The following is a 144,179-nucleotide window of genomic DNA, read 5'->3' on the forward strand; positions in this document are numbered from 1 at the left end:
CGAAAAAATAGTCCAGTAAAAACGCATTATTAGATATAACTAGAAAAGTACTTGTCAGAACTCAATTTAATTTAAACGGGATCACATGACACGCGCCGCCTTTCGATAAATTTTTTTATCGAAACCGGTCTACCCAAAAAGTTATAAGGTATAAATAAAAAAAAATCGAATTGAGAACCACCACATTTTTTGAAGTTAGTTAAAAATAGCTACCTAGGCATAATATCACTACAACACAATGTGCAACAGTCTTATGCGTGTCTTTTTAGATATTGTGGTATATATACCATAGTTAAGTTAAGAAGAGTTATGGTATATATACCATAGTTAAGTTATTAACTATAGTTAAACAACAATAAACAAGAACATTCGTAATAAAAAAATACATACCTACTTATCATTTAAAAAAAAAATAAAAAAAAATCCTTACTTGTATCACCTAATTAATAGCTATATCACAAAAAAATACTAACCACAAATGCACTAAAAACTCACAAGTACAATAGGTTTAAAAAATCACTTATAAAAATTAGTGCGCAGGAGCTAACGCGTCAAACACCGCAGCATCTAAAATTTTCACTGAGCATCATCAGGTCGTGTACAAGAAGAGTTTACACACCTTACATCATCACGACTAACGTGTAATTCAAACATTATTTTACGAAACGAAAAATAAAAATTAGTATAAGACAAATCTATATGACTAAATACTTATCAAACTGTTAACATTATCAAACTTTATAATTATCTTATAATTGTTACAAATCTGAACATTGCAAATTTTAGGTTTTTTTAGGGATGTCTACATTATCTTTCTGCCAGTTTCTGCAATAAATGGGATTGAATAAAACTAGACAGCTAGCTGGTTTTCGATTTTTTTGGAAAAGGATATAAACATCGAAATACGAAAACACCAACCAAGTCGATGCTACAGTCTATATCTACTAATATTACAAAGATAAATTATTTGGCCTACTGATAATTGATAAGTTTTTAATATACAATTTACATTTTTTAAATTAGACTATATAATATCATGCTACGAATCATAATAACGGAACAGTTATCATAAATTAGAATGATATGGAAACTGAGCAAATTGTTTTACTAAAATTTGATATAAATTAATATGAGATATATCCCTTTTGTAATCGTCAAGATCCTTATTAGATTAAAGGCCATCGGAATCAGTCGAACACCGTCGTTATAATCAAGGTATAATAAAATTATAACTACGAAGAACCACGGAAAAAACGTTCATCATCATCATCATCATTACAGCCTATCACAGTCCACTGCTGGACATAGGCCTCCATAAGTTTACGCCAAAAATAGCGTGAACTCATGTGTTTTGCCCATAGTCACCACGCTGGGCATGCGGGTTGGTGACCGCAGTGCTGGCTTTGTCGCACCGAAGACGCTGCTGCCCGTCTTCGGCCTGTGTATTTCAAAGCTAGCAGTTGGATGGTTATCCCGCCACCGGTCGGCTTTTCAAGTTCCAAGGTGGTAGCGGAACTGTGTTATCCCTTAGTCGCCTCTTACGAAACCCACGGGAAGAGAGGGGGTGGCTAAATTCTTTAGTACCGTAGCCACACAGTACAAAACGTTAAGTTAATTTATTCATTCATTTGGAAATGACTTCCTATACTGCCAAAATATCACAGATTTGTTAAAGTTAATCCGGGATTAAAATAATTCCATTCAGAAGTTACTTTTTTTAAGTAGATTAATTAGCTTGAATATGGTCGGAAATAGGCTCTCCGTTACGATGGTAGTATTATATCAAATAGTTTAATATGTTTTGGCTCGTGTGAAACGGGATGACTGCTGCTTAAGACTCATCTAGAAACTTAAAAGCAATGACAGCCTAGATACAGCAGAACAAAAACCTTATTATTTTAGTGTCACTTGTCTTCATCGAGAACACATTTTAAGGAAAATCCTCATAAATCATCTTTCTTTCGATTTCCTTTACGATATCGTAATTATTAGTCATTAAAATGTGCCCTTCTTCACGTGATTTTAAATTATTTACTACTGTTTACTTCGAATGCTGTGTATTTGTGGACGGTGGACGGGAAATAACATTCCATAAATAACTATTTACAATCATTACAGCCTATACAGTCCACTGCTGGACATAGGCCTCCACAAGTTTACGCCAAAAATAACGTGAACTCATGTTTTGCCCATAGTCACCACGCTGGGCAGGCGGGTTGGTGACCGCAGTACTGGCTTTGTCGCACCGAAGACGCTGCTGCCCGTCTTCGGCCTGTGTATTTCAAAGCAGTTGGATGGTGATCCCGCCACCGGTTGGCTTTTTAAGTTCCAAGGTGGTAGCGGAACTGTGTTATCCCTTAGTCGCCTCTTACGACACCCACGGGAAGAGAGGGGGTGGCTATATTCTTTAGTACCGTAGCCACACGGAAAAAAAGCACGCTCGTTTTTCCTTAATTTATGACATAAAAAGGCAAACCTATTGAATGAAAATTATTATCAAAACAGATTAAATTAGGTATAAGTGTACAATGAAGCCGAGGCCCAGATCTCTATTACATATTATCTTGTCGTTATCAGCGTATTAATTTTGGCAAACATATTAGAGGACATTTTCTGTCTATTTAACAATATTTAAACTTTATTAGCGTAGATTCATTACTTTTTAACCACTAGGGTGGTAAACATGCGTTCTTTCCATGTTTTGATAAATAGTTACCGTAGCCTGACACCTGTACCAGGAGCCATCATAAACGCGTTGCGCGATCTTACAACCGCTGTTGAGACATTTCTTGCTCTGCCCTTACTCGCGAAGGTATTTGCTTGCTTTCAAACATTAAGGATTTTTTTTTTTTGTTTTTGAAGTTATACTTTTTTTGGTGCGTTAGGGAAAAGGGATGAGAGTAACCGTGACAAAAAACCGACACCCTGAAGTTAGCTAGTCAACGAAGGAGTTAGCAACATGAAGTTAGCTAGCCATTTAAAATTCTTTCATGTTTTCATTGCTAACATTTAAAATCTAATATCATAATATGAGATATACCTATAGATTTCAGAAATCGACCGTTACTGTACCGACCTCATTATAATCAAGCAACATTTTAAACGAAAATAATTAAATTGTTCGCACTTGCAATAGAATGCAAGTATCTTTTTGTTACAATACTTTTATTGTTATATTGTTAATATGAATAAAGCTGTAAGTCTAGTAGACCAGTAAGGCGGCTAATTCAGTAATCGTGTCTGTCTGCAGCGGAAGCATTAATAGGCGCTAGAGATTCCGTTTCGAGATAGTATTACTTAAGTCTGATTACAGACAAACGTTTAACAAAAATAATAATTAATTCGATAATTGAAGACGATTGGGAAAAATTGGGATGGTGCTGTTGCACCAGCATCGCAGGTGTAGCAGCCCGACGGACGTTTATATTTTTATTGTATTTCAGGATTTCTGTAACAGGAATATATCCCAGTGGTCTGTGACGTTTTCTTTGAAATCTCTTAATGACAAGTAGGGGAACACCGGGCAAGATGGGGTAGTTAAGGTTTAAAGCTCCAGAAATCGTAGGTGTTAATGGTTTCATAATGATATTTATTCTTAATCAGGCTTGTAGTTATCAATCTTACATATTAAATTTAAATCAGGAACACAGCACCATAGAATTCTTAATAATATAACAAAATGTAAAATATGACATATCACCCCATCATGCCCGATAGCTCGGGTAAGATGGGGTGGGCCTAATGGGCAAGATGGGGTATAGCCATTCTCTCGACTATTCAGGAGTGCAGAACTCGCAAATGAATGTTGCTTCGGCATCATTATCATCCACCCCTGCGCAGCCATAATGTAACCATTTACCACAAGAAGAATAAGCAATCCAACCTTTCTTGGAGTCGAAATATAACCCTGTAGAATATAGGTATGGAGTGTTTTCGGTTTCAACATCACTCTTTTCAGAAGACGACTCTCTAATACGTTTCTTTGGATTATATTTCTTTGTGGATTTAGTCTTGAAATAGATTTTATTTCTCTTCCTTTTTCTGTTTTCGCTCCTTTTTTCTCTGTCTGATTTCCTTGTTTTGCTTTTTTAACTTTTCTGGCCCCTTTTTTTTTAAATAAATTCTTCTAACTTAACTCTAACTACTTCTGTTTATAGGGTGAAGAGGTTATTATAGTAGTTTTACCGCGTTTTTTCGTCACTTTTAATGTCTTCTTGGTCACTGGAAGAGGCAATAGTTGCTTTGGGCTGGCTAATGCACTAAATTAGGCCAATAAGAAAATCTAGGGGAAGGACTCAAATTTAAATATGTGTTAATTTCAGTTGTACTAGTTGTCACAACTGTTGAAGTAGCGGGATATGTAACAACAACTGCAGTGCTCGTTGCTGTTGTTGTAAGAGGTGCTGCCACAGTATCTACAGTTGAAAAACCCGCTTTCTATGTCTAGTAAATAATCCATCAAGCTCATCCTCTTCTTCTTCTTTTTGCGAGAATACTGGTACCCAAATGTACCTTTACATTCTTTTTTAGCCTTTTTTACCTTTCATTCCAATGTAAGTTGTGGGACTAAGAAAGATTTTGCAGCCAACATATATCCCATTTCTCGCTTCAAAACAACTTCTATCGCCTTATTCAGTGCTTCCCTTGACCGTTTTCCTCTTCCTGAATTTCTTTTATAAGCATATATGACTTTTTTGAAATATAAACCATCCTAAAACAATATATAAAAAAATATAAATAGTCAAAATTGTGTTAGGCAAGATAGGGTATCAGACACCCCCATCTTGCCCGTTGATTCGTTTCAAAATTAATATTGAAACAAAAAAAAATTGAATAATGTTTCATAACAAAACAAGTTATTATCTGTTACTGCAGTGTACTGTAGATAGGATTAACCGAGGTGCCGCTTAAAATTTACCAAATACAAGTTTCATGCACTACGAAACGTATATATAAGAAATTTTAATACAAACAAACGAAATCTACTTTTCGACGATAACTAAAACAAATGAATAGCCGCCGTGTTAGTACTCTTGTGACTAAAAGCTGTCGTGGCGGCCAGTAGCGAGATGGCAGAGTGAATGAGATTGATCAATTTAAATCACCTGAAAAGCCTGATGTCCCATCTTGCCCACCACCCCGTCTTGCCCGGTGTTCCCCTAATCTTAATAATAATACTTATATTCCTTTTTGTAAGTACCTACACAAAAAAAAATGAAATAAATTATAAAAACAAAAATAAAAACTTAATAAACCGCGATAAAATCTGAAAAAATTGTTCATTGTAATGAGTGAAATACGCGTAAACATTAGAAGAGCTATTATTTAAATTACAATGTTTTGCAATGTTTAAAAGTAATCGTGGCATCGTTTTTATAACGTTGTCACACCAACGTGCATTAGATAGTAATATTCAAAATTGCCGAAGCTGAAATCGACCAAGAAAGTATTATTTCAATTATAAAAATCAAGTGTACTTTAGACCACACGACTGAAGTAAGACTTCTTTAGCAATAGGTCTGCACTGTGTCTTAGATATACGAAACGTAACTGGCTATGAGAGAAAGGAAATGTGTGCTCGCACCTCTCTTGCTCCGTTCGCCTCGCCCGATCACATTTTTCGTAACGCTCTCGTTACGCATTCACTAGCTAAATCCCCAAGTCAAGCGTGAGTTAAGAAGTTTCACTTTAAAGAAAACTGTGTGTCATCTACTTCTAGTCGTTAGTCTATCAGAAAGAGATAAATATTTCCTTCAGCAGCTTACTTCCCGAGTCTTACTTCCAAAAAATAGTTAGTCTGCAGTGAGCCTGACAAGCAACACATTGTTACCTAACTTTGTGACACATTAGACGCGATGCATTCGAACGGAAGTTATAAGTCGACCTTATTACCTTTACGGATATTAAATGTTTAAGAGTTCTGCACTTTAATCCGCAACCATAGAGAAAACTAACCATAGAGAGGTCAAACTGTATATACATATAACCATAACATATGTATGGTATCACATGTAAATGCATGAAAAAGAAATTTTGGAATAAATGAACCTTATTTTTCGTTATTCTTTGCCATGTATCTCTCCCCAACCCACATATTACATATTCAATGCACAAATATTTCAAGATACATCACGCGTCGTTCCTAACTACATAACGTATGTACGTAACTAGCGTATCAGTTTGCTCACGTGATTAACAGAGCGCACTAATTCGTCTATCACGACTCGCGGAGGAATTCAGGCCGTGATGTGTTGCGAAAAGTGTTCGTTTTCGAACCATCTTGAATATTATTGAAATTGAAGAAAACAATAATAATAAAAAATTAAACAGTAAATTGAGTTTCGCCACGCAGTGGGACATATAAAAATATGTCCCACTGCGTGGCGAAACTCAATTGCCTCACACTCAACGGCCTCCAGTACGATTTTATCCCGTATTGAGGGTCCGGAAAAACACAATACACAAGCACAAACGCCCAGATCACGACCAACATCTAAATGGCCAATAATATGTCTGTCGTGGGCTAAAATCGAACCGGCGACCGTCAGCGTACAGTGCTGTGACCGCTGTCGTCTAAAGGACATAAAAATAAGTCGTATAAAGGATAATAAAACGCAACAGTCGTAATATAATTTATTTAAGTGAAATCTATACATAGTGATAGTTTACACGTAAAACCGTCCCACGTACAATAACATAAATCTAACTAGTGAAGTTGGAATGTTAGCGGTACCGTGCGAAACTACCCTCACATTGACAACAAAAAAATTTAACATAATTTTTTTTTTCACAAAAATTCACAAATATAGCCTTGTCTTTGCTAACATTAATTTATTGTAAAAACGCCAATTAAATATATTTTTATAGTGTATAAACACTCAAAACATACATAATTTTAAAAATTCCATAACGAGTTAGTCACAATAATTATTATAATAAGAGTGAAAACATGTTATCAAACTAAATTCTGCATTTTTTGTCTCATCTTATTAAATACCTATGTAACTTATAAATTTTACATACCAATGTGAAGGTAGTCTTACAAAATTATTCCATACATTAAAAAGGTTTTCATTAGTGTATATAACTATGTATTAATGATATTTAGAATTAATTCGGAACTTTAAATCGATATCAAAAAGCTGTTTTCTGACGAATACTTCTAAATTAGAGCCTTTCCTAAGTTAAATATGATGCGGATACAATAAAACCTCTTTCGTTACAAACACATTAAGGTTAGGGCAAAACTACGTAAAGTAATCTATATTTCATTTTTTAGCCTACTTATCACTATTAAATATTCATAATCTCTTAAAAGAATCGAAGAATTTATAATTAAATTTAAAAAAAAGAGGTTAAATCGTTCCGCGTCATTTCATTCGGATACACATCAAGTAAAAAAGTAAAATTTATAAAAAAAAAACACGATTAGGTGACCTTACACAACGTCTATATAATCTTAATAATAAAAGCTGTGATTATTTAACAAATCTACACATCCTTACAGAAGATATAACATTTATTGCACATATTATAATATTACATATATTGAAAATTAATTATATATAGCAACACAGAAATCAAAATATAAAAACGTAAAATTCCGAGTTAACACATTAATCTAAAACTAGTAAGTACACGTTTCATAAGAGTGTCACAACTAAAAATATTAACAGTATACATATAACTAAAATAAATATAATATTTATATACAAAATACTACAATAATACGGTCACATTACTACATAATTTTTGAACTGTGTTTCATAATTATATAAATACTGTAAGCATACGATATAATATATTCAATATAACATTTATATATTTCAAGCGTTAATTCTACACATATATGATTATTATAAACACAGCCCCGGATCAGAGTGGGAGTCTAACCGGGGCATTCGCCCCTGACTTAAGATTCTGGTCGGCTCTAAAACCATAAAAGCATCTAGTTTTCAACGCTTGTTCCATTAATTTGTATTGGAACTATCTTTTGGTTTTTGATACTAAAAAGCCCGTAATATATTTGTGATATTATTTTAATAATTTATCTCAAACGTTGTTTTTTTGTGTAATCTCATTACACTATTTCACAGATGATCGATGACAAAAATACATAAAACGTTTATGAAAAATTGTTAACAAAAGAAAAAACCGTGTCCTTCCGAGTTTCACTTCAGTTCGACTTATGGCAGTGTTATGTTTCTCTTGTTTTAGGGGCGAAAAGGCGAGTGGAAGCCAGTCTAATACAAAAACTGCAATATCTTGTGTATAGAATTAACTCTTTAACAATAATTGATAGGTTCGCTTTATGGCACCACACACACATTCATCCTTTTATTATAATACTGTTTACAAAAAAAAAATCAACCATAAACGGAAAACTAACGTGATTTATATCAAAAATTAACATTAACAGCGATATAAAACTGCTAAAATTCCATTTTCATATTTGATCACTTTTGACAAATGCAACTTAACAAACAATGACAATAAAACTTAAAATTACAGACATTTCATGTTCATCATAATCGTGGACAAAGTTTAACATATTTCATAGACGTAATTTGTTAAGTTTTTATAATTGTTGTCGTTTGACAAACTTTGACTACGAACTGTACCGATCATTATGGCATCTTCTAATTATGGCTTAACCTTCATTTATACGCCAATTTATTTATTTAATCATACATTTATAATATACGAGTATAATAAAATTATAAACTACTATTTAATATTTGAGATTTTATTTCTTATGACTACGAAGATAGTTCTGTCATAGCGACCGTACTCGCCGTTAATTGTGACAAAAGTTAAATAAAAATTAAATTTCATTTTAATAAATTAATAATAAAAAATAATAATTTACATTTATAATAATTGTCCTTAATGAGAGTGATATTAGAGAAATTAAATTTTAAGTTATAAATCGATGTGTCTACAATAATTGACGATTATTTAAGTCATGGGTAACAACAACAACTTTCTCGGATTTTATCGCGGTTTACTAAGTTTTTTAAAAACCCGACGTTTCGGATATTTTACAGAAACCAAGCTTAATAAACCGCGATAAAACTCCAAAAAGTTATTTTATTATAATTTGTGTAAATAAATTTAAGTGGAAAGTAACGGATGTCTACATTTTGTATTGGCAGGTCTACTAGAATATTCATACATTTTTTTTATTCGTAGCTAATATTATTTAATAAAAAAGATTGATGTGATTTATTCAGCCTCCATGTGGGAAAAGTGGATTTAATTAAAATGTTAAAAATAAATTTGAGTGTTTCGTCATTTTATTTATTTAAAACCAATATGGCAGACTTGCCATTGAAAAAACGTATTTTTTTTAAAAGATCAAGTTAGTCAAAATTTCTCTTACATTTTATGTGATATTGCTGTTTGTGTGATTCACCTCTAAAATTCTTTCACCGAGTAAGGGCGGTTATTTAAAACATATTTAATTACATTCAACATTCTTCTGAATTATAAACATTTAATTTATTTTATAATTTCAAATCAAAACGTGATGTTTATTCTCGAAAAATTTTTCAGTCAATGAAACTACAAGCTTTCATAATTAATTAATATAATCACATTTCGATTAAAAATTATTTGATAATAATTTTTTTTTATTTTAAGAATAGTTCATAAATGCTAGTATCATTTTAATTTAAATATTTTATAGTCGTTAGAATAACGCTACTTCATATTATTATATCAAGTTTGGAAATAAAGGTTTCATTCATTATTATAATTAATAATATAATGATATATTTATTTTAATAATTGAAAAATTATTTCAGAAGTTGTAGTTTTGACAAATTCCGTAAAAACGCCACGAAGTTAAATAAATAAATGCCTCTTACCCAACGGCCCCCGCTAGGATTCGGCCCTGTGTCCGGGGGTCACAACATAATAGGTATGCATGTGGCGAATATTATTTACATCGTAAATTTTTTTTAAATACGCATTAATTACCCCAAAATAAATGACCCCATTTTAATAATGTTACACTATTCATAAGCTTTTAATAATATATCGGGAACATAATTTCTTAGTGTCGAACTAATCTTTTTATATATTAAGGTGACGTAAAGCGGACACGAACAACGCGAACAACATACATAATATAGTACACATTACATATTCAAGACGAAAATATTTTCCATCTCTTTCGCACAAAGCTAGCCTTTCTACGAGTGAAAGAGACCGATGTTTTATTTTGAGTTTTATTATGAAATATAGCATGCCTTGTCCTGACAGTTGACGGTTAATTGTGATGTTTTTTTTTCTTGAGCTTTTAATCACTTATAATGCTTGATGCTATATTCATATTGATAAATAATGATTTAGAGCAGTTATCTTAACTTTGACCAACCAAAGATTGTCGGGAAGATATCACAAATTTAGCGCATCAGATTTTTTTATCGGTTTTTTCATTTTTTTATTTTTATTTGTATTGTAGTATATCTTAGCTTAAGTTTTATTAAAATGTTGTATATATCGAGCTCTGGTTAGCTTTTACAGAAAATGACACATAGATATTACTTATATTAATGATTTTTAAGTCACGCGACACTTATTTATTCCGCAAAATTTATTCAGTGATTTTAGATTATAATGTCAATAGATCATACGCAATGTTACATACGGAATTCGTCAAAATAATTCGTATAAAAAAATTATTGTACCCGATTAAATTATAAAAGACAAAATTACACAGTGCCGGGGACATTTACATTAACTTATATATGAAAAAATATTACAAATTCCACTAATAATATATTGATTATGTATAAAAAGTTCTAAGTACGTAATAAGCATTTAATGAAATCTTGGCGCTAAGTCCGCTATTGCGATTTGAGACAATGATAGATCAGCGGGAGATCATTGACGTCATTGTAGTGTATTAAGTATTGTAGTGTTTTTTTTTTTTTTTGTTAACAAACGGTTTGTAATAAATAGCCGTTTGTGTGGGATATGTGTATGTTATTCCTGTTTGTTAAATTATAACTTTTATTTGTGTTAATAGAACATAATTTTTTTTTGAACTGCAAAATTTCTTGCCGTTTCTTTTCTGCAGCATCTACATTCCGAATCGTTGGTAGGTTCAAATTAATACTAATATAATTTTAATTTCTAAAATGACGATTCAAAATACTTAAAGCTACTTCAATTATGATTTTTTTTTCATTTTGTCAACGTTCGTCGTCTGAACCAAAGATCGTACCGTAATATGGACGCTGTTGGTGGATATACTTTGTGGCAGTCGATATCAGTGAAAGATCAAAAAGTACAGACTAACATCGTTGGAATCAATATATCGTCAGTATGGTAATATTGAAGCGTCAAATAGACTGTCATAATATGATCTACCAATGATCTACCCATGATCTACCAATGATCTACCCATGATCTACCAATGATCTACCCATGATCTACCAATGATCTACCCATGATCTACCAATGATCTACCGTTGTCAAACAATCCCAACAACAGACCAGAAGACCTTTTACAGTTACTTATAATATAATGTATACAAAAAGTTCAAAATAAAAACACTTTTCAGCTTCGACGAAATCCAGTCAGTTAACATAAATCGTACCTATCACAGTACAGTTGTGACGCGAAACCCTGACCTATACGAGTACATTGTCTAAATAATTACAAAATTTTAAATAATCATTAAAAAAAAAAAAAAGACAAATCACATTAATACGATAAGTAAACTAGATAGGAATAACGACGCCATTTCGAAAATGTTGCGAGTTATACAGATACCGTTGGTTATCTTACGTTCTAGAATGTTCCGGAACTTTACTCGCCGGTGTCGACCCAGTTCGCCTCCTCCGCTATTCTATCCATGCAGTTGCAGAGAAATTGATACTGGAAAGGCAGATAATTTTCTTAATAAGATTCGCTTGTTTTTGAAAATGAATTTGATGTAAGTCGGTGTAGGCCAGGAAGAGTGTAGTGTCGAGGCACAAGTGCAGGGTGAAGAGTATAGTGTACGACATGCAGAGTGCAATGTGTAGTACGTAGTGTACATAGCGTAGCAAGTAGCTCGTTGTGAGTAACGTGTGATGTTTAGTGCGAAGAGTGTGAAGTGATAATAATGTTCAGTGTGTAGTGTGTTGTTCGGTGCGTTGTGTGGAGTGCGTTGTTCGGTGCGTTGTGTGTAGTGTGTGGTTCGGTGCGTTGTGTGGAGTGTGTGGTTCGGTGCGCTGTGTGGAGTGCGTTGTTCGGTGTGTTGTTCGGTGCGTTGTGTGGAGTGTGTGGTTCGGTGCGTTGTGTGGAGTGTGTGGTTCGGTGCGTTATGTGGAGTGCGTTGTTCGGTGCGTTGTATGTAGTGTGTTGTTCGGTGCGTTGTGTCTAGTGTGTTGTTCGGTGCGTTGTGTGGAGTGCGTTGTTCGGTGTGTTGTTCGGTGCGTTGTGTGTAGTGTGTGGTTCGGTGCGTTGTGTGGAGTGCGTTGTTCGGTGCGTTGTGTGTAGTGTGTTGTTCGGTGCGTTGTGTGGAGTGTGTGGTTCGGTGCGTTGTGTGGAGTGCGTTGTTCGGTGTGTTGTTCGGTGCGTTGTGTGGAGTGTGTGGTTCGGTGCGTCGTGTGGAGTGCGTTGTTCGGTGCGTTGTGTGTAGTGTGTTGTTCGGTGCGTTGTGTGGAGTGCGTTGTTCGGTGCGTTGTGTGTAGTGTGTGGTTCGGTGCGTTGTGTGTAGTTTGTTGTTCGGTGCGTTGTGTGTAGTGTGTGGTTCGGTGCGTTGTGTGGAGTGTGTGGTTCGGTGCGTTGTGTGTAGTGTGTGGTTCGGTGCGTTGTGTGGAGTGCGTTGTTCGGTGTGTTGTTCGGTGCGTTGTGTGTAGTGTGTTGTTCGGTGCGTTGTGTGGAGTGCGTTGTTCGGTGTGTTGTTCGGTGCGTTGTGCGGAGTGCGTTGTTCGTTGTGTTGTTCGGTGCGTTGTATGCAGTGTGTGGTTCGGTGCGTTGTGTGGATTGCGTTGTTCGGTGTGTTGTTCGGTGCGTTGTGTGTAGTGCGTTGTGTGTAGTGTGTTGTTCGGTGCGTTGTGTGGAGTGTGTTGTTCGGTGCATTGTGTGTAGTGTGTGGTTCGGTGCGTTGTGTGGAGTGCGTTGTTCGGTGTGTTGTTCGGTGCGTTGTGTGTAGTGTGTTGTTCGGTGCGTTGTGTGGAGTGTGTTGTTCGGTGCATTGTGTGTAGTGTGTGGTTCGGTGCGTTGTGTGGAGTGCGTTGTTCGGTGTGTTGTTCGGTGCGTTGTGTGGAGTGCGTTGTTCGGTGTGTTGTTAGGTGCGTTGTGTGTAGTGTGTGGTTCGGTGCGTTGTGTTATTTATTTATTATTATTTATTATTTTATTATGCACTAGCAGCTCTTGGAGCTGATGCGTGCATATCACTGCACTTATGTTCTCTCTACTTTAGTTTTTAAATGTTCATCCAGTCTGTTTTTAAAAGTGTTTACTAATGGTGCACCAATCACTGATTCTGGGAGCTTGTTCCATTGGGTAACTACGCGATTTGGCAAAAAGTGACATCTGGGTTTGCTATAGCAAGGAGATCTTGTAAGTTTTTGAGAATGTCCTCTTAATTTTGGATTTGGATTCATAATATACATGTCTTTAAAATTCTTGATATTATAATGTCCAGTTAGAATTTTGTATGTTTCAATGAGATCTCCCCTCTGTCTACGTTGTTCCAATGTACTTAATCTAAGTTCTGAAAGTCGTTCTTCATATGTCTTATGTCTTAGTGAGGTCACCATTTTTGTAGCTCTACGTTGTACTTTTTCCAGCATTTCTATGTCTTTCCTAAAGTATGGACTCCAGATTTGGAAAGCGTATTCTAGTAGTGGACGGATGTAAGTTTTATAAATTTTGATAAACAAGTCTTTTGTAATAATGTTAAAAGCTTGTGTGGAGTGCGTTGTTCGGTGTGTTGTTCGGTGCGTTGTGTGTAGTGTGTGGTTCGGTGCGTTGTGTGTAGTGTGTGGTTCGGTGCGCTGTGTGGAGTGCGTTGTTCGGTGCGTTGTGTGGAGTGTGTGGTTCGGTGCGTTGTGTGGAGTGTGTGGTTCAGTGCGTTATGTGGAGTGCGTTGTTCGGTGCGTTGTGTGTAGTGTGTTGTTCGGTGCGTTGTGTGGAGTGCGTTGTTCGGTGTGTTGTTCGGTGCGTTGTGTGGAGTGCGTTGTTCGATGTGTTGTTCGGTGCGTTGTATGTAGTGTGGTTCGGTGCGTTGTGTGGAGTGCGTTGTTCGGTGTGTTGTTCGGTGCGTTGTGTGTAGTTTGTTGTTCGGTGCGTTGTGTGTAGTGTGTGGTTCGGTGCGTTGTGTGGAGTGGGTGGTTCGGTGCGTTGTGTGTAGTGTGTGGTTCGGTGCGTTGTGTGGATTGCGTTGTTCGGTGCGTTGTGTGTAGTGTGTTGTTCGGTGCGTTGTGTGGAGTGTGTTGTTCGGTGCGTTGTGTGTAGTGTGTGGTTCGGTGCGTTGTGTGGAGTGCGTTGTTCGGTGTGTTGTTCGGTGCGTTGTGTGTAGTTTGTTGTTCGGTGCGTTGTGTGTAGTGTGTTGTTCGGTGCGTTGTGTGGAGTGCGTTGTTCGGTGTGTTGTTCGATGCGTTGTGTGTAGTGTGTGGTTCGATGCGTTGTGTGTAGTGTGTGGTTCGGTGCGTTGTGTGGAGTGCGTTGTTCGGTGCGTTGTGTGGAATGGGTTGTTCGGTGTGTTGTTCGGTGCGTTGTGTGTAGTGTGTGGTTCTGTGCGTTGTGTGGAGTGTGTTGTTCGGTGCGTTGTGTGTAGTGTGTTGTTCGGTGCGTTGTGTGGAGTGCGTTGTTCGGTGCGTTTTTCGGTGCGTTATGTGTAGTGTGTTGTTCGGTGCGTTGTGTGGAGTGCGTTGTTCGGTGCGTTGTGTGGAGTGCGTTGTTCGGTGCGTTGTTCGGTGCGTTGTATGCAGTGTGTGGTTCGGTGCGTTGTGTGGATTGCGTTGTTCGGTGCGTTGTGTGTAGTGTGTTGTTCGGTGCGTTGTGTGGAGTGCGTTGTGTGGAGTGCGTTGTGTGGAGTGTGTTGTTCGGTGCGTTGTGTGTAGTGTGTGGTTCGGTGCGTTGTGTGGAGTGCGTTGTTCGGTGTGTTGTTCGGTGCGTTGTGTGTAGTTTGTTGTTCGGTGCGTTGTGTGGAGTGCGTTGTTCGGTGCGTTGTGTGGAGTGCGTTGTTCGGTGTATTGTTCGGAGCGTTGTGTGTAGTGTGTGGTTCGGTGCGTTGTGTGGAGTGCGTTGTTCGGTGTGTTGTTCGATGCGTTGTGTGTAGTGTGTGGTTCGGTGCGTTGTGTGGATTGCGTTGTTCGGTGTGTTGTTCGGTGCGTTGTGTGTAGTGTGGTTCGGTGCGTTGTGTGGAGTGCGTTGTTCGGTGCGTTGTGTGGAGTGCGTTGTTCGGTGTGTTGTTCGGTGCGTTGTGTGTAGTGTGTGGTTCGGTGCGTTGTGTGGAGTGCGTTGTTCGGTGTTTTGTTCGATGCGTTGTGTGTAGTGTGTGGTTCGATGCGTTGTGTGTAGTGTGTGGTTCTGTGCGTTGTGTGTAGTGTGTTGTTCGGTGCGTTGTGTGTAGTGTGTTGTTCGGTGCGTTGTGTGGAGTGCGTTGTTCGGTGCGTTTTTCGGTGCGTTATGTGTAGTGTGTTGTTCGGTGCGTTGTGTGGAGTGCGTTGTTCGGTGTGTTGTTCGGTGCGTTGTGTGGAGTGCGTTGTTCGGTGTGTTGTTCGGTGCGTTGTGTGGAGTGCGTTGTTCGGTGCGTTGTATGTAGTGTGTGGTTCGGTGCGTTGTGTGGAGTGCGTTGTTCGGTGTGTTGTTCGGTGCGTTGTGTGGAGTGCGTTGTTCGGTGCGTTGTATGTAGTGTGTGGTTCGGTGCGTTGTGTGGAGTGCGTTGTTCGGTGCGTTGTGTGTAGTGTGTGGTTCGGTGCGTTGTGTGGAGTGCGTTGTTCGGTGCGTTGTGTGGAGTGCGTTGTTCGGTGCGTTGTGTGTAGTGTGTGGTTCGGTGCGTTGTGTGGAGTGCGTTGTTCGGTGTGTTGTTCGGTGCGTTGTGTGTAGTGTGTGGTTCGGTGCGTTGTGTGGAGTGCGTTGTTCGGTGTGTTGTTCGGTGTGTTGTGTGGAGTGCGTTGTTTGGTGTGTTGTTCGGTGCGTTGTGTGTAGTGTGTGGTTCGGTGCGTTGTGTGTAGTGTGTGGTTCGGTGCGTTGTTCGGTGTGTTGTTCGGTGTGTTGTGTGGAGTGCGTTGTTTGGTGTGTTGTTCGGTGCGTTGTGTGTAGTGTGTGGTTCGGTGCGTTGTGTGTAGTGTGTGGTTCGGTGCGTTGTTCGGTGCGTTGTTCGGTGTGTTGTTCGGTGTCACTCACGTAGGGCGTGTAGAGCGCCAGCGCGCGCGGCGGCCGGTCGCGGCGGCGGTACAGCAGGCGCGCCGCCGCCGCCTCGTCGTCCGCGCGCCACTCGCGCACGTCGCTCCACGGCACGCTCACGCACGCGCCGCCGCACGGGGCGTCGCCCTCGCACCACGCGGACAGCTTCAGGCCGGTCCAACCTGCGCGCAACGTATGCTTCAGTCTGGTATCAGTACTCCAACTAGTCAGATTGATAAACTACGTTAAATAACCCGTCAGATACAACGCTGTCAGTTCTGTCAAAACTAGTACCGTAGTGAAGAAAAGTTTGGGCAGGTTTCTCCTGGTAGTACCTAAAAGATACCGTGTTAATTTTAGATGCTCCCTCCTGTAGCCGAGCAGTGCGAGGTAGACAGTACCAGTACGTACCGACGGTGAGCGCGCGGGCGGGCGTGGCGCGGCAGTCGGTGCGCGCGGGCGGGAAGGCCACGCCCCCGTAGCCGGGCAGCGCAGGGAGCAGCAGCGGTACGTACCGACGGTGAGCGCGAGGGCGGGCGTGGCGCGGCAGTCGGTGCGCGCGGGCGGGAAGGCCACGCCCCCGTAGCCGGGCAGCGCGAGGGGGCAGCAGCGGTACGTACCGACGGTGAGCGCGAGGGCGGGCGTGGCGCGGCAGTCGGTGCGCGCGGGCGGGAAGGCCACGCCCCCGTAGCCGGGCAGCGCAGGGAGCAGCAGCGGTACGTACCGACGGTGAGCGCGAGGGCGGGCGTGGCGCGGCAGTCGGTGCGCGCGGGCGGGAAGGCCACGCCCCCGTAGCCGGGCAGCACGAGGGAGCAGCGGCGGTACGTACCGACGGTGAGCGCGAGGGCGGGCGTGGCGCGGCAGTCGGTGCGCGCGGGCGGGAAGGCCACGCCCCCGTAGCCGGGCAGCACGAGGGAGCAGCGGCGGTACGTACCGACGGTGAGCGCGAGGGCGGGCGTGGCGCGGCAGTCGGTGCGCGCGGGCGGGAAGGCCACGCCCCCGTAGCCGGGCAGCACGAGGGAGCAGCGGCGGTACGTACCGACGGTGAGCGCGAGGGCGGGCGTGGCGCGGCAGTCGGTGCGCGCGGGCGGGAAGGCCACGCCCCCGTAGCCGGGCAGCACGAGGGAGCAGCGGCGGTACGTACCGACGGTGAGCGCGAGGGCGGGCGTGGCGCGGCAGTCGGTGCGCGCGGGCGGGAAGGCCACGCCCCCGTAGCCGGGGAGGGCACGCGCCAGCGCCAGGTAGTCGGCCGCGCGCCGCACGTCCTGCAGCGCCTTCAGCTGGTACAGGCGCGCGCCCGCCGCGCACACGCCGCGGTTCACGTCCTCCACCGCCTGCCGATCACATATACTCATGTATAGTTCGCGTCATGTAAAAAGAACGCTGAAAGAAACTGGAGGGGGTGCGTTTGCGCATGGGTATACTCGCGCACAAGTACTAATGTTTTATTTTTTAATTAGGCTTTCACTCGCGGCTTCGTATAATGGTTATTGGTAGGTACATTAAAAAATACTAGAAATACAAGTGCGAATAATTCGGACTAAATAAGTATAATAATTATAACTTTACAAATTCACAATTTTTTTATAAACAAAAGCAATAACAAATTTTTTAGTTATTGAAATGTCGTATTCAAAAATAATAATTATCTGTACTCTCAATATTCGTATCTTAATAGTTTTTATGTGTTTAAAATGATAAATTGATAATTGTTTTTTAGTGAAATAAATAGTAAATGGAGAATTTTGTAATTTAAAACTTTTGTGCGCGATAATAATTTGAGTCGACGTCGAACTGTCAACCGCTGTCAACCAATAGCACACCGGCAAGCATGCGACAGTGATAAACACTCCCGTCCCCCTACCCCGTACCACCAAATAGACCGATAAATCGCTTCTGCGCAGCTTCAAGGCCAGCGTTCTTTTTACATGACGCGAACTATACCACACGTCTAGCTACACCATCAAACAATTCTTAGGTAAAAATGTGCCTCAATGATGCAATGCAGAGCTTAAAGTTATTCATTTGTAGAAAATTTTCCGTCTGCCACTTAACGAAGAAACTAAAAAGTATATCATGGGTTGATCTTAGACCCTGGGCACTTTTTCTACTTCCGATTTTGCTTTTCTAAAGTAGCATTGGTTTTCTGGTCTACAAGACTTTATTACTAGCAACGTTGTGGAAGTAAACAGTGTGTTGACTCGGATACCTTGTACTTCAACTCACTAACAGATACTCCCTAAAAGGAATATATATATTTTTTTTCTTTATTTAAGGAGTTTTAGTCCATAAGGACTACGCCACTCCATAGGAACATCACACATTTACATACATGAAATTAATGAGGTCGTCGTCGCATACCAATATTTACAATCTTGTAAAGTACAGATATATGCGCTGACCTCGTCAAACTCTAAAAATGGATTCGATGTTTTGTATGAGGATATTACGAAGGTAATAAAATCCAAGGAATGGAAATACTTCGATCTTTTACAAGTTATAATGGATGACGCTAACTGGGATTACAAGACCGAGACGGATCGAAAATCAGACCGCACAGATTGGGTCGCATAGGTCGTAGGGGCCAATTGATTCTTCAACTTTCTTTCTCGAAATCAAGGGGGTTTTTCCAAAACTTAACCAACTTCACCAGAACAAATTTTTCCAAAAAGGTAGGAAAACTTATACGCAGTGACCTTGCTGCTCATATATGAGTAATATTATGATTTTTATAGAGCAGATAAAGTGGTCCAGAAAAAGTATTCCAAAGACGACTGAGAAGAGCCTTCTTGCGAAATATGATTTAGCGGTAGGCAGAATCGTTTACCACTTGCTAAAAAAAAAAAACAGGTCGACAAATTTTATGGACAGTTGTCCTCGTCGAGTGCATACAAGTCTGAGATTTGGGATACCAGAGGCAAGTTTTCGGAAGACAACCCAATAATGAAGCGGGCAAGATTATTGCGGCGCTGGAGCAGCTAAAAACGGAAGAGTCTGGAGGATGACGTAGTTTCGATTGAGCTCTTTAAGGCCCAAGGAAAACCTTTCCAGGTCAAAGCTTTTGCCTTTGCGAAGCTCTTTAACGCTGTCATTCACTAGGGTACCACTCCGAAAGCGTGGTCTAGGAGTGATAAATTTCTGTTGAGAAATTACAAATCTCACCTACTTCTGAGCTACTTCTAAAAGCTGTTTTCGAGGGTCGTTATCAATCGTCTTGCCACAAGTCTCGATGCATTGCAAATAACGGAACAGATTTTGTTTCGAAATGGCTATAGAACCGTAATATAGACCGCCATTCATACTGTTCGGCAAATTAAAGAAATGACTGAAGAGGATAATCAGCTGCTTTGTATATTGTGGACTACACAGCCTTCGACTCGAGACAGGGGGATGTAATATCCCCAATAACCGAAACTGTTTACTAACGTACTGGTGGATGTGTTTTGCGGAGACGACGGAGGAGCTAGGTCGATTGCTGAACGACTTAAAAGGAACTCTCACGATGGGTTGGTCTCGGTATGATTTTAGATGAGACAAAATTTTGCTTGATAAACAGATCATAACGATACCAATATTGGTCAATACAATTCAACTGTGCCTAAACAACTTCAATAAGGAAGCTAATTTGGTTGGTTGAGCGGCATTGGGCAAGCTTCAGCGCGTCTTCACTTCTTATATTCCGCAATACTTAGTGTCATTCGAACGGAGATTCAAGAATAAAAGGACAATAACCTGCATCCGGGGTCAAACCCGCGAGTGACATAATGAAAATTACTGAACAATACACTGCTTGGCAGCCGAAAGGCTCTGTCCGTTAGGGACTAGACAGTACAGCGCCCGAAAGGGTCTACGCTGGATAAACTAATAGCGTATTGTGGTATTACCCACTACTGAAGAGGTCCATCAGATCGAAACGGTTACCACGTAAATTGTTTTACAGCGATACCGCACTCGGCGGATTATCGGCTGGAACGTAGGGGCGTAATGCCCGCTGCGCATAAGCGTATCGTTCCAACCAAACCAAAGAGTTTAGGGTGAGGTGACTTTCGTTCTTGTTGTCTAAGGACAACGGAACTCATCAGTTACGCGATAAGCGCAAGAGTCATCCGAAAGGAAATTCAATACTCTTTATTGTACATATGGGCGCAAATCGCCGACTATCGGCAATAATTGGAAACTATTGATATTTATGTTTTAGTTTATTGTTAAAGTGAATATATTATAGGAATATCTGAAATGTATAAGATTTAAATAGTTACTTTGTAAACATAAAACCGTTACTTATTGAGATCTGATATTTAATAGACACTGTTTTGACTGTTTGAATGTTTTGAAGACGTTTGATGTTTCATTTATTGTTAAAATACTCAATTTACTGTGTAAATATTCGAATTAATATCTATTATAATTAATATAATTATTTTGTACTGAATTTTATTATTTTATGCAATGTCTTTTTTTTAATTTCATTTCGAATCTTGCTTGCAGCGCCATCTTTACATTGACTAATGTTTGTTCACATTAATGTTTGTTCAGGTTAAATTAAGTAACCTTTATATCTATAATATAAAAATGAGTCGCTGAATGTGTTGCTAAGCGCAAAACTCGAGAACGGTTGGACCGATTTCGCTAATTCTTTTTTTAAAATATTCCTTGAAGTACGAGGATGGTTCTTACGGAGAGAAAAATTCTAAAAAAAAAAATTTAAATTTCCTGAAAAGTCTAAAAATAACACTTTTCTATACTCCCATACAAAAGATTTGTGATAATACTTAAAAGTCAATTTGAACTTTAATACCATACGATAAAGTTTGTGTTAGGCGATACGAAGTTCGCCGGGTCAGCTAGTTATATATGTAAATCATTTTAACTTATTTAAATTCGTTAAAACATTTATTATAAATATTAAGATGTATTTTAAGAATTATTTTACAGTATCTAATTTTATTTGTTAATTTTAAAAGGAGTTGTATTTGATTGTAAACTATAAAAGCAGTTGATTTATGAAAAGATCAGGCTGTTCTACATGAGCAATTATGCGTTAATAAACCGAGAAAATCTTAGTGTTTTTTCACTTTAATGGACTCCGAACGAGGAAACTCTGGCGTATCGCTGACATACACTATCAGAGAAAAAAAATTAAGGGTAAAGGGTTACAACAAGTCTTTTCCGAGCAACGCATCCTTTATCTGTGTTGACATACAGTGCCGAGTCGCGCACACTGAGAAAGGGAATAGTACACAAGTTTAAGGTTACCTAACGTGCTATGGAACGGGCTATGCTTGGGTGTCTCTCAAAGATAGAATCATAAATGAGACTATCCGCGAGAGAACAAGAGTAATGGCAAGAGTAATGAAGTGGCAGTGGGTTGCTCATGTATGTCGAGAGACTGATGTTCGCTGAAGCAGACGTGTCCTGGAGTGAAGATTGCGTGTTAGCAAAAGCAATGTGGGTCAATCTATGGCTCGCTAAGCGACTTATCTACACAAGACTGCCGACGGAGACTGGATAAGTAGACACTAATTGTCACTTCTCTGTAAACACTTCCCTACCGCTTTTTCACTACGCTGTGTCCTATATGCCCAAAGGTTGTCTGGAAGAGATCGCTACTCTAGCGATAAGACCGCCTTTGTACACTGTTTTATTTTTATTTTTTTATTTGTAATATGTTATTGTGTTGATTGTTGTTGTGTACAATAAAGAGTATCTATCTATCTATCTATCTAAGTATTCGAGAAAACCAGGGTGTACTGCGCGAATTGGGTAGGCTATGTCAAGCAGTGTCCTCTGATATCCTTAAGTGAGATGATCAAAGAGCTTTTCGTAGCCCTAGAGGAGTTCCAGGGCTAGGCACAAGCATTCATTTATTTATATTTAATTTAATTAAAACGGTAAAACCCAATCACAATAAGTCGATGTCATCTACACAGGCTTCTTCGGACCGCATATAGACGTCGAGTAGCTACACTCCGCTCCGCCATCGCCATACACAAGAAACCCTCGTTAACAAATATGTTTCGATTTGCTTGTTAATAGAAAATAAACTAAGTTCGTACCGACGTGTCTATTGTTTTACAAGAATCCTCGTTAACATTGTTATTATTATATTCTTATATTATTATATTTCTTATATTATTTATTCCAGACTCTAAATCGTCGTCGATAGCTTAAAAAAAAATAGTCAACACTTTCTACACTCATTCTGGTGTAGTCGTAGGATTTGTCGGAGACATTGTCTCTGTTCTTCATAATCTCAATAAAACTAACCTTTAGGAAAATATCCTGGCCTATAGTAGGGATTAACTTCTTCATACTATCAATAAATTTGAATCAAAAAGATACGGTCGTCGTTGTTCAGACATTTTGTTCGCAAATAAAAACAAATATCTCGTCGACACGACCACGAACACAACACTGCGCCGCCATAGTACCACACGACCTGCCCGCTGGTTTAGAGAACGGTTTTGCCCATTGTCCACGAAAGTCGACACACCGGCCTAAGAGTTCTCGTATTTAAGGTCATATTAAGAGTTTTGTGTCTTGTCGTTGCTAGAAGGTAGTCGTCAATACTTCCCACAGGCATCAGCCGTTATGGTAATTTTTGTGACTTGTTTAAATCTAGTTAGTATTGGTAATGTTTGATTCCAATTTTCCGAGACGATTATAGGTTTTTTGGGAGGTTTACTTGTGGATCAGAACTTACTCGGTCAATATAGTTCAATATGTTAAGTTTGATAATCTCTGTTCGGTTAGTTTTGGTTAAGGAGTTGATATTTGTGATTATAAATATTTATTTTCGGTCTGATTGTTGGTCCTTGTGTTCCCTACCGTGCCTTAGAGAGCGCGTTAAGCCGTCGGTCCCGGTTGTTATCATGTACACCTGATAGCGATCGTCACTCATAGTAGGGAATATATCCGCCTAGGAGCAGCGTGGTGGATTAAGCTCTGATCCTTCTCCTACATGGGAAAAGAGGCCTATGCCATATATGCAGAGTGATATTACAGGCTGAATCGTATGTATAGAATGTAAAAACAGGTGAAATAACGCCGCTTTAAGACTTTAATAATATAATTATAGTGGTTAATGCAGACACAATGAAGTGATTCTTTATATCTCACCTGCCAGAATATAAAGGTCGCTGCCTTTTCATCCTCCTTCACCACCGATATCTCTCTCTCGGGGTTGAAGAGCCATTTGCGTATGGACAGACAGCTGCTGGACGCCGTCGAGTAGTTCTGGATATATAGAGAGTGGGGACACTCGTTCGGCTGTAACTTGCGTTCTGTAATATTAAAAAAAAAAAAAAAACAATAAATATAAACAGTCAATTAAGGTAGGGCACAACAGGTAATTTCCTGCTTAAAATCCGGAGCAGCCTGACTAGGGTTCGACCTCGACCTGCAGGTCACAGAAGAATCACAGAAGAAGAAGATCACAGCTAAATAATACTGCTCCCAAGCAGTGTTGTGTTCCTGTTGGTGAGTAAGGTGACCAGAGCTCCTGGGGGGGGGGGGGGAGATTTGGGTCGGCAATGCACTTGCGATGCTTCTGGTGTTGCAGAAGTCTATAAGCTACGGTAATCGCTTACCATCAGGTGAGCCGTACGCTTGTTAGTGTTAGCAAGTAGCTGTCACCAATTGTCGTAGCAGTTTCAATTTTTGCTCTTGATACATATTGACATTTGTACAAATATTACTTTCTGATCTCGGATAATGTCCTTGAGGGTATTCCTTTCATATCCCGAAAACATATAGTCATCGATGTTCAGTAGATATAATAGCAATTGTTACTCATGATGGAGTAATTATCCACCAAAGAGCAGTGTAACACCATAGCGGATTCAATATTTTATTATATTGATTAGAAGGCTTAAACATACCAATGAGACGTTAAAGAGGCTTATTTAGTAAACAAGGCAGTAAGTTTTTCCATTTATTGTTATTATTTGAGAATCTACTAGTCCAGTATTGAAACTTATCTGCCTTATAAAAGCTATTACTTGGATCAAATATAGCCTATCAAACGTCATATTATTACGACCAATTAAAGTTATTAACACGACATACAAACAAGCTATACATACACACATTCACATATACACATTCAATTTTCCAGAAAAAAAAAACCAAAAAAACTTACCAAAATTATACTCCACAATTTCAAATAGATAGAAGTACTTTTGCACCGACTTAGACAATCCAATCTTTTCGCAAACAGCACGGTATACGTCGTCGGCGTTCGTCGACTTCAGTACGGACACCGTCACTACTTCTTTATCAGGCAGTAAGACTTTCAGGTCGACCGGAGATGGATTAGATGAATCGTCTGAATCTGTGAGGAATTCTTGTACAGCATCCGACTCTGCTATCACTCGAACCGCACAAACCTGTAATAAATTTTTAAGTTTATTCTCATCCAAAAAAAACTGACTTCAAATTACTTCCAAGCACGGTACTATACCATAGACAGTTTTAGGGGTAATCCAAAAACTCGTCAAATCTCGCTTAGAGACTACTTAGACACGACAAGTAGTAGCTTTCGAGGAAAAAAAAAGAACCACCAAATCGATACACCCAGCAACAAGTTATAAGGTATCAAATAAAACCTTACAAAATTTAATTGAGCCCCCCCCCCCCCCACCGCTTGTTTTTGAAGTCGGTTAATAAACATCGCAAAAATAAGACCAAATAGAATGGTTTAAATCACATGACCCAAAAAAGATCAATTCAAATGGCTTATATAAAATAACTCAAATACCCAATTTAGGACTTGTTCTCACACTAAGAATTTACTTTGATAATTGTTTTACTTAACTGGAATTTTTCCCACAAAGTTTATAAAATAACGGGCTTAAATATTCTTTTATTGAAATTAATTATTATAATCGTATCAGAAGAGAATATCGAGTAATATTCACAAATCAAAGGCACATTACAATCATTTTTCTTTTTTGAAGTAAAATCAAAACTTTCAACTCACAAATTTTCACTGTTATAATTGTTTTTTTTTTTATAAAAAAAAATTGTGTTTGCTCTCAAACGGAAAAAAAACCGACTTCAATTACATCGACAAGTAATAGACGAAACATAAATAGACAAAAAAAAAATAGTCAAGTAAATACGCATTATTAGATATAACTCGAAAAGTACTTGTCAGATTAAATTTAAATAGAACCATATGACACGCAACACCTTTAGATTAAAAAAATCTATAAAAATATATACATCTATACAAATAAATAAAATTGCAGTGTCTGTTTGTAATATTAAAATAACCGCTTTTTACTAAATGCATATCGATGTATACACGGTACATATACCAAATTAACATTTTTCACAACTTTTATCTGTCTGTCTGTCTATTTGTTCCGGTTAATCTCTAAAACGGCTTGATCGATTTTGACGGGACTTTCACTGACTGAATATAAGCTGAGATAGCTGATATAGTAAGGAGTAACTTAGGCTACTTTTATTTTAGAAATTTATTAATTTTATCTCTCTGCGAACTGAACAATAACTTTTTTGTTAAATTCCACACGGACGAAGTCGCGAGCACAGCTAATAATAAATAAATAAAAATTAAAATCGAATTGCGAACCTCCTCATTTTTGGAAGTTGGTTAAAAATGGTTCTTAATGATGTAATTTCTGTTGAAACCAATATTGTAAGAAAGAGGTAGATATGAACTAAAATATACATACCTTTTCTAAATATTGTTCGAGACCTCTTCTCCTTGAATCGAGCTGCTGCTCGCTTAAAGTAAAAGGCCATTTTCCAGGTAATTTTGGAAAATTGAAACCTGAAAACGAAATTTGAGATTCCATAACCAATCTTTCTTACATCAATTAATATCATAACAGATTAAGTTGTCTACAAGGCTTACTGTCACCGAGGTAGTGCATAGCAAGAAAAAATCTGCGCAAAACAGATTCAAGTTAGAAAAAAAACATAGTTAAATAACACTGCTTTCAAACAGTGCTATGTTCCTATGGTGAGTGAGGTGACCAGAGCTCCTGGGGGATTGGGATTAGGGTCGGCAACACGCTTGAGATGCTTCAGGTATTACAGGCGTTTATAGGCTACGGTAATCGCTTAACGCTAAAAAGGCATTGATACTATGGCGTGTGATATATATACGAAACTAGCTGACCTGGCAAACTTCGTATCGCCTTATTTTTTTTCTTAAATATAATAATTACATATATCAAAACAAAATATACCCTATCTTTCAAGTTGGATCAAACTGCACACGGTGTGCAAATTTGATTAAAATCGGTTAAGTAGTTTAAGAGTTCATCGCGGACAAACATTGTGACACAAGATTTATATATATTAAGATTTTGTAGTGTGCAGTTTCAAAGTTAGCTAGAACAGGTATAGAGAAAAATCTTCTCCGCACCTATGCAAATATATCTACATCATCTACCACTCACCAAGAAATTCTTTCCTCAAGAGCTGGTGTAGAGCAGCAAATTCCCTATAACGTCGGCTGCACAAATGTCTTCCGGCCATGTGAACGTTGAAGGCCACGTACGACCTGCCCGTATTCCGTTCCATCACTATCCGGTAGTCGGGAATAGAGACGGGTAGTGACCGCTTGTCCGTGTAATCGTATCGTTGGTAGACCGTCGCTCGTGAGTTCGCCGCCCCACCTATAACTCCCACCGGTGCTGAACCATCGTCGCATGGCTCTAAACGTTCTGCCTCCTAAAGATTAAATATCCGTTTAAAAGATCTGGCAGCCCAATATATAGCTATTTGGTGATTTAGTAGTGGCGCTGTATTTCTTGCAAGAAATTAGTAATTTTAGAATGAAACAGTTATTTTAAAGAGTAGCTATGGAATTTTTCACAGATTCATTTCTGAAGAATCTACTTTCCGACTCTGTGGTAGCTTCACTTTTTACTATAATCTATACAAATAAATAAAATTGGAGTGTCTGTTTGTAATATTAAAATAACTGCTTTTTACTTAATGCATATGGATGTATACACGGTACATATACCAAAATAACATTTTTTACAATTTTTGTCTGTCTGTCTGTTTGTTCCGGCTAATCTCTGAAACGGCTGGACCGATTTTGACGGGACTTTCACTGCAGATGAGCTAATGTAATAAGGAATAACTTAGGCTACTTTTATCGCCGTTTTACAAAAGTTAATGACCGCAATGTGACGAGATTAATAGCGACAAAGAACGATAACTTCGTGTGAACTAAATTAGCTCAATAGCAATGGAAAGTTGACAGATATTGTGACTTGGGCCATCTAAGCGTTGCTGATACGCAGGACAACGGATTATTACAGCCATAAAAACGTTATGTATTCCTTGCATTACAGTTCCGGCTTTAGTTAAATTGTATTAGATTAATCTGTAGTTAGTGAAATAGTCAATACGACGTCATAATCCCATTTTATAGTGAAGACACATCGATTCATTTACAGATAAAAATAATTGTGTTTGCTCGCAAACGAAAAAAAAACCGACTTCAATTACATCGAAGAGTAATACAACGTAGATCGACGAGAAAATAGTAATACTTTGTTCGTATTCCATATAACGCGACATTATAAAATTGTAGAATTATATAATGTTCTACTGTTATTTCTAACATTTTGTTAGCGATTGTAGGCAGAAATTTCATAAAAGGCCCGTCGTCGATTCGCGCGAAGCGCTGACATCGCTTATTACGGCGGGTTTTTTAGTTGAAGCGGATTTATATTGAATTACGGTTTATGTCTTTTTTATTAAAAATATGTAATGTTCATGTTTTCACACAGCTCCGATGCACGACTGGAGTTTACCCTTCAGATCAACTGTCTAAATAGGCACAAAAAGGCTTACTAGTCTAAGAAATATATTATTACTATATCAAATTGTAAATAAATGAATGCAATAACGCCATCTATCGGAACCTAATTGCGTTATTAGAAAACGTCTGAACGCCATCTCTAACAAGGTCATTCGTTCAGTAGATTTTACTGTTCAATTTTTTCATTCCGGGGCCTTAAATGAAAATCGATTCTTAAGGAGAAAACTCCAAAAACAGTCAAGTAAATACGCCATATCAGATATAGCTCAAAAAGTTCGAGTCAAATCTCAATTATATTTAAATGGGACCACATGACAAGCACCACCTATCGATTAAAAAAAGAATCATCGATATCGGTCCACCCAGTAAAATAGTAATGAGGTTAATATAACGTTGGTCGACGTAAAATAGCCAAGTAAATACCCAGTATTAGCGATAACTCAAAAATTAAAAGCTCAAATATATTTATAACGAATAAACTGCTACTCTCTACTCTAGTGGAATATTGTAATTTGATCGATAGTGAACGAAGTAATTTCATTACATTTTGATAGATGGCGTTGTGTCGTCGTCTTAACATCGTCATGTAAATACGTGTCATCAAAGATTACTCAAAAATTGCTCATTATATCTCAATCATATTTAAAACGGACGACATGACAAGTATTAGCTTTTGATTTATACAAAAAAGATCAAAATCAGTGCACCCAGTAAAAAGATATAACGTATAATACAACGTAGGGTGACGAAAAAACCGTCAAGTAAATACGCAATATTAGATATAACTCACAAATTACGAATCAAATCTCAATTAAATTTGAATGGGACCACGTGACGAATAGTAGCTTTTAATTTATATAAGAAACGTCAAAATCAGTGCACCCAGTAAAAAGTTATGAGGTATAATACAACGTAAGGTGACGAAAATAATGTCAAGTAAATACGCGTTATCAAAGATTAATCAAAAAGTAGTTATCAGATCGGATAAAATTTATATGTGACCACATGATAAACATCAGCTTTCGATTAAAGTAAAAATTATCAAAATCGATACACCCAGTAAAAAGTTATTGCGGATTTTCAAGAGTTTCTCTCGATTTCTCTGGGATCCCATCATCAGATCCTGGTTTCCTTATCATGATACCAAACTAGGGATATCCCCTTTCCAACAAAAAAAGAATTATCAAAATCGGTACACCCAGTAGAAAGTTATGTGGTATAATACAACGTAGGTCGACGAAAAAAGCGTCAAGTAAAAACGCATTATTAGATATAATTCGAAAAGTAGTTGTTAGATCTCAAATAAATTTAAATGGGACCAATCGGCACACACCACCTTTCGATTAAAACAAAATTTGTCGAAATCGGTCTACCTGGTCAAAAGTTCTGATGTAACATACATAAAAAAAAAAAAAAAAAAATACAGTCGAATTGAGAACCTCCTCCTTTTTTGGAAGTCGGTTAAAAATAGTGTAATAAACTTTAGTCTTCATATTAAAATTTTAGCAGACAAAAAATAATATCGATGTTAAAGTTTATTTTTACACGAAATTTAGATAAATAATGCAATGTATGTAAAAGTAAATATAGGTACTATAGGATAATGTAGATAGTCATTTATTTATTTATTGGACATTTTTGAATATCATATCGAAAATTGACCGCTCCAGCGGGGATCGAACCCGCGTCTCCGATGGACCGTGCCGGCGCTCTAGCCAATTAACGATTTCGCTTAAACCGAATATAAAAATCATCATATCAAAAATTTCGATCTAACGGGTACATCGTTCCATAGCTTAATGGCTAGAGCGCCGGCACGGTCGATCGGAGACGCGGGTTCTATCCACGCTGGAGCGGTCAATTTTCGATATGATATTCAAAAATTTTTAGAATTCCTAATGTGTGGGTATCACAAAAATAAAATCGTACATATTTATTTATTATTATACATAATGGAATTTGATTTATCGCCAGTTAAATACTGGGGCCACTGCAGTGACAGTTTTAATAAAACAACAATTTAACAGTGTTCAATCGTGCTCCAATGGCACAACTGAAAGGCATTAAGCCTATCAATCAATCAATTTAATAGATTCATTGTTACGCCTTAACATCTTAATAACGCTGTTTGTTACTGCTGAATTATATATTACATGAACTACTCGAATCGATGGTAAAAATGACATGTAATGTGATTTACATGACTTTCTAAGACAGATTATGAATCAAATAAGGCGTCTGAACATTCTTACCTTGGGCGTCACAGATATGACTGTTAAAGTTAGACAATCCCCTCCAGATTTGATCAGGTCCACCACTTGTTTGTGGGTCGCGCCTTCGACGTTCACCCCATTGCTGGAAAAGGAAACGTATCTGGTTAGTTTGGCAATATGACATTCAGAAATATGAGCGCAAAAGTTTCTAAAGATATATGGGCGGACTGACGTTCCTTCCACACGTAAAAAGCACTGAATTTGAAATGAGACTTAGTATATTTTTTCTACACTATGACCCATTATACATGATACCAAATTTTTATGTTCAAATTGTCGACCACATTAATGCCAGTGAAAAACAAATGTACTTAAATTCGGCAAAAAACAGCAGGAAATTATCATTCCAATGTCAATGAAAATAGATTAAATGAGGTAGAGTGACGCAAATATGGGTAATTTTAAAGCATTTAGTTGTCCCTGCGTACCTCCAAATGAAACGTCGTTTTTATTATTCGAAGAACGAATTTTCGGATGGTAATTTACCACGTTTAATGTAAAATCTGTTCAGACATTTGGATTATGGTCTGAATCATCTTGACTATAGATGAAGTAACATTGCAACGTGTAGCTACAGTACCTTTAATGTTCAGAAGCTGTTTGAATGTCGCGTACTCTTGTTGTTACTGGCATTACAAATATATAAAGAATTAAATATATTTATTTATTTATTTTATACTTTATTGTACACTAAAAATATATTACAAATAAAGCATAAAGATAGTTGCAGACAGTGAAGTACAATGGGCGGACTTATGGCTATGATCTACCTATATTAATGAAAACTAGATGCCCGAACTGACTTCGTTCGGTCAAAAGTTAACCGTGGGCCTTAAGTAACATACAAAAAAAATGGATTAGCCGAATCGGTCGAGCCATTTTCGAGTTATGCGCTTAGCAACATTCATTTTTATTCATATAGATTTATCACCGAAATTTACACACACACGATCGCGTTATTGTCAAGACAGTTTGTATAAAAAAATATGTCACGAAAAAAATAAATATAACGTTTCAAAGTTCGCCGGGTTAGATACTTATTCATGATTATACAAATCACTACGATTCACGACGATTGCTATTCCTTTTATATTCCACTAGCTTCTGCCAGCGATTTCTTCCGCGTGGAATAGGAACAATTCTGTCATACATGATTTTTGCAAAACTTTTATTACTGTTTACGCAGGGTACACAGCGGAAGCTCCCAAAAGGACAAAAAACCGATTTTGAAATATTCTTCATAGGTGCTCCGCTCCTATTGGTCTTAGCATGATCATATAGAGCCTATAAACTTCCTCGATAAATGGGCCATATAACACTGAAAGAGGTTTTCAAATCGGACCAGTAGTTCCAGATATTAGCGCGTTTAAACAAACAAACTCTTCAACTTTTTTATATTAGTATAGATGAAGTCTACAAATAAATTATGTACGCCGGCTTACGGCTTAAGATGAGCCCGACGTTCAAAGGTTTCTGTGCATTCTAGGTTCAAGTTATTAGGACTTATTAGTGAGGGGACGTCTGGAGTTTTAAAACGAAGAAACTAAATAAGCACTTTGAAATATTTACGTTACAATCTTTAAAAAATATTCTTTTAATATAACAGAATTAGTTAAATTGAACAATGTTAAATGTAATACAACCAAGTAAACATTTTGACTATCATCCCTTCGTTCAGAGGAACTATACGCTTCAGCCTGTAATATTCCACTGCTGGGTATGGGCCTCTTTTCCCATGTAGAAGAAGGATCAGAGCTTAGTGCACCACGCTGCTCCAATGCGAGTTGGCGGATATATTCCCTACTATGAGTACAATACAAGTGGCCATACAGATGTTTGTCATGTGCAGGGACGAACCCGCAACCGCTAGCGCAACAGCCACAAAACCAGTGCTGTTACCGTTGCGCCAACGCGTCGTAGAGTGTTATAAGTATAGAATGACAATTTTATGTACCCAACAATAGTCGTTATATTCGGTTCCGACGTTTCGATATCGTATATTTCAAATCCTGTGACATCGCAGTAGTAGTAGCAGTAGCGGAATTGACCGCTGCCCCCTCTACAGGCCATTTTTATTTACACTTTACACAAGACACTATAATCCATTGACACTATTTATAAGCACTTTCTTTATTATAACAGCAAATTTTTCTTTTATTTGGAACATTTATTTTTAATCTCACAAAAAGTTAATATACTAAATTTACACAACAAAATGCTTGAAACATCACAAATTCAGAACTGAACTTAATAATTAATAATAATAATAACGTATTATTTAATGTATACCAGAATAAAAATAATAAAAATAAATTAAAAAATAAGAAAAAGTGCAAAAGGCGGCTATATATAAATAAGCACTACATATAAAAAAAAAACACTATTTATAACCAGCCTTTGTTAAATGTTAAACATGCTACGTACGTCGCAGATGGTCTAAGATCAAGTAGCCAATGAAAATAATAATTAGCTAATTAGCGATAGATGTACAATTAAACAGCGATTACTTCGCGTTACTGCGTCGTTGGCCCAATTCGGTGTATTGTCATTAAGGTTTGTGTATTCAAACCGATGTATGAGAAAATTTGATATATCAATAACTAGCTGCACCCGCGGTTTTACTCGCATTAATTTGAGTAAAGAATAACCTATAGCCTTCTTCGGCAAATGGACTGTCCAACACAAATAGAATTTCTCAATTCGAACCAAATGTTCCTGAGATTAATGCGTTTAAACAAATAAACAAAAAAAAAAAAAAAAAAACTTTCCCGCTTTATATAATGTTAGTATAGATATATTTAATACTAGCGACTTCTGTCCGTCCATATTTTTTTTACACGATAAGTAATCACCAACATATCATATACTAAAACCTTCTCCGAAACACGTTGCATCTTATTGTATAAGTATTATTTCGATCGGATCAGTAGTTTTTGTAGTATAACCGAAAAAATAACTGGTTCTCCATTTATTACAATTATATAACATAATTAATATGTTCTACAATATATCTCTTATCCCCCGTAATTAATATGTTCTACAATATATCTCTTTTTCCCCGTGTAGGGACGGGCAGTAGAATACAATTTCCTACGGCCCGGCAAGGCCTGTCGTAAGAGCCGACAAAATTCTTGAGGTGGTAGGCTTCGGCCGTGGCTTAATTACCACCCTCTGGGTAAAGTCGCGCCGCCAAACGGCAACTGCCGTGTTCCGGGGCGGGTCCCAGAGCAGCCATTTGGGGGATGTGTCTGGGTAGTTGTAGCACTCTATGTGACCGATTCTGTCTGCTCATCACTGCCGCATCGGGTGCCTGGCTTCGGAGGGTAGCGGGATCCGAGGCACGGTGCCGCCGCTGGCCGACCGTAGGAAGTTGGGGGCCCAAGTAGCAGGAAAGCCACCTGTGAAAGGCTGCCCCGCCACCTGACGAAAAATCCCAGAATGTTCTACCTTGCCGGTTGGCGACCGGAAGGGAGGACCAGGTAGCCATTCTGGGGGGGCTCGGGCGTCCCCGCAGTCTCCGCGTCAGGCTCCCTACGTGCGGCGGTGTAGAGTCTGACACCTGGTAGGTAGGATGCCGCCTCGTCCAGTTCGCATTCCCCAGCACCTATTCACTCCCCATGAAAACACACAAGAATAAAAAAAGGTATACACAGCGGCTGCACGTCCTCCCACTGAAAGTGCACCTCTCTAACATCCGAGGTCTGCACTCCAATCTCGAATCTGTCCACCACCACCTAGAAACAGAAAAACCGCAGCTGCTGTTCCTCACTGAGACGCAGATCAGATGTCCGGCTGACACGGCGTACCTCAGCTACCCCGGGTATTCTCTGGAGCACAGGTTCATACCTCGTGCCGGAGTCTGTGTGTACGTCCGTGATGACATTTGCATCAAGCGTCTTAAGCACCTTGAGACATCCAGTTACTCCATCCTATGGGTTCTGGTGGACACAGGACAGGAGAAAATCCTGTATGCCTGTGTCTACCGTTCGCACAGTGGAGACGTGGAGACAACTCAGTTATGTGACCATCTTACCCTAACGGCGGATAAGGCTCGAGAGCGTTACCCTTCGGCACAGTTAGTCATCCTGGGGGACTTCAACGCCCACCACCAGGAGTGGCTGTACCCATACCAGGTGACCGACCATGCTGGGAGAGAAGTGCGTAAACTAGCCTTGACGCTGGACCTCACCCAGCTTGTAAATTGTGCTACCAGGGTACCAGACGTAGACTCTCATACCGCCAACTGCTTAGACCTATTTTTAACAACTGATCCAGACAGGTACTCAATAACAGTTTCTGCACCACTGGGTACTTCTGACCACTGTCTGGTAAAATCAATATCCGTCTGTTCCCCACCCGAAGAATCCCCATGTGGCCCAAGACGGGTGTGGCGATATAAGGCAGCGGATTGGGATGAGATGCGTCACTTTTTCTCGTCCTATCCTTGGCGAGAGGTATGCTTTTCTTCTGATGATCCGTCCAGCTGCGCTGAAGCCATTACCGCGGTTATACGCCAGGGTATGGAATATTTTATACCATACTCTGACGTAGCGACGAATGGAAAAGCTCGCCCATGGTTTGATGCGGAATGCTATCGTGCAGAAGCCAAAAAGCGGTCGGCATACACTGCATGGGCTGAAGCTCGCGCGCGCAACTCTCCAAATTCTCGGAATTTGAAGAAAGCTTTTAACCAAGCCGCCAAGGCATGTAAAAGGACGTTACGCAGGACTAGATTCAACCATATCAGCCGCATTGGGGCCAAACTAGCTTCTTACCCTTCTGGTAGCAAAGCGTTTTGGTCCCTAGCAAAAGCCGTTGAATCTAACTTTTGTCGGCCGTCACTTCCACCATTGCTGAGGACTGATGGATCACTGGCCCACTCTGCGAAAGAGAAAGCGGATTTGTTTGCATCTCTTTTTGCTGAGAACTCGCGTCTGGATGTTGCAGGAAAAGCTCCACCAATCTCAACTCGTGCTGACTGCATTATGGCAGAAGTACGCATACGCCAAAAAGAGATCCTTAAAATCCTGCAAACTCTAGACGTGAACAAGGCCAGCGGACCGGATGGTATACCAGCGATAGTCCTGCGTACCTGTGCCCCTGAGTTGTCTCCACCTCTTACACGCCTGTACCGCCTGTCACTTAAGACTGGCAAAGTGCCGAAGTCTTGGAAGCTTGCCAACGTGCAGCCTGTGCCCAAAAAAGGTAGTCGTGCAGACCCTGTCAATTACCGTCCCATCTCGGTCACATCCATACTCTGTAAGACTATGGAACGTGAACTTAACAACAAACTCTTGGCCCACTTGGAAGGTAACGATCTCCTCAGCGACCGGCAGTACGGTTTCCGCCAGCACCGTTCGACTGGGGACCTTCTAGTGTATGCCACACATATTTGGAGTGAGGCCATTGACAAACACGGCGAAGCACTTGCCGTGTCTCTCGATATCTCGAAGGCCTTTGACAGCGTTTGTCACGCGAGCCTTATAAGCAAGCTTCCTTCATATGGTATTCCACCTGGCCTTTGCACTTGGATTTCTGACTTCCTGAGCGAACGTTCAATACAAGTTGTCCTTGACGGGTACTCGTCGGACCAAAAGGCTATCGACGCTGGTGTTCCTCAGGGATCAGTCTTGTCCGCTACCCTCTTCCTGCTGCATATTAACGATCTGCTCGTCCCCGGTACCTTTGGGTACGCTGACGACTGCACAGTGACGGACAGATACTTTTCGAGTGCAAGGGCTAGTAAGGATGTTATTCAGTCTTGTCGAGAGGATATGGTCAGCCGCTTGAACGTCGCCCTCCAGGCAGTCTCCGAATGGGGCGATGCCAATCTGGTCACGTTCAACGCTACAAAAACACAGGCGTGTGTGTTCTCCTCTAAACGGAGCCCTTTACACCTGGCTCCGACTTTCCGGGATGTTTCTGTGGAAATTACCGACTCCCTACAGCTCCTCGGTGTAGAGCTATCGTCCAATCTGAACTTTGGGCAACACATCGAGTCCAAAGCAAAAACTGCAGCAAAAAAACTAGGTATTCTCTCTAAGGTCAGGCGATACTTCACTCCAGAACAGCTGCTTCAACTATACCAAGCACAAGTTCGGTCTTGTATGGAGTATTGCTGCCATCTTTGGGATGGATCCGCCAAATACCAACTGGCAACTTTGGACTCGGTGGAAAAACGAGCTAAGAGACTCATAGGTGACCCTACTCTGACAGACACCAAGTTGCAGAGTCTCGATCATCGGCGTAGGGTAGCTCGTCTGTCGGTGTTCTACAAAATATATTTCGGTGAGTGTGCGAAGGAATTACACGATCTAATTCCCCCAACAACCTTCCGCCATCGGGACACTAGGCGCGGTCGATCGTTCCATCCTTATGTCATCGATATGCCACCTACGCGCACAAAACGCTTTGGCTCTACTTTCCTGATGCGCACAGCTAAGGAATGGAACTCGTTGCCCGCGTCTGTGTTTCCCGAACGATACAATCTGGGTGCCTTCAACGCCAGAGTGAATAGGCTGATATTAGGCAGGCATGCTCCACCTTCGACCGCATCGTCACTTAACATCAGGTGAGATTGTGGTCAAATGCCTGCCTATTTGTCATAAAAAAAAAAAAAAAAATATAAAAAATACACAGCTTAAGGAACACAAAAATCGTAACAGTTGAAAAAAGATATACAACATAATTTTGGTCGGTGGACTCACGTCTGCATTAGGGATACTAAGATAGAATAATTAGGTCTCTTAGTGTAAGCTGCAGTAGTGTAACAAGTAAACGATCAGTAATAAAACTAAAAATCGGAATAACAAAAGCACGGGCATTATAAGCCTGTGGACATAACTTTATGTATATGTTTAAGAAAAGATATACAAATGCAGTCGTAGTGATCTGTTGGTCGTATCGAAGGCCATATCTCCCTGATGACGTTTGCGTGAAGACGCCACAATGAAAATGCGTTTAGGAAGTGTGCAATTAAACGTTATGCAAATTAGACATTACAGTCTTATTCAGTTCAATTGTCTTATCTTACATATCTCACCTGTCTCACGGTTTTACGAGAGTATCACAACATGTAACATGTAATTCTGTGAGAATTTCGTGATATACATACATACAGAATTTGCTCAAGACTAATAAACATAAATAGAAATTTTTATATATTTATACTCATACTAGCGACCCAAGCGGTGCAATGATACTAAATATACTACAGAATGTCTTGCTTTTTAGTGTAAAATCAGGCCAAAAGGTTCGTGAGTCGGTCGACTTTATTAAATCTTCTTCTTCTAATATATAAAATTCTCGTGTCGCGGTGTTTGTAGTTAAACTCCTCCGAAACGGCTTGACCGATTCTAATGAAATTTTGTGTGCATTATGGGGTAGGTCTGAGAATCGAACAAACTCTATTTTTCATTACCCTAAATGTTAAGGGTAGTCCACCCCTATTTTTTTTTTTTTTTTAGATAAATTATTTATTTTTTATTTTATTATGATTTAGCGTTGAAAAATACATACAACCCTAAATTGTCACCCTTCTACCAACAGCCCCTATTTTTAAATAGCGTTTAGCGGCAAGACAACGTTTGCCGAGTCAGCTAGTATTTGTAAAAAAATTAAAAAAAAAAGTTAAAATTGAAATAAAGACAAGAAATTCGATCATCTATTTGACATAATCCTGAATAAATTACTCTACTGTTACCGACTATAACTGACGTCCTTGACATATGAACAGCACGGATGCATTATCACAGCAAACACACGCGGATACAACAATGCCCCGCTTCATTATTTACACTGCAAGCTAATAACAAAGCAAAACATCCTATACTTCACACACTCATATTATCATAGAGTAAATTTTTTAAATATAGGGCACAGGATACGGTTCAAAATCCTGAGCAGCCCGTCTGGGGAAGTACCTTAGAGAAGATCATACTTAAATAAGCTTTCAAGTAGCATTATTCCTGTGGTGGGTAAGTTGAGCTCCCGGACAAGGTCGGGGTAGGGTCAGCAACGCGCTTGCTGTGCTTCCGGTGCTGCAGGCGTCTAATATAAGCAACGGTGATCGCTTACCATCATGTAGGCCGTATGCGTGTTTGCCAATTTCTTCAAATAAAAAAAATCTTGAATCGATCAATAACAAAATGCATCCTTTTTTGATATAACTTGAGAACGACTTTACCGATTAAATTCTAATATACGTAATATAAAAAGAAAATCTAATTATTTCAAACTTACGCAAGTCAGTTGAGCAGTTTTTTTTTTAATATTTTAATATAAATTTAGTAGTTGGTATTGAGAGTGTGATAGCAAGTTATTGCAAAGTATCTAATTCACGTTTCATAATGAGAATACAATATTCCTTGTGAGATAACAATAAACTAGGCCACTGGAATTTGTTTAAATGTTTATTCAATTTATTTAAATTATCGTGGTCAATGTGATGAGACACAAATATAAAAATAATTATTATTCTCCAATATAAAAAAAACTAACTAATTTACATCTATAAGTAATAAAATGATAACATCATTAACAAAGTCGGAATCAATTTAATACGCATTATTTGAGACTAGCTTCTGCCCGCAATTTCGTCCGATTGGAACAGTTTCTTTGGACTAACTGGGGAAGCTCTCAAAAGGGAAAAAATACATTCTTCATTGGTGCTCCGCTCCTATTGGTCGTATCGTGATGATATATATAGCCTTTTTCAATAAATGGGCTAGCTAACACTGAAGAATTTTTCAAATCGGACCAGTAGTTCCTGAGATTAGCGCGTTCAAACAAACAAACTCTTCAGCTTTATAATATGAGTATAGATAACTCAAAAAGTACTTATATAAACTCACTAAATATCAAAAGACACGACAAGCACCAGCTTCGATTTTAAAAGGAATCATAAAAATAACTTAATAAAGTTATGAGGTAACATAGGTACATAAATATCGTTGAATCTCGAAACTTGTAATTTTTTACCATAGATTAAAAAAAGTACAGAAACAAGATAAGTATTATTAGTTTTTATAGTTTTTTTTTTAATATAGTTATTTTTAGTCTAGTATAATTAATTACATGGAAACCATAGCAATGAAGCTGGATGTCCTATTATAAGGCCGTGTGCGGTGAAGTGTGATCATGTAAAATAAATTACTATATACTAGCTGCAGCGCGCTGTTTCACCCGCGTAATTTCCTATCCCGTGGGAATGGGACTAGCCCGTTGGCGCTGTTTGCAGTGTCTGTGGCCAGGCTCTGCTTTCTGTGCCGCGGGTTGTGGGTTCGATTCCCGCCTGAGTCTGGGTGTATATTTGTATTTATATATTTATATGTGTATTATTTCTATGTATATTTATAAAAAAAAATATAGTTATAACGGTCGGTTGTTACCTGTAACACAAGCATTAGGTTGCTTACCATAGGAACAGACGACGGTGTAGGTACGTTACGTCCGGACATCGGGATATACGTGACGTCTGGATAAAAAATAGCCTATCTGTTATTCTAGATCTCCAACTATCTAGGCACCAAGTTTCATTATAATCGATCGAGTAGTTTTTGCGCGAGAGATTAACAAACATGTGTATATCTATTCTCGCAAACTTTCACATTTATAAGATTACTAGCTGACCCGGCGAACTTCGTATCGCCTAACACAAACTTTATTGTATGCTATTAAAGTTCAAATTGACTTTTAAGTATTATCACAAATCTTTTGTATGGGAGTATAGAAAAGTGTTGTGTTTAGACTTTTTCAGGAAATTTAAATTTTTTTTTTAGAATTTTTCGCTCCGTAAGAACCATCCTCGTACTTCCAGGAATATTTTAAAAAAAGAATTAGCGAAATCGGTCCAACCGTTCTCGAGTTTTGCGCTTAGCAACACATTTTGCGATTCATTTTTATATATAAGATATATTGGGATAGTAGGGCTTACTTAAGTATAAGTAATTGAATATTTCATATACAAATTATTATGGTGTAATTCAATGACTAGACTTTAAGTATTTTTGCAGTAATCTTTATAAATTAAAATAAATTGCCAATTGTGTTGCTCAGAGTTGAGAGCTACTAGACCTATTCAGCTAATATTGTTTTTAATTTTTCTAGTACTTTGTACACACTTCTCACTTAAGTAAATTGTTCAGAAAATTGATAAATTGAAGAGAACACAACTATTTATTATTAAAATATTATTAAATGTTCATACGTTTGACAGTTTGCAAGTCAGAATTATGTCCGTGCACTGCCAGTTTCAATACTTTATCTTTGAATTTACTTACTAGAAACAGGATTTTGACCTAAGCTCCATACAAATTGTGTTATAAATCCATAACTTGTAAGTAAAACCACAAATAGGTAGATTATTGAACCCGGCAGTTAATCAGCTAGTAATAATAATAACAAAAACATCACATACAGTCTCCAGTACAGTAATGATGCCTATATGGACTGTTATATAAAAGAACTAGTTGACCCCGCAAACGTTGTTTTGCCATATATGTTATTAACCCCCCTTAAACCCGTTTATAACTTAGGGGAATAAAAAATAGATGTTGGCCGATTCTCAGACCTACCCGATGTGCACACAAAATTTAATCGGTCAAGCCATTTCGGAGGAGTTTAACTACAAACACCGCGACACGAGAATTTTTTATATTAGATATATCTTTTTGTCTGTTTGTACATTACAATCTGTCACAACTCTTAGTTATTTAATAAAATCTCCCTATGTCACATTGTACTTTACTAAATCCAAAAACTTGCATACCAAGCTTTTTTTGATAGATATTTGAAAAGATTTATAACAGATACTAACAATTATCTGTGCATTCATTTGCACAAACTTTGGCATAGTTTATACAATTAAATAGATGAATATTTAAAATGTAAGTGTGTAATGTGGGAGTAAGCTGGTGATTTCGTGACGAGAGCGTTACGAAAAGTGTGATTGGGTGAGGAACGGAGGTGCAGGCACACATTTTCTTTCTCTCATACCCACTTACGTTTCGTATATCTGAGACACAGTACAGGTCTATTGTACAGCCCTATTAAGAAGTTTTACTTAAGTTGTGTAGTCTAAAGCACACTCGATCTTTGTTAAAGGACATTTTTGTACTATTTCCCCAAACTGGGAAAGTAGTATTCTTTAATTTATAGTTGAAATAAATTGTGTTCTAAAATAAATAAGATTTAATGTTTATTAATTTTAATGATTGACAATTGTTTGATAACATTATATCAAGGATATAGTATCTGACCTGTTTTAGCAGATAGTTGTAACATCAAAAATAAATAAATAAATAAAATTAATTTGATTGCCATGTTTTGCATTTTATGTTTTGTATTTTATGTTACAAACGATATTACATACATGTAGTTGTTATCATGGACACCTGATAGCGATTGTTACTCATAGTAAAGAATTTATCCGCCAACCCGCATTGGAGCAGTGTGGTGGATTAAGCTCTGATCCTTTTTCTAAATGAGAAAAAAGGCCCATATATGCCCAGCAGTGGGATATTACATATACTTGGACAAAAGTTGAACTTAATCATGTAAAAAATAAAACTAAAAAATATGGAAAAAAAAGTTGATTTAAATTTAATCACTTTGTAAAAGCTAGCATAGCTTGTTGATGGCTCAGTTATGCAGACATCGGTAAAGCTTTAGATTAGGTAAAACCGAATTTCGGGACCGTAGGGGGAAGGGGGGGGGGGGGGGAGAGGGGGGGGGAACGCTACCCCTGGTACCACTGTCACACCTCGGAACCACATGGTTATGGAGATATCCATGGTTAAAGTTTTGAGGTTAGAAGAAGAATTTCGAAAGTTAGAGGAACGCTTGGCTCCGGCGCTACGGGAAGTGCAGCCCTTCCGCCCTTGCGTGCGAAAGCACGCTCACTCATGCTCCGTCAGCCGCTCCTCTACGCATTCGTTCGCGCGCTTTCGCACGGCGGGCGAGGGCTGCCCTCCCTTCGCGCCTCCGCGGCACAAAAAAAAACACTCTAGGGGTAGGACAGACCAAGACCACGTGGACAGTGGGGTGCTCCGATTCGGTTTTGGGTATTTTTCGAATTTCTAAACCTATATTCTAGCACGCAATGTTACTAATTTTATTAGAATATTATGTCTGACGCGTTATTTTGTTTAAAAGTGTCGATTTGTCACACAATGCAAACAGTACGAGCTCAAAGGTATTATAATAGCTTTAAATTCTTCTTCTAACCTCAAAACTTTAACCATGGATATCTCCATAACCATGGGGTTTTGAGGTGTGACAGTGTTACCTTGTATAGATTCCCCTACACCCTCCACCCTCCACACCTAAAAACCCCATAATTCGGTTTTTTTTTGTACGGAGCATGAGTGAGCGTGCTTTCGCACGCAAGGGCGGAAGGGCTGCACTTTCCGTAGCGCCGGAGCCAAGCGTTCCTCTAACTTTCGAAATTCTTCTTCTAACCTCAAAACTTTAACCATGGATATCTCCAAAACCATGGGGTTCCGAGGTGTGACAGTGGTACCAGGGGTAGCGTTCCCCACCCTCTCCCCCCCCCATCCCCCCACGGTCCCGAAATTCGGTTTTACCTAATCTAGATCTTAGCCCAGACATCTTAAAAACTAGGTCGTGTCCTGTATATAGAGGAAAATCTGACCACTCTAGTTGACAATAGTGAACCATTATGCCTAAACAAAACTTGTTCTACTTTTACAACACGAATGGCATTATTATTGCATCGAATTATAAAATTAATTTTTTCGCAACTATACATATATTTATGAATACATTTTGCAAAACAGGTTTCGTGACTCATAGAATTATGAAAATTGTTTCGTTAGCAACAACAAACTATCGTTGTTTTCTTTCTTTACTAATAAATGCTGAAGTAACTGTTCCACGGTTGCTAGGCTGTGAAACGCTAACTATGGGAAAACCTAGCAAACATGGACAACACAATACCAATATGGAAACTAGGGAATTGTAAGATACATGTGAAAAAATCGTTACTCACACTTCGAGGATCCTATCCCCTTTGCATATACCAGCTTGTTCAGCAGCACCCTGCTCCAGGACAGCACTAACGTGCTGCAGAGGAGCATACAATTCACCATTGATCGATCTTAACTGCCCACCCTCGGAAACTTGACCGCGAACATTAAAACCAAAACCTGTGTCAGTTTTATAAATGGTTACGCGACGTGGGCCATTATTTGTCACTATGCCCTTATTATTTTTCTCGGGACGAACAATACTGTTATTATCGGTTTCTGTCTCAGCCATTTTGGACAATTTTAAACACAGATGACATAGGAAATTGCTGTCGTTTAATGACACAAGGCAGGATAATGGAGTGATATACACACTTATAATTGATCAATTTACTACGTTAAGTTAATATATTTAGATTCCTACTCTAAAATAAAAATTAATTGTAAGTACATAAACATAAATAAAAAAATACTAGTATTGTCATTAATAAATATTTTGATCAATTTGGCTGTCCAGTGTAGTAGTTGCCTATTTTTTATATTAGTTACGCCCTCTACCAAAGTTAGTTAGAAACTAAATGATCTGTAGATAAAGCAGTACCTATAAAAGAAAATATTTAGATGGTAGATGGCACATGTTTCGAAACAACGTGGTGAACCAATAAAATCCCAACTTCACACATCAAAATCAGCTGTGAATATCAGTATGGCTGCAATAATATCCGCAAAATAAAATTGTTATTGCTATACTCATTTCACAAACATAATAAAGTGCAGTTTTAGTGGCACAGCGCGTTCAATATTTTAATAATTCTTTTACAACCCGATGTTGATGTTGACTAAAAGTGTTGCGTCATGACAGAATAGACCTCTCTCTCACTGACAAACAAATACAATTTTGCTAACTAGAGATTACGCCTATTAGTGCTAGCATTTCTATTTCGCTTGTACAACGCGTATGTCAAGTGTATCGCTGATGTGAATGACTTGAGTGATTTCGAATTGGAATATATTTGATAATGAGTAGTGTTCGGTTGAGCCTTGTGTCTGTGGGGAGGATCGCGGTGAGGAGAAATTCACAGTTGACATCAGGTGAGCGATAACTCTGTTTTTTCATGAGACCTGGCCGTGTTCCAGTGGTTTGCGTCGCAGTTTTGTACGTCGATAAGTTTATTACTCGTGTTTGATAACAAAACGTCACATCGTACTACGCTCTTATGTTAGCGATGTGAAAATTATATATTTTTAGAGCGATTGTGTCTAAATATCATGTCATGTAAAGATTCTTTGGAGGAGCAAGGTCATTAACATTAAAATTGTATAATCGCCTCTTGACATTGGAATGGAAGGTTTTTATGTAAATTACATATTTACCTATTCATATAGTTTTGATCTTCTAATCAATATGTTTTATATATCACAAAGACTCGTTAAACATACAGAAAGCCTAAATAGTTTTGTATTTCCACAATACACGCAAAGAAATACCTTAAAGATGGAGCACATTATTGTAAAAGTCTATCAATGCAATTTCTGATTTGTTCAGTATATAAAATTTTTTACTATTATATAAAATAAAAAATAAAAAACATTCACACATGCATGTAAATACATTCACAACTATCACACGAAAATTCTTACTGATAACAAATATACAGTAAAACAAAAGAACAATACATTGTTCCATATTTACTCTGAAAACTAGAAATGCTAACAAAATATGCATGTATACGTTTTAAACATAATATACAAGTTTGTTTATCTATATGCAATATTCTACGAGGAAAGACCTTCCTCGGTAAATGACCTATCCAGTAAAAAAAGAATTTTAATAATTTATTAAAATTACATAGTCACTATAAATTCTTATTATAGTCCTAACCTAACCGTGATTATTATTTTGATTAAAACCATAATATTCCACATAAATAACCATGTGTTTTTATGGTAAGTCTTTAGATTAAGACCCGATACATTATCTTAGCTCAAAATTTGACCGTTTAACAATATAATTTCATTACAAAAAATTATAACCCTAACCTATCTAATTTCAAAATGACGGCTCTTAATCTAAATATTAGCTATTTTTATTACTAAAATTATTCAAAACCTAGATATTTACCATTGAATGTCAAAATATCGAGCTCCACAAAATGAAAATAAAATACATGGTAAATATCCCATTTTTAAATTATTCTGATATTTTGGCCACATCAGATTAGAACATTCAAACAAACAAACAAACTCTTTAGCTTTATATAGATAAATACAACAAAATAAACGATTTAGTGACGAGGATGCCTCTTATGCATTCTTTGTAATTGATATTGCAATATCAATCTATTTTGGAGGGAAATATAACATATTAATAAATAAACACGGACTTATTAATGTGTTATAATAAGTAACTGACAAATTTCAGGTTATATTTCTATGAAACATCTTTCCCTATTAGAATTATTCATACTTGTACTTATAAAGATCAATGTTTTATATTGAAGTACATATATATAATACTAGCTGACCCTGCTAACGTTGTTTTGCCATATATGTAATTAGCCCTCTAAATCCCCGCTCCTTATAACTTAGGGGTATAAAAAGTATATGTTGTCCCATTCTGAGAGCTACCAGATATGCACACAAAATTTCATAAAAATCGGTCCAGCCATTTCGAATGAGTATGGTAACTACCATTGTGACATGAGAATTTTATATATAAGATTACCACAAAAATAATGTATATATATAATAAAACTAAAATTTTTTTATTGCTTATTTATTTAGACACAACTGACTTTTTTATTTAATTTTTGTAATGACTAATATCTTTTTTTTTTTATTGTGTGTTCCTTTACTTTGATTATGATTAATTTATTAAAAAAAAAAATAGTTTTAATTTGTAGAATAACAATTCAAAAACATATTAAAATAATAATATAATATAAAATTTTAGTAATAGAATAAATAAGTCGTTTCTGTCAAAATTAATAGCTAAAATGTTAGATGTTTAAAATGAAACACTTATCTCTTATCCCCTGATCTCATATCTCTGTAATTTACATAATTTTACATAAAATAGTAATTAAGAAGTCTGTGATTAGGTGTATTATTAATTTTAAAATTTTGGTTGAGAATGAAAAAGAATTTATACACGCTAAATTTATACCAAAGAAAAGTACAATACTTTTATAATTTTCTTTAATTTATATTCAACAACAAGTCTTGTCATTGATAGTGATGTCTCACAAACAATCATTGTCTATAAAAAATATTGTTAACCTGATACAACTAGGCATTCAGTGCAAAATATTTAGGATGTAAACCAGTTAAATATATTTAAAAAAAAAAAAAATTCATTGAATTTGTTTGGAACATAAAAATTACAAAAAGGTACAATTAGCTAAAACTGATGAAGTTATCTGACACTTGAGTTTGCTAAATAATGCATTGATACAGTACTAAAGTTGTCTGTGTACAATTAGGTATTATGATATTCATATAATATATATATGACTTCAGTATTTTAAAATAATATATATGTATAATTTATATACCTAAACAGTGTAAATGCTGTAAGTTTCTATCTAATCTACTATTTTCGCCGTAATGACTATAAAACAAATTAATAAAATTGTGATTGCTTGCAAACGAAAAAAAAAAAAGAATTCACTACAATTAGGTACAATAAAGTAACAACAAGTAATACAATGTGAGTAGACGAAAATATTCAAGTGAATACGTGTTATCAAAGCTTACTCAAAAAGTAGCAATCAGATCTCGATGAAATTTAAAATGGAACACAAGTATCAGCTTTTGAATAATTTAAATTGAACAATAATTTAGTCCTCCCGCAACCATGGTTGCTGTAAAGTATCCGAAACGTCGGGCATCTAAAAAACTTAAGATACCGCTATAAAATCCAAAAAAGCTGTTTAATTATGACACCTTTAAATTATTGCCTTAACTTTTTAAGTGCATTGTAGCTTAATAAAAATCAGAATGCACATTTCTCATTCTATTTATAAATAGGTAATAAGAAAAACAAGACCAGTTTTATGCCCTTACCGAGTACCTCGAAGACTGGTCAGTGCTCTTTGTGATTTCTATTTTAAATGGAGATGTTATTAAAAAGATAAATGTCATTTAAAACATACTTGTAATTATTATAAATAATCTACTGGTACAGTTGTTTAGATAAATTAATGTTTTTATTTTTATAATTATAAGTCAATCGTAATCATAAGTGTGATAGGTATTTTATGACCTTTAATCTTTTTCATTAAACTGTCTAAGACAGGATTTTTTTTTATTAGCCTAGTTCTAGTCCACCCTGAAAATATATTTTTAAAAATAAAGGAAGCAAGTGAATGCCTACTTACAATAAAAAAACAGTTATTTCTTGCTCATCATGTTTTGCCATATTAAACCAAATCAATTACTTGGCTCAGCGGTCAAAGCACTGTGGCTGTTGCGCTGGCGGTTGCGAATTAATCCCTGCACGTGACAAACATTTGTATTGACCATACAGTCCCGTTTCTTATCATGTACACCTGATAGCGATTGTTAAGCGTGGTGGATTAAGCTCTGATCCTTCTCCTACATGGGGAAAGAGAACTCACTGACTGTTTTACTTAAAAAAAAAAAAATATATATATTGTTTCCTTTTTAGGACTAAACCATCTTTAAATACAAAAGCTAACTTGAAAAATCAGAGTTAGACGAGACAGTTTTATGTAATCTTTTAAAAGAATGAATGTAATAATAATTGATGTACTTAATTACTGTTATTATTATGTAATAAAGTTTTACTAGCCCGTTGGCGCAGTTTGTAGTGACTCTGCTTTCTGCTCCGGGGGTTGTGAGTTTGATTTACGCCTCGAGTCTTGGTGTATTATGCATTTAATTATATATGTATTATTTGTGTTTATCGAAGAAAAAAAAAACGAGTGTGCTTTAGACCACACGACTGAAGTAAAACTTTCTATCTTCACTAACTTATATCTCTCTCTCAACTTCCGTTCGCCTCGCCCGATTACACTATTCGTAACGCTCTCGTCATGCATTCACCAGATTATTCCGCAAGTTTAGCGTGCCTAAAGAAGTTACATCGAAAAATTTATCTAGCAATATAAATCACCTGCTACCTGTAACACAAGCATAAAGTTGCTTACCGTAGGAGCAGGCGACCTTGTGTGTATGTTATACGATATTTATTTATTACTAGATGACCCGGTGAACTTCGTATCATCGATGAATATTTTTGAAAAATATGGACAAAAACTTACTTGAACGCACCTATAACTGACAACCGAGTGATAAGTTTTTGACAAAAGAGATCAAAAATGATTCACAACTTATATTTACGTAATTATCTAAGTATTTTTTTTTTCATTTTATTTATTTCTCATTTTTATTGTAACTGTGTTTTACTACCTTAACTCAACTTAGTCTACCTTAACTGTGTAACTTAAATAAAGTAAAATCCGAAATTGGCTTTTGTTTGGATACTCTGTATTGCTTTAAGAAACGAAATGTAGCTGTGGATTTTTGTTCAAATAAATAAATAAATTAAGTTGTCTAGTATAAAATAGTATCTCGATGTTCATTGTATAGAAAATGTAAGCTTATTATATTAAATATTATATAGACATTGCATAATATATACACATAAATTATAATGATTTAATGATTATTATCATAACATAGAATCGGTAAAAACGAACGGGATATCAAGTTAATCCTTCCCTCTCTTTCATTTCTATCTCTTTCTTTTATAGTCCAACCCGCAGTGGAGTAGCTCTGGCTCTTCTATAGGCAGAAAGTGGCCTATGCCCAGTAGTGGGATTGCGGGCTGAATTTGTCTAAATGAAAAAAAAAACCTCTTCTAACTTCTCAACTTGCTGTATTATAAATGCGAAAAATTTATAACACTTTCGCTCATAAACTGTATAACTGATTGTAATGAAACTTGGTACGTAGATAGCTGGAGATCCACAGTCACACCCAGGATACTTTTTTATCTTGTTATCCCACGGGATTGGAAATCACACGGGTCAAACCGCGAGCCGGAGTTGGCGAGGAAATTAAAAACAAACTATGAAATGAACGGTTAATTGCCGTGCCGTTTGAAACTAGATGTTGCTTTACTTGTTTCAACTTTCTGTTTCATTGAATATTTTATAATATATTTATGTAATGTTATGTTTTTCGTTGTTTTATATTAATATATTTATCAGGCGATCTCTGTGGCCGAGAAGCGTGAGGGCTTGATATGAGTGCCATTAGTCTTAAATATTCCAGTCACGCACCGTCAAGACTATATACGTAAGTTTATCTTACACTATAATTTAAAAATTATGATTTTTAAAGTGAACGTTGTGATTTGAAACCCCAATGAAACCAAAAATGCGTCGCGTTACAGAAACAAACGCAATGTATATGAGAGAATGAGATAGAAAACATTACACATTATTTTATATTCACGGTAAAAAAACTCGTACGTTACTTTTCAGTAGTTTCACGTCTGCCGTGTGTGAATTGCACACTCACACACACACACACACATTTTTCTTTTGTTTGTGGCGCAATATTAATTATTATGTTTTTAAATTTTAAGTCACTTTCAACTTCTTTACTAATACGACACGTACAGTAATTGTCATTTTCGAACTTGCGACATTTCGGTGACGTTGTAAACGCCATGGTTTCGGATTCCCTGTTGCAGCAGTTGTGGATAACTTTATTTGACGGATGACGATATCCAGCATATAAAAGTTTTTGATGGATTATTCTTTTTAACTATCAAATTTCACTGTATTTACAATAAAATAAAATAAAAATAAATTCTTTTATTGTCAAGCTACATAGGCTCATAGTTGGTTACTACAATAATAATTACTTAAGAACTATGTTAGTAAAACAAAAAACAAACAAAAAATAAAAATAAAAATGAATAAATAGAAATCTATATATGAGATATTGATATTCGTAAAAATAAATCTAAAATCTGTAGTTCATTAATTGAAGCTAAACAGGTCCTAATGGTCTATTCTACATTCTATATCTGTTAAATTTAATTTACAACTGGTGTAACAGGCCCTAAAAATATATGTGTTGTTGTAGTGATTTTTATGATGGTGTATGAGTTCGTTTTATATCAAGCTGAATGAGCTTTAATAAGGTCAAGTTTAGACTTCCTCCTCTCCTCGATGGAACCGTATTGAATTTCGTAGCTTCCTATCGGATGTATCTAGTATCTTGGTATGGCCTAAATTATGTCAAGTTTAATTCAAATCCATTCAGTTGCGTTTTTGTATCACGGTCAAAACACATAGGAGTAGGGTACATAATATAGAAAGAGAGAAAAAGGTTATAATTTTGGCTACAGTATTTATTATAGTTTGTCGTTTTACTATTATTCTGACGACTCCGACGACGCGTTGGCGCAGCGGTCACAGCACTGGCTGATGCACTGGCGGTCGCGAGTTCGATCCCCGCTCACGCTAGATATATGTATTGGCCATATAGATGTTTGTCGTTGTCTGGGCGTTTGTACTTTTGTATTGTGTGTGTTTCCGGACCCCCGATACAGGAGAAAATCCCACTGGGGGTACGTAGTGTGTAAAAATATATATTCTTGTTATAATTGAATATTAACATCTTTCTTCTAATATATAAAATTCTCGTGTCATGGTGTTAAACATTGAACTCCTCCGAAACGGCTCGACCGATTTTAATAAAATTTTGTGGGCATATCGGGTAGGTCTGAGAATCGGCTAACATCTATTTTTCATACCCCTGAGTTATAAGGGGCGGGAGGGGGGGATTAAGCGGGTTAATAACGTATATGGCAAAGAAACGTCTGCGGGGTCAGCTAGTTACAATTATAAATATATGATTATATAAGAACAACAGTTGTTGTTTTAGCTATTTTTGTATAATTGGGCATCATCTATACCTACATAGGTATTAAAGTTTCGAGAATCTTGCATTATGTGGATAAAAATGCGGAACGCGTAAGTCGATAAATTGTTTTGTAATTTCAAAGAAGCGTATTATTAATAATTCATATATTTAAGTAAATGGAGCCGTTTAGAAACTACCTCTAACGCATTGGATTAAATGAGTCGAGTAGGCTTCCATCTCGAACTACAACATGTCTAAGGCCAGTTTCACCAGCTACTGATATAAAACCTATATATACATATAATTTTTTTATTATATACAACTAGATCGTCAAACAAGCGTTTGTCTCATCTGATGGTACGCGATTACCGTAGCTTATAGACGCCTGCAACACTAGAAACATCGCAAGCGCGTTGCCGACCTACCCTCAATCCCACTATGAGCTCTGGTCACCTTACTCAACATAGGAACACAGCACTGCTCGAAAACAGTTTTATTTATTAGTGCACTTCTATAAGGTTAAGGTAATAAATACCTCAGCATAATATTCAGTTTAAATATTTGAACTGAGTTTTCAGTTTTAAAATTTAACACGTGTTTCGTGTATTGATAATATTAAAAAAACGAAGACGTCACGGTAATGCAAAAACCGAGAAAAAAATCTAAGGCCGTGAACTTAGTTTTTGTATATTGAAATATAATTTGCGCCTATGTATTATGTAAAAAACTACGTATCAATTTACATGTGATAATCGTACGCGATATGACCATTTTCGTTTGGAATAACAATGTGTACAAACCGGAGTTTTTAATGTAAAAAAAATGTGGCGTGTTTTCATTAGCTCAAAAATATAAGGTATATCTTTATATTTATTTAATATAATGTTTTTATGTATATTTTTAACTGACTTCAAAAAGGAGGAGGTTAATCAATTCGACTGTATATATATATATATATATTTTTGAGCTAATGAAAACACGCCACATTTTTTTTACATTAAAAACTCCGGTTTGTACACATTGTATCTCACTCATTGTATATATATATATATATATATATATATATATATATATATATATATATATATATATATATATACAATGAGTGATATATATATATATATATATATATACAATGAGTGATATATATATATATATATATATATATATATATATATATATATATGTATGTTCGGGGATAACTTCGTCGTTTATCAACCGATTTTGATAATTCTTTTTTTGTTGGAAAGGAGATATCCCCGGTGTGGTACCATGATAAGCAAAAAAAAACCAGGATCTGATGATGCGATCCCAAAGAAATCTAAGGAAACTCTCGAAAATCTGCATAACTTTTTACGGGGTGTAACGATGTTAATGATTTTTAATTTAATCGACAGCTGATGTTTATCGTGTGGTCACATTTAAATTACATCGAGATCTGATTACAACTTTTAGAGTAATCTTTGATAATGCGTATTTGCTTGACAATTTTTTCGTCTACCTACGTTGTTATTACTTGTTGATATAATTGAAGTCGGTTTTTTCCGTTTGCTTGCAAACACAATTATTTTTTAATTAATTAGGTCGGCAAACAAAAGTACGGTTCACCTGACAGTAAGAGATTACCGTATATTATAGACGTCTGTAACACCAGAAGCATCGCAAGCGCATTGCCGACCCTATGCCCAAGTCCCTCCAGGAGCTCTGGTCACCTTACTCACCAACAGGAACACAACACTACTTGAAAGCAGTATTATTTAGCTGTAATCTTCAGTAAGGTCGATGTACTATCCCAGTCGGGCTACTCCGTGTATTCAGCACGAAATTTCCTGCTGTGGTACCCTAAGTTAAAAATTACTACTCACATATTCTTTTCATTTTTGAAATTGATTGTTAAAGAGTAAACTTCGAAAACTGTTTTGTTTCGCTATAAATTGGTGAAAATAATTTTTGTTCTTATCGAGAAGGTGAAGCCAAACGACGATAAATTTTGTAATTTATTTATAGACTATACTTTTAATATTATCGAGTCATTCGTTTAAATAAGTCATCGCATCACTAGTGTAGGCAGCCTGGCGCTGATAAGTGGCCTTCACGTAACCGCTTTCTCTCGTTAAACGAGAGGTTCGAGCTTAGAGCATAAAGCTAGTTATAATACTAATGCACTTAATACATACAATGTACATATATGTATTATAAAAGGGAAGTTTCTTAATTGAATGTAGGCTGTAAGACGTCCTGCCATGAGTTAGGTTTTTCATATAAAACAAAGGCGCTTCTCGCTGTCTGTATGCTTAGATCTTTACAACTATGCGATGGATTTTGATGCGGTTTTCTTTGGTAAATAGAGTGATTCCAGAGGATGGTTTATATGTATAATACATGCATAATATAGTAGAGGCACACTGATAGTTTTTGCAACCGTGCGAAGCCGGGGCGGTCGCTAGTAATTATACACAGTTAGTTAATCAAACTACATTAACTAATTCTACCGCTTTAAAGTAGTGTCGTGTTCTTGTGGTGAGTAAGGTAACCAGTGCTCCGATGGAGAGTCAGAGATGACGCTCGACGAGAGAGACGCTCTTGCAAAGGTTCTGGCGTTGCAGGCGTCCATAGGCTACGATATTCGCTTACCATCACCCGGTCCGTACTTGGGGTCTTCTCATACTACCCGCTGAAAAGGCAGGTGTGGGGAATTGACTCTCATGATCCGAGATCATTTTCTCAAGGTGTCTTCCGCCACCTATTAATATAGATGGGTCATTGGGTTCGGCTTCTCATTTCGCCTTGTAGGAATTTGGATTGGGTGTTTGGCGTGATGTTAGTTGAGAGGCGGGTTGGGAAAGGAGACAATGTTTTGCGTGAGACCCTTCTCGAGTGCGGTCAGCCGGATCCAGCCGGGTGAAACCCACCGGTGGCCCCGTAAGAGGCGCAGCGAGATCGACCATCAAACAGGAGTTAGGTGCTCACAACATTTTGTGGAGTAATGAAGTTTCTTGGGAGGGCTCGATAGTCTGGTGGTCTTGCGTGCCAGACCCGGTCCGTACGCTTGCTTGCCACCCTTGTAATATAAAAAAGTGTCTATGTGTTCAACTTAGTACGCACATAAGAAGTTATACTTCATTCGCTAGCTAACTTTACGCGGCTAACTTCTTCTTCGTTGACTAGTTAACTTTAGGGTGTCGGTTTTTTTTCGTGACGCTAATAATAATAATAATAAACCACTTTATTGCAACTAAAGATAGTATACATAGCAAACCTTAATTCTAGACACATATAGTGCAATGGGCGATCTTATCACTAAATAGCGATCTCTTCCAGATTACCCAACAGAAAAAAGCTAGCAGTGTAACGGGCTTGCGCAATAGTAATAACGTTTAATCAGAATACATATATAAATTTCTGCAAACATACATACATATATACACATGCAACTAAAATACAATAAATAAATCATATAAATTTATATATATTTATACGTACGCGCTCATCGTAAAAATGTTAATTTTAACTGAGGTAGGGCACAGCAGGAATTTCCTGCTCAAAATATGGAGCAGCCCGACTGGGGTAGTACGTCGACCTTACAGAAGATCACAGCAATATTACTGTTTTCAAGCAGTATTGTGTTCCTGTTGGTGAGTAAGGTGACCAGAGCTGGGGGATTGGGGATTGGGTCGGCAACGCGCTTGCGATACTTCTGGTGTTGCAGGCGTCTACAAGCTACGGTAATCGCTTACCATCAGGTGAGCCGTACGCTTGTTTGCCGACCTAGTGACATAAAAAAAATGTACTCTCATAATTTTTCCCTAACGCGCCAAAAGAAGTATAACTTTAAAAATCAACAAAAACTTTGTAAATAGTTTACATAACATTAAAATCATCTTTCTTAATTTAAAGATTACCTCATCACATTATTTATTCATGCAGTAGATTAACATTTACGATGAATTCCAGTATTTTATTTATAAATAAAAAGTTGTCAACAATGATTTAATTATTAATAAACCGTTTTTGACTGTTTTTTTTTGTCTCATCATTTCAGCCTATTGAAGTCCACTGCTGGACATAGGCCACTACAAGTTCGCGCCAAAAATGCGTGAACTCATGTGTGTTGCCCATAGTCACCACGCTGGAAGGCGGGTTGGTGAGCACGGGGCTGGCTTTGTCGCACCTAAGACGCTGCTGCCCGTCTTCGGCCTGTGTGTTTCAAAGCCAGCGGTTAGATGGTTATCCCGCCATCGATTGGCTTCTTAAGTTTCAAGGTGGTAGTGGAACCTTGTTATCCCTTAGTCGCCTCTTATGACACCCACGGGAAAAGAGGGGGTGGCTATATTCTTTGGTATAGCCAAACAGCACAAATTTGTTTGTCTAATAGTCTACTAATTAGTAAATGGCGATTGTGGAAATATTAAATTGACGTGATTTAATTAAAAGGTTCTGTCCCTTTATTGTTCAACTAGCAATACCCGTGCGAATATAATTCGCATTAAATAAGTAAAAAAATTACCGAACGTCACCGTGTTGACGTTGTTTCAAAACTAAAGCCGTCATAATATATATTATTTTAATTATGAATTAATTGGCGAAAAGCTGATGGAGCCCTAGTCTTTAAAGAAGAAGAAGAATGAATTAATTTACTAAAACAAAAGCAACAATAATTTTTTTAGTTGTTGGTGCCGGTAGAGCAAGTGATTATCTATAAAATGATATATAATTTATTAGGAGTAACTGTGAGGTTTTTTCTAAAAAGGGAGGTTTGGGGAGCGTGAGGAACAGGGTGTTGAGTTCCTCGTCCCCCATCGAAAAGGGAGGATCCTCCGACCAGACAGGTGTTGTGTCTGGTGGGCTACTGCCCCGACGATTGTTGTCGGATTCTTGTGTATATACTCAATCGCTCTGATAACTGATATCGCGATGAAGGAAACGTCAGTTTTCTCAAGTTTGTATGTCGCGAGATAGATGTCGCTACAGAGGCAAACAACCTTATGATTGCTTAACTAGTAATAAATATTTACATATTATTAAAAGTTTTCGAGCAATGCGTCCTGCCTTTGTTAACATACGGAGCCGAGACGTAGACACTCACGAAGGGACCGGTTCACAAGTTTAAAGTCGCTCAACGTGCAATGGAAAGGGTTTTGCTTGGGGTTTCTCTCAAAGATAGGATTAGAAACGAGGCTATCCACGAGAGAGCGAAAGTAACCGACATAACCCACAGAATTAGCTAGTTAAAGTGGCAGTGGGCTGGTTACCTGTGTCGCAGGACCGATGCCCGTTGGAGCAGACGTGTCCTGGAGTGGAGACCGCGTCTTGGCAAACGCAGTGTGAGACGTCCTCCGATCTACGTAAGGTTGCCAGTGTTGATGAGGATTGCGGAAAACCATGGGATAACAACTTTTAAACTTTCGCGTTGCATTATTATATTTTAATGTTCACACGGGGATAGAAACGGGGACAGGAGTCTGCCTGGGACCACGGCTGGCGTAACCTGGCCGAAACGTCAGGCCTCAAGGTAATATATTTTACCTTAAAAAAAAATTTTGTTCGCGTTAATCCCCGTGTGAACATTAAAATATAAACCATGGGATGTCTGGCGCGAACTTGAGAAAGCCTATGTCCAACAGTGAATTGCAATAGGCTGGACTGACTGACTGATTTATATAGTTAATATTTTATTCTAATGTAATAAAAATATGTATCTAACATAATCTAAGACATAATTATATTTTGTTTTCAGTTTAAGTTATCGCAATCAAAATTAGCATAAATATTTATAGGGATAGTTATTTATAATTAAAAATTAATATATTTTGTAGAAAACTATATATTAAAAAATATATATATATTTATTCAAATAGGCTTCAAAAGCTCGAATCTTCATTTTACAAATTAAAACTAATTATTTTTAAAAATGTAGCTAGGTATTTATTTATAGGGATAGTTATTTATATATTAAAATTAATATATTTTGTAGAAAAATATAAAAGAAAATCTATGTTCAAATAGGCTTCAAAAGCTCAAATCGTCATTTTACAAATTAAAACTAATTATTTTTAAAAGTGTAGCTACCACCGATTCGGAATGCAGATTATATATGCCGAAATGCAAGAAACTCCGCAGTTACTCTTTAAAAAAAAAGTTAAAACTTTGTTTTTATTTGTATAATAGAAATTAAATTATATATTATTACGATATAAAGTTGATTTCTCTTCGGCGATTCTTATATTTGTTTTAAATATATAGGCTCGAGATGTGTGACGTCATTCTTATGTAATTTGTTTATAAACATTTCCAATACTTATACATACTGGTTCAGAGTGTGGCATCGATTAATTAAATACGATACTATTATGTCGTAACATTATAAAAGTTTGTTTATTACGTACTAGCGCCGCCACGCGATTTCACGCACGCGATTTCCGATATCCTGGAAAAGTCGTGATAAAAATTAGCGTATGTGTTATTTTTGATCTTCATCTGTCTACGTACCAAGTTTCACTAAAATCGGTCGAGTAGTTTTTGCGCGAAACTGTAATTTATAATGTTAATAGGATGTAAATTTATACTGTTAGATTTATGTTGAAAATCGTTTATTTATTTTATACTTTTTTATACAACAAATAGATATTATTAAACATAGTTTTAAGATTTTCTGAAGTAGGGCAAAAATCTGGATCAGCCTGACTGGGAAATACGTCGACTATACAGAAGATAACAGCTAAATAATACTGTTTTCAAGCAGTGTTGTGTTCCTGTGGAGAGTAAGGTGACCAGAGCTCCTGCGGAGAATTGGGGGTAGGGTCTGCAACGCGTTTGCGATGCTTCTGGTGTTGCAGACGTCTATAAACTACGGTAATCGCCTACCATCAGGTGAGCCGTACGCTTGTTTGCCGACCTGGTTGAGTAAAAAACAAAACTCAACTTGTTTCCTTACACATCCCGAGCTTGCCACGTTACAATCGATCGAAATGATATACATTCTTATAAAATATCGTTCACTTAAATTAATCCGTGTTAAATTATGTTTTTTTTTTTCTTCTTCGCAGTACATAATACTAAGCTCTTCGTCAGCTCACTTCCGCTTTGGATAAAGTAATTTGTGGTATAACGTCTATTTATCTATGACTTTCATTTTGAATCAAATTTTTATCTATAATACAATTTGGCTTGTAAGATAGCTCGAGATAAATCTGATGGATTTGACATGTCAGATGCTTAAAGACCCTTAAAAAAAATAAAAAAAAGTCTCTTCTGATTCAATCTAGAACAGGTGAAAGAATCTAGATAATATTTAACTGACACATGATGTAGGTTATATAAAATTTCATATTTAGTGCAGAGTAATTTGTAGTCTAGTTTACAAGCTTTTTATTCAGATAACCTATAGTTCCCGTAGAGTAGGCATATGGTTTTCACTTCAACAAAGTCGCGAACAAACATCTAGTAAAATATAGAAATTTGCAAGTTATCTCATTAATCACTTTTACTGTTTGTATGTATGTATGTATTTATATGTTTAAGTAAATATATTTACACGTTTGTCTCGCAATTTGTACACCTACACCGATACAATACCATCTTCTCTGCCCCTAGGTTGCCTGGAAGAGATCGCTTTTTAACCGACTTCCAAAAAAGGAGGAGGTTCTCAATTCGACTGTATTTTTTTTTTTTATGTATGTTACATCAGAACTTTTGACTGGGTAGACCGATTTCGACAAATTTTGTTTTAATCGAAAGGTGGTGTGTGCCAATTGGTCCCATTTAAATTTATTTGAGATCTAACAACTACTTTTCGAGTTATATCTAATAATGCGTTTTTACTTGACGCTTTTTTCGTCGACCTACGTTGTATTATACCGCATAACTTTCTACTGGATGTACCGATTTTGATAATTCTTTTTTTGTTGGAAAGGGGATATCCCTAGTTTAGTACCGTGATAAGGAAACCAGGATCTGATGATGGGATCCCAGAGAAATCGAGGGAAACTCTCGAAAATTCGTAATAACTTTTTACTGGTTGTAACGATTTTGATAATTTTTAATTTAATCGAAAGCTGATATTTATCATGTGGTCACATATAAATTTTATCGAGATCTGATAACTACTTTTTGAGTAATCTTTGATAACGCGTAGTTGCTTGACTATTTTTTCGTCGATCTACGTTGTATTACTTGTCGATGTAATTGGAGTCGGTTTTTTTTTCGTTTGCGAGCAAACACAATTATTAGCGATAAGGCCGCCCTTTGTACCTTATGATACCTACTTTGTTACAATCAAGCTGATATGTATTATTTCTGTTTTGGTGTACAATAAAGTGTATTGCTATGTTATATTATGTTGTAACCTTTACCCAGTTATTTAATGGTGATTAAAAAATAATAATTTAGTATCATTAGACAAAAAACATTAACCTCGCTGACTGAACTATTACGATAAAGGTTGTACTGTTCTAGAAATTTAAAAAGATAGTGTCAAATAAAAAAGAATGATAACATTAAATATATGAATTTAAATAGTGTGCTAAATTGAAAAATAAAATGTCTTAGGAATAAAGTAAATGATTGTGTTCGCTTGTAAACAAAAAACTGACTTCAATTATATCGACAAGTAATACAACGTAGGTAAACGACAAAATAGTTAAGTAAATACGCGTTATTAGAAATATGTCAAAAAGTGCTCGTCAGATCTCGATTTTATTTGAACGGAAGGTATCATATGACAAGCACCATTTTTGATTTAAAAAAAAGCATCATCGAAATCGGTCCACCCAGTAAAAAGTTGAGTTAACGGACAAAATAAATACAGTCAAATTGACAACGTCCCCGTTTTTGGAAGTCGGTTAAAATAGTAAAGCTTTCGTCACCACTACACCATGGCATTACTGTTTAGAAAACTTTCTTAAAATGTTATGTAATGAGTTATGGATTTGGTAGTTTCAGATTGTAAAGATACATTATACGAAAGTAACTAACTTAAACTGAGGTTGGGAACAGCAGGAAATTTCCTGCTCAAAATATGGAGCAGCCCGACTGGGGTCGTACCTGGACCTTACAGAAGATCACAGATAATTAACTGCTTTCAAGCAGTGTTGTGGTCCTGGGGTGAGTAAGGTGATCAGAGCTCTTGGGGGTAGGGTCGACAACGCGCTTGCGATGCTTCTAGCGTTGCAGGGGTAATAGTTACCATTAGGTGAGCCGTACGTTCGTTTGCCGACCAAATTATATAAAAAAGTAAGATAAGACGGTAGTAAGTGATGATTCTCAGTTGTTACAGTAACACAAACTATTTTGATAGTATCGTACTAAAATAAGTGTAACCCCCCATAAAAACATGGACAAAAGGACACCAAATTCGTATACCGAGTTATGAGAAGCTATGAGATCTATGAGAATTTGTCTGTGCCGATAAAACCGTGAAGATGTATTATTATTCATTAAAAAAAACTTCGTTTGTTATTAAACATTTTAAATTTTATTATCTACTAGCAGTTGCCCGCGGCTTCGCTGACTTAGAAATTGATAATATAGACACAGAATAGAATTACATAGAGGGGCTAATGTTCACCCATAAAGCTAAGGGGCTAAAATTCATGACCTCTTTGTACTAAAAGATACGTTCGAAATCTCTAAAATTATTAGTGTTTCTCTACCATATTGTGTGTGTGTGTGTGTGTTATACATATAAACTTTCCTCTTGAATCACTCTATCCATTTAAAAAACCGCATCAAGTTTACGAATGTGTGCCGTAAGATCAGAAACTGTAAATAAAAACTATATAATTATTAAAAAAAAAACAAAAAAAAAACCGAGAGCGACAAATAAGCAAACGCATGGTACCTACAAGTTTATTTAACTATGTTAATTTAAGTGTATGTATGTTGAAATATGACATGAGACGTTGAAAAAAAAAAAACACGGGGTCAACTTGACCCCGTGCCCTTGGGGCGCTGCGTTCAAGGTATAATGTCTTAATGTCTATGTGACCGGCGAATATAGGATGCAGTGTAACTAGATCTTGAAGTTACTAATGATATTTTAACCGACTTAAAAAAATAGAAAGTTCTCAATTCGACCTTAGTTTTTTTTTTATGTGTACCTCATAACTTTTTGCTTCTTGGCATGATGTGCCATTTAAATTCGATTGCGATCTGATAAGTAATCTTCGAGTTACGTAATAAATTGACTATTTTTTCGACTACTCAAGTAAATGCTATCCTATACTTCTCGATAAAAATTGAAGTCGGTTTTTTTTCCATTTACGAGCAAATGTAAATTCTAAGAACGTGGAAACTGTGTCGTATATACTACCCAGTCCTTCCCAGGAGCTTTCGCTACCTTAGGCCCGATCCACATTACAGTGTCGATCTAAGTTCGTTCTCGGTTCGATCTCGGTCCGGTAAAATATTGTTAAACAAGAAACAATGAGTGCATTCACACTATCCCTAACAGTCGAGTTCCGATCAAATGACACTCCAGCACCGATCCGCCTATTGTTTCTTTTACCTGATCGAGATCGGACCGCGAACGAACTGAAATCAGAGTACCTAGTGCGAGTTTTGTTTAATCCGTCTCGCAATAACGGGCGTAAATTTTAACTTCATTTTGTATGGAAAATTCGGGATTTCAACCTAGTTCTCGCGACACGCGTTGGCGCAACGGTTACAGCCATGGATTGTACCCGTTGGCGGTTGGCTTGCGGTTGCGGGTTCGATCCCCGCGCATGACAAACATTTGTATTGGCCATACAGGTGTTTGCCGTGGTCTGGGTGTTTGTGCAGTCCTTGTGGGTCTCCCCACTGTGCCTCGGAGAGCACGTTAAGCCGTCGGTCCCGGTTGTTATCATGTACACCTGATAGCGATCGTTACTCATAATAGGGAATATATCCGCCAACCCGCATTGGAGCAGCGTGGTGGATTAAGCTCTGATCCTTCTCCTACATGGGGAAAGAGGCCTATGCCCAGTAGTGAGATATTACAGGCTGAAGCGTCTCGCGTTTGCCGCTAGATGACTCTGTATCGATTGTATCGTATACTATTCTTTATTCGTCTAGGCTGCACTGCTTGAATTCCCATGAAAAATAATCTTCACATATAAACGCGTTTCTGTCATGTTTCATGTGGATCGGGCCTTACTCACCACGGGAACACAACAACACTCGAAAGCCCTAATATTACGGTGCGATCTTATCACCTTAGATATATTGAGTTATAAAATACGTAACATACGTCAGTGCAAAGCATAAAATGTAACAGACGTCTTAACGACGACTTTCTCTTACATAATACGGTTACTTGGTCTGTGTATTTATTTCGACTTGACGCTATTATTCTTTCAAATCATCTCTTATTGTACCGTGGCGAACAGCTACCTCATCAAATCAAATAATAATAATATCATCATTCGTCATTAATTACCTGAATAAAACTTTTATTTCAGCTAAATAATGACCCGTGATACATTTCTTTTCTTGTTTATATAAAAAAATGCAAAATAATAAATAATAACAATAATATTTATACAAATAAATAAAATTGCAGTGTCTGTTTGTAATATTAAAATAACCGCTTTTTACTGAATTTAGTAATATACATAATACACATCTATGTGTACACGGTGCATATACCAAAATAACATTTTTACAAGTTTTGTTTGTCTATCTGTTTGTTCCGGCTAATCTCTGGAACGGCTAGACTGATTTTGACGGAACTTCCACTGGCACATAGCTGATGTAATAAGGGGTAACTTAGGCTACTTTTATTTAAGATTTATTTTGTATTTGTATAAATGCTTAAACTATTTAAAAGTAAATAGATATATGTTAAAATGTATAGTCAATATTAATATGAAAGCTCTGGCTACTAAAGTCACGCATCTTTATAAGTTGTATGTTTTTGTATTAAAAATGTACATAATTTAAATATTTTTAATATAAACTTTAAATTTAATTGTATTGTAATTGTGAAATAATTGGATGCATTTTATCGTATACACACACACACGAAGATAGTGTTCAATTAGGTACATGTTTACTTTGCAAATTTGGAAATTTTGTGTAATAACTTTTAAGTTGTATGTTTTTGTATTAAAAATGTACATAATTTAAAGATTTTTAATATAAACTTTAAATCTAATTGTATTGTAATTGTGAAATAATTGGATGCATTTTATCGTATACACACACACACGAAGATAGTGTTCAATTAGGTACATGTTTACTTTGCAAATTTGGAAATTTTGTGTAATAACTTTTAAGTTGTATGTTTTTGTATTAAAAATGTACATAATTTAAAGATTTTTAATATAAACTTTAAATCTAATTGTATTGTAATTGTGAAATAATTGGATGCATTTTATCTTATACACACACACGCGAAGATAGTGTTCAACTAGGTACATATTTACTTTTCAAAGTCGGAAATTTTGTGTAATAACTTTTTGAAGTTATTTCGCCTCAATATAAATAAATAATTTGATACTATTTTTGTAAATGTATATTTAAATACATAAATTGTGTCCTCGTAATTAAACGTGTAGAGCTTTCAAGCTTCATTCCACTATTGCAATCAATTCATCAATTAGTGTGTTACCGCGAAATGGAAATGGCACCATATACCAGTAGCCTCGTTAAATTTTAGCGCCTCTATATAGGACTCAGTCCTAGAAGGTTAGATTTTATATTAATATTTTTAATTACTAGCTGTTTAGGGATTTACGTTTTGATAAGGTGAATTTAATTTTTAACCGACTTCAAAAAAAGGAGGAGGTTACTCAATTCGACCGATATATATATATATATATATATATATTATGTATGTTCGGGGATAACGTCGTTGTTTATGAACCGATTTTGATAATTATTTTTTTGTTGGAAAGGAGATATCTCAAGGATGATACCATGATAAGGAAATCAGGATCTGATAGTGGAATTACAGAGAAATCGAGGGAATGGTTATTATGATAGTTTATATACTAATGAAGAAATTCATGTGAATGACATGTGTCCAGCTATTGGATACTTGACCGATGGTAACACTGGAGTTCAACCTGCCTCTTGCGTAGGAGCTTTCGTAAGGAAATGTGATGAAAAGTAACTACTTATTTAGGTACCAAATTTCATTGTAAACGATGTACTAAATTTAAGAGTAAGTAAAAAAAAAATATTACACACACTACCATGTATTTGACACACATACGCATATATATATATATATATATATATATATATATATATATATATATATATATATATATATATACTCTTTTGTTTGTTATTAAAGTCTGGCGTCAAATTGAGAATAGATTATAGATTAATATTGTTTGCCTATACTGAATATCAAACATAACCATAATAAATTCGTTAAAACCTTAATTATGTAAAAAAACTTATAATTTAAATTAATTATGGCCGAATTTCGACCGCTAGGCGACAACTAGTTATAAATAAATACGCATTAAACATAATAACATTCTCGGTTATAAAGTTTCACTCGTTACACGAGTTTAATAAATGTTGTGTCGTTTGTCAAAAGGCAAGAGAGAGCTGCCAAGTTTGTGGTCGGGACGCGATGGGGATTACCCGGTGTCCTTTGATATGTAGGTCGAAGGAAATTGATCATATAGTTCGTATTTGTGTGTATGCGTGCATGAGTAGATTTTAGCATTGCATTACAATGTACAAAATGAACTTTCGATCTATATAATATTCATTTTACGTTTTCTTAAGCTATAAATTCATGAAAAATTTTATACTACCCTCCGTAATATTCATAAAGTACGAAGTTACGAAGTATTCTTTAAAAAAAAAACAACACTTACCTTCACAGCTTTAGAACTTATATTTGTTTAATAAACACGATAATTATGTTTGGGTGCAGTTTTAATGTATTCTATATTACAATAAAAAATCGTTTGTCACATACCTACATATAAATAATCTTAAATTTACGTTAACCTTTAATTCATACATAATCAATCTGAGACAAAACACCTAATGTACACCTACCTATGTGACACACCTAGTTTTATGAATATCTAGACAAATGAATAAAATTGGAGTGTCTGTTTGTAATATTAAAATAACTGCTTTTTACTAAATTCATATGTATACACGGTACATATACCATAAAACATTTTTTATAGTTTTTGTCTGTCTGTCTGTTTGTTCCGGCTAACCTCTGAAACGGCTGGACCGATTTTGATGGAACTTTCACGGGTAGATAGCTGACGTAATATGGAGTAACTTAGGCTACTTTTATTTTAGAAATGTATTTATGTTATAACTGCGAGCTGAATAATAACTATTATGTCAAATTACACGCGGACAAAGTCGCGGACTCAGCTAGATATACCTAAATATATTAGTTTTAAGGAAAATAGTTAGAAATGCATATGCATTGATCACTGTAGCTCGATATTGCGTAAATGTTTTCTGAACTTTTCGATCTTTGCAATTTTTAATTTCGTAAGAACAGCACGTGAGTATTAGAAAATTGTCTAACTGGTCGAGCCGAGTGTTTTAAATTTGGCGACATATTTTTGGATTCAATTTTATTTATTTGACATAAACTAGTCGTGCCCCGCGGTTTCACACGCCTTAATTTGAAAAAAATAGCCTATAGCCTACCTCGATAAATGGGCTATCTAACCCTGATTTTTTTTTCAAATTGGACCAACAGTTCCTGACATTAGTGTGTTCAAACAAACAAACAAACTCTTCAGATTTATAATATTTGTACAGAATAACAATAAAGTATATTATATATTTATGTAAAAATCATAATCATCACATCAGCCTATCGCAGTCCACTACTGGACATAGGGCAAGTTCGAGCCGAAATTGGCGTGAACTCATGTGTTTTGCCCATAGTCACCACGCTGGGCAGGCGGGTTATGTAAAAATAGGTAGGTATAGAATATATCCACCAACCCGTAATTAACCAATGTGGTGGATTGATAAACTCCATTCCTTCTCCTACATGGAGGAAGAGGCTTATGCCCAGCAGTGGGATGTTACAGACAGGATATAAAAACAGGTGAAATAGCGCCACTATAACACATTTATTATTGTTGTTAATACAGTAATAAAATAATTATAATTAAAAAGACACACGACTGAAGTAAAACTTATTTATCTCCATCTAACTTATATCTTTCAACTTCCGTTCGCCTCGCCCGATCACACTTTTCGTTACGCTCTTGTCGCGCATTCGCCAGCCCACTCCTCTAGTCAAACATGCGTACAGAAGTTTCACTTAATAATTGCACGTGAGTGTGTGCTGTGTATGTCAAGGGTCGGTTTCGTAATCCGAGGTACTCGTAATATCGGTCCTTATATGAGAATAATTCAAGATTTATCTCAAGGGCTCGCTGACGTAACGTTATCTTAAGGAAAGACGATCCTTTACGTCGAATATGAGGTTAATGTTTAAAATTCACTTGGCAAATAAGATTTTATACGTTGTACGTAAATTTTCGAGAAATAATTTCGTACAAGTATAAATAAATTATGTTAAATATAATAATAAATTGAATTATGTAAAAGGCTATTTCGTTTTAAATTAAATACTTGTGATGAATAACGTATTTATTTAGATAAGGATTAATATCATGTTTATAAAAACATCTTCGCAAATAATGCATTATTTTAGAACAAACTTGGTTAGCATAAAAAAGATTATAGTGAGCCAACCTTAAAAGATAGATATTTGCTGTCTCGGACTTTTTTTTAGAACTTTTAAAGAGGATCAATTCTGTCATACATGATTTTTGCGAAACTATTTCACAGCGCACGCAGCGAAAGCTCTCAAAAGGAAAAAAGAACCCCCGATTTTGAAACATTCTTCGTTGGTGCTCCGCTCCTTTTGGTCTTAGCGTGATGATATATAGCCTATAACCTTCCTCGATAAATGGACTATCTAACACTAAAAGAACTTTTCGATTCGGACCATTAGTTTCTGAGATTAGCGCGTTCAAACAAACAAACAAACAGACAATCAAACTCTTCAGCTTTATAATATTAGTATAGATTACACCCAGACTCGGGGTGGGTATCGAACGCCGGGTCACCCCCGGAGCAGAAAGCAGTATAGATTATCTTGTGTTTCATCTTTTTTATTAAACTCAAAGACCTAAGAAGAAGATTTATTTCTGAGTGATTTGTGCGAATATCGCAACTACAACAAAATATTTATACTATACTAGCTGTAAATTGCGCGCGTTACTACGCTTTTTTTTGGTCGTATCAACTCAGAAACCTTTGTGGGCTCATGCACAACACTTTGCTGAAGATCATGACATGATCAAATGCATTGTTTACGATTCTATAAAGGACATACAGTGAAACATTCATTTATATATTTCTAGATACGCTAGGTCGCCCAGAGGTCGAAACTACTCCATACTTAAAAATTTAAATTAAAGAAAATCAAAAAGTTATGAAAATAAAGAACTGTGTCGTGTGTCTTTGTCTGTGTGTGTGTCAAATACATGGTAGTATGTGTTATATTTTTTTTTATTGATTTAATTACGTATAGTTCAAGAAAAATATTAATAGCTTTCTGCATTCCTTCTGTATATAAACTATATGTAAGGGTGAAAAATTTCAAACTCCTCCGTTCGCGCAATTTTCGTAAAAAGGAGTACTAAGTTTTTGCTTCACGTATTAATATATAGATACTATTTTCATATTTTGAACATAGTTTAAAATTTATTTATTGGTGAAAACTTGAAATTATTTACGTAAGATGTTCACTGATGATTTCCTGGGAGGCATATATTGGCGTACCCATAGCCTTTATATAAACTGATTTTATAATTATGATAATAATAAAGTATTTTATGATAATACTTTGTTAAATCATCTGAATTTTTCAGGTTTTTATGGATTTTTTTAAAACATAACCGATTTCAAAAAAGGAGGAGGTTTCTCAATTTGGCCATATATTTTTTTGTATTTGTCCGCGGATAACTTAGTCGTTTTTAAAACAATTTTGATGATTCTTTTTTTATTGGAAAGGAGAGATCCCAACAGTGGTACCATGATAAGGGAACCAGAATCTGATGACGGCATCCCAGAGAAATCAAGGAGAATCTTCGAAAATCGTAAGGGCGACTAGTGCGTTTGTTTATTTTGTGCGTCTACTTACGTTGTATACTTTTCGATGAAATTCAGCTCAGCCTATTGCAGTCCACTACTGGACATAGGCCTCCCCAAGTTTGCGCCAAATATCCCGATTTTCCGCAATCCTCAGCCTACACCGGCAATCTTACGTAGATCGTCGGTCCAACCGGCCGGAGGACGTCCCACACTGCGTTTGTCAAGACGCGGTCTCCACTCCAGGACCCATCTGCTCCAACGACCATTGGTCCTGCGGCATAGATGGCCAGCCCACTGCCACTTCAACTTGCTAATTCTGTGGGCTATGTTGGTTACTTTCGTTCTCTCGCGAATAGTCTCATTTCTAATCATATCTTTGAGAGCGACCCCAAGCATAGCCCGTTCCATACCTTGAGCGACTTTAAACTTGTGGACCAGTCCCTTCGTCAAATTGAAGTCGTTTTTTTTTTCGTTTTTAATATTAGAAAGCTGAAAAGGCCCTAAATAATCGGTTCTAATTTAAGAAGTATTTATCTGTTGGATAGTCCATTGGTTTTAGTGAAACCGCGGGACAAAACTAGTTATTACATATATCCAACTTCCTACCCTACTTCTTTCTAATTCTATTGTAGTATTATGAAAAAAATAGACGAACAAATTATTTTACTCTTTCATTCAAAAACCATTAAATAACGAAGAATATATAACATAGGCATTTTTATTTATATAAAAATCAACAAGGGATCGGATGCGGAGATTAAAACCACAAATCCAAGCTAGTATATTACGTAATTCACATTTATGTATCAAGTTATTATGATTACTTAACAATAACTAGAATGTTCGCGAATATTTATATTATTTTCGCAGTGATGCACCAATTGTTTTGATGAATTTACTTTAAAAAAAAAATGGAAAGTAGGTCGCCAGACGCGAAATGCGGTGTTAACGAAAACAATGCTTTTCGCTGTCTTCTGTCTGTACGTTGACAGCGATTAATCTTAATGATTGCTCTGTAACTATATGTCATAACACCGGCGATTCCAGGTTCGTTTCCCGCTCGGAATGGATATTTGTATTTGGCAAATAGAGTGGAGACAGGAGTGTCTGGGTGTCTTTCCGTTTAGGTCTCCCCACCGTCCCTCGGAGAGCACGTTAAGCCGTCGGTCCCGGTTGTTATCATGTACACCTGATAGCGATCGTTACTCATAGTGGGGAATATAACCGCCAACCCGCAGTGGGTCAGCGTGGTATAAACACGAAGTTATTACTCACAACAATAATTAACGATAAATCTGACACTTGAAAATTAATAGCAAACTTTTAACTGTGGCAGGAATTTCCTGCTCAAAATATGGAGCAGCCCGACTGGGGTATTACCTCGACCTTACAGAAGATCACAGCTAAATAATATTGTTTTCAAGCAGTATTGTGTTCCTGTAGGTGAGTAAGGTGACAAGAGCTCCTGGGGGATCGGGGATTGGGTCGGCAACGCGCTTGCGATTCTTCTGGTGTTGCAGGCGTCTATAAGCTACGGTAATCGCTTACCATCAGGTGAACCGTACGCTTGTTTGCCGACCTAGTGATATAAAAAAAAAGCAAGCGAAGTCACACGACTCGTCATATATTTTGCGTATGTCATTTAATCTTCACATATTTCGTATCGAATTACAAGATTTCATTGGCAGTGATAATAAATTATTAAAGCGTGGGTCGAATCGTCTAATGGAACAATCCATGGAAGGTAAATGTGCGTTTGACATTTAAAGATTAAAAAGGAATCCGCTACAGCTGTTTAAGATTAGGTGTTGTTAAGTCGAGACGATTATTGTCTATATGTGAAGTGTATGCTGAGGCTCAAGGACTCAAGTATAATGCCAGAAAGAGCGAAATCATGGTTTTTAAAGAGGGTGCAAAAGGCTATAAAACCATGCCTGATGTATCGCTCTGCGGATCACCGCTACTTAGGGTTACCAGCTTCAAGTACTTGGGTCATTGGGTAAACGAGAACTTAGGAGATAATAAGGATATAGACAGGGAGCGGAGGTCGCTGTCGGTTCGCTGCAACATGCTGGCTCGCAGATTTGCACGTTGTACAGAAGATGTCAAAATAACTCTTTTTAAAGCCTTCTGCCAATCGTTTTATACGTGCAGTCTGTGGACCAGCTATAGCTTGCGTGCTTACAGTGACCTCCGCGTACAATACAATAATGCGTTCAGGATACTGTTGGGGCTGCCGTGGCGCTGTAGTGCCTCACTGATGTTCGCGGAAAGGCGCGTTGATGACTTCAAAGCTATCATGCGCAAGAGGTGTGCGTCATTACTTAAGCGTTTCCGCGGCAGCCACAATAGTATTCTGAAAGTATTTGTAGATAGATGGGAGAATCCAATGCTGCGACATTGGATAAAAGTCCATGTGATTTGAAAAAAAAAATGTATAAATATAAAAACTATTTTATATTTATTCTCTGTTATTGTACTAACACTAGGTTATAAGAAACATTGTTACTAACACTATATGGGCTAGTCCCGAAATAAATGTCATTATTATTATTATTATTATTATTAAGGTTAGGTGTTCGATTGTTATCATAGGATGAGGATCCTATATCAGTGAGTTCAGAAGCATAAACGTAATGCTCAAACCATAATAAATAATAATTATGGCAAAATGTCCTTGGTAGGAGGTAGGGACCTCAGCTAAAAACGTGGATACAGCATGAAATTTACCTAGAATACTTCGAAGTACCTCGAGCTTCAGCTTGTAACATCCCACTGCTGAGCATAGGCTTCTTCTCCTATATACTATGAGTAACGATCGTCAGCAAAAGATCACAGCTAAATATAGTAATACTGTATTCAAGCAGTGTTGTATTCTTGTTGGTGAGTAAGGTGACAAGAGCTCCTGGGGGGATTGGGGGTGGGGTCGGCAACGCGCTAGCGACGATTCTGGTGTTGCAGAAGGCTATAAGCCACGATAATCGCTTACTATCAGGTGAGCCGTACGCTTGTTTGCCGACCTAGTTATATAAATATATATATATCCAAATAGAATGTCAGAAATTACTTTATGGCAAAAAGATAACATATTAAGTAATGGCATATGTTTATATACGACATCAATTTATATCTATTGATTACAGAGAATTTAATGCGTTATCTAAGAACAAAATGCCTTTCAAAATGACGAAAGAATTGTAACACAGATTGGTTTTAACCGACTCAAAACAGGAGGAGGTTACTCAATTCGACCGTCTATTTATATTTTTTTATCTATGATCGGGGATAACTTCGTCGTTTATGAACCGATTTTGATTTTTTTTTTTTTTTTTTGAAAGGAGATATCCTAAATGTGGTACCATGATAAGGAAATCAGGATCTGATGATGGGATCCCAAAGAAATCGAGGGATAAACCACCGAAAATCCGCATAACTTACTGGGTGAACCGATTTTGATGATTTTTAATTTAATCGAAAGCCGATGTTTATCATGTGATCACATTTAAATTTCATCGATATCTGATTACAACTTTTGGAGTAATCTTTGATAATGCGTATTTACTTTACTATTTTTTCGTCTACCTACGTTGTATTACTTGTCGATGTAATTGAAGTCGGTTTTTTTTCGTTTGCCAGCAAACACAATTATGACAATAATAGCTTATATATAATTATTACTTCCAAAGAGGATGAGGTTCTCAATTCGACTAAGTGGACCGATTTTGACGATTTTTTTTTTAATCGAAAGGTGGTGCGTGTCATGTGGTTCCATTTAAATTTAACTGAGATCTAACAAGTACATTTTAAGTTTTCACCAAAAATGCGTATTGACATAACTATTTTTTTGTCTATCTACGTTGTATTGCTTGTCGACGTGATTGAAGTCGGTTTTTTTTTTCGTTTGCGAACAAACACAATTATCCTATTAGAAAATTTTGTTATCCAGAAAAAGTTTGGCTTATAGTCTACCTCGTTACCGATCTGATTGTAATGAAACTTGATACGTAGACAGCTGGAAGTCCATAATAATACAGGCTTCATTTTATCATGATATTCCTACAGACTTAAACATTACGCAGTTGAAATTAAAATTGTAGTTAGTATAGCTATCTAATCTGCGCTGTGTTGTTACAGGTGGAGCACAGACATGCCGTGCTCTGCGGCGCACGTGTTCTCGGCCGCTGAGCACGTGCGCGGTGCTCTGCAAGAGTCCCACTGAACAACCGCCCGGGCCGCCGAATACCGCCAAAGATGCAGCTGGAACTGGTAAATATACAGCAATGTATTATTTAGTTAGACATAACTATATTTTTGTTATATTGTGCTGTGTGGCTACGGCACTAAAGAATTTAGCCACCCCCTGTCTTCCCGTGGGTGTCGTAAGAGGCGACTAAGGGATAACAAGGTTCCACAACCACCTTGGAACTTAAGAAGCCGACCGATGGCGGGATAACCATCCAACTGCTGGCTTTGAAATACACAGGCCGAAGACGGGCAGCAGCGTCTTCGGTGCGACAAAGCCAGTACTGCGGTCACCAACCCGCCTGCCCAGCGTGGTGACTATGGGCAAAACACATGAGTTCACGTTATTTTTGGCGTAAACTTGTGGAGGCCTATGTCCAGCAGTGGACTGTATAGGCTGTAATGATGAACTATATTTTTAAGACATTTTTGTTTGTTAAACATTGTTATGTCTAGATTAAAAAAAAAATAAAAAAGTGTATGTGTATACTTATGTACGCATGTAAGAAGTCTTAGAAGAATACTTCATTGGCTAGCTAACTTCACGTTGCTAACTTCTTCGTCGACTAGCTAACTTCAGGGTGTCGGTTTTTTGTGTTGATAAGCGCGCATCGTAAAAATTTATTCTCATCATTTATCCCTAACGGGCCAAAGGTAGTATTTAGTGGTAAAGGTGATATCAGACGGTTCATTTTTTGTTCATTTTCACCTTTCAATCGGTACATTTCACTCGAAATGAAATGTCTGAACAAAAAATGAAACACGAGTGCCGAATGAATTCATTAGTGAACCGATCCAACAGTGTTGGATATTGGCATCCGGTATCTTTCATTCCCACTCCGAATGAACGAGAAATGAACGGTCTGAACACTGAGAGAACGTTCATTCGGATTCGGCCATTTTGTTTCGAGTCCTGTAGCCGACGGACATCACGTTGTCGAAGTAGAAAGTAGAAGTTCTTCAAATTTACTTTCATCCATTCGAAGATGATTACAATATGAATCAGGATCTTCAACGGCTAGTTCTCTCAACAATGTATTGGAAGCTCCTAATAAATTTCTTCTTGCAATCCATGGTCGCACCCACCACCGTCGACGTTTTCTTTGCTTCTTTTTTGTCAATTCTTTGATTAAATGATCACAAATTAGACGAATTCCAAGACGTACGACTTCATTCGATGACATATTTAAAAGAAAGAACAATGAATGTTCATTTCTGTATCATTTCGTCTAAGCCGTGTGAACATAGAATGAAAAAAAAATGAAGCATTCACTCGAGTGAACAATCATTCGAGTGAACCGTCTGATATCACCTTAAGCTAAAGATATACTCAAATTTTATTTATTTGTACAGATGACGTGACTGGTTGTATGTCGTTGTTTACATGTGTGTTATCGTGATAGAGTGTAACTAGCGACGAAATTGATAAAACTCGTTTTTTTTTTGCGGAATTTAATGAAATAAACATATAATTAATAACTTCACACACAAGAGCTTCTGGGGAGAAATTGAGGTAGGGTCGGCAACGCGCTTGCGATGCTTCTGGTGTTCTGTGTGTTGTTGGCGTCTGTAAGCTACGGTAATCGCCTACCATCAGGTGTGCCGTACGCTTGTTTGCCGACCTAGTTGTATAAAAAAAACAGTTATTGAATTTATTTAGTAGAAAGAAAGAAATAGTTAAAATTTTCCTCTTTGTGTTAATTTATCCTTAGATATTTCAATTATAATTGTTCTTTTTGATTGTTTTCATTTTCATGTCCTTTTTATTTATTTATTTATTTATTTATTAAGCTTTATTGCACACAAAAAAGAATCTTCTTTTTTGGACATTTTAGAACACTTTGATACAAAAACAAATAATGTATGCAAAGGCGGCCTTATCGCTTATAGCGATCTCTTCCAGGCAACCTTTAATAGAAGTACTATAGGAAAAATATGTCGGTAAAAGTGTGCAATTAACAACCCAAGTTTATCACACATTATTAAATCAATTAAACATAGTTATATGTAGTATGTTAATACAATATTCATACATTTAAACGGTATATATCTACGTAAACATAATACATACATATGTAAATACATACAAAATATCTTTATTTGTCGTTGTATATATTTTCATTATTTTATATTTATTATATTGTCTATATCTGCTTTTTTATTTTATTTTTTTTACATTATTTATTTATATGAATATATTGTATGTGTTTAGATAAAAACTTTACACATAGACCATGTAAATATATACCATTTCCTCAGCCCAAAGGTTGCCTGGAAGAGATCGCTCATTGGCGATGAGGCCGCCTTTTGTACTTATCTCCTGTTTTTATTTTTGTAAGTTTGCTCATTCTTGGTGTAAGATAAAGAGTTTTTATTAATATTACTATTATCTATGATTGCATTATTGCTTATAATTCGAGCGTCAATTACAAACGTGAAACAAACTTACGTATGTTATTGTATGTTTTTTTATCGTATTCTCTGTCACCAACTACCTACTATTTAAATAAATAAATTAACCCTATAGTGAAGGTCTAAATTTAAATTATAATTAATATATTATATTTATTCGTTTTTTTTTTTATTTTATTTTTTTAAATCGATGTCAAGAACAATGGATCCAAGGAAGCGAACGTTTCGTTCAAGTTCGAATTCATTTAAATTGTAAGGGAGAGACGCTCAATTAATTTCGCATGTTATCGACTCACAATGGGTCAATTGATCGTCTTCAAGGTGAAAGAGACCTTAAGTGTAAGTAAACAAGGTTAAATTTACATTGCACTCTCGCTATGGAACGTAGCAATGTTATCAGTGTTCTGGTAAAGGTCAAGATTTATTTATGAGCAATTTTTTTTTGTCCGTTTCGACGAGGTTTGTAATTTTATTATCAACCGATTAAAGAAAAGAAAGGAGCTTCTCAATTAAATTGTAATTTTATGTGTTATCTCATCCCTCATAACTTTTTATTGAGTGTATCGATTTTTATAATTTTTTTTTAAATCAATAATTAAGGTTTGAAAGCTGGTGCTCTTCGTGTAGTCCCATTTCAATTTAATCGCGTTCTGACAAGTTTTTTTTTTTTTTTTTTTGTTATACTTAATAATGCGTATTTAATTAACTAATTTTTTTGACTACCTAAGTATTACCTACAAGTCGATATAAATTGCAGTCGGTTTTTCTTTTCGTTTTCGAGCAAAATAATTATTCTTATTGTTCAATGAGAGATCATTATTGCACACTTAAATATATTCATTTTTATTAGATGGCAATCCTTGAAAAATTATAATAATAAGTAGATAATAAATATCTTATACACACGGTCGTCTGTTTTTATGGTAAGCGGCTTAATGCTTATGTTACAGGTAACAGATGTCTGATAGAGCTACTTTTTTTTTATAAATGCACAGAAATCATACATATATAAATAAATAAATATATACAAATATTACACCCAGACTCGGCGGGAATCGACCCGCAACCCGCGAAACAGAAAGCAGTACCACAACAAACTGTGCCAACGGGCGATGGTTTCTGTATTTATATATATATTATTTCTGTGTATATTTATGAAAAAAAATATTTACCAATAATAGTCGGCTGTTACCCATAACATAAGCATAAAACTTGCCTTAGTAAGAGACGATTGTGGGTGTATATTAAAAAATAATAATAATAAAATAGACCGAAACCCATCCTATCAGACTATTTTCTGTTCAACCAATTTCATTTAACAATAATTTTTCTCAATTGATTCTATGACAGTATCACAAATGTAGCTTATTTAGAAGTGTGGTCCCAGAGGGCGAAATTCGATCATGATTAAAAATTTAAATTAAAGAAAACCAAAAAATAATGAAAATAAAGAACCCTTTTCAAATTTTTCAATTTGAGAACAGACTGACAAGCAAAAAAAAAGTATAATATGCGTGTGTGTGTGTCAAATACATAGCAGTGTGTGTAATGTTTTTTTTTACTGATTTAATATATTTTGGCATACAAAATTTCATCCTCCTCCGTCCGCGCAGTTTTCGTAAAAAGAGGTACAAAGTTTCTGCTTCACGTATTAATATGTAGATTACAGTAATCGATAATGCTAACGTTAAAATTTAGGTAATTTAAGTGATAAGCCTTTTCTTGTAAAAATGTTAAAGCTTTCAAGAGAAGGTCATATGGAAGTCAAACGTGTTCTGTCAGAAACCTTGACATACATTACGATCAGTTCTGACAATGAGAACAAGATCGAGCCAATCATCAATTAATTTTTATTAGGACGTGTTACACGTCGTTATCGTTATACCTATATTGTGTTAAGCTAACGCGATCACTTTCGTATTTAAATTTATATTTGTTCGGTTGCTTACCCCTTATATTTCGCTAATGTTTCAATCGTTACGATCACTTGAACACTGACGTGTGGTGCTCGCAGATGGCGACAGACCAGAATAATATGTCTACCCTCTTTCTTCTTCGGTTTGGAGTCTAGTTTCGGCTTCGGCGGCGGTTTTAAGCACTTAGGGTGTGTACTTTGTATAGGAAGTCTTTATTTATTTTTGTTGAAAAATCATTACCTCAAAATCATTCGCTAAATAACAAATAAACAGGTTAAGTCTACCCTACTACCTACACTTTCTACAGCACCGTTCAACATTGTTAGAATATGACTTTTGGAAAGTTTTCTTAATGCACCTCTGCATAAAAGAATGGCATAGTATAAAATTTTGCACCCGACATTATATTAGTTGACGAAGCTTGACGCAAGTCCCCAGCACTGGCTATTGCACTGGCGACTTCGTCTGATTCCCGTTCATGGCAATTATTTGTATCGCCATGTAAATATTTGTCGTGTCTGGGCGTTAAAGCTAGTATTGTGTGTTTTTCCAGTGACACAGGAGTAAATCTTAGTCGGGCTGATGAGTGTGTTAGTGTTTTTCTATAATACCAATGCTATCTTCCCTATTTCCAGGATCATCAGGCGGAAAGAAGTCGGGGGGTAACGGAGTGCTCACGTGTCCAAAATGCGGCGATCCCTGTACCCACGTCGAGACCTTCGTCAGCTCGACGAGGTTCGTCAAGTGCGACAAGTGCCATCACTTCTTCGTGGTTCTCAGCGAGGTTGACACGAAGAAGAGCATCAAGGATAATGCGGAGAACAAGTCTGGATTCTACAGGTATTGTTGTTATTGAATTGTATTGACAAATTATTTGGTTAAATTGTTGCGAAAACTTTGAGGATAAAATTATTCTGGTCTGTGCAAATCTTCATTATACGAAAACATTGGGTTATAACGATTTTTAGATGTTAAAAAAATCTCTTTGTCCTCTGCTTCGGAATGGTTCGGTATTATTTAGATTTGGTGTTTAAACTTTGGGAGTTTCTTATTGATTTAACGGAATAATAGCTGCCCTTGGAAGAAAATCAGATTATCACGCGGGGCGGAAAACGCCGGCCCCTACTTTCAACTTTCGAAATTTTGAAGCGGAAAGCGATGTCACTGAAAATTGCACCATTGTCCTAGTTAAAATCACCAGATACAATCAAACCATTCTTAAATTCTGATTAAGTTTGTCTACATGTAAAGATATGGATCAATCTGACCAATTCTAAGGTCAAAGAACCCGAAGATACCCGAAGGTCATTTGATAAATAAATATTTTTGTTTTTAAAGTCGCGCTAACATGCCTTGTGCCGTGAACGTGAAAAGTGTTCACTTGATTCTTTGGTATTCGTTTTGTAATGTCTGTTAACGACGTCAGATGATCAATCAATCCTTGAAAGTAATTAGAGCATAAATACTAAACTAGGCATTAGTGCTGGTGTAAATTAATAAATTAAATAATGATATAAAACAAACTGACCCGGTGAACTCACGTACCGTGATAATGTTTTTTTGTTGTGTAATTTTTTTTTTTAAATTTTGTTTTATGCAAACCCTTTGTGTGTTTGATATTGGACTTGTACCTTGTTTACGAGTAAACTATATTATCTACTATGACATACCTTATAGATACAATTAGTCGTAATTTGATGCTATATAAGCCCATATATGTTAATATTGAAAACTAATAAATCACACTCATGTACAATCACAAACAAACAAATTCTTCCTATTTACAATGTGGATAACTTTGCTCACAAATAAAATATAAAATAATAACAAAAGGTAGTCGTTAAGCGTTTCAAAGTGAAAGTAACCCTGAATGGAAGACAATTAGGCATGAATCAGATACAATTACGGAACGCGTGAAACTTTATCGCGATCACAATGAAAATCAAACAATCAGACTGCACGATCGCAGTCTCTCAAGCAATTATTGCGCAACCGTCAAGTATGACAGGCCTCTCACGATGGGTTCAGTACTTACATTTACTTCACTAGGTTATTTGTTTACCTTTTAAGAAATATGGATAAATAAGTAAAATCAAAATCTTGTGTGAGACGTCTGAAAACAAAAAGCCAAAAACGAGATCTGTATGACTGATAGGTATAAATATTTGTTACAAGCGAAGATCAAAATCAACCGCTGGCACTACATCTATTGCTGTAATCACCACATTAAGCTTAACTCTCAGCTCTGCAGTCTAAAATACTTTGAATATGGTTTTATTGTTTCAATGTTTCGATATGGAACTCTAAAAACCATTAGAGATTTTCCCAAAGAAATAAGTAAATAACTAAAGAAAGCCGCAAAAGTGAAAAAAAAAAAACCTTTTGTGACTGTCAACTGCATTCGTGAGAGACATATTTAAGTGTCTGAAATTGTTTTAAAATTGCATATTTAGCTTTCTCTTGTTTGTGCTAAATAATGATAAACGCATTGTAAGTTTTGCTTAAATGATCGTAGCGATAAGAAATCATATTTACTGAATTCAAATTGGATTTAAACCCACTTTTAAATATTCGTAGAGCCTCCTAAAAACCTTCCTTTAAACGTTGCCAAATAATTTTTATTCACTTAGTTGCATACGCTATTTTTTTTACGCTATATTTTTAAAAATGGAACAGTCGTAATTGTGTAGAACATAAAGGTAATACTCTTTTTTTTATGTTAAGTGTCAATGTGGTCTAGGATGGACTCGCTTACCTAGAAGTAGCCTATTCACTCGCGACTAAAAGATCCCCAGATTATAGCTATCCGGAAACACAGACGCTGGCTGAGAATTCCATTCTTTGGCCGTACGCATCAAGAATGTACTAGCGAATCGCTTAGTGCGTATAGTGGGTTAGTCAACCACATAAGGGTGGCGTAACCACGTACACAATACACGTAATGTTATCATTACCTTCAATATTAATCGTTCTTAATCCTAACTTCTATTGCTTTTGCTGAATTCTTGTTACCTAAGCTTTATTCGGATTTTATTGCGGCTTATTAAGCTTTTTAGATGCCCAACGTTTCGAATACTTTACAGCAATCATGGTCACGGGAGGACCTCCTATCTAACTCCTAAGCCTTGTTTAGAAAGCGAGAATTCACAACATTGTTTACCTGTTTACAAACACTTAACTATGGATATGGCTGTATTGAATTGTAACTGATTTTTAATAAAAAAATTATTATCATTATTATAATCGATTTTTATAATGTCAATGATTTGATATAACATCAAACGAACATAGTTCCAGATATTGTGGAACAATTAATTTCACGATAAGCGTTCAGTAATTCCGCTATTGCCAGATTGTCTGTAAGAAATCAATATCGCTGAAAAGACCGCCTTTACACTTTGTTAAATAAGGTCCTAATAGTGCAAAAAGGTAGTTGTTAAAACTATTTAAAAATGGCTTGTGCTTTCTGGAAATTCTCAATCCATCCAAAAATATGAATTTTCACAAAGTTTCGAACATGTAACTTTAGCAGGACTTATAATGTCAATACGACTAAAAAGTTGCTATACTGTTTTCAACTTGTCTAAACTTTTTGTTACCAAGGTTACAAGCTTCGAATTATCTGATTTAAGTAAATAGTCTTATGTTTAAGTGACGATGTTGGAATCCAAGGTTGAGCACGTGTAAGTTACAATGTATGTATGGACAGTCTGATGGTATTGACGATGTATTTGTAAACAATACTTTAAAAATAGCAATCACGTGTATAATATAAATGGATTTGATCATTTCATTTTACACGTGTCTGGACACTTCGACCGTATTTATACATCTGTTGGTATTCAGTGCTGGCTTTGGGATTGGTGCTATGGACAGGCTAGGAGTTTAGAGTTATAATTATAATATTTTTTATACTGTCTAAACCAGGATTTTTCGTTGCCATTTCAATTTCTTCGGCAGGTAAATTTATACCATGTGTTAATCTGGATTTGTGGCCGATACCTTTGTTGCGTGCCTTGTTCGGTACTACGTATGTCTAGTTTTGATACGACATCGATCAGAGCGTTTTAGTTAGAGATTCAAAATCTCGTGAATTTTGATTGAATCCTATGTTTGTTATCATCAGAAGATACATCTTTTTCTTCTAAGTAATATAAGGTATAATTGCGTTTGCTTACAAAAAAGGAGCCTCCTCCTTCGATTGTATTTTTTTTTCTATATGTTACTTCAGAACTTTTGATTGGGTGGACTGATTTTGATGGTTTTTTTTTTATCGGAAGGTTGTGCGTGTCCTGTGGTCCTATTTAAAATTAATTGAGACTTAACAAGTACTTTTTAAGTTATATCAAACAACGCGTATTTATGACTTGATTGGATTTACTTGATTATATTTTCGTCGATCTACGATGTATTACACCGCATTACTTTTTACTGGGTATATTGATTTTGATGATTCTTGTTTTAATTGAAAGCTCAAACTTGCCTTTTAGTCTAAATAAAATTTGATTTATATATTAATTACATTACTGCGTTTTCGCCTTTAAATGTTAGTTTTAAATAATTTATTTAAAATTATTTTTATTCAAAATCACAGTATAAAAATATTAGAATCACTATATCAGAATCACTAATATTGAACTATATGGCATTCAACTTCGTAATAAGATGATTTCGTATCAGCAGACAAAAGAAACATACGTTTAGACCGCGAATTCAAGAAAACAACAAAGTAAACAAACACGCATCAACTTGTCGCGTATTGGGAGCGACGACTAGATGCTCGCTCGAAACAAATGTAACAATAAACCGAGAACTAAAATAGTAACAATATACATATAAATTAACCTCATATAAAACATTCCCAAATAAAACACAAACTAAAATAATTTCTTTAGACGTAGCTAAAATAATCTTTTAATTTTCATGCCTCTTGAGTAGAAATACAACTTAATGCATAAAACAAGTAAAAGTTCATCATTAAGAATTATAAAAAAAAATTAAACATAAAAAACAAAAATCGCACATCAATTTCTTACTGTTATAATTATTAATATCGTAAATATTAAAATTACATTTAAAAATTATAGCAGTATTACTTGCTCAGATGCTTAATTATTCATATGAGATTGATTTCAAGATCTGATGACTACTTTTTCAGTAATCTTTGATAACGCATATTTATTTGACAAATTTTTCCTCTACTTACGTAGCATTACTGGTCGATGTAATTGAAGTCATCTTTTTTTTTTAGTTTACTAAGCAAACAAAAATACTTTAAAGTTTGTTAAAAAGACACTATGATTCAAACATTGTAATTTTTTTTTGTTTTTATTACGTTTAGCATTTATTATGCTGATTGGAGCTGAGTAAGCTGATGTCAATGAACTCTCGACTTTGTGACATTGCGTTACTGTTTAGTATTGTTACACTGAAATGAGTTTTATTCAATAGTATTAAAATCCTCATCGTAAAAATTATTTATTGAATATGAAAGACATAGACACACAACAGGTCAGCCCTTATACATCTGATTAAAACTACTGGATATATTCACTCAATTAATGCTTTTTAATCGTTTTTTGATGGTGCTGTGTGGCTACGGCACTAAAGAATTTAGCCACCCCCTCTCTTCCTGTGGGTGTCGTAAGAGGCGACTAAGGGATAACAAGGTTCCACAACCATCTTGGAACTTAAGAAGCCGACCGATGGCGGGATAACCATCCAACTGCTGGCTTTGAAATACACAGGCCGAAGACGGGCAGCAGCGTTTTCGGTGCGACAAAGCCAATACTGCGGTCACCAACCCGCCTGCCCAGCGTGGTGACTATGGGCAAAACACATGAGTTCACGTTATTTTTGGCGTAAACTTGTGGAGGCCTATGTCCAGCAGTGGACTGTATAGGCTGTAATGATAATGATGAATCGTTTTTTGATGGAAATAACAATTATTGTTATTATTTACTGAAGTCACCTAACGGCAGACATAAAAATATCGATTATCTCTGGTTCTTATTTCCAAAAAACATTTCGTTTTGGTCTCGACCCGTTCAATTAAACGGTTCGTGAACAAACAAATCGTTTTTGAATAATGGATCAAAAATTTATCACCACCTTCATCTTATATATAATTATATATATATATATAAATGTTTGTCTTTATGTCCTTTATAGAATCGTAAACTATACATTTGATCATGTCATGATCTTTAACAAACTGTTGTGCATGAGCCCACAAAAGTTTCTAAGTTGGTACAACCAAAAATAAAGCGTAGCAACACGCGCAGGGTACAGCTTGTATTGTTATAAATACTAACCAAATTAATTATATAAAATTAAATAACTAAATTAATTGATATCAGTCATCAGAGCGTTGACCCTAAATGTATGTAGGCTAATCTTATTGCTAAAATGTAATGCTCTATAAGGGTAATGTCTGATAAAGGCTATCAATTGATTAGTTATTTAGTTCATCTGCATCTTTTTTTCCAAAATTAGATTAGATGGACTTGGTAACAATAATTTCATCAAAAACTATAAATGAAACATAACAAAATCTGTATAAGTAGAAACAATATATTCTGACCTTCTTGTTGTAATTACGCTTCAGCCTGTACCTAATATCCTACTGCTGGGCATAGACCTTTTACCCCATATAGGAGAAGGATCAGAGCTTAATCCACCACGCTGTTCCAAAGCGGGTTGGAGGATATATTCCCTACTACATACATAATTATACATATGAGTAACGATCGCTCTCCGGTTTACGTGATAACCGAGACCGACGGCTTAACGTGCTCTCCGAGGCACGGTAGGGAGACTTACAAACACTGCACAAACCCAGATCACGGCAAACCAATATGGCCACATGGCCAAACCAGTATGGCCAATACAAACGTTTGTCATGTGCGGGGATCGAACCAGCAACCGCCAGCGCAACAGCTACAAACCAGTGATGTGACCTTGTTATAATTAAATAGTATTATTTTACCATGAGGTCTTTGTGTCAAAAGGATCTTAATATGTTAACCTATCTATTATGGAAGTACCTATACTCTTGTCAACGAGACAGTTACAATCTTCTTTAATAATATTGATATAATGTTCATTTATTAACTGAACTGCACCTCTCTGGGTAAGCCGGTGATAGTGATGAAAGTTCTTTGTGGAGCTGATATTTTTTTGACATATTTATAGTACATTATTTATTTATTCTTACAACGACATAATACATATTAAACATAGTTTAAGGTAGTTACAAATTCTATAGTACAATGTTCGGACTTATGGCTATTTAGCCATTCCTTCTAGAACTTTCATCAAAATTAATATGTACGATTTTATTTTTGTGTTACTCACACATTAGGAATTCTAAACATGTTTGAAAATCATATCAAAAATTGATCGCCCGATCGAAACCCGCTCCAGCGGGGTTCGAACCCGCGTCTCCGACTGACCGTTTCAAAAATGTTTAGAATTCATCAAAATTATCCAGAAATTACGTAGACTTACAAAAATATTTACAAAAGGAGAGCAAAAAGCATAAATTTTGCGAGCAGTTGCGCAGGTAATGTCCAGTGCCTAATAAAATGTAAAATTTGTCAGAAAACCTCCACCACCGCCCAAGAAGATCTTCGAATACCTCAACAAACACGTCGTCGGGCAGGAGTACGCGAAGAAGGTCCTATCGGTAGCCGTTTACAACCACTACAAACGCATTTACAACAACGTCACGACCGGCTCAACAACAGACGCCCATCATCCCTTACACCAAACACACAGAGGTAAGCAAAATTAATCGTAAATAATATCTTTATTCAAGTAAACCGTAGCTTGACCAGAGTTCCGGGGGGGAGGGGTATTGGCTGTCGTGACGGCCATGTGCTTGCGATGTTTCTGGTATTGCAGACATCTATAAGTTACTTCAATCGCTTACCATCCATACAATACCATTTATAAAGTTATAATAATGTAAGAATACAAATCTTATAAAGTTCTACGATATAAAAACTAATAAAATTTAAATTTCAGATCATAACTAATAAATACGAGTAACCTTCAGACCATGACTGAGTAATATAGCAGATTCAAATATTAATCAAGTGATTGTTTTTCACTTCTGAAGAGATCAGCCAAAATTGCTGATCTAATGGCATGTCTATCATACTGATTAATTAAGAAGCAAATGCCTCAAGCTGTTGCATACATATTATTAACTGTTTACTTATTTGATTTAATTTATATTACTATAAATTAACTGAAAAGTCCAATTTTGGGTAATTATTTGACGGATGATGATATCCAAGAGATGCATTTTTTAAATGTATTATTTCTTTTTCACCACCGAATTCCACTTTATTTATGGCATATTTCTGTTTGTAAAAAATGAATCTAATATCTGTAGTTATTCCACCTCATGCCGTTCAAGTCTAATCGTAGCTTATTTGCGGGATAATGTTTATCTACAACTGGTAAAACAGGCCCTTAATCTTAAAAAAGACGCGCGAGTAGAAAAGTGGTGATTTAGACTACTTAGTGATTTTTTTTTATAGATTGACTAGCTGACCCCGCAAACGTTGTTTTGCCATATATGTTATTAACTTCCTCACTCCCCCCCCCCCACCCCGTTATAACTTAGGAGGATGAAAAATAGATGTTGTTCGATTCTCAGACCTACCCAATATGCACACAAAATTTCATGAGAATCGGTCAAGCCGTTTCGGAGGAGTTTAAATACAAACACTACACGAGAATTTTATATATTAGATAGAAAATTATTTTCGAAGGTTAAAAATATACGTTCCGCTTCAGCGTTAAAAACGTTCGAACGACGATTCGTGATTGGAGAGTGTATCGAATCGATTTGTGAGAATTTAAAAGCGAAACTGTCACGTTTTTAGGGCTCCGTATTTACATTGCAAGCGGATTTCAATTGTTTTGGTTAAACTAGATTTTCCACGCGGTTTCGAAGTAAAACTTCCTTACGCACGCTTGACTTGGTGAGTACGCTGGTGAATGCGTGACGAGAGCGTTACGAAAACTGTGATCGGATGTGGCAAACGGAAGTTGAGAGGGATATATAAGTTAGTGAAGATAGAAAGAGAAAGAGGTACTTTTTGTAAGTTTTACTTCAGTCCCATGATCTAAAGTGCTCTCGTTTTTTAAACGGTTTTATTTAGCTCACCCCGTTTGTTTTATTTTTTATTTATTATTTATTCTTGGGTCAAATTTAGTAATTCAAATTTCACCCTCTTCCTGTCAACCGATTAATCTGAAATTTTGTATACACTTTGGATTTTGGTGACAATACAATTATGTTTATTCATTATCATTATAAATTCAAGATGGCCGCCGCTACAAAATGGCGGATAATTTATGTTTTATTAATCCCATCAATATGGGTATCAAATGAAAGGGCTCAACAAGCAGAATACAATATACTATAAAAAATTGAAATCCAAGATGGCGGCCGCTACAAAATGGCGGATAACGTAGGTTTTATCAATCCCATCAATATGGGTATCAAATGAAAGGGCTCAACAAGCAGAATACAATATACTATAAAAAATTGAAATACAAGATGGCGGCCGCTACAAAATGGCGGATAACGTAGGTTTTATCGATCCCATCAATATGGGTATCAAATGAAAGTGCTCAACCAGTATAATCAATGTACTATATAAAATTAAAATCCAAGATGGCGGCCTCTACAAAATGGCGGATAACTTAGGTTTTATCAATCCCATCAACATGGGTATCAAATGAAAGGTCTCAACAAGTAGAATACAATTTACTATGCAAAATTGAAATCTAAGCTGGCCGCCGCTACCAAATGTCTGATAACAATTTTTTATCAATCCCACCAATATGGGTATCAAAAAAAAGGGCTTGACAAGAAGAATACAGTGCACTATACAACCTCAATATTTAAGATGGGCCTTGCAATAATGAAGCACTAAATGAATTAAACAGAATGCGAAATAAAAACTAAAAAGTTTATCGTTGGACATTCACACTGCTGGCTGGCGAGGAATCGTTTCACTGCTCGTAGTTTGTCTTTAATCGACAAAACATATGATAAAAGTACTACTCGCTCACCACTATGAAACCCTAAAACTCGCTTATAATCGAGCATGCTAGCTTGTTTCCACATTCTAGCCCTACTTATCACACGTCCATCTTTGTCGGTTGAACAACTGCCTAATTATAGTGTAACATTACAAAACAAACATTTTAATCAACGATTGTAGACAATTGACGTGCCCCACGGTTTTATTTTAGTCTAGTCTATGCATATGTTTATAATTCCCACGACTGTATCTATTTTATTATTTTTTGGTTTTTAGTACATTTATCTTAAACATTGCAATGTATTCTTTGACGATTAGCAGGAAAGTGGACATAGGGTGCCAATCAAACCACCAATTGCAAATTCATGCGACGTTTCGATCCTTTATTGGACCATCATCAGGCATCTACAAAATATATAAACATTGAAGAAAGTTGTATACATAAATTAATCCACAACAACAACCAAACAAAAAGAACCAAATCATCAGTACCTTTACATACGGTAGTCAAAAGACATCTCCCCGTCAAAGTTCTTTCATTATGTAAGATTCTAAATCCAAATACATAATAAAATAATATATAATGTCCAATAAAGGATCGAAACGTCGCATGAATTTGCAATTGGTGGTTTGATTGGCACCCTATGTCCACTTTCCTGCTAATCGTCAAAGAATATTTATAATAAATGGACACAACGATAAATAATTGCAATGTATGTTTAACATAAAACCGTTTAACTTAAAAAGTTTTTTTAACTATTTTTATTTTTCATTGTAGATCTTCTGCATTTGAGTCACACCAGTGGTGCCAGTAACGTCGGGGGCACAGAAGTACTGGAGAGGAACAATCACGAGCTCAGATTGGATAAGAGCAACGTACTGTTGCTAGGACCGACTGGAAGCGGTGAGATACATATTCAAAATAATTTTATCTATATGACACTAGCTGACCCCGCAAACGTTGCTTTGCCATATATGTTATTAACCCGCTTAATGCCCTCCCCCTTATAACTTAGGGGTATGAAAAATAGATGTTGGCCGATTCTCAGATCTACCCGATATGCCCACAAAATTTTATTAAAATCGGTCGAGCCGTTTCGGATGAGTTCAATGTTTAACAACATGATACGAGAATTTTATATATTAGATAAGCTTTGTGTCTTGCACGATATCTCATTCAAATCAAAATCAAAAATATCTTCAATCAAATATTTAGATGATTATTATTTTTAAAAGTGAAACTACCAACTATTCGGAATTTAGATTCTGCAGAGAAGAATAGGCAAGAAATTCCGCAGTTACTCTTTTCCAATAAGTGCAGTTGTTACTCTAGTCTAGACTCTACTAATTACTTAGTAGGAAATATTAAAATGCACTCAATTACTCTTTTTTATTGAGGCGACACGATCAAAATAATAACTTCAGAAAACAATATTAATTTAAATTTCACCTGATAGTTTTGGGCAAAACTTTTGGTAAAATTTTCCATAGCAGAATTTTTTTTTATATGTGTCATTTTTCATGGTTTGATACAAATTAAGAACCTAACAATTACTATTATTTTCGGTACAGTTATATTTTAAACATGTGCTTATATTTCACTCACGACCCAGTTAATAAATAACTTTAGAAGTATTTGAAAAAAAAATCCGTTTTTTTTGAGTGGGTGGTGCCGATTTACAATTTGAAATTGTTAAATGATAGTCTCAGATACAATAATAGTTTTATATACTCTTAGGTTCACTCACGGGTTCTGCCAGAATAACAGCGTTTTTGGCAGCAAATTTTTGTTGTCAAAAACAATACTAAGGCCTATCTAATTGGCCTTTTCTTTTCTACTGCTGTCTCTGCATTCATCGTCATTTTTTCTGTATTTATTGTATCATTTTGTTATTATTATATCTTTTCGCTATTGTAATTTGTAAACTGTGAATGGGTTAGTAAGTTTTCTTTCCTTATTTCTTAGGTAAAACCCTCCTAGCGCAAACGATAGCCCAATGCCTCGACGTTCCGTTCGCGATCTGCGACTGTACGACTCTAACGCAGGCCGGATACGTGGGCGAGGACATCGAGAGCGTTATCGCTAAATTACTGCAGGACGCTAACTTTAAGTAAGTATTTTTTTATACCACTAGGTCGGCAAACAAGCGTACGGCTCACCTGATGGTAAGCGATTAATTATCGTAGCTTACAGACGTCTGCAACTACCCCCAATTAAGTACTTAATATTTCAGAAAGTATTCATGGCGTTGACGTGTGTTTTCAGTGTTGAACGAGCTCAGACAGGCATAGTGTTTCTCGATGAAGTTGATAAAATTGGCGCTGTACCGGGAATACATCAGCTGAGAGATGTTGGAGGTGGGTTCCGTACTTTTACATTATACTTGTTTATAGATTTTGAATTTGTGAATGGATATTCGGGTATCCTTGTTAGAAAAGAATTATCCGGAATTGATTTTGGACCTATGAGTACTAAAGTTGTTGTTTATAAATCAGTAAATCGACTCAAATAATTATCATAAATGTTAACACTTAACTTAAAACAAAATAGGTCCTTCGAGCAGGATGTGACGTCAAAGCGTAACTCTGAAATTACATATAGCACTGGATAATGTAAACGATGTCTATTGTTTTTCTAGGCGAGGGTGTACAACAGGGGATGTTAAAAATGTTGGAGGGTGCTGTGGTATCGGTCCCTGAGAGGAATTCTCGCAAATTAAGAGGGGATGCTATACAAGTCGACACCACTAACATATTGTTCGTGGCCAGCGGAGCTTACAATGGATTGGACAGGTAGGCCATATTTACTTAGGTTTCAGGGCTTTCAAGCGTATTTGAAATTATTGCCGTTTATTACTGTTCATAAATTTTTAATTATGTGTGCAGTCATTAGACAAGTGTATTCTTAATTTAGTGACAGTTCCCCGTAGCATGCGGCCATATTTAGTATACCGTTAATTATATTTTATCTTTGAGCGTGTCGCGCGTAAAAAAATAAATAAGAAATGATTATGAGAGAAGGAGAAAATAGTTTTTTTTTAACGCGACGAACTAAACTAGAGAAAGGTAAAAAAAAAATTATAGATAGCTAATTAAAATTGGATTTGGAGGTCAAAATTGAATAAGACAATAATTAGAAAGTAATTTAATACAAAGTTATTAAATATCCTGGATTTAACCGAAAAAAATTAGGTTGGGTAGCAACGATCTGTCAAACTACGGAGATCTTCGAATAAAACAACGTAGACTATTTTGAACTACGTTTAATATCGCGGTTTGCAGTGTTTTTAAATTTTATACAAAAAGAAATGTTCGGAGTGTTTAATTTTATTTTCGAAATTATTTTCTGGTAACCGTCTAAATGAGTTCGCACAAAAAAGAATCCGAATCGATCGCTTCAGCGCCACACAGTGACAGCGGTGGCAACCATTCTAAACCCCATGTGCACATTAGATGAGGTTGCTTGCTAAGTCGCGACAAGGTGTATGCCATCTCTTCCAAAGTTGATCTGAACTGACGGCACATCTGTTTGGTACATTTGGGTTCGACGAAACTTAGGCCAAACAATTTCTATGATGTAGCCGATAGCGCCGTTTACCAATTCTTTCGATACGTCAATATTAGTGCGCAACATAACTTTTACACCTTCAAAGATTCATAATTCTACCAATCAAGCCCCCTTCATTAGCTACCCTTTCATTTGATACCCATATTGAGGTATTTGTGGAAAATATGTAATCCGCCATTTTGTGGCGGCGGCCATCTTGGATTTTTCATAGTGAGCCCTATTCTACCAATCAAGCCTTTTCATTTGATACCCATATTGAGGTATTTGTGGAAAATATGTAATCCGTACGATTTTATTCTTGTCTTACCCACACATTAGGAATTCTAAACATTTTTGAATATCACATCAAAAATTGACCGCTCCAGCGGGGATCGAACCTGCGTCTCCGACTGACCGTGTCGGCGCTCTAGCCAATTAAGTTTTGGAACGATGTACCCGCTAGATCGAAATTTTTGATATGATGATTTTATTATAATATATATAACTCTCTGGTGCCCCTGCGCTGAAGGGTATCCATGATGGATTTTCCCCATATAAAAAAAGGCGGTAAAATTCCAATCTCTAAATTTGACTCAAACAAATAAACTACTGGTTAAGCTAAATAAAACCGTTTAAAAAGCCTTTGAAGAAGCGCCTAGAGCTTTGTGCATCTCATGCCACCGGATCATTAGATCCAAATTAAAAAAAAAAAAAATTGGACAGCTTCAGTAAACCACCTTCAGTAGTTCGACTGGGGCGGATTGTAACTTTGGGCTACATTTAGTAAACTGTTACAGATTTTTCCCATCGTTGGACAAAGGTTTTTTTGGTTGTCTATTGAGTTAGATTGAGAAAATTCTGGCTTTTAGGTGGTAGGGGTGGGTTAGCTCGTGTGTCCAGAGGTGCGAAAGCGTATGTCACCGGGATCTTCAATGTCGGTATTATTTCACTTTGCGGAAGAGATTTAGGCTCGACTAGCGGGTCGCTCCTTGTATATCCTTACCTAGACTGATGAGGCTGTTCTAGGGGTCTTTTTGACGGGGTTGCAAGGCCAAATACCAGAGTGTCGTACTTTCGCGGCATGTGCGTGCCGCCAATTTTGAAGGGTTTTGATAGGTATCCCGCTATCTAGACTGTCAGACTGACGTGTAGTCTTGGCACCAGTCGCCTTCGCAGACGTGCGTATGCCTTTCTCACTGTAAAAATGCCATTTGGTGCGCTTTCCGGTGCCACTAACGCCACTCGCGGTGTAGGACTCGATAGAAATGCGAGCTCTCGCCAGATTCGCACACACCCTAAGAGCGACACCTGCTCGCAGACTGATCCAGCGGCGCAACAACGAGAAGTACCTCGGCTTCGGCGCCTGGGACCCGAAGTCCGGGCGCCGCGCCGCGCTCGCCGCCGCCGCCGCGGACGCGTCGCCGCTCGACAGCGCGCGCGCCGAGGCCGACGAGCGCGACCACTGGCTGCGGGCCGTGCAGGCGCGCGACCTCATCGACTTCGGCATGATCCCCGTGAGTAGCCGCCCCCTGCTGTACCGAACTGTGCCGAACTGTACCGAACTGTGCCGAACTGTACCGGAGGCCGACGAGCGCGACCACTGGCTGCGGGCCGTGCAGGCGCGCGACCTCATCGACTTCGGCATGATCCCCGTGAGTAGCCGCCCCCTGCTGGCCCGAACTGTGCCGAACTGTACCGAACTGTGCCGAACTGTACCGGAGGCCGACGAGCGCGACCACTGGCTGCGGGCCGTGCAGGCGCGCGACCTCATCGACTTCGGCATGATCCCCGTGAGTAGCCGCCCCCTGCTGTACCGAACTGTGCCGAACTGTACCGAACTGTGCCGAACTGTACCGGAGGCCGACGAGCGCGACCACTGGCTGCGGGCCGTGCAGGCGCGCGACCTCATCGACTTCGGCATGATCCCCGTGAGTAGCCGCCCCCTGCTGTACCGAACTGTGCCGAACTGTACCGAACTGTGCCGAACTGTACCGGAGGCCGACGAGCGCGACCACTGGCTGCGGGCCGTGCAGGCGCGCGACCTCATCGACTTCGGCATGATCCCCGTGAGTAGCCGCCCCCTGCTGTACCGAACTGTGCCGAACTGTACCGAACTGTGCCGAACTGTACCGGAGGCCGACGAGCGCGACCACTGGCTGCGGGCCGTGCAGGCGCGCGACCTCATCGACTTCGGCATGATCCCCGTGAGTAGCCGCCCCCTGCTGTACCGAACTGTGCCGAACTGTACCGAACTGTGCCGAACTGTACCGGAGGCCGACGAGCGCGACCACTGGCTGCGGGCCGTGCAGGCGCGCGACCTCATCGACTTCGGCATGATCCCCGTGAGTAGCCGCCCCCTGCTGTACCGAACTGTGCCGAACTGTACCGAACTGTGCCGAACTGTACCGGAGGCCGACGAGCGCGACCACTGGCTGCGGGCCGTGCAGGCGCGCGACCTCATCGACTTCGGCATGATCCCCGTGAGTAGCCGCGTCCTGCTGTACCGAACTGTACCGAACTGTGCCGAACTGTACCGGAGGCCGACGAGCGCGACCACTGGCTGCGGGCCGTGCAGGCGCGCGACCTCATCGACTTCGGCATGATCCCCGTGAGTAGCCGCGTCCTGCTGTACCGAACTGTACCGAACTGTGCCGAACTGTGCCGAACTGTACCGGAGGCCGACGAGCGCGACCACTGGCTGCGGGCCGTGCAGGCGCGCGACCTCATCGACTTCGGCATGATCCCCGTGAGTAGCCGCCCCCTGCTGTACCGAACTGTGCCGAACTGTACCGAACTGTGCCGAACTGTACCGGAGGCCGACGAGCGCGACCACTGGCTGCGGGCCGTGCAGGCGCGCGACCTCATCGACTTCGGCATGATCCCCGTGAGTAGCCGCCCCCTGCTGTACCGAACTGTGCCGAACTGTACCGAACTGTGCCGAACTGTACCGGAGGCCGACGAGCGCGACCACTGGCTGCGGGCCGTGCAGGCGCGCGACCTCATCGACTTCGGCATGATCCCCGTGAGTAGCCGCCCCCTGCTGTACCGAACTGTGCCGAACTGTACCGAACTGTGCCGAACTGTACCGGAGGCCGACGAGCGCGACCACTGGCTGCGGGCCGTGCAGGCGCGCGACCTCATCGACTTCGGCATGATCCCCGTGAGTAGCCGCCCCCTGCTGTACCGAACTGTGCCGAACTGTACCGAACTGTGCCGAACTGTACCGGAGGCCGACGAGCGCGACCACTGGCTGCGGGCCGTGCAGGCGCGCGACCTCATCGACTTCGGCATGATCCCCGTGAGTAGCCGCCCCCTGCTGTACCGAACTGTGCCGAACTGTACCGAACTGTGCCGAACTGTACCGGAGGCCGACGAGCGCGACCACTGGCTGCGGGCCGTGCAGGCGCGCGACCTCATCGACTTCGGCATGATCCCCGTGAGTAGCCGCCCCCTGCTGTACCGAACTGTGCCGAACTGTACCGAACTGTGCCGAACTGTACCGGAGGCCGACGAGCGCGACCACTGGCTGCGGGCCGTGCAGGCGCGCGACCTCATCGACTTCGGCATGATCCCCGTGAGTAGCCGCGTCCTGCTGTACCGAACTGTACCGAACTGTGCCGAACTGTACCGGAGGCCGACGAGCGCGACCACTGGCTGCGGGCCGTGCAGGCGCGCGACCTCATCGACTTCGGCATGATCCCCGTGAGTAGCCGCGTCCTGCTGTACCGAACTGTACCGAACTGTGCCGAACTGTGCCGAACTGTACCGGAGGCCGACGAGCGCGACCACTGGCTGCGGGCCGTGCAGGCGCGCGACCTCATCGACTTCGGCATGATCCCCGTGAGTAGCCGCCCCCTGCTGTACCGAACTGTGCCGAACTGTACCGAACTGTGCCGAACTGTACCGGAGGCCGACGAGCGCGACCACTGGCTGCGGGCCGTGCAGGCGCGCGACCTCATCGACTTCGGCATGATCCCCGTGAGTAGCCGCGTCCTGCTGTACCGAACTGTACCGAACTGTGCCGAACTGTGCCGAACTGTACCGGAGGCCGACGAGCGCGACCACTGGCTGCGGGCCGTGCAGGCGCGCGACCTCATCGACTTCGGCATGATCCCCGTGAGTAGTCGCGTCCTGCTGTACCGAACTGTACCGAACTGTGCCGAACTGTGCCGAACTGTACCGGAGGCCGACGAGCGCGACCACTGGCTGCGGGCCGTGCAGGCGCGCGACCTCATCGACTTCGGCATGATCCCCGTGAGTAGCCGCGTCCTGCTGTACCGAACTGTACCGAACTGTGCCGAACTGTGCCGAACTGTACCGGAGGCCGACGAGCGCGACCACTGGCTGCGGGCCGTGCAGGCGCGCGACCTCATCGACTTCGGCATGATCCCCGTGAGTAGCCGCGTCCTGCTGTACCGAACTGTACCGAACTGTGCCGAACTGTGCCGAACTGTACCGGAGGCCGACGAGCGCGACCACTGGCTGCGGGCCGTGCAGGCGCGCGACCTCATCGACTTCGGCATGATCCCCGTGAGTAGCCGCGTCCTGCTGTACCGAACTGTACCGAACTGTGCCGAACTGTGCCGAACTGTACCGGAGGCCGACGAGCGCGACCACTGGCTGCGGGCCGTGCAGGCGCGCGACCTCATCGACTTCGGCATGATCCCCGTGAGTAGCCGCGTCCTGCTGTACCGAACTGTGCCGAACTGTACCGGAGGCCGACGAGCGCGACCACTGGCTGCGGGCCGTGCAGGCGCGCGACCTCATCGACTTCGGCATGATCCCCGTGAGTAGCCGCGTCCTGCTGTACCGAACTGTGCCGAACTGTGCCGACCTGTACCGGAGGCCGACGAGCGCGACCACTGGCTGCGGGCCGTGCAGGCGCGCGACCTCATCGACTTCGGCATGATCCCCGTGAGTAGCCGCGTCCTGCTGTACCGAACTGTGCCGAACTGTGCCGAACTGTACCGGAGGCCGACGAGCGCGACCACTGGCTGCGGGCCGTGCAGGCGCGCGACCTCATCGACTTCGGCATGATCCCCGTGAGTAGCCGCCCCCGCTGTACCGAACTGTGCCGAACTGTGCCGAACTGTACCGGAGGCCGACGAGCGCGACCACTGGCTGCGGGCCGTGCAGGCGCGCGACCTCATCGACTTCGGCATGATCCCCGTGAGTAGCCGCGTCCTGCTGTACCGAACTGTGCCGAACTGTGCCGAACTGTACCGGAGGCCGACGAGCGCGACCACTGGCTGCGGGCCGTGCAGGCGCGCGACCTCATCGACTTCGGCATGATCCCCGTGAGTAGCCGCGTCCTGCTGTACCGAACTGTGCCGAACTGTACCGGAGGCCGACGAGCGCGACCACTGGCTGCGGGCCGTGCAGGCGCGCGACCTCATCGACTTCGGCATGATCCCCGTGAGTAGCCGCGTCCTGCTGTACCGAACTGTGCCGAACTGTGCCGAACTGTACCGGAGGCCGACGAGCGCGACCACTGGCTGCGGGCCGTGCAGGCGCGCGACCTCATCGACTTCGGCATGATCCCCGTGAGTAGCCGCGTCCTGCTGTACCGAACTGTGCCGAACTGTGCCGAACTGTACCGGAGGCCGACGAGCGCGACCACTGGCTGCGGGCCGTGCAGGCGCGCGACCTCATCGACTTCGGCATGATCCCCGTGAGTAGCCGCGTCCTGCTGTACCGAACTGTGCCGAACTGTGCCGAACTGTACCGGAGGCCGACGAGCGCGACCACTGGCTGCGGGCCGTGCAGGCGCGCGACCTCATCGACTTCGGCATGATCCCCGTGAGTAGCCGCGTCCTGCTGTACCGAACTGTGCCGAACTGTGCCGAACTGTACCGGAGGCCGACGAGCGCGACCACTGGCTGCGGGCCGTGCAGGCGCGCGACCTCATCGACTTCGGCATGATCCCCGTGAGTAGCCGCGTCCTGCTGTACCGAACTGTGCCGAACTGTGCCGAACTGTACCGGAGGCCGACGAGCGCGACCACTGGCTGCGGGCCGTGCAGGCGCGCGACCTCATCGACTTCGGCATGATCCCCGTGAGTAGCCGCGTCCTGCTGTACCGAACTGTGCCGAACTGTGCCGAACTGTACCGGAGGCCGACGAGCGCGACCACTGGCTGCGGGCCGTGCAGGCGCGCGACCTCATCGACTTCGGCATGATCCCCGTGAGTAGCCGCGTCCTGCTGTACCGAACTGTGCCGAACTGTGCCGAACTGTACCGGAGGCCGACGAGCGCGACCACTGGCTGCGGGCCGTGCAGGCGCGCGACCTCATCGACTTCGGCATGATCCCCGTGAGTAGCCGCGTCCTGCTGTACCGAACTGTGCCGAACTGTGCCGAACTGTACCGGAGGCCGACGAGCGCGACCACTGGCTGCGGGCCGTGCAGGCGCGCGACCTCATCGACTTCGGCATGATCCCCGTGAGTAGCCGCGTCCTGCTGTACCGAACTGTACCGAACTGTGCCGAACTGTGCCGAACTGTGCCGAACTGTGCCGAACTGTGCCGAACTGTGCCGAACTGTACCGAACTGTACCGAAGTGTACCGTACTGTACTTGTGTTACACTGTGAGGGGCTGTAGTGCGCTATCAGCCACACACAGACGCTGCGTGTATCTTCACCCCCAACTCGTGCAATAATATGCTATCCTTTCATCTATTATCTGCCACACATAAATGCGTTTGATATATTGAGAAGAAAATTAATTCGTATTTGTAATTTGTCTGCAGGAATTCGTAGGCAGGTTCCCGGTGCTAGTGCCTTTCCACAGTCTCAACCAGGACCTACTCGTCAGGATACTCACTGAGCCAAAAAATGCTATTGTAAGTCCTTTACACTTCTACGTAATTTGAACTCAAAATATTCTTCTTTTTTACATAAACTACATCATCAATGATCGTACAATAATTGCCTTCGAATTGCAATTCAAAAGCAAAGTCTAGATCATCTAGAAGAGCTATTGAACAATCGGTACCCGTATTTTTACGTCATTAAGTTGTATTTAATGATTATGTATAAAATTATTTTACATTTAACACTAAATCAGCTGTCGAGCGCACGAGTATTGCACAATTTTCGCATAAGATCGAGTTGTCTCATCTTTATCATCGCCAATCGCAGGTGGCCCAGTACAAGCTACTTTTCGCAATGGACAAGTGCGAGCTGTCGTTCAGCGACGAAGCGCTTCAAGCCGTCGCTTCGCTTGCTATGGAGCGCAAGACCGGCGCCAGAGGACTCCGAGCTATCATGGTGAGTGTTTGTAAATGATATATTATTGTTTTTTTAACCAACTTTAAAAAGGGGGAGATTCACAATTCGAATGTATTTTTATAATAATAATAATAATATATTTTATCTCTCTTGTAAAATTGACTCGTTTATCCACATGGAAGTCCAAGGGATTCATAGTAGTCTTCGCCAACACCACATTTCAAAAGTATTGATCTTGCTGCAATCGTGAATTCCGAGGCAACAAGTTTCCGAGCCATACAAAAATATTGAGAACACAAGAGCTCCGATCAGTCGGACTTTCCGTCTGGTCCGAACACTTACGTACCGTTTTTTAGCGATTCCTCCATATCCTGTTTAAGTTGATCATTGCCCTTTTAGCTATTCCAGCATGTCGGCGAATTTCTTCAGTGCAGCTACCCTCATTAATTATTAACGACTAAGATAGATAAACTTATTGAGTTTTTCATAACTAAGTGCATTCGAGTGGAGTAGAATTATAGCTCTAGCTTTAATCACAATATTGGTCTTTGTATAGTGGATGTCGTATCTAGGATTCCAAATAACACTTGCGTAATAAGCACAATAAATAACTTTTACTGTTTTCATTCTCTTGAAGGACTTGGACATACGGATTACAAATCTAAGTGCTCTAGATGCTTCGCTTACGATATTGGTTACATGTTTGTTGTAAACAAGTTTACTAGCAGTGACTACTCCTAAATCATTTGTATTATAATTTAATGTTAACCTTTTGATAAACAATAAAATAATTTGACCTATAAGGGTTTTACGAATAAAACTAATAGAAAAATATTTAGATACATTTAGGTTAGGTTAGTACATTTATTAATGAGACGGTGACTATCTAAATTTAACAAACTATCTTAAAGGTTTTTAGCATCGTTCTCATTATTACCCAGAGCATTTTTTTTTTATATATATATCGTCTGCGAAAACAGGGTGCGAGAATTAGAGAAGCATTATTAAATATCGTTGATAAATATAGCAAATAATAATGGACCCAGCAAAGATCCCTGAGGTACTCCCGAGGGGATGTTGATCCAAGAAGACATGTCGCCCTTCAAATCTACCGCTTGGGATCTATTCTGAATGCACGAAGTGAATCAACGAAACAGATTACCCCGATACCGATTTTCTGGAGCTTCATTAACAGCATTTTATGGTCTAGGATCTAGGTAGTCAAAGGCTTGTGCGCTGTTGGCGTAAATGACATCTACTTGATTACCATGTTCCATCTGATGTAATATAAAATCAGTGAAATTAGCTAGATTTGTCGCTGCCGATCTATTCCTTGTGGTGACTATGGGCAAAACACATGAGTTCACGGCATTTTTGGCACGAACTTGTGGAGTCCTATGTCCAGCAGTGGACTGGAATGATGAGGCTGAAATGATGATGAATATGATCTATTCCTTAAAAACCCATAATGAAGAGTATAAAATAAGATTTTAAACTACTAGAAACCTGTTTATGAACTAAGCGCTTGAATACTTTTGCTAAGTTACAAACTTTAGAGATTGATCTATAGTTTTCAATGCAATTTTAAGGATACTTCTTGTGTATATGCGAGCTTCCATTTGTAGTGCGTTCAACGAGCTGAGATACCAAACGTAAATAAACCAAATGCGAGGTTATTCACCTATGTAGGGTTTTGTAACCTTTTTTTACTTACGCAAATTTTTTAAATGTAAAATATATTTATATTTTGATTATTACTTAATTAAATATTATTATGTATATAAGATTTGATACTTCTTAAATAATAATAATTATTATCATTATATATAATAAAACTAAGTTGATAAAATGTGCGTGCCGATAAAACTTAAAAAGGACTCCCGGCATGATAAAGGGACTTATATAGTGTGATAGCCCTTTATCCCCCCCTCGAACAAGAAAATTCCCGTTTTAACCTAAAGGGCGTGTTTTTAAAGACAAGGGCTTTTCCAACCCTTCAACTTGGAAATTAAGTGTAGTGGCGCCATCTGTTGTCGAATATTTGAACTTCATTCATATCAACGATTATTTGGGTTGCATTTCGAAAGGCGCTGCGAGCAATTGCAGCATGTGTAGTAATCGCGCGAAATTTAAAATTCCAATTTCAATAGTCTTAAATTATATTAGTTACTATAATAAATTTATTAAATTTAATGTATTTATACAGCAGTAGCTAACTTATATTTTGGAGTTAAAGCGACATAATTTTAGTTCTGAAAACATTTTAAAATTTAAGTTTTTAAATTTAGCACCTTTACTACGTATGCTACAGCTACAAAACCTATTGTTACGGCGGACGATAATGTCGAAAACATTCTAGAAGGTGATAGAAAAAAAAAAATCTCAAACTTTCTCGAATATCCTAGAGCCTGTCTCTGAATATGTAAGAGCCCCGTGTCGCCCGCCAGAGTTAGTTCGATTTAAACAGCGAAACAAGCGATTTCGAAACGAAAAGGAAAAAGTTATTAAAAAAAAAATTAGGGATTGGAAATTTTTGTTAAATACCCGTGCGAAGCCGGGGCGGGAAGCTAGTCAAAATATAAAAATCACCCCGAGCGCTTCATGACATGGAATGAAATAAAAATATATAGTAAAAAATCAAAGGGCCGTCCGCGGTCCGAATGTTTTTAAAGCCAGTTAAAATATCGTTCAACATTGCCAAGAGACGTGCAGCAGATAGCAAACAAACAAGATAAAAAGAGATAGAATATATTTAGTTTGGTCCGTCGTCGCTACGAGAAAATGATTGGCTTTGTTTACTTTTGGTATCTCTTCTCGTTGAACAGACTTTAGATAATATAACAACTACACGAATAGATCTTCTAAAAAGAACGGAGACAGGAACACTAGAGTTCATTAGCATAGTTAACTAGAAAAATTGCAGGCAGATCATCAGGTCCTGCAGATTTATTGAGATTACGGCCTTTAAGGATTTTTCAAATTTCAACTTCATCACGCCTAAAGAAGCTATATCTCCAGAGGTTAAAGAGTGTAATGGCTAATGTTATTGTCGATCGAAAGATTAGAACAAGAATTTCCAGTTAAAAATCACAACAAAACAAACCTTAATTTATTATAAATTGAGCTCTCGATATCCAAGCAATCATTTCCTCGAGAACACAGACATCCGCAGCCCATCCCGTGCTATATAAGCCACAGAATTGAGGTCTTCTAGCTTCCGAGGACTGCGCTATGTCATTCTAACTCCTTCTGACAGGACAGCGGCTGTCAAAAGCGTTATGACAATCGCTGACAGCAGGTGGACTCTTGGTCTCGGTAGGCGCAATCCTGCTTCAGGTGTGGGCCGCCGCAATGGTTGCATACGTCTTTCTACGCGCAGAACTTTTTGGTATGCCCTTAAGATAAACACCTGGTATATTCGATCAGCGGTTACTGATCCTCTGCCTTTAACCTGTGGAGGTCTATGTAAGCGTAGCCCTTTCGGTGATCCACTTCCATAGGATGTGTGATAAAGATCTCTAACACAACGTGGGTATCCTTCTCGTTCATCGTCCTTCAGCAATATCGCACCTTTATCCTATCACTCGTTGTTCAGGTCGCTAAAGAGCTTCCAATTCTGATTCCTCAGTAACTCGATTACCTCCCCGTTTGAGAGATACGTGTAAGCTCCCTTCAGAAGCAGAAGCGGGTCCCTGTTCTTTACCTTCTCAATCACGAGATTTCCGTCTCCCTTCTCTATCTTTTGCCTTACCTTTGGTCCCTCCTCTATAGTGTTGAACCCTAATTATTTTAGTATTCCTAATTATATTAATATTCCTCGATTTCCGTGCTCTTTCCACCTTGGTCCAACATTCTTAGGCCTTTACAGTGATCATCAAATCCGTCATGATTTAGGTCCTCAGTCTTTTTCTCATCCTGAATCGACACGTTTATAGAGTGTAGCTGGTTAAGTCGGCGGAGACTTGGAAGCGGTTACGCTAGGTTCTCTGCTTGTCGGGGTCCGGAGGTTTCCTCCGGGGCAAGGTAGCGAATGCTAGCGCGATCCCATCTCGCCCCACCCAGGCGGATGACTGCTCACACGTGGTGGTTTTTGGAGGCGCGCTGGAGGAGTATCCATATTAAAAAAAGGTTCTCTGCTTGACTATCGACTCCTGTTGTTTCTCGATTTGGACCTGGAGATCCATTAGCCTGTCGTTGTTTTGCAACAGTTTTATGCAGCAGAAGCAAACAGACTCGCTCGTATATAACGACAAAAAACTTTAAAAAATGCTAGAAATTTTATTTTCATGCGGAATATGATCTATAACTGTTTCAATAAGCCACATTTGAAAGGAAGTGTAAGCAGTTAGAAGCCAGATTCCTTATATTTTGTTATTAATTGAATGAGAAATTAAGTTAATGCAATTAATATTGACTTGATTGTCCTATTTATATTTGTGTGTTTTGGCTTTATATGCTTTAATATAATTTTCTAAAATATCGAAAATTTGAACAAATCAATTACAATACCAGCAAACAGTTATTTATTTCCTTGTGTGATCGTCGAGAAAGTGCCACGAAAACCACTTGTTTGTCCAATCCCACGCATTACAAAAATAAAAATATATGGCGTGTTGTTTGCAGGAGAATCTACTGCTGGAGGTGATGTTCGAGATCCCCGGCTCCGACGTCACGTGCGTCCACATACACGAGGGCTGCGTCACACGCAGCGAGCCGCCGCAACTGCGCCGCCGACAGCGCGAGCGCGACCTGCGGCACTGGCCCTCGGTACACACGCGACAGTGGACACACGCGCACACACACTCACACACACAGGCGCACACACACACACACGCACACAGGCGCACACACACACACACACGCACACTGGATCACACACACGCACACAGGCGCACACACACACACACACGCACACTGGATCACACACACGCACACAGGCGCACACACATACACACACGCACACACACACACACGCACACACACACACACAGGCGCACACACACACACGCGCACACAGGCGCACACACATACACAAACACACACGCACACACACGTGACTAGAAAACTTTAACGACACTGCACCCAGCGTACACCATTTAATATATTAAATAAAACTTTTTAACAATTGTTTGTTTTAAAGTTAGATGCACTTAATTATTACAATTTACTTACAATAATTACAAAATAAAATAAAACATCAATTTAAAATCGTAGCAGTAAAAGTAGGTCTGGAAGATTAATTTTTATTTTTATTATTTTTCTTCCAGGAAGAATGCGTTAAGGCAGCAATATGGTCGCGAACAAAAAATGGATGTACTATTTGAATCTGTTAGTCTCATGGAATGGTTACAAGTAGTGCACATCCAGTTAAAATATTTTTTTATCAGACTCATTAACAAGGCTCGGAAACTGGCCGGGCTTTTACTTGCAAATCTAAGCGATAGCAAAGATTGTGCAATTATCGCTGTCAGATTACAAGCTATTGGATTTCCTTAGCAATTAGGTTAGCAATCGACGAACTATATTAACCGAAATACATTATAACAATAAAGTTTAAATGAAGATTCTAAATAACAATTAGAAATTAATAATTCTCGTAAAGCTAAAAATTTTGGTGTCAGGATTTTTTTTTTATTTTAGTGTTTGCTCCTTAAGAATCGATTTTCATATAAGGCCCCCGGTATGAAAAAATATGAGCAGTAAAATGTACTGAACCAATGAACTCGTTACGTTGTTGTTAACGCCATCTATCGAGATGGCGCTACGACGTTTTCTAATGACGCCATCTAGATCCGATAGACGGCGTTATTTGATTCGTTTATTTACCATTTGATGTGTTATTAATATTTTTCTTAGACTAGTAAGCATTTTTTGTGCCTACTTAGACAGTCGATTACATACTTTTTCATTATTCAGTTATTGGTTAAAAATGGAATATTCAATTTTAAATCTCAGTGCTAATGCACAACCGGTTAGAGTGAGACGTGTGCGAGGCGCGTAAACAAATATTTTTTTGTTGTTTACGACTGCATCGACCGATTCCCCGTAATACTGCATTATCGCTGCTTTGTATTATATAAACAATCCGTAATGATCCTTATTGACAATGGCTAAGGATACAATTTTGCATGAAGACGATTATACAATTCATTTGACGGAGAACGATGCTAACGTTATATGCATAGAAAAAACTTACGATGAACAAACACATTTGGAGCAAGATATGGAAATGATTGATACGAATAGAAAACGTATGTTACATGAGGTGGACGAAAATACAGAAGAGTGGCAAGAAGTTACTAAACATGCTAAGAAAAAGGTGAGGGTTTTCGATAATAATTTAGAAGAAAATCTTATTCAAATCGGAATTACGAGTAATAAAGTCTTACCTAAACAATTTGCATTAGCAAAAATATTGCGAGAGAACCAAATCGTGAATGTCAGTAAGGTTAAATACATAAATCCGTATAAAATTCGAATAACATTTGATACAGAATTTAGTGCTGAAAAATTTTTAGCATGTCAAGTATTTAAAGATTTAGGATGGCGATGTCAAAAATCATGGGAAGTAGGAATATCATATGGAATTATTAAAAATATAGACAAAGAACTGTCAGAAGAAGAATTAATTCATAGTTTACTTTGTGATATTGAAGCTTTAGCCGTACAACGTTTGAATCGTCGAGCAGACGATGGTTGGGTACCTAGTGAAACCATTAAACTAACGTTTAAAGGGCCGAATATACCGAAGTATGTATATCTTCTAGATCTGAGAATTAAAGTAGAACAATATATATTTCCAGTCACTCAGTGTTCTCGTTGCTGGAGGTTTGGACATACAGCAAAAATGTGTCCATCCAACAAAATAATTTGCCCTAAGTGTACAAGAAATCATCCAAATTGTGAGAATAATAATTTTATATGCATTAATTGTAAGGGTAATCATATGCCCTTGGATAAAATTTGTCCTATATTTAAAAAAGAGAAAAGGATTCGAGAAATAATGACAGAATTCAACTGTTCATATTTGAAAGCTATTAGTATGTATGTCCCCCAGTCCCCAATTTTGCCAACCACCAACGTAGCTTGCAGTGAATCAAAACCTACGACAAAGCATGTTTACGCTCCAACAAGCACAGTACCAGTAATTTATCCTGAAATTGAATCTGTTGATCAGGAAATCCCTCAAACTTCTGGGACACAAAACACAATGAACAAGAAGAAAAAGAAGAAAAAACGTATTAAATGTGCTGAAAATGTATATGCAGACATAGAAGTAGCCTCTGATTCTGATAATAGTGTTAAAAGTGATTACTGTATTAATAATGATAGTGAGGAGAATGTAACGAAGGAAAATATAAATTTGCACCGTGAATTGATTGATAAACTTAAAAGTGTAATATTTGAAAAGAATATAAGTATGTCGACTAAATTTAAAAATATGATTCAAATAATAATTGAGTGGATCACTTTGGCTATTGTAAACATCTTTTCAGACTTTCCGTTGATTAAAACCTTTTTTAATTATATACAAAGTAATGGATAGTATTGTTAAAAAATTAATTAGCTTGAACATTATTCAGTGGAATTGTAGAAGTCTAAAACCAAAATTAAAGCTTTTTGAAGACCTGCTAATTCGAGAAAAGGTTCATATTGCTGCTGTAAGTGAAACCTGGTTCGAACCTGATGCCTTTGTCAAAATTAATAACTACAATATCTTTAGAAAGGATAGAAATAATTCTTATGGGGGTGTTGCAATTTTTACACATAAATCTGTCCAAGCTCACATACATAATGTAGAAGTCAGTAATAGTGATATTGAAATAATAGGTGTTAAAATATTTAATTGTGCACAAATTGAAACTATTTACTCTGTTTATTGCCCTAGTGACATTCGGACAACACAGAGAGATTGGGAATATTTGTTTTCTTTAGTTAACATGAAATCAATATTGATGGGTGATTTTAATGGACACCATTCAAGCTGGTCTGTTAAAACGGATACTAGAGGTACGCAAATTCATGATTCATTACTTGAAACTAGTCTTGTCCTTCTCAATGACGGTAGCCCTACTCGACTTCAACTAAATGAAAATATTTTACGCAAGTCATCACCCGACTTAACTTTAATAACATCAGATATTTCTATGGATTTTTCTTGGTTAGTTTCGAATGAATCACTGGGCAGTGATCATCTTATTATTAAATTAAATACTACAATACATTGTGAGTTAAATCATTTAAAGAAACGTAATTTCAAACGCGCTAACTGGGTTGGTTATCGAACATATTTAGAATCTCTTTTTATTGGATTTAATTTTACTCATGATATCCAAAAAGATTACGATTTATTTATTGGCTATGTGAACGAGGCTGCAGATATATATATTCCCTACATTAAAGTTTGTCTTACCCCACACAGTAAATTCATTCCAAAACCCTACTGGACTCCAGAGCTTTCAAAAGCCGTAGCTATTCGTCGGTTGGCATTAAAAAATTTTCGTCGTAACCCTACTCCACGTAATTTAGATATTCTAAACGATAAAATAAAACATTCCTTGAAGCTTATTAGAATTGCCCAATGTGCGGCATGGAGAAAATTTTGTTCATCTTTACACGGATTGTCAACAACTTCGCAAGTGTGGAACCGTATGAAATGGATTAAAGGATATAAAATTCAAAGATCCATGATCAGTGAAGAGAATGTTAATAAATTATTACATAGTTTATGTCCTGATTTTACTTGCCGAAATTCACCAAACTTTACTTCATTTAATTACGATTTGGAATGTGAAATTTCGTTACATGAATTAGAAGCATGTATTAAACCTAATGATACTGCACCAGGGTACGACAATATTTCATTTTCTATGATTAAATACTTGCCAGTAATAGCTAAAACTATACTACTTGATCTTTATAATAGAATTTTTGTATCAAATGTTATACCCTATCAGTGGCGTGATATTTCAATTGTTCCTATTCCTAAGCAAGGTTCAGATACTTTTCGGCCAATTTCTCTAATTTCGTGTTTATGTAAAATTCTTCATTCAATTATTAATAAAAGGTTAGAATGGTTTGTTGAAAGAAACGGCCTTTTCTCTCCAGACACGGTAGGATTTAGAAAATCGCGGTCTGCAGTTGATAGCCTTAGTGTACTTGTGTCTAGAATTCAAAACGGTTTTTGTAATAATTATGTAACTGTTGGCTGCTTCATGGATATTGACAATGCCTATAATAATATTGATATTTATTCATTGCTGCGCATTTTAGATAATTTGGGTGTAGGCACAAAGTTTTGTCGTTATTTATGGAGCTTTTTGTCTAAAAGATTCCTTAAAATAAGAACTAACAATGTAACGATTTCTCGTAAGACTAGCCAGGGTATAGCCCAAGGAGATCCATTATCTCCATTGCTTTTCAATATTGCAACAAGAAATATATGTGAAGTAATGAATAACTATGTTCATATCTCTCAATATGCTGACGATTTTGTTTTATATGTTACTAGTCAAAGTGTTGGTGAGGCTGAGAGAGAACTTCAAGCGGCAGTTGATGAATTTGTCGTTATGGTAGGTAATTTAGGGTTGAACATTTCGTCGTCAAAAAGTAAAGTTTGTGTGTTTAAAAAGGGACTTAATAGATATCCAGTAAACATTATCGTCAACGGTTCCACACTGTCCGTAGTACATCATGCAAAGTATTTGGGAGTATGGTTAGATAGATCGCTAAGGTGGGGCAAACATATTAATGATTTATGTAACAAGATTTCGAATTTTCTTAACATTTTTAAAGTTTTGGCTGGCTATGGATGGGGTGTTCATCCAAAACATTTAAGACGCTTATATTTGTCTGTTATAAGAAGCCGAATAGATTATGCCTGTTTTGTTTATAACGATAGCAGTGTAGCTCATTTGATTAAATTAGATAGGATGCAAAACAGAGCTTTGCGACTAATTGGTGGGTACATTAGGAGTACACCGTCTCACGTAATGGAATCAGATTTGTGTATACAACCTCTTTGTTTCAGAAGATTTTATTTAGCGGGTAAATTTTTATTGAAATCGATGTCTATGACCAATAGCTCACTCATACAAATATTAGACAAATTTATATCTTCAAATTTAGTTACTTCGTGGAAAAGAAAGCGTAAGCCGTTGTTAATAGAGGTCTACGATATTTTAAAAAATGTTGAGGTCAATAAAAGTAAATCTTTGGATTTCTTCTCACTTGATACGTGGCCGAACAATATTCAAATAGCAAATTTAATTAAAATAGATATAATGAATATTAATAAACCTAAAAGAAACTATAGTACATCATATTTAAATAACCACTGTAAGAACTTTATTAACGAACAGTATAACGGATTTTACAAAATTTTCACTGACGGTTCTAAGGATGGCCTACACATAGGTGCAGCATTTTTTGATGCCGAATCTTCAGATTCAATTTATTTTAAAATTAGTAGTAATATTTCTATCATGCACGCTGAGCTATTGGCTGTTTCTGAAGCTTTATCATACGTATCCTCCATTGATTACGACAAATTCGTTATTTTCTCAGACTCTAAGTGCGCTCTTCAACATATAGCTCGATGTACATCTAACGCTAGAAGTACTCCCGTAGCATACAGAATTTTAAAACAAATATGTAGTTTGAGAGAACAGTCTAAAACAGTTTTTTTGCAGTGGATTCCATCTCATATTGACCTATTAGGTAACGATATGGCGGATACTCTAGCAAAGTATGGCGCTTGCGATGGTATAGAAATGATTGTTAGGCCTATCTTTTCCGAGTGTTTACACATAGTTAAAAATAAATGTAATGATTTGTGGAGAGAATATTTTGATAAAAGGTCGAAAGACAAAGGCATCTGGTACCGGACCATACAACCTCACCCACCCAATGTACCTTGGATAGACACAGTGTTATTGAACAGAAAAGACGTTGTCACCGCTTTACGGTTGCGGTCTGGACATATTCCATTCAATAAATTTGGCCATTTGATGGGTATAACTCCACACCCTAATTGTTTAGTTTGTGGAGTAGTAGAGGATGCCTATCATATATTAATGGAATGTGTTAAGAACGAAACCAGAAGACGCCAATTTTTCCCATATAAACTGTTTTATACGAATGTTGGAGAATGTAATAGTATATTGACAAAACCAGAATCTATTTCGGCAAAGAAATTGTATAAATTGGTCGATGAAGTTCAATCAATCATGTAATTGTATTAACATAAATGTATAATAACAGAGCGACATAGTCGCAGTAGCGGCAAAGCTCTTTAATAAAGAAAAAAAAAAAAAAAAAAAAAAAAATTTAAATCTATAAAAGTGGAAAAAGAAACATTTTTACCTATACTAATTTAGTACTTAAATGTAAATAAATTTGGGTCAGCCTAATGCAGTATTAGCACACGTTTTAAAAGTAAAATTTAAAAAAATGTTGTTCATATATAAAATGTTATACAAAAATAACTAAAATGTCCAAACAATTGATTTCCGAGCCTTGATCATTAAATCATTATAAAAATATATTTAAAAAACGGTAAAAACATTTTCCATAAAATTGTTTGCGTTAAAAAATTTACATCATTAGGTTTCAGTAACATACATAACATTTCTACATTCATTTACATAGATTAAAACGTTATGTTCTGTGTAGTAGACAGATTTTTTTCATATGTTTTTTAATTAATAGTTTTCGTCATCAAAATGCGTTTATATAGCAATGACGATATTTTGTCACTATAATGTATTTTTTTTAATGAATGAACGTATTTTGATTATAAATGAAATAAAAAAATTATAATCATTAATATTAATTTATTTAATTACAGGAACTGAAAGCATCGGAATCCGAGCCGTCTGTAACTCAATGTGCGCTGTGATGACTGAACACGAAAAACTGCAGTCCATAGATAACTGACGTTTGAATAGACATCTGACGTTTCCACAGATAAAAAAGATTAAAATAATATCGATATCATAGACAAACTTTTTCATTGCTCATACTGAGATTTTTGTGTTTAATTTTTAAACTTTGTTTTTCTTTAAATAAATTGTTAGTTATTTTCATTCGAAGGCTTGTGTCAGCATTTAATATTGAAATGTTGATTTTGAAATACAGTCCCGTAGAGGTGTATTTTTTATAGGCACGACCAAATTTTTTGATTTCTTTTTCCTGTGATGCTAATTTTAGCAATTAAAAATTTTAGTTTCATAGGAATATTCAAGATAATAGTATCGTTGTCACAGTTATTCGGTTGTGGATATGTGGCTCAAAAACACTAGAAGTGTATTCAAATTTCTATAAAAATATGTTTTTTTAGAAATAAAAAATATTTTCATAGTTATGTTTTATAAAAACCATGATCTTAATTAATAGTTCCTGTAGGGCTAAATTTGGAGTATCGTGTTATAAAAAAACAAACAAAAAAATAACAAGAAAGCGTGTTGTATCAGCCACTATACAATACTCTTGTCATGTAAATTACTGTAAATAATTATAATTAGAAAAATCTAGATAAAGTAGTTAAGATAGATTAGGTTTTTTTTTTCTATGCCCAGATAAGTACCGAAATATAGATAACATTTGGCAACGCTGTGAAATAATAAATATTTTGACATTTGTTTTTTTTTTTCATTTTATTTTAATTAATTTCTATTTAAATAAAATACGTGAAGTTGTTACGTGATTATTGAAAATAAAAAACTAGAAATTTTTGAAAAATTTTAGTTAGAATACTTGGTTTGTATATTATATTTTGGAAAATAATCACTTTACAGCTAGATTTAAAATAGTCTAAGCCTATTTTCGAGATAAAATATTAAGAAACGAACGAAATTTTTGTTTTATTTTAAATCACCTAAAACACATGATATAACTAACACTAGCTTTTTCCCGCGGCTTCGTCCGCGTGAAATGGTTACTTTGGGCTAACTGGGGAAGCCAAAAGGAAAAAGACCGATATTGACACAATCGTCATTGGTGCTCCGATCCTATTGGTCTTAGCGTGATGACATAGCCTATAGGCTATATAGCATTTCTCGATAAATGTGCTAACTATTTTTTTTAATCAGACCAGTAGTTCCTGAGATTAGCGCGTTCAAGCAAACAAACATACAAACTCTTCGGTTTAATAATATTAGTATAGATTGTACATAATTATATTTGTACGAACTAAACGACTAAATCCCTTTTCTGACTAATTTCCTTGTAAGTTTCGTTTGTAACGATGTCTAGCAAGATTTCAACTAGTCTGTACACTTCTTCGTAACTCGTATACAAGGCGATAGGTGCGATGCGTATAACATTTGGGTCTCTGAAGTCTGGAACCACACCTCGAGCTTTCAAAGCTATCGATATCCTGTAGCCTTCATCATGTTCCAAGCAAACATGGCCTCCCCTTTTTTCATCTTCCCTTGGATTACCAATAGTGAAACCATGTTCTGTCAATTTGGAGTCTATCAAAAACATCAAATACGCCGTTATATGAAGTGATTTACTTCTGATATTCTTCATACCAGCTTCGTTCAGTAGTTTCAAGGAACCTTCTAGACCTGCCATCGATAAAACATGCGGCGTTCCAATCAGCCAACCGTTGGCGTCTTCTCTGTGCTCGAAATCTTGGAGCAAATTGAACTGAGTCTCGGATTTGTTACCGAACCACCCAGCTAGGCCTGGAAGCATGTGGAAGTGTCTCCTGTTTATATAAATACCAGCTGAAGAACCAGGACCGCCGTTTAAATATTTATACGTGCACCAGATAGCAAAATCGATGTCCAGTGATTTCAAATCAATCTCTATAGCCCCCACTGCGTGGCTCAAATCCCAGCCTATAATAATATTCCTTTCCTTGGCGGCGTCGCTTATTTTCTTCATGTCTAAAATTTGCGCTGATCTGTAGTATACTGTAGGTAACAGGATCAAAGCAACATCTGGTGTCATTGCCTCGATGAAATCATCCTCGTCAAAAAATTTGCCGTTACATGTGACGACTTTAACAGCATCCTTTGGTTCGTATCCCTTCAACCTAACTTGGCTGTCTATAGCGTAGCGATCGGTTGGGAAATTCTTGTCGTCGACGAGTATTTTGTATTTATCTGAGGTTGGTTTGTAAAAAGTGCTTACACCTTGATGAATATTCACCGTTGTGGAATCGCTAATAGCTATTTCGTCGGGATTAGCGCCGATGATAACCGCCATTAGTTTTGCCAGATACGCCGAATATAGCAGGTATTTGTTGTCATCGACGTTCCAGATCTTTATGCCCTCATTTTTCCACTTCTCGATGACGTTTAACATGGCTTCCTCAGCGTCTATAGACGCTAGACCTAAGGAGTTACCGCACACGTAAATTGTGTCTTTCTTCGTGTAAAATCTTCGACGGAAATGTCCAAGGGGATCGTTATTATCCAGGAATATTGGAAAATCTTTTCCATCCTTGAATTCTCCATTCATTTCTATCGTGTTTGATGAAACTTTAACACAACTTAATTTCTTTCTTTACGTCTTAGAAGCTCTGGCAGGTATCGTTTTCCGGTAGATCTGCCAGTACAGTTTTTGTATTTCAAGTGAGTGCGATTGTCATTTTTATATAGAACGATGTTTATACCGCTGTTTATATTTTATACGCATGTGAAATAACCGTGTTGTTTGTCGTTTCAATATTTTTGAGTGTGACCATAATGTTTTATTCACGTGGACTTTCTTGTTAAGAATTAAATTTTTATTAATTTTTTTTTCATCAAATTCAAAAAAACATCTATAAGTAGGTAGGCTTGAAAACTTTTGAATCGTTGCTATAAAAAATAACTTGTGTGTTGTGTAATAGCATAACAATTATATATAAATACAAAGCTTAGAAATAAATTACGAACTGTGCAACTAGTTATGAGTAGAGGTAACTGATGCAACTATCACCCTTTCGGAACGTAAATTTTGCAAAAAGGACCGGGAGAAATCAACAGTTACAAGCCAGGAAATAATGAGTTTATTTATTTACACCTTAATACATTTAAACCACAGCTGACGAGAGAATTACTCGTAATTAAAATACAAGCAAACGTAACTGGACATTGATTAATGTTGTGCTGTACTAAATTTATTAAAGACTAGCTGTGCTCGCGACTTTGTCCGCATGAAATAGTGACATGAAATGAAAACAACATGATTCTTTAAATTAACTTTGATTATTTATGAACCTATTAATATGAAACAAACACTAAATGCTAAGTTAAGCTTGCCACAATATACCTATTAATAAAAACCACATTTGAACAGGATAAGCCGTTTCTGAGATTAGCGAGCACAATCGTTCATACATACAGAGAAAAATTCTGACAATCATCGTTTTGGATGCTACTGATAAAGGTCCCAATAATATTTTCAGACAGCGTTCCGTTACATTTTTTTTAAAGTATGTTATGGGCTTACTTTTGACCCCAGTCTAGCTCTAGAACAGAGACGAGGTCGAAGATGGAGCGAGTTCGCCCAGAAGAAGCCTGTTCACTCGCGCTTTAAACATGTTCGGGTTGTATGAACTCGGAAAAACAGACGCCGGCAGGGAATTCCACTCCTTGGCTGTGCGCATTAAAAAAGACCATTCGAAGCGCTTTGTACGTATGAAGGGTTTTTATTATGTGTATTGATTTTTATTATTTCAAACTCTATTCCATTTATTGTTATCTGACATTTTACTCATGTTTGTATTAGTTATTACTGGGTACGTGATTGATTATATATTATCTTGTTACTTATAAAGTGTACAAGTCTATATGTGAGAGAGCTGACATGTGAGGGAAGGTCGTGAGATGAACCCAATGAAAGTCGATCTGGCACTAAGTTTATTTAGATAATTGTAAGTATAAGAGTAAGCATAATATAATAATAAAAAAATATATATTGGTAGAAGTAAAGGCGTCATATATGTAGTACGGAAATTTTAGTAATATGCAAAACATCAACTTAATCCATATTATTTAACCTAATTTAAAGGAGGTTATAAGATCACAAAAACAATGAAATTGCTGAATGTGCGGTAATGCGTACCATACGCTACATTATAATACCTAAACTAATCATTTAAAGATTTTTTATTTTATTTCTTGGTAATGATTAATACAACCAAAACTTGGCTGATTTTAAGAATTATATTATCAATATAAAGCTACGTTATCAATGAGTGACATAGGCTATTTACATTTGAAACAGAGTATTGTGGGGATTATTTTTTTCAAAATTACTATTATTTTTTTGTTTTGTTTGTGCTTTTGTATACATCAGCACAATCTCCAAACACTTTATCATTTAAGTATATGATTAAGGACGTTCCAAACAGTAACATACGTATAACCGTATATAAATAAAAAGTGTTTGTTCAGCGCGTCCATATTTTATGTGTGACAAATGCTGATAATAGAAAAATCACGATTAAAAACCGTAAATATTAAACGTAAAAAAATGTGTTAGCTATAATATTTATTACAATGTAAAAAACATTGCGGTAAATAAATCTAAACAAAAATAATGGTCACCCTACGATCAGAAAAATGTTACCATGAAAATAAGCTGTTCTTAGATAAAGATGTCTGTAATTAATTGTGGAATTAAGTCATAAAAGTGATAGGTTGCTCGCAGTACGACATTAGTTTCAATGGGAAACGACTGAGAAAGGTCGCCATAACCCCAATTATAAATACGATAAAAGTCGTGAAACACTTATGAATTGATTAGATGAAGATAGTATAGTATTTATTGATAGTAGCTACTACATGAAATATATAATAAAAGACGGTTTACAAAATGCCTAACACTCAATACAATCTATATAATACTAGCAAAACCCGTGCGAATTATTCGCACTAAGTAATTTTAATATGCTGTGTGTTTACGGCCGTAAAAAATATAGCCACCTTCTCTCTTCCCGTGGGTGTCGTAAGAGGCGACTAAGGGATAACACAGTTCCACTACCACCTTGGAACTTAAAAAGCCTACCGATGGCGGGATGACCGTCCAACTGCTGGCTTTGAAATACACAGAGGTAATACGCTGAGGACGGGCAGCAGCGTCATCGGTGCGACAAAGTCAGCCCTGCGGTCACCAACCCGCCTGCCCAGCGTGGTGACTATGGTCAAAACACATGAGTTCACGCCATTTTTGGCGCGAACTTGTGGAGGCCTATGTCCAACAGTGGACTGCTATAGACTGAAATGATGATGATGACGATGATGATGATGATGAATTTTAATAATTAATTAATTTACAAAAAACAAAAACAATGATAGGGAACGAGCAGTGAACCTTTATTTCTTCAACGCATTCTGTAACAACGTGTAATCTAACGACGCATATTTGAATGTTGTTGTTATTATGTTAATAACCACGCTATAAGCTAGCTTCACACTATAAATAAAGACATTCTGTAGTATATTTAGTATCAGCATTGCACCCGTACGAAGCCGGGGCGGGTTGCTAGTTATCTATAAAATGATATATAATTTATGTGGAGTAATTGTGAATTTTTTTTTCTAAAAATACATCGAACATCTTAACCTTAGCGTATTAATATATATGATGTATATAGGTATATAAAAATCAATCTCCGACATGCATTTACGCGCATAATTTTTTAAAGACTGCACTAAATTGAATAACTCTTTTCTGTTATAATTTTTGATGTGAGATCTTGGTTTTCGTGAAAACGATCGATTTGTTTACGACCAAAAAATGATGAGATAAAAGCTTGACGGGTAAGCCAGTAGTAAAATAAAGTGCATGTCCAATAACCCATAAGAATAAACTTTTTACCTTTTTTTTCATCAACGTACGCTAATATATTTGATAAATAGGTACGTATAATAACCATAATATAAAAATATAATCTCTTATGAACGCAGGATACAAAATGAATTCCTAAAAGCGTTACACATAATGTTTAATAATTGTGTTTGCTCACAAACGAAAAAAAACCGACTTCAATTACATCGACGAGTAATACAACGTAGATCGACGAAAAAATAGTCAAGTAACTACGCGTTATCAAAGATTACTCAAAAAGTAGTTATCAGATCTCGATACAATTTATATGTGACCACATGACAAACATCAGCTTTCGATTAAATTAAAAATTATCAAAATCGGTACACCTAATAAAAAGTTATTGCGGATTTTCAAGAAGTTCCCTCGATTTCTCTGGGATCCCATCATCAGATCCTGGTTTCCTTATCATGGTACTAAACCAGGGATATCCCCTGTTTCGTTGTATTGCTTTGTTGCTTGTATTTATTGCATTGTTGTTTGTTGAAATGGAGAAAATGAAAGATTGAAGAGAATAGATTGCTGTATTACAAAATTACATTATTATGCAAACACTTCGCACGACGAGAAGAAGTATGGGAAAGAAAGTTTACATGTCAAATCACTGTCTTATATACCCAACGTTCTGTCACATCACTGATTGTCTATTGCACTCACAGTTTATATAGATACTTCACACCGATAACCGATAAATTAAGCATGGATCACACGATGTGAATCGTTATAGAGTTGCACCGCAATGAAAATGTGAGACGTTCCTTAACATACTCCCCCCGTTGAAGAATCCAGATTCTTCAACTCTGTGTCTTCATCGTCGAGTAACGGGCAGAGGCGAACCAGAGGACGGCGATAACAACCCACCGTGGTCTGAACATCAGCAACACGAGGAATCCCATCTGGCCCTGGATATAGCCTGGTTACTCGTCCGGTACTCCAGCATAACGGCGGCAGGGAATCTTCACTTATGAGCACCAAGTCTCCAACCTTTAGTTTAGCCTTGTTTGTTTTCCATTTTGTACGTATTTGTAGTTCGCAGATGTACTCCTTTTGCCACCTCAGCCAGAAATGTTGCCTGATTTGCTCGAGTCGTGCGTAGCGTTTCAATTGCGGTTCCTTTTCATTCTCCAAGGCGCGAGCCGGCAGAGCATTTAGTGGTCTTCCGATCAAGAAGTGCCCTGGGGAAAGGAAAAGGAAATCGTCAGGGGAAGTGGATAATGGGCACAAGGGACGACTATTCAAAATAGCCTCCACTTGTGCAAACAAAGTTAGAATTTCTTCAAAAGTTAAATGTGAATTCCCCATGACTCGTTTGATATGATACTTTGCCGATTACACCGGCCTCCCATATGCCGCCGAAGTGAGGAGCGTAAGACAGAATGAATTTAAATCTTAATGTTTTGCTGAGCTGTAAATTCAGTTAACGCGATGTTTTGTATATCGGTGAATTTACTGAGCTCTCTTGCCGCTCCTACAAAATTGCGTTTGCTATTGGAATAGATCTCTGCTGACCTAAACTTTGATACTCTCTCATGAACTGTACATATTGAGACTTTAACGAAATATATTTTTTAAAACGTTTTTCTAAACTTGATAATCGCCTTTTTGCTAAGTTATATGTTTCACCTAAACAATCAGGTGAATTGCGTAATGGAAGCCTGACACTAGACCTGCCAGAATGAAGCCGTGAAGTGTGAGACCGAAAGCGGTTCTCACAGGCTAATTCCTTTTCGCTTAGAATAGTTTTTTGGTGAAGCTCTTCTAGCTTCCTAAATTTTGTTAATAAATTGTTAATTTTGTTTTTCTTTGGGAGGTTATCATTGATAACTGAATGATTGCAAATTACTTGTTTAGCTTGATATGAAATAGGACCACCAATCAACCAACCGAAACTGGAATATTGTAATGTAGGCTTGTTTGCACCTAAAGAAATACGTTCATTCTTCAATAGTTGCCAGAAAAGATCGGCTCCTATTAGTATATCAATAGGAGCTGGCTGATTGAAATCGGGGTCAGCTAAATGCAAGTGCGATGGTATGTTTAATTGTTGTATATTTATAGGTGCCTTAGGCAGATTCCCAATCAGCCTATCAAGCACAAGACAATTTAATTTAGTCTTATAATTATTGTAAATGGATTTTAATTGGATCACACAGCTTTCCTTTGTTTGGCTATCTGAGTGACCGATACCAATAACATTAGTAGAGATTGGATTTGAATGAATTGCAAGTTTCTGTTGAAGAGATTTTGAAATGAAGGATGACTGACTGCCTGAATCCAACAAGGCCCGTACCTTAAGAGGCTCTTTAGTGATTGGATTCAAAATGTATACTTGGGCAGTAGTCAATAAAACTTTATTTGAATTTTTGTTTGAAAAATTTGCTATAGTTTCTGAGACCTCACTAGAGGCACTGTTGACCTTTGGCGTGTCAACTGGATGTAATAAAGTATTATGTTGTTTCTTGCATATTTTGCATGGCCCTAATCGACATTCGACTAAAGAGTGACCCTGCCTTAAACAATTAATACATAATTTGTACTTGGAAATATCGTTTAATTTATCCTCTCTGGATTTAGATATGAATATTTGGCAATCATAAATCCTATGATTTTGATTGCAGACAATACACCTAGACGAAGTGCTATTGTCGTTTTGATTTGTAGTAATAAATGAATTTGAAATTGGTCGATCACGCTTAATATGATGATTATAATGATTATGATGATAATTGACAGGCCTTGAATGTTGCATTTTGCTATTGTTATTTGTTGAAATGTTATTATGAAAACTAGAACCTTGATCATTCTTATTGTGACGCGTACATTCAAGAACATAAGCCCTATCAATCAAAAATTTATTGAATTCGGTTATACTTGGAATTTCACCTAAACTATTGCGTTGCTCTTCCCATTTAACAAGTGTTTGCGTATCGAGTTTAGATGAAACCAAATGTATAATTAACGTGTCCCAGTGATCAGTAGGTTGACCTAGGTTAGCTAAAGCACGTAAATTTTTTGAAACATGATCGACTAAAGAGCGTAATGAAGTGTCCGATTCGCGGTTTATTTTTTCAATATTGAATAATGATTTAATGTGATAATTTACAAGTAATCTTTTGTTATTGTAACGTTCATAAAGTAATTGATAAGCGCTATTATAGTTGGCTGCGGAAACCTCAATGTTTGAAATTACCCGAGCTGCATCACCTTCCAAATAAGAAACTAAATAATGAAACTTTTGAATTAATGAAATGCGGCTATTGTTGTGAACTAAATTATTAAAAGTATCTCGAAATTCTAACCAATGGAAGAACGAACCATCAAACTTTGCAATTTGTATTTGCGGCAAGGTTATATAATTATCATTATTATGATCGCGACCACATTGAGCATCTTGGAATAAGGACTCACGTCGTCTCTTATCCTGTTCTAAGTTCTTTAATTCATTTTGTTCTTCAATGATATTTTTTGCCATCGCGGTACATAATATGAAATCCTGCTCAATGCGTTCACGCTCATCGAGCTCTTCGTCTAAATTGTCAGAATTTATTAGTTCAATTTGAGTTTGCAGCTCATCGTATTTAGCGGACAGATTCTCAAAGCGACTGAGCTTCAGTGAAAGCTCAGTGACTTCGATACCCGTCAGTTGAGATTGCCTTGTAATCTTGTCTAAATAATTTTTGAATTTAGTAATTTGTCCCTTTATAGAACTGCGCTTTACAATTAAAACCTTTATCCCGGATTCTTTGTTCATAGTTGATACTGAAGGTTCGGACATTGTGAAAAATATAGATAGAAAATATTTTAGAAAATATGTAATTATTGAAAATAGAAAACTGTATGAACTAGAATAATACTAAAATTATTTGTATATGAATAATATTAAAGTTATTTGTATTTGTATATGAATATGAACTGGATTAATACTAAAATTGTTTGAAATTGAATATGAATAATATAGACTACTATTAGAACTAGAATAATATAAACTACTATTGAATTTAAGTTAATTAATTACAAGACACCTCAAAAAGAAAGAAAATAAAAAGAAATGATGCAAATGTCTTAGCTGAAGCTCCTCAATCGACGACACATAGAAGACAGGCGCGTAGCGGCAAGACAAGATGGCAGAAGCCCCAACCACGTTGGTGCGCTTCATGTACCGCAACGCTGAAATAGTCGGCCAAATCGTCTAAGCATCGCACAATAAATAGGATTGAGGCTCAATATCGCCTTTAGAATTGAATTAATTTTGAAATGAATTGAATCAAGTTGTTAAGTTAATGTTGTATCAAGTAAGGGAATTTATAAAAAGTTAAATGTAATTAAATTGAATTAAGTATTGAATAAACATTTGTATTATCGTAGTTGTATAAAAAATTTGATGCTGTTGACTCGAAATCTAATATAATAAAATATTAAGTTTAATTTGTATTAAGTAATGGAATTTAGAAAAAGTTAAATGTAATTAAATTGAATGAAGTATTGAATAAACATTTGTATTAATGTATGGAAAGCATTTGTACACACACCTTGAAGTAAAGAAATAAAAATCTGAAGCGGTTAAACTAGTAATATAAAACATTAAATTTAATTTATTAAGTAAATTTAGAATAAAAAGTAATATGCAAGTAAATTAAAAACTACTGTTATAAAATATTAAATTTAATGTCTTAATGAGATAAATTTGGAATAAGAAGTTATTGTGAAATATTAATTTTAATGTATTGATGAAAGAAATTTAGAGGTTAAGTTGAAAAACATTATTGTAAATTTGTATTAAATGAAGAAATTCGAACAAGAAAATTGAATATAAGAACACATGTTTGTTTAATGTAGTACGGCAATTAAGAAATTAAACCAAAAATCATTGTAAATTTGCAATAGCGGAATGCTAATTTTGAAATATAAATGGAAATAGGAAAAAAGGAATATAAATTTAAGAGATTAGGATGGATTAGGATTTAGGATTGGTAATCATAATTGTTAAAAATAGGATTGATTAGGATTGGGAATCATGGGTTTGGATGAATATAGGGCACTTATCTTATCATGCTGCGAGGTGCATCACTGCTCGGCAGAAGACGTCGGCCATGTGTTCCTTGGATCTTGTTTTGAAGTCTTTTGTTCGGGCGCCAAATGTTTCGTTGTATTGCTTTGTTGCTTGTATTTATTGCATTGTTGTTTGTTGAAATGGAGAAAATGAAAGATTGAAGAGAATAGATTGCTGTATTACAAAATTACATTATTATGCAAACACTTCGCACGACGAGAAGAAGTATGGGAAAGAAAGTTTACATGTCAAATCACTGTCTTATATACCCAACGTTCTGTCACATCACTGATTGTCTATTGCACTCACAGTTTATATAGATACTTCACACCGATAACCGATAAATTAAGCATGGATCACACGATGTGAATCGTTATAGAGTTGCACCGCAATGAAAATGTGAGACGTTCCTTAACATCCCCTTTCCAGCAAAAAAAGAATTATCAAAATCGGTACATCCAGTAGAAAGTTATGCGGTATAATAATAATAATAATATTTAATAATAATAATAATATTTATTTAGATGAAGATTACATTATGAGGAAAATATGTTATAAGTAATTTTTACACAAAGTTTTTTACACAAAGTTTGACAACACTACAACGTAGATCGACGAAAAAAGCGTCAATTAGATATAACTCGAAAAGTGGTTGTTAGATCTCAAATAAATTTAAATGGGACCAATTGACACACACCACCTTTCGATTAAAAAAAAATTGTCGAAATCGGTCCACCCGGTCAAAAGTTCTGAAGTAACATACATAAAAAAAATACAGTCGAATTGAGAACCTCCTCCTTTTTTGGAAGTCGGTTAAATACTTGGATAACTTCGTACACCTTCCATATACAGTTCAATTGCAATTATTACTAGTAACTATTACAATATAATAATTTATATATTGAATCATTTGGAATCAATTACTTTTTAAACGGTTTTATTTAGCTCACCCCGTTTGTTTTAATAGTGCTGAAATAACTTGGATGATTTCGCCAATGTGTTGTAAAATGGAGAATATCAGAAGGAACATTGATAGGTGGTCATCTAAACAAACTTTGTATGTTAAATTCATGACTTGTATTTTTTTTTACGTGACTATAATCTACAGAAAAGCAAAGTAAATACAAAATTGTTTGTTTGTCAGTTTGTTTTTTTTTTTGCAAAACAGAATTTAAGGACAGAAATAATGTAAGCTTCCACTTAAACTAATTATTCTCTGACCGCTTACTATTAAAAAATTACACATAATATTAAACTAAAATATTCACGTATACTCAAATTAACCACGAAAATAATTGTTTTAGATGCTTATGTAAATTTATTACCTAGAGAAACTGTAGAGAACTACTTAAAATATATAATTTTATTTGAAAAGAATTTCATTTTAACGTGACAACACGTCAAATAAATCGGTGAACACCGGCTGCTTGCACGAAAAAGGACGACTCATTCTACGTTACGCGTACGTTGCGTTACGCGCAATGTAGCGTTACGCTCATTGTTCCATTACGCTCATTGGACGCTTGCACCGCATCTGTCTCTCTTCCACTGAGGAGGTGTTTTCTTATGACGTTGTCACGTTAAACTATCGTCCATAAACCAACTTTACAGACAACCAATTAAAAATAAAAGGTGGGATTGATAAAATTTATCAATGTTCGCCCTTAATTTACTTAGGAAGTCGAGAACTGGATTGATATAAGCAAAAAGAATCGTATTTTTTTTGCTGAATCCAAGAAGTAAATAAAACTTCAAATGGCTAGTACTGGACTTGGGCGAGTTTGACATCTATCGACACAAATATAGATTTTCGGGACCAAAGTGCAAAATACACAATTTTTTACGATGTTATAAAAAAGCTAATTGAAAGGTCTGAAAAAATGTATTTGTCTTGCAGATGAATATATTGCAAAGGAAAATTAACTGTGTTTATATCCCCCCCCCCCCCCCGCGCGCCCACGTAAGAACGTGATTAAGAAGTTCAAAAGGTATGTCAACCGCTCAAAAACCTTATTTGGGAAGTTTTCAGAAATACAGAGCCTGAAATCGTCGTATGGTTCGTTAAGTAACATGATAAAGCTTCCGTTAAGTAACAACTATAACCTTGTTGTTATTTCTGGACCTTTTGTCCAAAAAATTTTTACATTTTTTTTTTACAGCCGCCCATTACACCCTGTAACCCAGAATGTTATAACTGATGTCAAATAATGAAGATTGTAATCATAGAGCGGATTAATGTAGATAAAACAGTAAATAGTCATATCCAGCTTATCAAGGTATTATGCGGAAATATAACTATTTTATTGTATGGATGTAAAATAAAATAAAAATATTTTTTTTATCTCGTCATTACTATCGGCATATTTTTTTACGGATTTAGTTTCTGACGAATTGTTTATACGTAGCTTAGTTTACATGAGTTTAGAATTTAGTGTCTTTATATCAATACACTAGCTGTGCCCGCGACTTCGTCCGCGTGGAATTAAAAAAAAAATAGTTATCGTTCAGTTCACAGTTATAAAATAAAATAAAAATCTAAAATAAAGTAGCCTAAGTTACTCCTTATTACATCAGCTATCTGCTAATGAAATAAGGAGTAAAAAATGAAATCTGAAATCAATCTATCTGCTGAAAATTCCGTCAAAATCGGTCCAGCCGTTTCAGAGATTAGCCGGAACAAACAGACAGACAGACAGACAAAAATTGTAAAAAATGTTATTTTGGTATAAGTACCGTGTGTGTACATCCATATGCATTTAGTAAAATCGGTAATTTTAATATGACAAACAGACACTCCAATTTTATTTAGTTGTATCTAATACTATTAAACGAGCAATTCTTATCTCAGAAACGGCTCCAACGATTTTCATTCATTTAGTATATAGAAGGTTTTGAAGGAAATGAAATCGTTAGAATACGAAGGTAAATTTCGCAATTATCAATAAAATTGTAATAGTTCGGGTCCGAAATCGACCAGTCCAAGACGATGGAGAAGACCACGGTTCAAATCCCTATGTCTCCTCTTCCTTTTTTATATTTATTTATATTTTTTATTATTATCGGTAAAATCAAAAAATATTATTCATCTATTTTTCATACCCCTAAGTTATAGGGGGGGGGGGGGGGTGTTAAGAGGGTTAATAAAATATCATGAAATTTTGTGTGCATATCGGGTAGGTCTGAGAATCGGCCAACATTTATTTTTCATTCCCCTAAGTTATAAGGGGGGGGGGGGGGTTGGGAAGGTTAATAAAATATATGGCAAAACAACGTTTGCAGAGTCAGCTAGTATTTTATAAATATGTAATTCGTATTTAAATATGTGTTGAAGCGTCAGGCTCAACTTCGCTTCAAGACGCAATTGCTTTTATATTAGGTAAGGCGTCAACTGATCAACAGTGAGGCTGAACAAAAAGTTTTTGGTGCTCAAATCTCTGCTCTCTGTTCTCTCTGCTCAAAGTAAGATCTCAGTCTCTTATTTCAATTTCTTTGGATTCCTAAATTTTAAAACCCCCGCACGCACAATGATTTCCAAAAAAACACGATCAACTAAAAATACCGAGCTAAGCTCGGTCACCCAGGGTGGAATATGGCCACCTTAAGGTTTGTTATCCTTTTTTATAATAAAAAAGCTAAAAAAAAAAAAAAAAAATTAGCATTTTTTCATGAAGAGTTGCTATTTATCTTTATAATAAAGGCAAAAAATACAAAGACAATAAACGATAAATATTATTTTAAACAGTTTAAAAAAACTAGAAACTGGCCATTTTTTCGACGGGGTAGGTTAATATATCACATATGTGAAAATATTTGTTGAGTGTATTTACTTGTTTAAAAACCACTATTCAGTAATTGAAATAAAAATGGATATTATATTTTAATAGTGTTTATTTAATAGGTATTCTTTGGACGACATTTATTACAAATAAAGAACAATATTTAACAAGTAATGTAAATTTAAAAAATATCAACAATGATGAATGAATAAGATCGAAATCAACAATGATATTCAAACGATAAGATAGAAAATCAACAAAATTTTAAAAGAGAAAACCTAAGCTTTTGAGATCCTTCATAGATAAACGAGTTCATACAAATTTGTCAGTATCTTCCTTTGTTAACCCAACGCACGTCTTCGTGGACATACGTTTTACTTAAAAGCATAGTCTCATTTCTGCTACTCTATCCTTATTGCAAACGTAACAATATCAAGACTTTAGATTTTTTTAGAATGTCTTTTAACTTTTTGGTTAGAAACCTTAAAAGTTACTGCTCCACTCTTGTTCATATTAGCAGAATATTGTTTTCTTTTTTTTTTTTGGGAAGAAACTTTAGATGATTCTGGCTCATTATTTTTCTCCGTAAAGATCGATTTTGCTAGCCCCTGTTTCAAAATATTAAATAGCTTTTGCCATTATTGTTGGTATGTTTAAAAATTTCACAAATAGATGAATATGACTCATTAAATGTTGTGGAGCAAACGTTACTGTAAATATGGCCAAACGCTGGCCATATTTACAGTCATGCAAATTTTTTGATTATATATTAACAAATAAAAAACACGCAATGGTTTGATAAAAAAAAAAACAAAAAAATATTAAATTACAATCGTCACACAATATCTTAACGTGAACAGTAAAATAATGGCCGTTGTTTCGCGTTTGTTTTAGTTTTGCTATAAAAAAGCTATCGATATGGAGATATGTGTCTCTGCCTTGTGAATTTTATTATTCTGAAGTTATAATGTCGTTAACACCTGAAAAATTTACCAGGTTCTTGACAATGCGTGAAGATATAGTCAGCGAAATACAGCGAGAACTGTTGGCGTGACTCACTAAAAAATATTCTGTAATTTGGTTTTTGTTTTAAAAAACTAAGTGATGTACCTACTTTTGAAGGTAAGGAAGATAATGAAGATTTTCTAACCGACCCTCTTTGCGGTCCAGATCATTGTTAAGAATACTAAAATCACGGAGAGAAATACAAATATTTTATTTTCCTTGTTGATGTTTTTCAAATATCGCATCATATAAACATAAAGTGAATTTACATAAAATCTTTATCACAAATTGTAAGTTATATAATAATATACTAGTTTTGCCCCAAATAGTGTTAAAAAAAACACGATGAACAATCGAACAATCATATAAATTATAAAGAGGGGAGGATAAGAGGCAATATATAATGATATATATGATATATATATATACATATATATATATATATATGATTATATGATAGATATGGCAAAACAACGTTTGCTGGGTTACCCAGTCTTTTTTTTTATTTTTATTTTTAATTTAACAGGTTTACCTACAGCTATTTACATTAATATAACTTAAAATTAATTACAAATATTACAAAATTAAATGCAATAACTAATTAAAGGTAAACACCACATGCATAACAATAAAGACATTACACAAAAATTACACAAAAAATTACAATCAGCAAACTTACTAGTTAAACTTAGTTATCCAAAAATATTCAAAACTAGAAAAAGAAAAGTTGTCCGCTGATGGTACCAGAATATAATAAAATTACAAAGACATTGTCAAATACTGTACATATATTTTAACACATTTTTACGGTAGGAATAGATGGAATCAGCGTGAAGGTCAACCAAACCACTACAGCCGTTTATAAATTTAGAGATTCGTGGCACAAGGGAACTAGAACCTAGAACAGTTCTTCTAAGAGGGGGGCATAGAGGGGTAATTGGTCTCCTAGGAGTACGCTTGGGAACACGGAGGTTAAAAGAGTGTAACAAATGTGGACAATCAACTTTGTTGTTAAAAATTTTGTAGACAAACATTGCGTCTAATAGTTCTCTACGTTTTTCTAATGATAGTAGACCAAAATACTGAAGTCTACTACTGTAAGAAGTAACTTTTTTTGTCTTTCCTTCGGAGAACGCAAGATGCCACAAAAATCGTTTTTGTATTCGCTCTAAACGTAAAGAATGTACACAGTAATGCGGACGCCACACCACACTGCAATATTCCAAGATACTGCGAACCAAAGAGTTAAATAATAATATTTTAGAATTTCTATGTTTGAGGTCTTTAGTGTACCTGATCACAAATCCCAACATTTTAGAAGCTTTGTTGCAAATATTCTCAATATGAGAAACAAAAGTAATTTTCCTATCAAACAAAATACCTAGATCTTTAATAGTGTCCACCTCCTGAATCAAATTGTCGTGAATATGGTATTCAAATGTATGATTATATTGCTTTCTAGAGAACGACAAGAGAAACATTTTTTATAATTCAGTTGCATATTATTTAACCTGCACCATTCGATGAGCTTGTCAATATCGCTTTGCAACAACGTAGCGTCAGAAACTGATTCTATAATTCTCAAAAATTTTAAATCGTCAGCAAACAAATAGGGTACAGAAAACTGAAGGTAATTAGGTAGATCATTTATAAATATGTTAAACAAGACAGGCCCCAAATGAGAACCTTGAGGCACACCTGAAGCTATACTACGAGTGCTAGAGCTAAATCCGTTCACTACTACATAGAAACCTCTGTTCGATAAGTAAGATGATATCCAAGACAAAAATGTCCCTGTGATCCCGTAATGTGACAACTTATCGATTAATATTTCATGTTGAACTCTGTCGAAGGCTTTACTGAAATCTGTATAGATAACGTCAACTTGTTTACCAGCATCGACAGCCTCCACTAAATATTCAGTGAACGTACTAAGATTAGTGCAGGTAGATCTAAAACTTACAAATCCGTGTTGGTGTTCACTAATATACATACGAAAATGTCTCTGAAGGACAGGACAAACAAGTGATTCAAATATTTTGCCAAATGCAGGAAGTATTGATATAGGCCTATAATTTGAAACACTTTCCTCACTTCCATTCTTGTAAACTGGAACTACTTTTGCTGTTTTCCATACTGAAGGAAAAACACCTGTAGAAAGAGAGGTATTAAAGATTGTTAGTAACGGATGAACTAATTCACCCGCTAATGTTTTAATGAAAGAAGGAGGCACGTCGCTTGGACCTGCTCCTTTATTATCATCCAAAGTTACTAATTTAGCTAGAATACTTTCTTTATCCAATAATGGCGCTTCAAGGGACATTGAATTTAATTTTAAGGATAAAAGGAAATCTGAACGGACAACGTTTGTTTTTGTGTGATGATTTTGTTCATAAACAGAGGAAAAATTACTTGCAAACATATCGCATATGATCTTCGTATCAGACGTAGTTATATTCCCATCAGACATACTAGCTGGATATCGACTAGAACCACCTCTTTTACTTTTAACTAGAGACCAAAACAACTTAGGATTCTTGGCTAATCCAACTTCTAGCTTCCCCATGTAATCATTGTAACAACACGTAGCCAGCCTTTCACACCTGCTACCAACAATATTCAATTCAATTCGATCACGAGGGTTCTTATATTTTTTATATCGAAGTCTTATTTTATTTTTTTCTTTGAGATTTTTAATTAATTTTTTACTAAACCACGGCGGATAAGAACTAGTTTTAACTTTCTTTAATGGAACGAATTGCTCTATTGCCTTGTTTAGAACTTCATAAAACCTGCCAACCATCTCATCAACATTATTATTTCTACCAAGCAGTTGTTTCCAGTCCAGTTGATTGAAATATTCACGAATGGAATCATAGTCGGCCCTTTTGAAATTGTGTTCTATAGTCTCAGGATTGTATGGCAATCTTTTATCCTCCGAAGAATCAACAGTTATTAACAATGGTGGATGATAGCAATCTACTACACTGAGTGAACAAACACTTTTATTAACAACACAAGAACCAACATTAGACAGTACTAGATCCAAAGTGCGATCAGATTTATTTGTTACGTGGTTGAATTGAGTAATTTTGTTAACCAGAGTAAAATCCAATAGACGCTTACACAACGTTGGTAAGAAAGTAGTATTAATTAGGTATTAATATTAGTATTTAATCTAATAATTAATAATAAGTTAATTTTATCAGTATTTAATTTGTTGGTTGGGTTACTTTTGTTAAATTTGTACGTTGCAGCTATCACTTGATCACGAATTCTGGTTGAAGTCAACTGTACTACTATTGACCTGGGGCGAGTAGTTGCTGCGCTAAGTTTGGCCACGCGGGTACGATTTAAAATATCATGCTCATTCAGCTTACAGTCAATAGTGTTTCCCAGTTGAGAGATAATTGTCATTAAGTTTTCATTTTTCTTTTCCGGTACACATTGAATTTCTAAGTTATTGGACCTCGATTGTTGTTCAAGATAATTTATACGTCTTGTGAGATCAATCACTTTAGAATTTAGCTTGTTGTTGTCTTCCATCAGCTCCTTTACGGTCTCAGCTGCGACTTTTTGTTGCCCTTCTATGCAATCAAATCGTTCGTTCATAAATGACATGGAGTCAGTGATGTGTTCCATTTCCTCTTTTATGGGTGCAAGTTGTTCATTAAGGTTTCTAATCAAGCAGTCGCTCAGTTTCGTATACATGGTGTCTAATTGTTCCTTAAGAACATCTTGAACCACCGTACGAACCACATCAGCAGTCACGAAATCAGTTGAAGGTGACGCAGCCTCAGTAGGTGGCGAATTAAGAGCAACCCTTTTGCTACCTCTAGTTGTGGATATATTTTTAATGGGGGTAGTATCTGTTTTTGACGTCTTTGGCAGTTTACTCTTACACGTTGGACATTTCCAATGATCAGGTTTTCCAACTAATTTAGTTAAAGACAGGCACTCATAATGAAATCTTTTCATACAGCTACTACATCTGATGAAACCCTCATCACCGACCCCATCCCCATCACAGCAACCCCAAGGTGTAAATTCAGACATTATTGTTGAATAAATATATCAATATTCTTCAATTTCGAAAATAACAACTTTAAAAATAATGAGTCAAAAAATTAACTTTATAAAGATGACGTAAAAAAATGACATTTACAAGTAATACAAAAAAAATATATACAAAAAAATTAACAGAAGGAGACAAAAAACATACAATGAATGCAAAAAATATAATACCTAATAACTTAAATAGAATTAAAACTAAAAAAAAAAATGTTTATAGGAAGTTCATGAGATTCGATCCAGTGACATCTGGTGAAAATGTTTACGTATGTCTATGACATCACACCACAAGGCCGACACAATAGTTGATTTGTCTAAATTATGAAACCGTTTATACAGAAATGTCTGTGACGAAGATAACGATATTGTTTCGACTATTATGAACTTTTAAAATTCACTGACACTTTTTATCGTATACCGTCTTTTTCAAATTGTGCACGGGGCAAAAGTTTTTGATTTCGATTATATCCCAAAAACTAACGAAGCACAAACACAACTGGGATAGTCTTCGGCTCTCTCTCAGGTTCACACACCCACCAATGTAATTAGTACCACCAAACGAGCAAAATTTACAATTTTATTGAATAAAAATAGACGCAGAGTAAGCGAATACGTCTTTACACTCCGGTATATATGATATGAATGTATAGTGTTTGTATAGATTTATAAGTTTTTTCACACATGACTGGTTAAAGTCCAAAAAAAACCGAATCTTATATTTTGCTGCTCAGAGAGCTTCAAGTTTAAATGTAAATGAAAGGAAGGAGATAAAAATGATTTATATAAAACTAAGTAGACATTTACCACTTTTATCCTTATCAGCCACGTGCAACAACAAAAATTTTTGGACCCAGATAATTTTTTAATTTCGTCAAATTTAAGAAATTTAAATAATCAACAACAGACATGGTAAATAACCCGTTTTACTTATGAAACTTAACGTTAGCGAACACGAAAGTTAAAAATTAACACGTGAGTGTTACTTGAGTATTATTGATAAAATAAAGACTGGCAAAAAAAACGGAAGAAAAAAAAACTAAAACAAACAAAAAAGAATGTTGATTAAATTATAACATTGTATTAAGATATGAAGGGGAAACTATTTGACGTTGCAAAAAAAGAAACTTTGTTTCATGCCAGTTGTTCTTATCAGAATCGACATTCTGAATCTTGATAGGTTCAAACTAACTTAATAGTTAAAATATTGTACAGTAAAGATCAAAGTCTGCTTCTAAAAGTTTCTGACATATATAAATGTGTTAAACAGTCACACGCAGTCAATGTTCCTAAGATAAGCACGGTCTGTATTGTAGGTAACAGTCGACTGATATAGAAATTAACAACATGTCTGCATAAATAAATACCACGATCGTGGAGCGGAAACCAGGTCAGGTCACTGTCGACTACACTAATGAGCCAGTTAACAAACGAGTACAAGGTTCAGAAAAAATGCATATTAATAATAGCTCCTCATCTTATTGCCTTCACTGGTAACAAGAGGGCTGGTGCATTTTTTGCCCAAAGAATCGGCATAGCGATTTAACGGAGAAATGCTACCAGGATTCTTGGCACCATCCCTAGTGGACATGATTTATACCGCAACTATTTCTAATATATTTATTTAGGTACTAAGTTGAAAGAGTTATAAATATGTATAATGTAAAATTTCTATATAATTTCGCTGTCCATACTCTTTGATTGTATAAAATGAAGTCATTTTGACGTTACACTATTGACAACTGTATACAACAACGATAAACAATTACTTGTAATATCCAAAATATAAATAACCAAACATTTGCGTTACAATGAAGACAATTATCCCAATACTGTTTAATAATGTAAATAAGTTATCGACGTGCAATTTAAACGGAGCAATCTGCTGGCCAAAGCCCAGCTACGGGCCCATGGAGACACATAGATCAGAACTGATGAATGGTATAAAGATCGTTGCGGCTAAAACATCGGGAGCTCTGATGGTGGCATGCACTATTATGTTCCAGGTGTTTTTATATAATATTTTACAGTTTATGTAGGTATACATATCTCTACAAATAATAACGGTTACTCGGCGAATCTCTAAAACGGCTGGACCTATTTTGACGGGACTTTCACTGGCAGATAGCTGTTTTTACATGCCCGACGTTTGACTGCATGCAACCTAATTAAACATGCATGAAACCTAAGAACATTAGAAGTTTTCTTATGATTACAGGATATTATGTTACCTCTCTATCCCTATACCCACAGGCGAATATAGAAGTGAGGTGGGGTGGGTCGTTCCACCTATGTGAGATCTAGTGCCTACCAAATTCTAGGACCTTTTTTGTATTACACGTATATAGGCACAAAATAATCCTAGAATCATACACCGGATCGTTTTGTTGTTTATTCGTTAGTTGGCGATCACAACACTTTATTTCAAACTTATAGTAAAGCTATTCACCAGGCTGGCTCTCGATATGAAAGTCCTGACTTCCTCGGTGCTACACACTTCCTGCGCGCCGCGTCTACAGGATCTGGTTGCTGTTACACAGCATTCTCAAAATTGCGAGTTCTACAACAGCGTGGAGCCTACTTAACTTGCTCGTCTGATCGTCAGTCTATTTCGTATACTTTACGCTCTCCACTGCCTTACTTTGGAGATCTGAAGTATTATCTTCTGGATACTGCTGCGAGGTTAAAGTTTTAGCTATTATTTTGTCTTTATAGCGAGTGAAAATTGACACTCACCTAAATACCCATAACTATAATTAGAGTTTGATATTTTGAGGCTATACCTATAGTTTTAAGATAATCAGGATCGAAAAGTATTGTCATTTTATGAATAAAAATAGTATTTGTTTTCATTCTAAGATAAACGTTATCTACCTGATTCTTTATTTAGGTGTGTTTGACTAGTTTTAGAACAAACTTATTTCTAATCAACATCCATTAAAATAAGACACTGGAATAGATTGTTATAAATGCTCAATAATTGCTGATATGTGTCACAGAAACATTAAACTTCCTGCAGATGTTGTTATCATGATTGGGAAATATCAGACCGGAAGTCACTAGTAAGAGGCGATCTCGCTAGAATGAATCCAGAAGAACGCGTCATTGATTTGATACAAAAGGCATTTTGGGCTGGTCCTCTCGCCAATTCAATTTACTGCGAAGATGAAAGAATCGATGATATGTCTGGAGAGTTATTAAATAAATATGTAAATACGTACTTTAAGTCCACCAACTGCTGTGTGGCCAGTGTTGGGATACCATTTGAAGAGACAATGATGTTAGCAGATAAGATCGATACTAGACGGGTATAACTAATTTGATTTAATTTAATCTGTTAATTAGTCAGTTTAATACACATTTACGGTTTTGTGGTTTTCTTACATGTGTATTAGTATAATTTTTTGTTTGGTTTGGGTATTTATGACAAATAGACAAACCAAAGTATGGTTTCTACATTGGGTAAAAATTTTTGAAATTTAAAGAGTGAGATTATTTCTTTAAGCTAATTAGTTAAATAATTTTTCCACGTACTATTTAAATTCCATGTACGGTTGGCTAAGAAAGTGGTGTACCAGTTTTGATTTAGTTTCCTGGTCATCGAAAATCACAAAAAGGTTCGTTATTAAAAAATATTACTGAAAGAGACCTATAATAATGACGTAAACCTAATTGATAAGTATTCATACGTCATTATTATGCATGACATTTTAAACTCTATTAGGTATAAGTAATATCATTATCAATAATCAGATAAAGATGGCAATAGAAGTTGTCAGATCGATCTGCAAGCGAAACTAATCTTTATCACCTATGAATCTGCAAGTGGCATTCAACCTTAGGGTGGTACTCCATTTTCTTGGCCGACGGTACCTATTTAAATTTGAATACAACTAATTGTAACAAATTGTACGAATTCTATATTAATTGTGATATATTATAGATATAATGAGAAATTAAATCTATCTCAGGAAAGGCCAGTATTAAAACCTCACCCAAAGTCACGACCTCGTGCGGGTTTTGAGTATTATGACCTCGGTTCCGGAAGCGACACCTGGATAGCGGTTGCAGTACCAGGATGTGGGACTGACGATATCACGTAAGTTGGAAATTTAGAGGGAGATGGTCTTTTCTCACGTCCATTACGCTTACGACAATTTTAAGCGCTGAATATTATGAACATGACACTTAGTAATGCTTTAATGCAAAATACGCTATTTAAATGTAAAAAAGGCCAGCTTAGTTGTAAATAATTTCTTTACCAGTCAATTTAAGGACCGATAAGGGCGGGTAACTGAAGATGTTCTAAATCGAAAACTGAACAAACACATCATTATAATAAATACATTTGATTCTACGTGTATTTATCAGCCCATAAACACATTTGCATGACGTTTGACACTTATATTTCGTTCCTTCATGGGCTTCCGTGGGCGTTATAGATCACGTTCCGAGTGAAAAAAAATCCTAGCCCATTTTTAAAATTGAATTTGTTTAAATAGACGAGATATCGTATATATATAATTATAGTCTTTGAAAGACTCGTTTCGCAATATACCTTTCGTGAACGCGTTGCCGACCATATCCCCGACCCTCCCCAGGATTTCTATCTAGCTTACTAATCATAGGAACACAACAGTACTTGAGAGCAGTATTATTTAGCTGTGATCTACTGTGAGGTCGAGGTACTTTACAAGTTGAGGTTTTCCATATTTGAACAATTCATCCCTGCTGTTCTTTGTCTCAAAAATTTACTATGTATCAAAGTACTTTTTTTATAATAATACAACATGCAATATATAATTTTACAGAAATCTCTATAAACACGCCATCATAGCGTCTGCTTGCGGAACCGGTAACATGCAGCAGGGTCAACACGAACTTGACAGGATACCTCAGCCGCCTCTGGGCTTTATGTCCGGGGATGACATATTCACAAACTTCAGAGCCTTCAACATTTCATATGCTGATACTGGAATATTTGGTATATATAAATTTAAAAATTTCGTGATTTATATATATATACAAACAATGACTATGTCCCGTCTGACATATTTAGATAAACCCAGCTGAAACCACGAATTATAGAAAATTAAATATTAAAAAGCTATTGATTTTATAGCGTAAAATTCATTTAGTAAAGTTTTTTTTCGAAATTTTTCCTCTAAAGGAATGAGAGATATAAGTACTGAAATAAGAGATAAAAGTACGTATATATGAAAATTGATCATTTTTAATTTGCGCATTTTATTTCTTACTGCTATCGATTGCATTTCTGATCTGTATGTGGGGTAAGAAGGCTTTATCCAGTAGTGGGACTTCACAGACTGAATTAATCAGTTAATCAATCCTCACTGCCATTAGGTATTATAGCTAAAACGAGATCAGAAACAGCAACGAGATCTGCTTACGCTGTAGCGGAATTCCTGTCAAATGTCGGTGATTTAGACTTCAAACAGATTCAAGATGGAAAAAAACGACTTCGTAAGACTTTTCTTGCTTAACATTCCTTATAAAAAAATTATAATTATACTAGCTGTGCCGCACAGTTTCATCCATGTTTATTTGATAATAAAACGTCCTAAACTATTATACCTATATAGCCTTCGTCGGGAAATGGACTAACACAAAACTTAATTTTTCAATTTGAACCAGTATTTCCTGAGATTAGCCCATTTAATAAAAACCTAACAAACTTTTCGGCTATATAATATTAGAAAAGGTGATCTAAGTTTAAAAACTACAGACAAATGTATATTTATAACCGACTTCAAAAATTGAGGAGGTTTCTCATTTCGATCATATATATATATATATATATATATATATACATATATATATATATATATATATATATATATATATATATATATATATATGTGTGTGTGTGTGTGTGTGTGTGTGTGTGTGTGTGCGTGTGTGTAAATGTATGTTCGGCGATAACTTCAGCGTTTATGAACCGAACTTGATAATTCTTTTTTTTTTTTTGGCAAGTAGATATCCTAAGTGTGGTACCATGATAAGCAAACCAGAATCTGGTGATGGAATCCCATAGAAATCGAGGGAAACCCTCTAAAATCCGCATAACTATTTACTGGGTGTACCGCTTTTGATGATAAAATAAAACCATCGTGTCATGTGTTACATTATCATAAAATATCGTTTCAGAACTGGATCTAGCTATTCACGAAGAAGATTGTGTAAAGGTAGTTGAAGGCTTTGCACTCCAGTTGGCTAATGATGTACGCATAGACAGCTTACAAGAGTCCCTAAATATGATCGATACTATCAGCCCTGACGAAGTGAAAGCTACGGCGATGTGTTTAGCGAGAAGTAGTGCGTATTTTTAAAAACAATTATTAATTCAAAACTTGTAAAATATTATTGTAGCTTAAAATATTGTTTTATTTTTCTTTCAGGCAATGAAATGGCAGTTGCTGTAGTTGGTGATCTTAGTGTTGTTCCGAATGATCATGAAATACTCAAGAAATAAAAAAAAACTTGTAGCATTAGTCATTTTTAACACTGTGCACAAATAAATAATTACCTAAAATTGCTCAGCTTCTTGATTTTCTTAATAAAAAAAAAAAAAAATTGTCTTTGAACACATTTGTCATTTTCAGTTTTCATTTCAAGTTTGTCACTGTCAAATTTTATTTTACTGTTGTCAAAATTTAGGTTACTCTAAAATTAAAGCTTTGAATGCGTTAAATCTTTAAATAATACATTAATTGCCTGCTAAATAATAATGTTATATATATATATATATGACTAACAGAAAAACACTAATAATATGATGAACTCACTACAGAACACCGTAAAATGTACGTATATTTTATAGGTTATGTATCATATTTTTAAACATTTATTTTAATAAAATGATAAATAATTACAGATTTACGGTATATCAACATCAAAACAGCCTTAAACACGTTAAAAGAACGTCCTCCAGTACAATCTGTGGCTGTAACAAAATTGGATATAACATCGAAAACGAAAAATATAAGTTTTAGTCCTAGAAGTATCAATTTCGAGATAAGGGATAAGCCTACACAGTACAGAAAGCAACAAGACCCTTTATCCTACATACCGATAGTGAATCCTCGGTCGATTTTGCCGTTAATTGACAGTAATTGGAGAAAAGATGAAATTGAACTGCCAGCTATTCAGCAGGAAGAGAAGCAAGCGGTACGCTTGATAGTTATTCGTAGAAAAAAGATGAAGAAGCATCAGAGAAGGAAGCTGTGGAAGAGAATGAGACATCGCTGGGCGAGGGTCTGTATATTAACCTACATAAAATATAAAATTCTTAGTAATATAAATTATTTAAAATTATTGCAAATTTAACCCTCTTTGACTAACAATATCAACAAATACACAAGCTGTAGTAGTAGAGCTAAAATATAGTGTCTTAAATCGCAAAGTTTTTAGGTCAAATCACCTTTTATAAGTGTTATCAACTTAAAGATGGTTTTTGCCAAAGTACTGTTTATTTACACATAATATTATAATGTTATTCTTCCAATTCTTTTCTTAATTTATCACAAAAGGAGCTTGCATAAAAACACAGTAATTGAAATAATAACTTGTAAAAAGATTTTTTTCTAATTTGAACCATGGATATATAAAGAAGGCTTAATCCACCATGCTGCTCCAATGCAGATTGGCTGATATATTCCCAACTATAAGTAACAATTGCTATCAGGTCTATATGATAACAACTGGGTTCGACGGCTTAACGTTCTCTTCGAGGCACGCTGGGGAGACCCAGAAGGACTATCAACCAGACTGGCAATAAATATTTGTATAAATATCCGCTCCAAGCAGCAATCAAACACGTCTGTGTTTAAGCACCGCTGACACGGCACACCCGCCATTACACCAGAGCGGTCATTCTAGAATATATATAGTACTCATTAAATATCTATGTCTTATGTGTATAATGTTGAGGTAAACTTGATGGTCAATAACCATGCCTAAAACTATATAAAGACTGTATAAATAATAGCAACGTTTGTAGGAAGTTATAATTGCAAATCTTTATAAAACAACATGACTTTATTACGATAATATTAATTTCCCGTTGTATCCTATTTCTTTTTGTTGAAATATAGAATTAATAATTTTAAAGGAATAACTACTATACACAAAGTTATTATAATATGTTCATTTGTAGTACCAACTATAAAATATGAACTATTATAACAAATATTTAATTCCACATCAACAGGTAAAGAAGAACCGTCGTATCAAAAAAGAAAAGATATTTCAAAACGAACTACTTGCTATGGTGAAGCAAGCTAATGAGTTTTCGGCTGAGCAGTACGTCCTCGGCAAACTGGAGAAAGCTAACTACACTCCTTTACCGACTCGTTGGAGACACAAACGTTTGCCCGAGTTTATTATAAGACAACTCCTGGGCATCGACAAGAAAATTAACTATAAACATACTGATAAATACAAAGCTTAATGTGCCTAAGAGCAATCTGTATAGATTATTTGTGAGGATTCTGTAGTTACAATAAAAAAAAAATTACAAAATTAATTCTGAGTTTTCTTTTTATAATGAAAGAAAAAATGTCTATATTTAAAAGAAAAAAAAATAATGAATAAAAACGAGTGTGCTTTAGGCCACACTAGTGAAGTAAAACTTTCGAAACGTAATTCTCTCTCTCTTCCTATCGTCACTAACTTATTCCTCCCTCTCAACTTCAGTTCGGCTCGTCTGATAACACTTTTCGTAACGCTTTCGTCACGCATTCGCCAGCTATTAATATGTATTTAACTCTAAAAATCTGAGTTATATCGACGTAATGAAGTAGAATATAAAAATAATATCTAAATAATGTAGTTGGCAATGTGTTGGAATAGAAAAACAAACAAACAAAAATACCAATGAGAGTTGAAAAGAACCTGTCGCAGCAGCCATGAAACTTGAACTGCAATTGCTGCACACATGTTTAATTTAGTGTATTTATTTATTGTGATGTAGATTAAGTATGACATACTAATAGTTACTTGAGACTTTTTTAAATTCTATTATTATTACATAAAAATGTAATAATTATTTTTAATCTCTTAAGCTATATAAATTCATTCACACTTTATAAAACATCGTCTTATGATAAAGAAAGGTAAATTTTGACATTACACGAGAAAAATGTTTTTCAGAATTCAAATGAATTCGACTAGCCCGTTGGCGTAATTTGTTGTGACCCTGCTTTCTGCTCTGGTTGTAGTTTCAATTCCCACTCTGAATCTGGGTGTCATATATTTATTTATATACTTACATATAAAGGAATATATTCCTTTGACATGCATGGCTACAGCTAATTATTACCAAATTTTTAAGTAATGACTCCCACACTAATTCGATTTAAAAAATAATAGCTAATAAATTGGGTGCAAGAGATATCTACGAGTATAAAGGGTAGACAAAGTGTAGACGCCATTGTTTCCTATTTTGTAAATTATAATAGAGACGAGGCTAAAAAAACAGAGAAACGGAAAAGAAAGATAGATGGCGCTGTGCCAGCAACTACACGCTTATCCACAGACCCTAAAGATGGCGTTCTAAAATTTTAATTGTAAGTAGCCTTTTTTAGACAGGTAGGTAATTAAGAAGACAATAGATTATAACAGGGGTTCCCGAACCTATTTTGTCTACTACCCACTAAGATAATAAATTATTTTATAGTGCCCCTTTGAGCATTTTTTTATGAATATTAGTTGATGTTCACAAGTTGTAGTCGAGAGTCGTTATAGATTAAATGACAAATCGCCCCCCAAGCCTCTACACAACGCCACCATTTTTTTTCTAGGTCTCTTACCGCCCCCCATTAGTACTGGAGCGCCCACAAGGGGTCGTTATCGCCCACTTTAGGAAACATTATAGTATAATTAAACATTGCATTGTATTATAGGTATGCTTTCTTTTTTTTAACCGATTAAAAAAAGGAGGAGGTTCTCAATTCGACTGTATAATTATTTTTTTTGTGTATGTTACCTCATAACTTTTTACTGGGTGGACGATGTCGATGACTCTTTTTTTATTGAAAGGTAATTCTTGTCATTTGGCTCCTTTAAATTTTATCGAGATCTCCCAAGTAATTTTTGAGTTATCTGTAATAATGCGTATTTATTTAACTATTTTTGTTTATGTCTGTCTTATTTCTATCTTATCTTGGCAAGGTCGGTGTACCTCGTTATTTTATAGGTACTATGTTTTTTTGATGTTTCATTTTTAATCCAAAGCTGTCGCTTGTCATGTGGTTTCATTTAAATTAGATCGATATCTCGCAACTATGTTTTGTGTTATATCTAATAATGCGTATTCTCTTGACTATTTTTGGAGTTTACTCCTTAAGAATCAATTTTCATATAAGCCCCCCCCCCCCCGGTATGAAAAAAATATGAGTGAAATCTACTGAACGAATGACATCGTTTCGTTTTTGCTAACGCCACCTACACAGTCCTATTGGGTTATTGAACGAATGACGTCGTTTTGTTTTTGCTAACGCCACCTACTCAGTCCTATTGGGTTCCGATAGATGGCGTTATTTGATTCATTTATTTACCATTTGATATGGTATTAATCGTTTTCTTAGACTAGTAAACCTTTTTTGTGCCTGCTTAGACAGTCGATCAGAAGGAATAAATCCCAGTCGTACGTCGGAGCTGACACACACATTTTTTCTCTACCTTTCTGCAAACAAACACTATTTTAACTAAATGGAGACAATCAATGACGATACCCGGTAATTACAATAATAAAATATTTATCTGTCTTAATAGGCACAAAATGCAATTTAGCTTTGTGATATCAGAAAATATCTTGCCTAAAATCAGGATCATCCTGAATAGAGTACTTTAACTTTACTGAAAATCACAGCTAAATAATACTGCTCTTAAGCAGTGTTATGTTCCTGTTGGTGAGTGAGGTGGCCAGAGCTCCCGCAATGTGCTATGTTATGGAGATAGTGTCGGAACCTGCTTGTCATATTATGGTGTTATAGGTATTTCGGTACCAAAAATTGGAGCGTTGGCATATTATGGGGGGCACTTGCCTAACAATAGCTCATGTGATAGCAAATCAAAACAATGTCCAAACTAGGGTTTTATAAGTATCTTAAATCTTTATTTTACAATACAAGTATTTGGTATTTTTGGTAGTTAACAGTAGTTTTTTTTTTTTATTTCAGTGATATATCCACAGGCTTATTATGCCCGTGCTTTTATTATTCCATTTTTTTTTTTGTTTAAACGCATCGGTACTTCACTGCAACTTTAGAATCCTAGAAGCCTTAATAACTAGTCTTAAAATTTCTAAAACTCGACGCGAGACCACTGATCAAGACTATTCTACATATTGCTTTTTTTTTATTTTTATATAGTAATTATTTTATTAGTTAACAGTAGTTGGTACTTTATACTTAGTGTGACACATTATTAAATTAACCATCCGCTTAAATAAGATTCAGCAAAAAAAAGTGATTATGATGAAAAAAAATAGTAGGTATCTAATTTGATACAATAACAATTTATTTGAACGAGACAATTATCAATTGACTAAGGTTTGGTGCCGTAGTCACGACAACTGCTATTGGCGCTAGTGCTTACGCCTTCGTACCCGATACGAGAAAATGTTTTTAGCCGATTCGGTGTTTGTCGTACCGAGTGTTAATCTCTGTATTGTTTTTTTTTACGAACTCTGACACAGGATCCTTTCGAGCTGGATGTAAAAAGGCCGTCATTTATCTAACAGACATTGGACTAAATACAAATGTTTCAATAATCTCTCTATATTTGACTTTGCTTATTTTATTATGTTACAAACTATATTGTGGCATAATCTCTTACTAGGCTCGTCGACTAATTAAACCACCGCTAAAACGGCCTTAAAGTCCGGCCACACGGTGTATAAGGCCATTTTATTAAACTATTAATGTTAAATAACCGAGAAAGGAAAACGGAGTGGAAAGAGCAAATTTTTTCTCAAGTACCGATAAAAAGCTGGAAATTGCTTAAGCAAAATTTCGTTGTTATTTTTTGATATCGAAATCTGCAATGCAGAGTTAAGTAGGCTATTTCAAATTTTTGTTTTGCCGTTATTCATCACGGGGGGGGGGGGTGAAGGAATGTAAATTAAAATAATATCAATGAAATGTGTGGTGCTGTTGCAAGCGGCCTTCTCTTTTTAGGCGACTTCCGAAAAAGGACTCGATTCGATTGTCCTTTTGACTGGGTGGACCGATTTCGATGATTTTTTTTTAATCTAAAGGTGTTGCGTGTCACTTGGTCCCATTTAAATTTAATTGAGATTTGATAAGTACTTTCGAGTTAAATCTAATATTGCGTATTTACTTAACTATTTTGTTCGTCGACCGCGTCGATTTTACCGCACAGCTTTTCACTGACCGTACCGATTTTGATAATTCTTATTGTAATCGAAACCTGTTTCTTGTCATATGGACCCATTGAAATTTGATTGACAACTGCTGAATATTATTTGAGTAATCTTCGATAACTCATATTTACTTGACTATTTTTTCGTTTACCTACATCGCATTACTTGTTGATGTAATTGAAGTCGCTTTTTAGGGTTCCGTACCTCAAAAGAAAAAACGGAAACCTTATAGGATCACTTTGTTGTCCGTCTGTCTGCCAAGACCCTTTTTCTCAGGAACTCGTACAGGTATCAAAGTTTATGCTTCAAATTTTCGACACTCGCAGGGGAATCAAAACCTGCAGGTGCCTTTGAACTCAGAATCTTGAAATTTTAGTACGAAGCAACGATAAAGGAAAAACTGCGAAAAGCATAAATTTTTAGTTACATAACATAATAAAGCATTTTTAATAATTTTTGTACGGAACCTTCGGTGCGCGAGTCCCACTCGCACTTGGCCAATTTTTTTTTGTTTACACACTAACTATATTTTCAGTTCACAATCTTGATTTAGCTATAAATACTAGTCTTTACTCGTGGTATTGCGGAAGTTATAGTTACAAGTTATTGTTATAATGTTTAAATTCAGTAAAAAAATAAGAAGATTTAAAAAAAGATTATTTATCTAGTTTTTTAATAACAAAATGTTGCCAGACTGTCATAATAATGTCGTAATAAAAAAAATCACATCACTCGCTCACACTAGCACCCTACTAAAAATATCTAGGTCAAACGCTCGCGTTGCCTAATTTTTTGCTTTATGATAAACTTCTTAATTACTGATTCGACGTCCTGTTGACACAGATTAATGACCGCCTGAACTGTTTGTTTTTTACCATAACATCTGTCTTTGATGTTTCAGGAATTTATTTTGTTAGGTCAGACTGATGATCGTAATAATTGAGATAAGTTAATTTCTTCTCGTGAAAAACTTTCCTTTGCAACTGATCTTTACTTTTTACGGGTCGAAGTTTGGATATTCTTATTTAAATAATGAAAAGCTTTTGTAAAAAGAGTGATAAACTTTTAGTCGAGAATGCGTTTAAGATTTACATGTGTATTACGTACAAAACGCGGTTCGACTCCCGGAGCAAGTATTTGTAGGTTTAGTAACAATTTTTTAGGTCTGGGTGTATACCTATTTTTGTAGGTGTCTTCAACATTTTTCAGAATAAAATGTCGATAATTGTTATCATAGTCACTTGATACAGTAACTTTGATAGTATGAAAGAATAGAGTTTACTCTGGAAATCATCCGCTAATTCCAAGAGGAACACCATAGTGAATTAAGCCTCTTCTCTAACATAAAGAATAGGCCATAGCCCAGCTGTGGGATGCTTACAAACAGATTTAAAAACGACCCAGATCTCAAATTTGGAAGATTATTTACAGTTAACTTATTCAGTTTTTTTATTAATTATTTGTTGATTTACAATAAAAAGAGAAAAACTGTGGGTAGTAAACAGTGCTACAAAAAATATGTAAGCCTGTTAATTTTGATAATTTTATGCAAAATATAAAGTATGATAAAGTTCCAATAACTAAATAAGCCGAGAGAGCGTATATAAAAGCAACGCTCGCTTCGTGAACCTTAAATGAGCCATAATTAGTTAATCTCGTACGTATTCTGTGAGTTTGAATCTCGTAAAAATATTTTACGAGATAAAGCGAGATTACGAGATTATAAATACTTTGATATAATGTTTTAAATATAAATGTTTAATTAAGACTACGTTTTTATAATCCGTTTGTTTTTAGTTACACATTCTTTAAGCTTTAATTAACATTCTTTTTTTTTTTTGTTGGAAAGGAGATATCCCAAGGGTGGTATCATGATAAGGAAACTAAGATCTCATGATGACGACTAGTGCGTTTGTTAATTTTTTTCGTCTACTTACATTGTTTTACTTGTCGATGTAATTAAGACGGTTTTTTTGGTTTGCAAGCAAACACAATTATAAACATTAAATTTAAAATTAATAAAACACAGGTTATATAAACAAACGTCTATATAACCTTGTATTAATCACATTTCTAGATAACTGTTTGTTCTTAAATTGGTAATATGTGTGCAGTTCACACACGTGATAGTGAAATTTCATAAACATAAAGTACAAAGATCTACTCAAGACCATGGGTTGGCTAGAAGAAATCTCTTTCAGAG

At 36.7% G+C, this 144,179-nt stretch overlaps 5 protein-coding genes and 1 long non-coding RNA gene across 6 annotated transcripts; 4 read left to right on the forward strand and 2 right to left on the reverse strand.

The window, feature by feature from the left end:
• Positions 1-10,254: 10,254 nt before the first annotated feature.
• Positions 10,255-43,740, reverse strand: LOC123658859 (sorting nexin-27). Its single transcript, XM_045594151.1, has 9 exons — positions 43,452-43,740; positions 30,422-30,524; positions 26,791-27,064; positions 26,059-26,156; positions 24,498-24,744; positions 23,477-23,640; positions 17,502-17,691; positions 16,358-16,539; positions 10,255-11,890 (listed from the first exon to the last, which is right to left on the reverse strand). The coding sequence occupies exons 1-9, from the start codon at positions 43,718-43,720 to the stop codon at positions 11,822-11,824; spliced, it is 1,596 nt and encodes a 531-aa protein (XP_045450107.1). The 5' UTR covers positions 43,721-43,740; the 3' UTR covers positions 10,255-11,821.
• Positions 43,741-44,273: 533 nt separating this feature from the next.
• On the forward strand, positions 44,274-110,697 carry LOC123658860 (ATP-dependent Clp protease ATP-binding subunit clpX-like, mitochondrial). Its single transcript, XM_045594152.1, has 14 exons — positions 44,274-44,520; positions 72,565-72,696; positions 77,636-77,840; positions 84,603-84,781; positions 87,846-87,971; positions 89,034-89,178; positions 89,334-89,425; positions 89,707-89,860; positions 91,933-92,128; positions 97,362-97,454; positions 97,753-97,881; positions 102,466-102,609; positions 103,110-103,151; positions 109,691-110,697. Exons 1-14 carry the CDS (start codon positions 44,448-44,450, stop codon positions 109,739-109,741), a joined length of 1,761 nt encoding a protein of 586 aa, XP_045450108.1. The 5' UTR covers positions 44,274-44,447; the 3' UTR covers positions 109,742-110,697.
• On the forward strand, positions 103,356-106,064 carry LOC123658861. Its single transcript, XR_006743944.1, has 2 exons — positions 103,356-104,307; positions 104,370-106,064. It is a non-coding gene; the product is annotated as an uncharacterized LOC123658861 (long non-coding RNA).
• Positions 110,698-111,033: 336 nt separating the features above from the next.
• LOC123658957 (kynureninase-like) lies at positions 111,034-112,314 on the reverse strand. Its single transcript, XM_045594247.1, has one exon. It carries the CDS (start codon positions 112,312-112,314, stop codon positions 111,034-111,036), a length of 1,281 nt encoding a protein of 426 aa, XP_045450203.1.
• A 19,067-nt stretch (positions 112,315-131,381) lies between these two features.
• LOC123658958 (probable mitochondrial-processing peptidase subunit alpha-1, mitochondrial) lies at positions 131,382-136,063 on the forward strand. The gene is made up of 8 exons (XM_045594249.1): positions 131,382-131,576; positions 132,023-132,252; positions 132,590-132,878; positions 133,542-133,669; positions 134,382-134,554; positions 134,935-135,054; positions 135,739-135,906; positions 135,990-136,063. Exons 1-8 carry the CDS (start codon positions 131,382-131,384, stop codon positions 136,061-136,063), a joined length of 1,377 nt encoding a protein of 458 aa, XP_045450205.1.
• Positions 136,064-136,182: 119 nt separating this feature from the next.
• LOC123659193 lies at positions 136,183-138,115 on the forward strand. The gene is made up of 3 exons (XM_045594446.1): positions 136,183-136,394; positions 136,466-136,845; positions 137,801-138,115. The coding sequence occupies exons 1-3, from the start codon at positions 136,364-136,366 to the stop codon at positions 138,038-138,040; spliced, it is 651 nt and encodes a 216-aa protein (XP_045450402.1). The 5' UTR covers positions 136,183-136,363; the 3' UTR covers positions 138,041-138,115.
• Positions 138,116-144,179: the final 6,064 nt, after the last annotated feature.

The sequence above is a fragment of the Melitaea cinxia genome, chromosome 13 (genome assembly GCF_905220565.1).
Source record: "Melitaea cinxia chromosome 13, ilMelCinx1.1, whole genome shotgun sequence".
In the NCBI taxonomy this organism is placed as follows: Eukaryota; Metazoa; Arthropoda; class Insecta; order Lepidoptera; family Nymphalidae; genus Melitaea; species Melitaea cinxia.

Bases quoted from the DNA above. Each gene is read 5' to 3' on its own strand.
- LOC123658859 (XM_045594151.1), bottom strand. From the start codon at position 43,720: ATGGCTGAGACAGAAACCGATAATAACAGTATTGTTCGTCCCGAGAAA. The intron at 30,525-43,451 runs GTGAGTAACGAT...TTCCTTTTCCAG, and splicing joins GGGGATAGGATCCTCGAAGT to CAATGGGGTGAACGTCGAAG. The intron at 26,157-26,790 runs GTGAGTGGTAGA...TTTCGTTTTCAG, and splicing joins CTTGAGGAAAGAATTTCTTG to GTTTCAATTTTCCAAAATTA.
- LOC123658860 (XM_045594152.1), top strand. From the start codon at position 44,448: ATGAGTAGTGTTCGGTTGAGCCTTGTGTCTGTGGGGAGGATCGCGGTG. The intron at 89,861-91,932 runs GTAGGCCATATT...ACCTGCTCGCAG, and splicing joins GCTTACAATGGATTGGACAG to ACTGATCCAGCGGCGCAACA. The intron at 103,152-109,690 runs GGATGTACTATT...ATTTAATTACAG, and splicing joins TATGGTCGCGAACAAAAAAT to GAACTGAAAGCATCGGAATC.
- LOC123658957 (XM_045594247.1), bottom strand. From the start codon at position 112,314: ATGAATGGAGAATTCAAGGATGGAAAAGATTTTCCAATATTCCTGGAT.
- LOC123658958 (XM_045594249.1), top strand. From the start codon at position 131,382: ATGAAGACAATTATCCCAATACTGTTTAATAATGTAAATAAGTTATCG. The intron at 132,253-132,589 runs GTTAAAGTTTTA...AACTTCCTGCAG, and splicing joins CTTCTGGATACTGCTGCGAG to ATGTTGTTATCATGATTGGG. The intron at 135,055-135,738 runs GTAAGACTTTTC...ATATCGTTTCAG, and splicing joins AGATGGAAAAAAACGACTTC to AACTGGATCTAGCTATTCAC.
- LOC123659193 (XM_045594446.1), top strand. From the start codon at position 136,364: ATGATGAACTCACTACAGAACACCGTAAAAT. The intron at 136,395-136,465 runs GTACGTATATTT...AAATAATTACAG, and splicing joins ACTACAGAACACCGTAAAAT to ATTTACGGTATATCAACATC. The intron at 136,846-137,800 runs GTCTGTATATTA...CCACATCAACAG, and splicing joins TGAGACATCGCTGGGCGAGG to GTAAAGAAGAACCGTCGTAT.